Raw genomic sequence first — 136,923 nt, 5'->3', positions numbered from 1 at the left:
CCTTGTGTTTCCAATTGACCCTGGGACACAGCTTACACGCGCACGTACCCACGCACACGCGCATATGCACGCGCGCGCGTGGGTACGCGGTATGGGGGGTGATGACGGTGGAGCGCGGTCCCCCCCCCACCCCCCGGCTATTTCACTCCGCGATGAGCGACGGCGCTCCTTAATTTTTACACTTTTCCCTCTTTTTGTTTCATTATCAAAACGTCCGTGTCCTGTTAGGCCACTGCACAAGCTGCCACGGCCAAACTCTATCGAGTTGTTTTTTTTTGTTCCTTTTTCAGCGCTCATTATGCTCTCTCACGACAATGCGCGCTGCATTCTTAAACCTCCCCGATGCCGAAGACTCCGCGCATGACAAGCCGCATTAAGACTTTAAACAAGTTTCAGCTCCCAGCTTTTTCCTCCCACGAGGGCAAATTACCGCGCGCGGTGGATGAGCAGTAACAGCGCTTTAGAAATAATTTATAAAACACTGACGGGGAGACGAGTGGGGATATAGCAAGTACGCATCGCGCCAACATTACCGCCACGATTAATTAGAAATCTTGAGCATCTCCGTTCCCCCCGCAATGTCTTTCCTCCCCGCCTTCCACGGATGTCTGGCCGCTCGCTGCCTGCAGTGAGGAATTGAAATTGTTACTCGCGGTGAGGAATTACAACTTATGATAAATAATGTTAACTTCGAGTTGTTACCGTCCGCCGCCCCCTGTTCACTCCCTCGAGAGAAGAGAGAACGACTCAAGAGGCATGAGGAGGAGCCACAGGGAGAGTGGAAAAAGCAGCAGCCACGTGGTGGGCTGGAGCCAAATTCCACTACCCCCCACCCCAAAGCTCTGTGGTCCACGAGATTTGTGCGTGTGTATGTTGGACTTCTTTTGCACCGGACGGAGCAAACCGTGCTAATTGGAGGTGCGGGCGAAGGACAATAAACTAAACACAAAAAGAAGCTATAAAGAAATGAGTGTGTCAATCTAGATGAAAATTTAAAAGCACATAGCTCCAGTTGCGTCCAGATATCGGAAGGAAGAGCGTTCCAGACGTCCGCTAAAAGCGCATCTGAAAGCACGCGACGAAGCGACCGTCTTTGTTCGATGAGGGTCTTATCAGCCAATGCAAACTAGAGCAGCTGGAGAAGACACACGCGTGCGAAGTGGCAACGCTCTACACCGTACAGAAGGAACATACCAAGTCCACATTTTGCTGTACCTCCTTCTGACAAACCAGGGTAGGGCACCTTAACACCCATGGGAAGGGAATTTCTCAACATTTTGGCGATGATCCACCACCACCAGCCCTGTCCTCCTCCATAGTGCTGGATTACAGGCCACGTGCAGCATAGTCACTGCGGCCCGGCCTTTGGGACTGCGATGGATCCACAAAAGCACAGACGAAGAATGCCATCGTCCATGCTGCCTCATAAGAGATATACTCAGTTTGGGATAACATTCCAGGCTATGGCCCCAATTCAAAGCAGAACTGTAGAGAACCACCATAATGTTTTGACTTTATGGTCAGAGACAATCGATGTCCTACATTCTAATTCGCGATTCCCATCGGCAAGGCCAAGGAGGTAGGGGAATCTGTAAGACGCAGCACAGCAAGTAGGTTTACGTCTGGTCTGTGCAAAGATCGAGCGCTTTCCTCTCTCACACGTGTGTCTTTTCTCTAGGTTATCTGCCGCGTGTGAAAAAATATGGCAATTTAGTTTTTTAAAATGTTTTTTTTCTCAGGAATTGATCAAACGTGCCAAGCAAGACTCTCCTGAACGTGCGCATAGAGGCTGGGTGGGCGAGGCGGCATGGCGAGGTGCAGTCGCGTCACGAGCAGTCCCGGCGGAGTGGAGTCTCCGCGGGCGTGTTATTGGATTTTATAATTAATGAAACTCCGCGAGCCTGCTCTCACCGTGGGCATTGTTACAGGTTTAATGGGGACCAACTAAAATGTATGACATGTTTTATCTTCAGTGTCAGATGCCTCGAAAAAGATGTTGGCAGAGTGTTTAGTGCTTTTGCTTTTCAATTCCACGTGGACTACATTTTATTTTGGAAAATGTGAAATCTATGAAACGCATTTCTCGTAATCGGCCATGACCTCTCCACTGCTGGATGAATGTCTCCCTCAAAACATCACCATCATGGTCAAGGTCCTGTGAAGCAACAAAAGCCTCTAAAACGAGTCTGTTGTTGGGACGTAACATAAGCAATCCACACAAAAAAAACGAAATAAAGTAGTCATCATCATCCCTGATCTATCCACTGCCGGATGAAGGCCACCCCACTTCGTTGCCATCTCTGATGCTATTGCGATGAAACAATCTACGAAAGCACGTGCGTTCGGGCTGACGTCACTGCAGGTTGGTCGTGTAAGTTCGACGGCAGGAGGAGTTGGATGCATTGCTCCCTCGACTGCCCACAACGGCGACTGCACCTGCCGACTGTGGGTGTGGTCACCCATCCAAGCAAGATCCAGGTTCAAAAATCAACAAAAGATAAAGATTCCCCCTATAGCCTGAACAGACTGTTGGGCAAGTGATGTTAGCGAGCACCTGTGAAGGCCAGCACGGTACACGAGAAGGTGGGTGGCATGGCCAGCATCACGCCCTGTGAGACTGTCTCTCCAACCGCATGGCGACCGGGGAGAGACAGTCTCCTTGCTGATGCACTGTTCGCCTTTTGGCGTTCTCTGCTCTAACACTGTCGAGTGAGACAAGGCCACAGAGAAAGCCGTCTCTGGCGTTTCAAAGACAATGCTTATATTCTATTACCAGAGCGTGTTTGTTTGCATGTTTTGCCACTAGTACGTGTGGCTAATGCAGACTTGATGCCTTGCAACAGGAGGGATCTGTTTGGTGTTTGAACGTCTCAACACCTCCTGTTTTATTGCCAGAAAGGATAAACCCGATTCTTTCATTATTTTGATACTGGCAAAAATGTCGAATAGATACCACCAAGTGGAGTTCCGCTACGAGACCTTATAGACGCCTGTCCACCCGGTGCCTCCGGCACAAGCTTGTCTGGTATATTGTCTCTGCGTGGTCTCGTGGGAATTGAATTGAAGGTGGAGGGGTCACCAGTCCCCCGCACTCGCCCAGAGCCCCCGTTGGTCGCTGTGGTGGCTGCGAGCAAGCCATGAGGGTGACGGCTGATGATGAGTCTCACCCTTCCCTGTGTCATTGCGCACAGCCACCACGGGCTTACTGACTCGCAATCACTGACCAAATGGGGGTGGTTTTGCCCACACAAATACAAAGATCCCCCGTATGGCATTAACAGACTCTTGGGGCAAGTGCTGTAAGTGAGAATCTATGAAGGCCGAAACGGCATACGAGGAGGTGGGTGGCCAGCACCACGCCCGGCTGCCTTTAGTCTCCCTAGTGGAGACGTTTACACACCGCTCCAGGCTGAGTCGACCTAGGGGAGACCCAAGACCGGTTCAGATAATTGTCACCGGTGTTGGCCGTGAGCGGGAATCGATCTCGGGTGGCCGGGTTCGTAGCGTAATGGTTAGCGCGTTCCACTTTCACAAACACACACACCACAACAACAAGAACCGCCATTCGCCACTAAGTGGCGGTGACGTCACCACGACGCTTGTGCCAGGCTGGGTGTGTGTGTTCACAAACAGGCTGGGTGTGTGTGTTCACAAACACACACACCACAACAACAACAACCGCCATTCGCCACTAAGTGGCGGTGACGTCACCACGACGCTTGTGCCAGGCTGGGTGCACTTTCAGGCAACGTGAAGTGTCGAACGCCCGCTGGCAGGAGGTCACGGGGCAGACCCAGATGACACGGGTTGACTGACTTGAGATGACTGGCTGATGCACCACCTGTGCCCCCTACTGTGCCAACTTGCTGTGCTTTAGCCACCAGGCGCCCCGCTCGTTGTTGTGAGCGTCGCTCCTCTGCCCTCCGTTGTTGTTGGAGGGCGACTGCCTCCAACTGCTCAGTAGCAGCGTCCTTCACGAGCCTCCTCCACAGAGGCCGATCTTGACACCGCTGGTACCAGTCATCGGCAAGTCCACTCAGCTCCACGTCCTCCTGTACCACATCACTCCATCTCTTCTCTAGCCCGTGCCGCGCCCGTTTAGCCCCCTCGATCCGATCGAACAAAAGCTGTTTCGGCATGCGGTGGCTGGGCATGCAGGCTACATGACCCAGCCAACGCAGCCTTGCCTGCCGGAGGAGCTCACCGATAGGACCTTGCCCAGATCTCACTCACTCACACTCCCTCACACACACTCACACTCTCTCACACACACACACTCTCACACACTCACACTCTCTCACAAACACACACACACACTCACACTCTCTCACACTCACACACTCACTCACACTCTCTCACACACACTCACACTCTCTCACACTCTCTCACACTCACGCTCTCTCACACACACTCACAATCTCTCAGACACACTACCACACTCTCTCACACACACGCACACTCTCTCACACTCTCTCACACTCACACACTCACTCACACTCTCTCACAAACACTCACACTCTCTCAGACACACTACCACACTCACGCTTTCTCACACACACTCTCTCACACACACTCACACTCTCTCACACACTCACACACACACTCACACACTCACTCACACTCTCTCACACTCCCACACTCACACTCTCTCACATACACGTACACTCTCTCACACTCTCTCACACACACTCACACTCTCTCACACACTCACACACACTCACACACTCACACACACACACTCTCTCACACACACACTCACACACACTCACGCTCTCTCACACACTCTCTCACACCGATGGGACTTTGTCCAGATCTCACTCACTCACACTCTTTCACACACACTCACACACACTCTCTCACAAACACTCTCTCACACACACTCTCACACACACTCTCTCACAAACACTCTCTCACACACACTCACACTCTCTCACACACACTCACACTCTCTCACACACACTCACACACACTCTCTCACAAACACTCTCTCACACACACTCTCTCACACACACTCTCTCACACTCTCACACACACTCTCACACACTCTCTCACACACACACTCTCACACACACTCTCCACACTCTCTCACACACACTCTCTCACACTCACACACACTCTCTCACACACACTCTCACACACTCTCTCACACACACTCTCACACACACTCTCTCACAAACACTCTCTCACACACACTCTCTCACACACACTCTCTCACACACACTCACACCCTCTCACACACGCACACACGCGCCCCAGCGCCTCTAATGAGAGAAAGCTGCTTCTAAAAGGCAGCTCAGACTAAGGCGGCCAACGCTGCCCGCTCCTTGTCTCCACCAATTAGCATCACGCGCCGACATCACGCCCTCCGTGCCTTGTTTTCACGGGAGCCTGCCTTAAATTAATAAATAAACGCACAAAGCTCATTTATTAATTAACACACAAATAAATAAATAATCTGCTAAACGCGTAACCGCTCTATCCATTATACATGGGAAGAAGAAGAGGAGCGTAGAACGTTGCGAAAAATCACTGCTGGAATATTATTATTATTGCGGGGAGGAATGCCGAGATGAATGGTAATTGTTAATTGAATTAGTTTTACAGGGAAGTCGTCAGTGCTTTGCGACGACTTAGCCTATTGAGCATACACACATACTCACATACTTACATACACATACTCACATACTTACATACACACACATACTCACATACTTACATACACACACATACTCACATACTTACATACACACACATACTCACATACTTACATACACACACATACTCACATACTTACATACACACACATACTCACATACTTACATACACACACATACTCACATACTTACATACACACACATACTCACATACTTACATACACACTCACATACTCACATACACACACACTCACATACACACACACTCACATACACTCACATACACACATACACACACATACTCACATACACACACATACTCACATACACACACTCACATACACACACATACTCACATACACACACACATACTTACATACACACACTAACATACACACACATACTCACATACACACACATACTCACATACTCACATGCACACACATACTCACATACACACATACTCACATTCACCCATCTCTGTCAACAAACACAGAGCAGCATGAATTGGCTACTTTGTTAGCAATTAAACGCTGTGTGCTGGTTTCCAATATTCATTCAAAAGTGGAGTTTGTGGGTTCTTCTTGGTCAGACAACATGGGAAAGTCGCCCCTGACCGTATGTGTTGCTCCCATAAAACATGGCATGGGTAGTCACATTGTAGACGCAACAGTAGCAGCATCATCAATTGTCATTAACCGCTAAGTGGCGGTGACGTCACCGCAACGCTTGTGCCAGACTAGGTACACGTGCGTTGCAGGTTGACTGGCAGGTCAGGGGAGACTCGGGTGTTATGGTTTGACTGTCTGAGATGGCTGCAAGATGCACCACCTGCGCTCCCCGCTGTGCCATCATGCTGGGCTTCAGGCGCCTGGCGCTCCGCTTGTTGTTGCGTCACTCCACCACGTTTCTCCTTCTTGATTGACGGCTGCCGCCAACTTCCCAGGATTGCCCTCCATGAGTCTCCTCCACAGAGGCTGTTCTTGATACCGCTGCTACCTGTTTTTGTAAAGTCTACTTATCTCCAAGTCCTCCTGTGTCACATCAGCCCATCTTCTTTCACCCATGCCGCACCCATTGCACCCCCCTTAACAGAACTTGCTTGGGTATGCAGGGGATTGGGCATTCCGGCTACACGACTCAACCAAAGCATCTTCACCTGCCGGAGGAGCTCACTGATGGGCCTCTGTCACTCCTGTGCAGATCGTTCAAGGATATGTGACCGCAAGATAAGCCCACCAAAACTATTTGTACCGGGTGGAAATTCCACTGCTGAAGACATGGAAGGATTTTCAGACTACGTGGTAAAATGTTGTGTTAAATAGTGTCGGAGCAAGAAGACATCGCTGGCTCACCCTGAGGTGAAGAGGAAATGGATCTAATCACCAAACACGCAACTTTACACGTGCGTGCCCACCATCATGCAGGTCTTAAATGATTATGAGCAGAGGGTCAGGATAACTGATGGCATGAAGGACAATCCAAATCCCTGGCCTCTTGTTGATATCATAGGCCTTGACCAAGTCAATAAAGCAGAGGTGTAGGTCCCTTCAAATCCCTTATTCCTCTGCTGTAACAGACGGAGAGAGAATGCAACATCTGCGCAGGACCGCCTAGGATTCAATCCACGTCTTGTGTGGCAAGGCAATTTTTAATAATCCTTGCCAGGACCTTTTCTAGCATGCCGAGGAGGGAGATGCCCTGCTAGTTATTACAATCAGTGCGCTCCCCCCCCCCCCCTTCCTTAAAAGGAGGATCAACAAGGCATCACTCCAATTCCGCAGAAGCTGTCCTTGGGCCCATGAAGTTGTAATGATGTCACGTGAGGCAGATTGCCACCCTCCCTCAGCAGCAGTTCGCTTGGGAGGTCATCCTTGCCCGGTGCTATCTCAGGCTCTGGATCTCTCTTTGCACCTCCTCGGCAGATGGCACATCAGCCCCTCACTGGGGTGGGTGGCTGCTGCTGCTGCCTCTACTTCTTACAACCGTTGAGGCTCTGCAACCCGAGCAGGGTCAGTGTGTGTGGGGGGTGGGGGTGGGGGGTTGACCATGATGTTGTTGCACCATACCGGGCCGCCTTTGTCTCCCTAGTGGCGACGTTTACACACCGCACCAGGTATTCGTTTAGTTGACCTTGGGAGCTGAGTCGACCTTGAAAAGGCCAAGTCTTAGTTTTAATATATCTCGCCACTGACATTGGCAGTGTTTGGGAATCAAACACAGGTTGTCGGGTTCGTAGCGCAGTAAGTATGTTGAACGTCTTTCGCACCGTACGTAGCCAACCCGCTAATCGGAGATGCGGGGGAAGGACAACAAAATAAACACAACACGCTGAACGCAAACCACCATACCCACACGCAGACGCGTCGTCTCACACACACACCACCATCACACTACACACACACGCTACATACACACACTACACACACACACCACCATCCCACTACACACACACCACCATCCCACACACACACACACCACTATCCCACACACACCAATATTCCACTACACAGATACACACCACCACACCACCACACACACCACTATCCCACAAAACACAATCACCACTACACACACACACACCACGACACCACCACACACACACCACCACACCACCACACACACACCACTATCCCACAAAACACAATCACCACTACACACACACACACCACGACACCACCACACACACACCACCATCCCACCGCACACCACCTCGCACACACCGCGAGGCCAACCACTCACTCACAGCACACATTAATAGACGTCACACGTCTTTAAGTTACACGGCGAAGACGTCGCGACTTGGCAACTGCTTGACATTCGAGACGGGGCCAGCAGCAAACAGCCCAGAACCTGCAGTCGAGGTGTTGGTGGTGGGAGTGGTGGGATGGCTGGTTGGGTTGTTGGATTTTGTAAAACACTCCGCACCCACCCACCCACCTCCCTCCGCCGAGAACAACCCCGCACCCAGCCTCGGAGCGCGTTCGCCGCTCACTCGCATCAGCATGCACCGTCTCGTGCATGACACGGTCCAGGCTGGAGGTCGCTTATTTGCAAGGCAAATGTGCTTTCTTTCTCTTTTGCCCGTTAATCAAACCACGCCGTCTGCAAAACTAAAAGCGCATGCTGCGGAAAGTGGTCGGGCATAAGCATCGGATTTCAATTTGACGAAGAAGAAGAAGAACCCCCCCCCACCACCACACAACCGCGTGTCCACACGCTCGCTCGCCCGCCCGCAGACACCCGCAGACACCCGCAGACACTCGCCCAACCACCAACCCCGGGGCCCCCAACACCGCGCAGTGCCCCCCCCCTGAGCCGCGGGGCCCCGCGCATCGCGAGAGACGGTGCCGGCAAGAGGCTCCCGCTGCCAGGCGGGCACGCACCTCGCTCGGACGGTCGTCGTGCGCGTGCTCTCGTACTTCCACTTTTGTTGTTGCCACTCCTTGAGAGCATCGCCACAAATGTTTGCTAATTGCGAACGCACGCGGGGCGCTCGGGAGGAGACGGAGCGACGCAGCGCGGTCGGCGACTTGCCGACGATTCCCTCCCCCCCCCCTCGGGCTGCGCGCAGCGAGAGGGCCGGGACACTGTCAACGCCGCTGCGGCTGGGGCTCTCCGCGATAACTTAGTCACTCCCCGCTCGCGTGTGTGTGCTTTCTTACATACATATAATGTTTTATCTGGGAAATTATTATTTATCATTCAAATCACACCCGTTATTAGTGTCAAGCATTCTCGATTCGCCGTGCGTCGCCCCAGCACACATTAAAAAGGCAACGTGTTTAGTATTCATATATGCAGTCTTCCTGCTTCTGAAGGAATGCATGTGTTTTACAGCAACACAAAAAAAACATCACCTGATGGAAACAAGTCTTTACAGTCTTGCCTGTAATTTTTCATTCAAATTCAAACGTACGTGTTTATTTTGAAAATAATCATCGCAGCCACCTCAATCCTCGCTGTGATGTTACCATCACCGTGCTTGAGGGTACACATATAAATTATTAAATGAACAGAAAGCCCTTCCTTTGTCCATCCACTGCTGGATGAAGGCCTCCCCACACTGTGCTGGTTACGGGGGTTGTTTGAGTATTCTCTGCTATGCTGGTTAGTGCCAGTTGGTGAAGTATTTGGTACAGCGTATTTGGTTGCAATAAATTCCCACGTGATAAGCCACTTCGTTGGGATATAATTTGTGGCCAGGTCGTTTCTTAAAAAGAACTATGTAGCTCAGTGGGCCTTACCTGGTAAAATAATGAAAACATTTTTTGTTTAGTTTGCAGTTTAGCTTAGAAGGGAAGGCCTGAGAACGGATCAGATATCACTTACCACGGATATCAACCGTGGTTTGGAATTGAACTCAGGTCCTATTTAAAAAAGCCGCCTAAAGTCCTACAGTACCTGCTGCACAAGCAGACGAATCCATGTGGGAAAAAAAAAAACACCTTTATTACAGTTTGCAAATCTTCGAGTCGAATTAGCCTTATTTCTGTGGCAAGAAAAGAGTTGCTGGAACCACAGTAATAGAGTTGACATTAGCAGATCACTTTCGCCTTCTTGCTTTGAGTGTTGGTTCCCAATTTGTTTGAAATGCCTCCTCAAACCCGGCAAAAAACGTATCTCCGCACTTACACCCACATCTTAATTATCTGGAGAAAAATACTTGACATCAGTGCCTGAACTATCGCAGCACTTGAATTCGCTTATAAAATGATTTACTCTTTTTGTATAGCGACTCAGCAATGGCAAATTAAAATGTTGAAGAAAGTGGTCGCATTTCTGAATTGGGGTTTCCGATCCGTGTGAATCCGAGCGCCGAACGGATCGATGGACCGAGGCAACGGCGTCCCGCGCACAACGAAGGCCGCGTCTCACGAGCTGAATAGCCTCCACGCGATGGCCATGAGCGTCAAAACTCACAACCGGCGCTGCCCTCGACGGCTTTAAATGCTGCCCGCATCCCACTAACGAGTTGCGGCTCTCGCCGCTCGACCAGCTAGCCCGCTCATCACACGCTACACCGCAACACCCCGCCCCCCCCCCCCCCCCCCACGGCTAAAAACCATCAAGTGGGCCGGTTGCGATGAAAGTGGAGAGATCGAGTTTTCGCAATCCGCTGTTTTTTTTTGGTATGGCTTAGCATCTATTTAGTGTATGAAAAATTCACAACGCTGCGTCGGCCGGCCGGCTAATGCGCTCTGAATTAAATATATTCCTGCCGCTGCCTACCGCTGAGCACACGTCCGTGGCCGAGATGCGTTGTCGAGACGTTTGCACCGTGGTGTCGCTCGCGGGACCGGCGCGCGTGACGAGGTACACGAATCCACATTAGCCGTGGGTGCGGCACGAGTTGGTCTTTTCGCCGAAGAGGGTTTCCGCACAATTTTTTTTCTAAATGCGCTCTCCCAACGCCTCGCGAAGCCCCTCGAAGCAGCCACGAGACGTCGTTAAACATTACAACGGAATTGACGGCCAGAAAGTTTATGATTGCAAATTGGACGCTGTTCACTACTCCCACCACTTTTCGAAACTAACCTTTGCGAATGAATTATACATTAACAAGGGAGCGAGCATAAAAAAACCCAACTTCATCAAATACCCCCACCAGAAATCAACTCGGCAAGCCGATGTTCATGTAATTCCAGGACGCACGTTCCAGAGACATCTTGCGGAAGGGATAAAGAGGGGGGACTCTTTATTTTAAAAGAATGTGTTCTCAAGTGTGGTCCTGTGCCGCTTATTTTAATAATGGAGTTCTTGATTCGGTGAGTGCATGCGCGGCGGGGAATGAGTGACGGTGGAAAACGAGATGGCAGACTCAGCAGCAGCAGCCAAAAAAGCATCGCTATATTGGCCACTCAGCACAACAAAAACGTAGCTTGTCTCCACAATCCAATAAATATTTTTCGAACCATTTTTTTTGTATATTACGAAAGTTCACAAAACAGCTTCGCCGTCTCCTCCTGGTGGCGACCAATTTAACGACGAGTGCCAGCGAATATGACGATGTGAGATGCAGAAGCCATCATCCGATGCCACAACGACGATGACCACACACATGCTGATGACCACACAGGGCATGCGCGGTGAGCCCTGCACCGTCAAACGCCCTCTCGGCGTCCCGAGAGTTCACGCTACGTTGGCCCCCCACAAAACACCTCTCCCCCACAAGCCAAGAGGAGCTGGAGGTCACGTCGAATGGGGGGGGGGGGGTGCCTTGGGACCACCACCACCACGGCACCTCTGCTCAAAATGACGACGATGACAATAGCGAGCGCGCCCACGACGGTGGGATAAACGAGGTGGCCGCGAGAGGAGGAGGGCCGCGACGATGTTGATGATTATTTGATGAGATGGCGGAACCTCGATCTGTATTGGCAACTGCCAATGCCAATCAATCAGGGGAGGCGTGAGAGCGGCTGTCATCGAAGGATCCAGCGGTCGACGCCACCTTCATTTCATTAACCTCGCGGATACACCAGCACGGCACTGCCGCGCGGACGCGTCTGTGTCTCCCTGCGATTGTCTCCGTGTGCACGCGTTTGAGTCTCCGCGAGTGGCCGCGAGCGTGTCTCTGTTGACGTGTCTGTGTGGACGTGTCTGTGTTAACGTGTCTGTGTGGACGTGTCTGTGTGGACGTGTCTGTGTGGACGTGTCTCTGTGGACGTGTCTGTGTGGACGTGTCTGTGTTGACGTGTCTGTGTTGACGTGTCTGTGTGGATGTCTCTGTTGACGTGTCTGTGTTGACGTGTCTCTGTTGACGTGTCTGTGTTGACGTGTCTGTGTTAACGTGTCTGTGTGGACGTGTCTGTGTTAACGTGTCTGTGTGGACGTGTCTGTGTGGACGTGTCTGTGTTGACGTGTCTCTGTGGACGTGTCTGTGTGGACGTGTCTGTGTTGACGTGTCTGTGTTGACGTGTCTGTGTGGATGTCTCTGTTGACGTGTCTGTGTTGACGTGTCTCTATTGACGTGTCTGTGTTGACGTGTCTGTGTTGACGTGTCTGTGTTGACGTGTCTGTGTGGATGTCTCTGTTGACGTGTCTCTGTTGACGTGTCTGTGTTGACGTGTCTATGTTGACGTGTCTGTGTTGACGTGTCTGTGTGGACGTGTCTGTGTTGACGTGTCTGTGTTGACGTGTCTGTGTGGATGTCTCTGTTGACGTGTCTCTGTTGACGTGTCTGTGTTGACGTGTCTATGTTGACGTGTCTGTGTTGACGTGTCTGTGTTGACGTGTCTGTGTGGACGTGTCTGTGTTGACATGTCTGTGTGGACGTGTCTGTGTGGACGTGTCTGTGTTGACGTGTCTGTGTGGATGTCTGTGTTGACGTGTCTGTGTTGACGTGTCTGTGTTGACGTGTCTGTGTGGACGTGTCTGTGTGGACGTGTCTGTGTTGACGTGTCTGTGTGGATGTCTCTGTTGACGTGTCTGTGTTGACGTGTCTGTGTTGACGTGTCTGTGTTGACGTGTCTGTGTGGACGTGTCTGTGTTGACGTGTCTGTGTGGACGTGTCTGTGTTGACGTCTGTGTTGACGTGTCTGTGTGGACGTGTCTGTGTGGACGTGTCTGTGTTGACGTGTCTGTGTGGACGTGTCTGTGTGGACGTGTCTGTGTTGACGTGTCTGTGTGGATGTCTCTGTTGACGTGTCTGTGTTGACGTGTCTGTGTTGACGTGTCTGTGTGGACGTGTCTGTGTTGACGTGTCTGTGTTGACGTGTCTGTGTCTCTGTTGACGTGTCTGTGTGAACGTGTCTGTGTGAACGTGTCTGTGTTGACGTGTCTGTGTGGACGTGTCTGTGTGGACGTGTCTGTGTTGACGTGTCTGTGTTGATGTCTCTGTTGACGTGTCTGTGTTGACGTGTCTGTGTGGACGTCTGTGTTGACGTGTCTGTGTTGACGTGTCTGTGTTGACGTGTCTGTGTGGATGTCTCTGTTGACGTCAGCACCGCGCTGCGAACCCGGCCACCCGAGTTTGATTCCCGCTCACGGCCAGCACCAGTGACGATTCTCTTGATTGAAAACGAATTTCTTGAGACCCGCGTGTTCTGTTCCGTTTCTTGTCCCTTCCCCCGGACCTCCGATTAGCACGGTTGGCTACGTACGGTGCGAAAGAAGTTCAACAGACATACATCTTAACTGGTCCTCCCCTATGTCGACAGCCTCAAGTGAGTCCCTGGTGCGGTGTGTAAACATCGCCACCGGGAAGACAAAGGCGGTCGGGCGTGGTGCTGGCCACCCACCCCCTCGTGTGGTACCGTGCCGACCTTCGTTGGTGCTCGCTAACAGCACTTGCCCCAACAGCCTGCGTAGGCCACACGGGGGATCTTTGTCTTTGCGTGGGGGGTGGGGTGGGGGTTGAGAAGTGGGGGGAGGAGGTCCTTATTGTGCACCGCTTGCATGTAACATACATTCAATTGCAAGTGGCCAGGCGCTTACCTTGGTAATGCAGACTGACGTGGATCGCAACTGCAAGTAATTACTGCGTTGGAGGTTACTCTTCAATTATTCAAGCGACGCTATGCGCAATTACATTTTGAGGACTCAATATATCAAACCATACGTAAAGGGTGGACTATAGTATCATTACGTGTGATAAATGAGTTACGTACGCAAGTCGTATCTATATGCCTCTGCGCGGCGTTGATTACCCTGCACAACAAGCACACACACACACAAGGTGTGGTTCAATTTGGCCGAGTTCTAGTCTGTAAATTAATCCTCGAGATGGGGCTCCTGCTGTGATTTAAGACAACAACCCGGGCAATTTGCATGCATTTTAGAGAAATCAACTGGAGGGTCTTTTTTTTCTTTCCCTGTGGCTTGTTTGTTTTGCTATTAAGGCTTCTACCGCGCTCATACTTTACAATTCAGCCGGTGGACGAATTTCACAAATTAATCTATGGTGGTGGTGGGGGGTCGCGTAGAGCAATCCAATGTGTAACACATTGGATGGGTATGATTAGGATAATGCATGCCGATGATTATGATAATTAAGTGTTAACTGTAATGATGATGAATGGTGATTGATATAATTGATTGACGATTACCTTGGCAATTATGTAGGGATATTCATGACAGAGGCACAATACTGTTCCTGATTAATGCTGATGACAATGATGATGGTGTTAAGGACGTTCGTGATTTTGAATGAAATGCTTCGCTGTGTACAAAAACATAACAACCCTGCTGTTATAAAATATTCCAAACGAGTGGACTACTGTGTGCTTTTTCTTTCTAAATAGCTTACAGATGAAAATTAACCACGAATACGAGTACCTGGGACTCCTTCAGCCCATAAGGTTAAACAAAGGACCGAAATACATTCAGAACAGCGTCCATAAAAAGAGCATATTACACCGACCTTAAATGTCTGTTATCCCTATCGAGGCGAAATAAGAACACCAATTATTTATCCAGGAAAGTCTCACCGAGTCTCAAGACCTTTTCCACAAAGGTCCTGCCACATGGGACGTTTGGCCAATTCTATTGACGTGGCGAATCAGATGTATCGTGACGTTGTACACTCCAGTATCGTGTGGTTCTGTTATTGTACATCATGGTGACAATAACAATGATTCTAATTTAGAGCTCTTTTGCAAGTCACTGATGGATGAAGGCCGCCCTAAGTGTGTCGGTCACGAGGCATATTTGACCACAACCTCACCACGTCGCTCGGTGCAGGTTGGCTAACGGTGAAGGTCACAGGACCGGTTCAGAGAGCGCTCGCTATTGACACTGGATGGGGTTAGGACTCAAACTCATGTCGCTGGGCTCACGGTGCTGCTGCGCTAATCGCTGCGCGACCACTACGCCCATGAATCGCTATTATATATGTGTATCGTAAATATCCACCATTAAATGGTAGTGTATATATACAGTACTATGAAAAGGAGGTTGTGCTAAAAAAATTCACACCATGAAATAACCACAAGTTAATATTTTTGGGAAATTACATTTCTGGGGAATTAAACAGCTGCATCGCGTGCGGCACAATGTTCACTGCCGTTGATGTGGCGTTATCGGTACAGTGAGATAGACGGAGGGGGGTGGGGGCATGGAATATAAACAAATAATGTAATTCTGTAATTCTATCGCCCATGTCAATACCAGTAACAAGCTGTCAAAGTCACCGGGACCGTATTGACCACACAGCTCATCCTTAATATTCAGCAGATCTCCGGGCGCTGTGTAATACATTGAAGGGCCGCACATCGATACGCAAGGCGGTGTCAATATCGCGCCCAATTTTCATGCACGGGGAAAACTTGCAAAATGAAAGTTGATGTGCGGCGAGAGAGTGCTGCCTGCGGTATTTTTAATCGCGGTTATCCGAGTCCGCGGGCCGATCGTTGATTGCCTCTCGTCCCAAATGCGTGGGAAGGCAGCGGCGGATCAATGATTGGCGCGATGCGGATCGAGACTGACAGAGGCGCAGCGCTCAGCTCAAGCACCGCAGTCCCGACACTTCCTCAACGACAACGCAAATGTATAAACGTGCCGCTTTGTGAGATGCAACAATCCACACAGCGCCTACACGTCAACTGACATCAATGAAAAATCACGGCAACAAAAACGCCATCCACCGTGACATGCCAGTGACATCTCGACGGAGCCAGTTTGCAGGCTAGATGTCCTCCTACACCGAGGGCTTGCTGATGAGAGGCCACGGGACGGACCCAGGTGTGTTTGGCTGCCACCAGCGCAGACCTGATTCTGCCATCGTGGTGCGCGACCCGCAGCAACTGCCCGGGCGGTTTCATTCGTCGGTCTTGGTGCAACCGGCCGGTCCGGACACCACCGCAGGCAGCCGCTCGCTCACTCGCTCGCTCGCTCGTCTCCCGGTCTCCCTGTGCCCACTCGGCGCGTCACTTCTCTGGCCCACGTCACAATGAGCCTCCTTTATCCAGCCAAACGCGAGCTGTGTGGGCATACAGGGGATTGGCGCACACTTTCAAGAAACGCCACCACATGGGCTCAATATTGTCCCAACATTCGTGTGGCTTCACTGTAGGAATTTGGAAGGGCGCTGAGCTTTCAGCAGTGGGGGAACGGGAAAGGTGGGGGAGTGGGTGGGGGAGCGTGAGTCTGTTCTGGCTACAGGAGTGTGCATGACCCAACAGTCTCGGCTGTGCTTTATCTACGGTGCCTAACTCAGAGGTGCCTTTCATAAACCTTCCTGGTCTCCGCGAACTCCCTGTGCAGTCCAATCTGAGACCATGCAGGCTGGAGCCGAGGCTGGTGAGTCTCAATGTTGTTGTTTTTGTGTTGTCCCGATGGAGGTTCGCGTCTCTCAAGGAAAGACAACCCGGCGCAGGGCGTGCCCGCACACAGATGCACACGCACGCTGTCATGTGGTGCTCACTCACAAAAGCCGAATGCCGATATTGAGATCAATCGTAGAACGCTCACGGATAATGCGTGGCTCTGTAATTCTCATTAATCACAAAAAAGACATTCAAACGCAAAAAAGCGGTCTGGAAAAAAGAAACACAACGAAACGCGGCAAAACCTGCTCACGTTCACAACGATCACTACCGAAAATGATGCGGCAATGAAGCATGCCTGTTTTCGTGATCGCGTGATTATGCCACAATGCGCAGACGTGTCCTGCACGTGTCATGAAGTAAGACGTCTTTCGGACGACGCACGCGGTGCATCACGTCCGTGCAAGGCGTCCTTCCACGGTGTCACATCCTGACCCAGTGCCTGCTGCCTCGAAGACGAGATGGCTTGGAGGCTGCATGATACACCACATGCATATGGGGAGGCCTTGGATTGACCACGGCCAATGAGAGGCAGGCAATGTAATTCGCGCAATAACGAACAGCTTCATTACAATAACCGGGGGTGCTTCACGGTCACTGAGTGCGAAAATCAGATTGACTGCCGGCAAGAATGTCGATATTTTTCTTTCCTCTCAGTGACAATAACAAACACACGTCTCATATCTTACCACTCACGTGCTATTGTGTAAGCAGACTTGGAGCGGCACTGCCTAAAAGCACTAATTAATAGTGAAGCTAGATTAAGCCCTATGCCCCAAAAACAGAAACATATACCAGAGGTAAAAGATTCTGCTGCAGTTACTGGACGGGATCTCGTGCTACATGCAAACATCTCACTTATGAATGCAGCAAACCTTTGTTTAAGCACATGCTTAATGGTCAAATCGATTACTTTGAGACAACAATTATCAATAAATTACGAATTTTTTAAAAAAAATACTGCACAGTGCTTACAAGATACTGTGATGATTGTCGCGTCAGGAGGCGCTGCAATTGCTTTAGTTTCTCATTACACCTCTGGTATCAGTCGCCACAATGAATGTTGAACTTCATGCGCATTGTAGGTAGCTAACCTTGGAGCGAAGAGGCGTTAAAGTAGCCAACCGTGCTCGTCAAAGGCACGGGAGAAGGACGAACTAAACACAACAATCACTTGTAAAGCAATGAGGGTGTCAATCTGGATGATGATTTAAAAGTGCACAGCTCCAGTGGCTTCCTAACATCGAAAAGAAGAGCGTTCCAGACGGCCGCAAAAAGCGCAATCTGAAAGCGCATCGCGATGCAGTGACCCGCCTCTGTTCCACGGTTAGCCAACAGCCGCTGCTACTGCTGCTGCTGCAAGGACGTGTCGAGAAAATGCTCGAAGCCCATTGAGATCAGCGAGGTATTGTCGTTCATGTGTGGCGAGCACCTCGTGTGCAATGAGTGCGAACTGACAACGGATTCGTTCAGCGACCAAGAAGCCCAGGCAGCTCGACAAGAACTCGCCGGCCATGGTTGGTGGTGGTGGTGGGGGTCTTGCAGTTCCTCTCTCGCCACGTGCCGAATCATTTATCTCATGGCCTCGGCCATCATGACTTACTTTGACTGACATAGAAACATTGTACAAGGGTGACAGCCGCAGGCGGCACGGGAGAGCTTGGAAAACCAGTACACTACAGTGTGAACAACACGGTAAAACAGTACACTACAGTGTGAACAACACGGTAAAACAGTACACTACAGTGTGAACAACACGGTAAAACAGTTCACTACAGTGTGAACAACACGGTAAAACAGTACACTACAGTGTGAACAACACGGTAAAACAGTACACTACAGTGTGAACAATACGGTAAAACAGTACACTACAGTTTGAACAACACGGTAAAACAGTACACTAGTGTGAACAACACGGTAAAACAGTACACTACAGTGTGAACAGCATGGTAAAACAGTACACTAAAGTGTGAACAACACGGTAAAACAGTACACTACAGTGTGAACAACACGGTAAAACAGTACACTACAGTGTCAAAAACACGGTAAAACAGTACACTACAGTGTGAACAACACGGTAAAACAGTTCACTGCAGTGTGAACAACACGGTAAAACAGTACACTAGTGTGAACAACACGGTAAAACAGTACACTACAGTGTGAACAACACTGTAAAACAGTACACTACAGTGTGAACAACACGGTAAAACAGTACACTACAGTGTGAACAACACGGTAAAACAGTACACTACAGTGTCAAAAACACGGTAAAACAGTTCACTACAGTGTGAACAACACGGTAAAACAGTACACTACAGTGTGAACAACACGGTAAAACAGTACACTGCAGTGTGAACAACACTGTAAAACAGTACACTACAGTGTGAACAGCACGGTAAAACAGTACACTACAGTGTGAACAACACTGTAAAACAGTACACTACAGAGTGAACAACATGGTAAAACAGTACACTACAGTGTGAACAACACGGTAAAACAGTTTACTACAGTGTGAACAACACTGTAAAACAGTACACTACAGAGTGAACAACATGGTAAAACAGTACACTACAGTGTGAACAACACGGTAAAACAGTACACTACAGTGTGAACAACCTGGTAAAACAGTACACTAGAGTGTGAACAACACGGTAAAACAGTTTACTACAGTGTGAACAACACGGTAAAACAGTACACTACAGTGTGAGCAACACGGTAAAACAGTACAATACAGTGTGAACAACACGGTAAAACAGTTCACTACAGTGTGAACAACACGGTAAATGTTTACTACAGTGTGAACAACACGGTAAAACAGTACACTACAGTGTGAACAACACGGTAAAACAGTTTACTACAGTGTGAACAACACGGCAATACAGTAGACTACAGTATGAACAACACGGTAAAACAGTACACTACAGTGTGAACAACACGGTAAAACAGTTTACTACAGTGTGAACAACACGGCAATACAGTACACTACAGTATGAACAACACGGTAAAACAGTACACTACAGTGTGAACAACCTGGTAAAACAGTTCACTACAGTGTGAACAACACGGTAAAACAGTACACTACAGTGTGAACAACACGGTAAAACAGTTCACTACAGTATGAGCAACACGGTTAAGCAGTACACTAGTGTGAACAACACGGTAAAACAATACACTACAGTGTGAACAACACGGTAAAACAGTTTACTACAGTGTGAACAACACGTTAAAACAGTACACTACAGTGTGAACAACACGGTAAAACAGTTCACTACAGTGTGAACAACACGGTAAAACAGTACACTACAGTGTGAACAACACGGTAAAGCAGTACACTACAGTGTGAACAACGCGGTAAAACAATTTACTACAGTGTGAACAACACGGTAAAACAGTACACTATAGTGTGAGCAACACGGCAAAAGTTTACTACAGTGTGAACAACACGGTAAAACAGTACACTACAGTGTGAACAACACGGTAAAACAGTACAGTACAGTGTGAACAACACGGTAAAACAGTACAGTACAGTGTGAACAACACGGTAAAACAGTACAGTACAGTGTGAACAACACGGTAAAACAGTACACTACAGTGTGAACAACACGGTAAAACAGTACACTACAGTGTGAGCAACACGGTAAAACAGTACAATACAGTGTGAACAACACGGTAAAACAGTTCACTACAGTGTGAACAACACGGTAAAAGTTTACTACAGTGTGAACAACACGGTAAAACAGTACACTACAGTGTGAACAACACGGTAAAACAGTTTACTACAGTGTGAACAACACGGCAATACAGTACACTACAGTATGAACAACATGGTAAAACAGTACACTACAGTGTGAACAACACGGTAAAACAGTTTACTACAGTGTGAACAACACGGCAATACAGTACACTACAGTATGAACAACACGGTAAAACAGTACACTACAGTGTGAACAACCTGGTAAAACAGTTCACTACAGTGTGAACAACACGGTAAAACAGTACACTACAGTGTGAACAACACGGTAAAACAGTTCACTACAGTGTGAGCAACACGGTTAAGCAGTACACTAGTGTGAACAACACGGTAAAACAGTACACTACAGTGTGAACAACACGGTAAAACAGTTTACTACAGTGTGAACAACACGTTAAAACAGTACACTACAGTGTGAACAACACGGTAAAACAGTTCACTACAGTGTAAACAACACGGTAAAACAGTACACTACAGTGTGAACAACACGGTAAAGCAGTACACTACAGTGTGAACAACGCGGTAAAACAATTTACTACAGTGTGAACAACACGGTAAAACAGTACACTATAGTGTGAGCAACACGGCAAAAGTTTACTACAGTGTGAACAACACGGTAAAACAGTACACTACAGTGTGAACAACACGGTAAAACAGTACAGTACAGTGTGAACAACACGGTAAAACAGTACAGTACAGTGTGAACAACACGGTAAAACAGTACACTACAGTGTGAACAACACGGTAAAACAGTACACTACAGTGTGAACAGCACTGTAAAACAGTACACTACAGTTTGAACAACACGGCAAAACAGTACACTACCGTGTGAACAACACGGTAAAACGGTTCACTACAGTGTGAACAGCACTGTAAAACAGTACACTACAGTGTGAACAACACGGTAAAACAGTTCACTACGGTGTGAACAACACGGTAAACCAGTACACTACGGTGTGAACAACACGGTAAAACAGTACACTACGGTGAGAACAACACGGTAAAACAGTACACTACGGTGTGAACAACACGGTAAAACAGTACACTACAGTGTGAACAACACGGTAAAACAGTTCACTACAGTGTGAACAACACGGTAAAACAGTACACTACAGTGTGAACAACACGGTAAAGCAGTACACTACAGTGTGAACAATACGGCAAACAGTACACTACAGTGTGAACAACACGGTAAAACAGTACACTAGTGTGAACAGCACGGTAAAACAGTACACTACAGTGTGAACAACACGGTAAAACAGTACACTACGGTGTGAACAACACGGTAAAACAGTACACTAGTGTGAACAACACGGTAAAACAGTACACTACAGTGTGAACAACACGGTAAAACAGTTCACTAGTGTGAACAACACTGTAAAACAGTACACTACCGTATGAACAACACGGTAAAACAGTTCACTACAGTGTGAACAGCACTGTAAAACAGTACACTACAGTGTGAACAAGACGGTAAAACAATACACTACAGTGTGAACAACACGGTAAAACAGTTCACTACAGTGTGAACAACACGGTAAAACAGTACACTACAGTGTGAACAACACGGTAATACAGTACACTACAGTGTGAACAACACGGTAAACACAGTACACTACAGTGTGAACAACACGGTAAAACAGTACACTAGTGTGAACAACACGGTAAAACAGTACACTACAGTGTGAACAACACGGTAAAACAGTACACTAGTGTGAACAGCACTGTAAAACAGTACACTACAGTGTGAACAGCACTGTAAAACAGTACACTAGTGTGAACAACACGGTAATACAGTACATTACAGTGTGAACAGCACGGTAAAACAGTACACTACAGTGTGAACAACACGGTAAAACAGTACACTACGGTGTGAACAACACGGTAAAACAGTACACTAGTGTGAACAACACGGTAAAACAGTACACTACAGTGTGAACAACACGGTAAAACAGTTCACTAGTGTGAACAACACTGTAAAACAGTACACTACAGTGTGAACAACACGGTAAAACAGTTCACTACAGTGTGAACAGCACTGTAAAACAGTACACTACAGTGTGAACAAGACGGTAAAACAGTACACTACAGTGTGAACAACACGGTAAAACAGTTCACTACAGTGTGAACAACACGGTAAAAGAGTACACTACAGTGTGAACAACACGGTAATACAGTACACTACAGTGTGAACAACACGGTAAACACAGTACACTACAGTGTGAACAACACGGTAAAACAGTACACTAGTGTGAACAACACGGTAAAACAGTACACTACAGTGTGAACAACACGGTAAAACAGTACACTACAGTGTGAACAACACGGTAAAACAGTACACTACAGTGTGAACGGCATGGTAAAACAGTACAGTGTGGACGACGATCCGTGCACACCACCTTAATCAGCAGCATGGAATGCGCAATTTTACGTAACCTTTATAGCATTCCTAAGTCTCGTCATAGGGACATTCCGTCTATTGAGTGCAGTTGTATTTAAAGTCCTTATCAACGTTTCGTTGATGTATGATATTAGATTGCCAAACGTGACATCACACGGCAACATAACAAACAATTGTATGAAAACCAATTACGACGATTTTAATACAAATTGGCGTGGACTTACTTTTCTCAAGCATTTGTGTAACGTAGTTTGCTTCAGGGAGACAATATTTCACGACACTCACAAAGACCTGCAGAATGGGGAGCCATTCGGTAACAATCTGACGAAAGAATTTGTCTTGGTCATAGGCAGGCCACCCCATCCCACCTCTGCGGTATCTGGACACACACGTGCACACACACAGGACGCAATGCGATGCAGCCTTCATCGCTGTTGGAGCGAGTGCAGTCAGCAAGCACCTATTAATGTCTGCACGACATACGAGGTGGTGGTGGTGGTATTGGTCTGCACCACGCACCGGTAATCATGCTGAGCACACTGCACCAGGGACGCTCATTTAGGGCTGAATCAACCTCGGGGAAGAGGGCCCGGACCATTTTTGATATCACCCGCTGCCGATGATGACAGCCGTGTCAGAGATCCGAACGCATTGTGCCAGGTTCATGGTGCAGTGCGATAACCACAGGGGCCCATCGCTCTTGGTCTCTGCGCGCACGCACGCGCACGTGCGCAGGCACAGCAAGGCAAAGATCCCCCGTGTAGCCTGAACACGCTGTCGGGGCAAGTGCTGTTAGCGAGCGGCACCGATGAGGGCCGGCACCGTGGCACACGAGGGAGTGGATGGCCAGCACCACGCCCGGCCGCCTTTGTCTCCCCGGTGGTGGTGGTTTACACACCACACGAGGTACTCATTTGAGGCTCAGTCGACCTAGGGCGGAGGTCGGAAACTTGCGGCTCCAGAGCCACATGCGACTCGTTCAGGAGTGCTTCGTGACGTCGTTCACGTGCATTGCGGCTCTTTAAATATGAAACGTCTTGATCGAAACCCCGCCCCCCCCCCCCAAAATAAAATGTCTCTTCTTGTTGTTTTGGTTGCCGACCCCTGACCTAGGGGAGGCCCACGACTGGCTCCGACAATCGCCACTGATGTTGGCCGTGAGCGGGAATCGAACTCGGGTCGCCGGGCTCAGAGCACAACGCGCTAACCCGCCACACGATCACTCCCCCACGCGCGCACACACGCACACACACACGCACGCACACACACGCACACACACACGCACGCACACACACACGCACACACACGCGCACACACACACACGCACGCACGCACACACACGCACACACACACACGCACGCACACACACGCATGCACACACACGCGCGCACGCACACACACACACGCGCACGCACACACACACGCACACACACGCGCACACACACACACACACGCACGCACACACACGCGCACACGTGCGCACACACGTGCGCACACACACACACGCGCGCACATACACACACGTGCACATGCGCACACACGTGCACACTTAACATTCCAGCGGGATGCAAGTCCGTGGGTGCCACCAGCGTAACTCTGGGCCGCTCCCTCCGAGTCGCTCGCTCGCGGGGCGCGCGCGTTTGTTTTCACTTGATCATCGTCGAAGAACTTCTCGTCTGCCCGCAAGAGGGTTTCGTGGAATTCATCGGGCGGCACGAAGACAGCGTGTGGTCATCATTCCACACCAGAATCAAAGCGGCATTCCAGCTCGCAGAGGAAGCAACACTGCAGACATCGCCACCCCCACCTCCCACCTAAAAAAATAACAAGGAACACCCCTCTTGGCTGAGAAATGGATGGTGACTTTGTTACTCGGATGCCCGCAGCCCCTGTGATTTTGTTGTTGCTGTTGTTGCGATTCGGGAAGGCATGCTGCGAGAGAGATGTTAACCACCGCAACTTGGTACCCGGGTACTCACGGGGCTGAGTAAAGACGACTCAACGCCGCTCCTCAATAACATTACCATAAGCAGGAGGAATACTGTTATACATAATAAGTGGCTTTGTTTGGGGAATGGCTCTTCTTCATAGCACGGAGACGATTTGGGTAACGTCCCTTTTGTCAGAGCAGAGCAACGTCGCGTATTGTGTGTGTATATTTTCCTCTTGCCGGCAGTGTTGCTGAGGAATGCGGTGAGTTTTAGCTAATTGTGCTTGTATATATTACAAATATATTCCTATGAATAATGAGATATTTTGTCGCCATCTGACCCCGTGTGCATTTGATCTCCTGCAGCCTGCACATTTTAAGTATTTCATTCGCGTGTTTATTTATCCCGCGCACACCGTGTTTGCTTTTTGGTGAAGCGTCTTGAGCAACAGGTACACATTCTCATCATTATCAGCAAACATGGCCGCTCCACTGCTGGATGAAGGCTTCCCCAAGCTGTCAAGTTCTCACGATCCTGTGATGTAATAATAAGGATGCTTAGTTGGGAGGTAAAATATAACAAAAAAGCAAAGATCAAACAAGCAACCTGAAACCACGATAAAAAAAAACATGACAGAGTGACACAGAGACGCTGCTGCTGCTGTCCAATGCCAAACGAATTTTGTGCAGGGCTGGCTTGGCCCTGATCTCGGAGAGAATTAGACTGCTCCGTACTGAACTAAATCATGTGGACAAGACACTCTTGAAACCACACTTAACATTGACAGACAAAAATGTCTACATCTGCTTGGGAACATATAGATAACATGACTGCTTCATCTGCCGCTACAATGTCAGCTAAATGTAAAGAAAACCATATTTCCAAGTTCAACCTCCTTTCCAAGAAGAAACCAGATCCACACATTAAAATGTTAGACGTTGACAAGGTTTTGATTTAAAGCTTTCGTGACTGCAGGGATTCATATTCTTGGTACTTTCGGTAAAGTCACGTAGAAGGGAAACAATAAAATAATATGTTGAATATGTTGACAAGGTTGTTATTAATCTGAGTAATAGTCCAATTTCCGATGGTCTAAAATCGGTTCTGGCTAAAGGGTTGAACCTCGCAGTCACCCCCAAACACACACCAGTGGATGACATTATTGCCCAGGTCGATATCGCCCTTAAGGGTTTTGGACACATCGCTGCAGATGTGGCAAGATCTGAAATCGCTGCAACCCTCAAAAGCGCGAAGATACCAGTCAGCAACATCAGTAAGAATGAGCGTTTTGAGTTATCTCAATTGAAAAAGGATGATATCGTCATCCTATCAGCCGACAAGGGCAATGCTACGGTCATCACGGACAAAACCACATACAAAATCAAAATTCAGGACCTACTTATTGATGGTAGCTACACAAAAAAATAAAAGAGATCCCACCAACAGCCTCGTTACAAAAATGAACAGTATCATCACTGATTCAGCTTAATTAATTGAACAGACCAAACGGTTTTCCTTAAAACCTTCTGCTGCGAGACCACCCAGATTATATGGCTTGCCAAAAATCCATAAAGAAGGTACACCCCTTCGTCCCATCGTCTCCACCATTGGCTCACCCACCTACAAACTGGCCCGATGTTTGTCTGATACCTTACAGCCATTCACTAGTAAGACCACCTCTTCTGTACTTAGCTCACCTGGTATAGTCAATTAAGGACATCTCACAGCCATTCACTAGTAAGACCACCTCTTCTGTACTTAGCTCACCTGGCATCGTCAATTAAGGACATCTCACTGTCCTCAGGTGATTTGCTCGTTAGTTTCGATGTAGTTTCTTTGTTCACCAACGTTAATGTGCCCGATACCATTACAATAATTGAAGATTTGGTCCAAGAAGGATTGAATGCTGATGTACAGGCCCTGGTGAGACACTGCCTCACCAATACATACTTCACCTGGAATGGGACATTCTACAAACTGAAGGCACCCCAATGGGTTCTCCCTTATCTCTGGTTGAGGCCAATGTTTTCATGGGAAATTTTGAGACGGACGCCATCCAGGCATCCACTCTACGCCCGTCGTGTGGAAGAAGTCCGTGGATGACACGTTTGTCATCTGGCCACATGGCCGACCGGCTCTGAAACAATTCCTTAACCACATCAATTCCATTCACCCAGCATTCAAATTCACCATGGAGGTAGAAAAGGATGGCATGCTACCCTTCTTGGATGTGTTAATCAAAAAGAGACCAGATGGCTCAATGAGCCATTCTATCTACAGGAAAGTAACCCATGCTGACGCCTACCTAAAACCTGACTCCCACCACCACCCATCCCAGAAGAATTCCCTCATCAAAACTACACCATAGAGCTCAATGCATCTCCGACCATGGACACCGAACCAGTGAACTCAAACACGTATACCAAGCTCTCAAGGCGAATGGATATTCTGACTAGACAATCCGCAAAGCCATCACCCCAACCGTGAGGAAGGAGCCATCTGAGGATCCAATCAAAACCATCACCTTGCCATACGTAGCAGGGGTAACCAAAAATATTTCCAAAATCATGAACAAACACAACATCCAGGTCCGATTTAACACAGTACATAAAATTCGTGATCTGATCCCATCTGTGAAGGACAAGATCCCTGACATGCAATACCCCGCCGTCTACAAACTAAGCTGTGTCTGTGGCAGCAGTTACATCGGCGAAACTAAGCGACATGTCTCGGACCGTGTTCGTGAACAGAAGGTAGATCTGTAACACGGTAGGACCAATACTTCTGCCTGGCTGATCATTGTTTTCATGCGGCTGTTTCACACGAAATTGATTTCTCGAAGACGAAGGTACAGTGAGGGAAAAAAGTATTTGATCCCCTGCTGATTTTGTACTTTGCCCACTGACAAAGAAATTATCAGTCTATAATTTTAATGGTACGTTTATTTGAACATTGAGAGACAGAATAACAGCAAAAAAATCCAGAAAAACTCATGTCAAAAATGTTATAAATTGATTTGCATTTTAATGAGGGAAATACGTATTTAACCCCCTTTCAATCAGAAAGATTTATGGCTCCCAGGTGTCTTTTATACAGGTAACGAGCTGAGATTAGGAGCACACTCTTAAAGGGAGTGCTCCTTATCTCAGCTTGTTACCTGTATAAAAGGCACCTGTCCACAGAAGCAATCAATCAATCAGATTCAAATTCTCCACCATGGCCAAGACCAAAGAGCTCTCCAAGGATGTCAAGGACACGATTGTAGACCTACACAAGGCTGGAATGGGCTACAAGACCATTGCCAAGCAGCTTGGTGAGAAGGTGACAACAGTTGGTGCGATTATTCGCAAATGGAAGAAACACAAAAGAACTGTCAATCTCCCTCGGCCTGGGGCTCCATGCAAGATCTCACTTAGTGGAGTTGCAATGATCATGAGAACGGTGAGGAATCAGCCCAGAACTACACGGGAGGATCTTGTCAATGATCTCAAGGCAGCTGGTACCAGTCACCAAGAAAACAATTGGTAACACACTACGCCGTGAAGGACTGAAATCCTGCAGTGCCCGCAAGGTCCCCCTGCTCAAGAAAGCACATATACATGCCCGTCTGAAGTTTGCCAATGAACATCTGAATGATTCAGAGGACAACTAGGTGAAAGTGTTGTGGTCAGATGAGACCAAAATGGAGCTCTTTGGCATCAACTCAACTCTGTGTGTTTGGAGGATAAGGAATGCTGCCTATGACCCCAAGAATACCATCCCCACCGTCAAACATGGAGGTGGAAACATTATGCTTTGGGGGTGTTTTTTCTGCTAAGGGGACAGGACAACTTCACTGCATCAAAGGGACGATGGACGGAACCATGTACCGTCAAATCTTGGGTGAGAACCTGCTTCCCTCAGCCAGGGCATTGAAAATGGGTCGTGGATGGGTATTCCAGCATGACAATGACCCAAAACACACGGCCAAGGCAACAAAGGAGTGGCTCAAGAAGAAGTACATTAAAGTCCTGGAGTGGCCTAGCCAGTCTCCAGACATTAATCCCATAGAAGATATGTGGAGGGAGCTGAAGGTTCGAGTTGCCAAACGTCAGCCTCGAAACCTTAATGACTTGGAGAAGATCTGCAAAGAGGAGTGGGACAAAATCCCTCCTGAGATGTGTGCAAACCTGGTGGCCAACTACAAGAAACGTCTGACCTCTGTGATTGCCAACAAGGGTTTTGCCACCAAGTACGAAGTCATGTTTTGCAGAGGGGTCAAATACGCATTTCCCTAATTAAAATGCAAATTAATTTATAACATTTTTGACATGCGTTTTTCTGGATTTTTGTTGTTGTTATTGTCTCTCACTGTTCAAATAAACTTACCATTAAAATTATAGACTGATCATTTCTTTGTCAGTGGGCAAACGTACAAAATCAGCAGGGGATCAAATACTTGTTTCCCTCACTGTACTTTGCAAACCCACTGGCTATCAACAAAGATTCGTTCATGAAGCCATCCGTATATACAGAAATCGACACAATTCCAACCGAGAAGATGGGTACAAACTCAATAATGACTGGAAGGACGTTATCAACCAGTTCAAGTCATAACTGGCTGTAATGTTTCCATTTTTGACCTGGCAGTCCTTTAATTGGTGGAAACCCATCACCAGTACCATCATTACCCACTACTACCATCACCTCTAGCAGTAGCCCTTGATTGGTGGAAACCCACCACCAGTACCATCACTACCCACTACTACCATCACCTCTAGCACCAACCTCCACCGTCAACAGTGTGATTGTGTAAAGCGAGGTTGCAATGATTACCCGGCAGCCCTTTAATCGGTGTAAACCCACCATCATCGCTGCCCACGACCACCACCACTCACATCAACATCAGCTGCCCCGCCCATGCTGCTGACACTTGGGCTAGGCCCATGTTTAACCTTTATAAAGTTTGCCTTTTCCTGACGACGACCGCTTGTGTTGCGATCGAAACGTCGTCGTTTTTTATTTTTATCATTTTTATTCACTTTATTATATTTTTTATCGACGTGACTTTACCGAAAGAACCAAAGAATATGAATTCCTGCAGTCACGGAAATTGTAAGTCAAAACGTAGAATGAAAGTTGCAAACAAAACATGGAACACATCGACAACTACAAGAACAGACTTTGGAGAACAACGGCACGGTGATCAGAACGCCACCCGAGAAACAAGGAACGCCTTTAAACATTCAAATGAGACAATTTGTCTCGAGGTGTTGCTGACCGCCCAGCATGGCACATCGGCACGCAAAATCCGGAGATAGGTCGTCGCAGAACGCAGACCCTGCGCGGCTCTCACACCCGCACATCCCCAAGCCTCCACTGCCCAAGCAGCTCTCTGCCACCGATTCACCTCCACGCCCTCCGCACCCCCACAAGGAAAGAGCCACGCGGGCGGGAGACCCCCACGGCTGTGTGGCGATGACCAGGTGATAACGCGTTCCGGGCGGCCGCGCCAAGTTAACGGACAGAGAGAAGAAAAGAAGCCCCGACGCATTCAGGGCCCTCAGTGACCGTGAGCCGTAAGTGCCGTGAGCAAGAGCACTCGCGCGTTCTCGTGTCGCGAGGACACAAAGGGGCGCGCGCGCACTCATGGAACCCCGAGGTCGCCCCCCCCCCCTCTCTCTCGCTCGAGTTAAAGCCGCGTGGGGATGGGGAGAGGCGCGGGCGGGGGGGGGGGGCAGGAGGAGGTGCGGGTGGGGGGCAGGAGGAGGAGGTGCGGGTGGGGGGGGGGCAGGAGGAGGAGGCGCGGGCGACTTTACAAACGGCCAGAAAATTATTTGCGGGGCACGGCGGCAATAGGAGTCTGATGAGCGGGGTGCGCGCGTGTGTGTGTGGTGTGTATGGTGTGTGTGATGTGTGTGTGTGTAGTGTGTGGTGTGTGTGGCGTATGGAATGGTGTGTATGGTGTGTGTATGGTGTGTGTAGTGTGTGGTGTGTGTGGCGTATGGTATGGTGTGTATGATGTGTGTGGCGTATGGTATAGTGTGTATGGTGTGTGTGGTGTGTGTGTGGTGTGTGTATGGTGTGTGGTGTGTGTAGTGTGTGGTGTGTGTGGCGTATGGTATGGTGTGTATGATGTGTGTGTGGCGTATGGTATGGTGTGTATGGTGTGTGTGTATGGTGTGTGGTGTGTGTGGTGTGTGGTGTGTATGGTGTGTGTGGTGTGTATGGTGTGTGTGGTGTGTATGGTGTGGTGTGTATGGTGTGGTGTGTATGGTGTGGTGTGTATGGTGTGGTGTGTGTAGTGTATGGTGTGGTGTATGTGTGTGGTGTATGGTGTGGTGTGTATGGTGTGTGGTGTGCATGGTGTGGTGTGCATGGTGTGGTGTGTGTGGTGTGCATGGTGTGGTGTGTGTGGTGTGCATGGTGTGGTGTGTATGGTGTGGTGTGTGTGGTGTATGGTGTGGTGTGTATGGTGTGGTGTGTATGGTGTGGTGTGTATGGTGTGTATGGTGTGGTGTGTGTGGTGTGCATGGTGTGGTGTGTGTGGTATGGTGTGGTGTAGTGTGTGGTGTGTGTAGTGTGTGTGGTGTGTGTAGTGTGTATGGTGTGTGTGGTGTGTATGGTGTGTGGTGGTGTGTATGGTGTGGTGTGTATGGTGTGGTGTGTATGGTGTGGTGTGGTGTGTATGGTGTGGTGTGTAGTGGTGTGTATGGTGTGGTGTGTATGGTGTGGTGTCCTACGCTTCACGAAAAAAACCGAGCCCAGGTAAACGGAGCCGCAAAAGGCCATGCTCGTAAAACACCGCGCAAGGCAAGCAAGGCGAAATACACATGTATTGTTATTGTTAATACACATGTATTGTTATTGTTAATACACATGTATTGTTAAGTTTACCGCAAGAATCACGCGAGGCACGAGGATGGTGAAGTATGGTCAAAGAGCCCCCACGGTGTGAGAGGGAGGGCCCCCATTCAACAGTTAATTGGGCTCCCCACATGAACAATGTGGAACTAACCAGTCCAGATTTCACATTCGGACACTAAGTTTTAGGAATTAATTTTCGTGACATACTACACATGCCATATATCAAGCATCAAATTGTTAACTTTGAAGTCACATCTCTTTTCAGTAAACACAAAGCCCACATTGTATTTTCTGAGAGCGAGAAATTGACACAAGTTTAAAACAATATTTATTTTATATATATATTTCTCGTTCACCCTCTTCACGTGGCAAATCCGGAGAGGCAATGAAATGTGCTTGGAGTTCTTTGTTTCTTCACGTGAGCTGTAAAATAAAAGCAGTTTCTGTGTTGGTGATGTCGGTGGGGTGGGCTGCTGTGGTTGTGGACTCTCCCAAGTACGCATGAAAATTCTCATTTTCTCTCTCTTGTGATGAGTGGTCAATCCAGAGAGCCGATGAAATGTGGCTTGTGTTACGTGAGCCGGGCCACAGATGGTTGCGATTATCTCTGTCCTCCCAACACCGAACCCTACCCCCCCCCCACCTCCACACTGCCCCAGCACCCCCTGACCCAGCTTAGGCCCCGGTGCCTTGAGGGGGCCTGGTGCACACAAGCACACAAGACCCAGCCAACGCCACTGCACCGCAGCCTCACGCAGGTCACACCCACAGCCCCGTCCCACCTTGCAACCATCACCCACACCACCTCCCCCCACTTCCCACTTCTGCCAGCCCCAAGCGAACAGCCCAACAACAACAACAAAAAAAATACCGGGCATTTTGTTAAAATCTCATGTGGAACGGCAAAACTATCTCCTGATGAAATGCGGCGACGTTGATCGTGCAGGGCAGCGGCGTCTTCATGATGATTGCGTTGATGGCGGCTTCTGGAGGACTTCATCCAGCAATGGATCGTTGTTAGATTATGATTTTGTTACGTTTGATTATTTATTTCCTCCCTTTAGCCTTTATATTACCAACAGTAAATTGTATATACATGTTTAGCCCATAGTTAATCTTCTGGATGAAGGCCTCTCCACACCATGTCAGTCATGGGGGCTGTTTGACCATACTTCACCCCGCTGGTCATTGCGGGTTTGCGAATGGGGGTGGGGGGCGCAGGACCAGTTCAGCTATCACCCGCCAACTGATACGCGAGCCGTGGCTCGGAATCAAACTCGGGTCACTGGGTTCATCGCACAGCACCGGAACCTCCGCGCCACCGCTCCACCTCAAGTTGGCAGCGAAAGTGAAGTTCTGTACCCGTGAAGCTGCCCCTTTGTTCCTTTGCAGGAGTGGTGCCAGCAAGTCCCACAGGTTTCCTATGGCAACGGCAGCGGACTTGTTTATTTTTATTTTAAAGGTGGCAAGTGGCATTCCCCTATCTTAACTGCGCCACCAACAACACACTGGGGCCACGAAATTTTGGAAAAACCAAACGAAACAAATTTGCATTGATATTCTTGGTTCTTTCGGTAAAGTCACGTAGAGGGGAAACAATAAAATAATAAAAATATAAAACAATAACATTCTCAGACGTTTCGACTGCAACAAGAACATTTTCTTGCTGTGTTTTCACACCTGATGATGATTGCTTGTGTTGCAGTCGAAACGTCGTGAGAATTGTATTGTTTTATCTTTTTATTATTTTATTGTTTCCCTTCTACGTGGTGACTTCACCGTAAGAACCAAGAAAATGAATCCCTGCAGTCACGAAAGCTTTAAATAAAAAAAATTGCATTAAGTTAATGAAGGGGGTAGACGCGAGATCTGACGACAATACGTCTTGCTTCATCAAGACACTTCCGACTTCTTTTGGCCGAATAAGAACAATACTCCTTCTTGCAGATCCCCATCCACAGGGACCGTCAGACCACGCTCTGCCCTGCACTTGTGGCTGCCTGGACTCGTGAGTGCCGAGTGTGACCACATTAGGAGAGAAAATAAATGCTTATTAGTTCTTTTGTTGCATACGAGGGCCCTTGTGGACTGATGTTTATTTTCTCATTTTTCTGCCCCTGGGGCTGGAGGCCGAGATGTCTCAGAGGTGCAGGCTTGGTAGTCTTGCTCCGGTAATGGCTCTTTTGAGCCGCCCAGCGACTAGTAAGTAAAGCTTTAGAAAATGTTCATTTGTTTATTTACTCTTCGGTCCAAATGACCTTCCAAACACAAGCGCTTTAATGATGTGCAATGTTACAATTTATTCGGCTAGGAGGAGGAATCCAAATCTCTTAATACAGTGGGGAATATTAACTTGGCTTGCAAGCCACAAGTTAAATCAAGTACTCCTCCAAATAAGATCGTGAAAATGAGAGAGGGACAATTCATTCCATCCTTAAAATTTCTCTTTCACGATCCCAGGCCAATTGGGGGGCTGTATTGTGTACATGACCCTCAAAGAATCATGGCAAATGGGCAGCCCTCTGCAATGGCCTGCTCATGCCAATATTGGCTAAGGGGCCTCCACTCGAGGGAGCTTTATATAGTGCCCCTCTAGTGGCTGTTTGGCCTTCTCTTCCATGCTGGCCAGACTTCTTGTCGGAGATGCAAGTACCCACACTTCACTCCGCCACACACGCGCTGCCAACTGACGAACTGTGCTGTACCCGATAACAATGCTGGACGGACAGAGGCGGGGAGATTTAATAACCTTGCCAATTGTTCCAGCTGCCGCCCTGTGATATCGAATCGAACCAGAGACCTCGAGATTGCATGTGCAGTGTGCCAAAGCGGCAGCTCTCCAATACAAAACGCAGATGACAATTGTCAAACTTGGAAGCCCGTGTTGCAAAAATAAGCTGGACAAAAACAAAAAAAAATAAAAACTCCACATTTTAATTCTAAAGAGATGAACGTGTGTAAGAGCAACATAGCCACAAATGCACAATACTTGCCATTCGACAGCTAGGAGGGCTGACGGATCGTGTAGAGGGCGGAGGTTGGGGAGGGGGAACCTTGGAATACGCAAGAGAGTTTGCTTGCATACATTCAGGAAAAACAGTTCACTTGAAAACATAGCACATTCTCAGCAAGCACGACAGGGCAGAACTCGCTCACAAAGTCCCAATGCCAGCTGTGGGGAGAATCCCAATCGGGAAAAATGACAAAAGGAAATAAATATACGAGTAATTTTAGAAAATAAATGGCAACACAAAGACGTGCTAGCACGCTCAAGGCAAAATAGAGCCATCAAGCGCAAGAGTGGAGTGAATCACAATTCCACTTACCCTGCCCCTTTGTAAACTGGAGGTTAATGAAGGTCATGGATACACAGTTTACTTTTATACCAAAAGGTTGCCAAGCTTTTTTTTTACCTGCAGGCTTAAAGCCGTTTGCGCGTTACCAGAGTAACAATGTTTTTTAAACATAAAATATAGTTTGTGATGAATGGTGAATGCCTTTGGGCGGCTTGTGCGAGCGTAGCAATAGAACTCTCATTGTCTTGGGGATGCAAGCGGCAGGCGGTGGGGTGGCAGACGTTTACACAGCAAAGGAGAGACGAGATTAGCGTACGGACAAATTCTGACCGTTTTTATTTGAGGTATGTTTTTTGCCTCCTTTTCCATGTTCAAAAAACATGGAAATATACAACAAAAAATACAATAAAGTTATTTTGTATCTCATAAAAATCTCTCAAGCCACAAATCTTGGTGTGTCATTTGATACACGGGTTTCTAAGGAAACTAGTTTTAATCTACGGGGAAGAAAGGGGAGGGAGAGGGTGGGGGGGGGCGGAGGTGGGAGGATTCGAAACAAAGAAAAAAAAGTAATCTTAACTGTAAAATGTCACCGATCGTAAAAGGAGAAAATAAAGAGGGGGGGTTTACAGATTTTGAAAATACTAAATAATTTAGTCTCTGATGTAGAGCCAAGCAAAGAGTTGGCAACTCGCGCGACTTAAAGTTACCCAACAGTTTAAATGTCACGCCATAGCACAGAAACGACAGTAGAACAGAATAGGAGATCCACGGCCTATAAAGCAGACATCGTTTAAAAACAGAGCCTATGACCACATTCGACTTCACAGCTATTCCGTGGCATCATATAGAGAGAGACTTGCCAAGGCGGCAGACTCCACCGAAACCCATCACCATGAAGCAATGCGCAATTATGAGTCAAATTAAACATATCAGCAGACAAGTGTTCCATTTTTGGCTAGTAACTGTGTTGGAAGTGTTTTCCGATTTTAGTTTGGATTAGTGGTTCAATTTTGCAATTCAGTTATTAATTGTACTTACTTGTTTTACTTTACATGTAATAAGTGCCATCACATGAATACCCAATGAGATGTGGAAGCGAATTAACTACATTCTGGAAACAAACAATCTCAACACGACTGGAGATGACCTTGTTCAATTCACGTCTGTCTTGCTTTGTGGTCTATTCTCTGTTAAAACACTGATCGGGCGTTTTGTTTTGAATCGAGGTAGGACTCCCCATCCCCCCCCCCACCCACCCACGACAAGAGAACACGGAAACCCCCCCCCCTCCCCCCCCCCATTGATCTCACGACTACGATCTTTAACAGACGTCAAAATATGAGAGTCGCAAGATTTGGATACTCTGTACAGCAGTTCAAGCTAACACGTCCCCCCACCCGTGTGACACGACACGCCGCTTGTCATCTCGAGCACACTCAACGTTAATTATCTGCGATTTGTACAAAAAAACAAGCTCAACGCTGATTTATTTACGAAACGTTCAAAAGCAACAAAAAAAACTTTCCGAAATAACAAAATAAAATGAACATTGCTCGCGCTGCAGTCCTGTTTCCAACACAGACACAGCCAAAAAGTGATTTGCTAGTGAGGTGACATTTTAAAGCTTTTACCAACAAAATTTGGTTGACCCACAAAAAAGGACACGCTTATCATATTGAGGAATAATACTCTAGCGCCCTACGTCTTAGCTATGACCTACGCGCACTACACATACTAAAGAATGCACATTTTGAAAACTTTATTAACACTGCTGAGACAGTATTACTGTATCAGTCTTTTTGAGGTAGACTTTCATTTTCTCTTTTTTTTTGTTCTTCAAATGTACAGGTTTTCTTTTTTTTTGTGTGTGATGATTTTCACGTTGTTTTTTTTGTTTGTTTTTGTAACGGCTATACATACAACAAACGACAAAAGGAAAGCTGTAAAATAAATACAACACCAGCAACCACAAAACATGACGCATAACGCAGTACGGCAGTGAGGCAGGGCCTGGTTAAGTCGGGACGACACCTCGCTTCTCTCACACACCACCACCCCCCCCCAACCGTTGCATTTGTCAACGCACCGCTCGCAACTAAACAAAAAAACACCGCTCAGTCGGACGGGATGGAAGGAAAAAAAAAGAGGGCACAAAAAAACCTCAAAATTCCCTCTTTTCATTTAGATCCTCAAACAAACACGCGCGCTCGTTCCTGAAGACGAAGCGATATTTGATTCATTTACCACGAGTACGATTTACGGGAAGGGGGGGTGGGAAAGAAAAACAACCTCCCTCGTGCTGAGAAGAAAAACGTACGGCAAAAGTAACGCAGCGCTTGTGGAAGGCGAGAGATGATGGTTTTAAGTGCCGAGTGCGTCCGGCGATACGAAATTCGGGCACAGTACAATTTAAAAGCTCGCCCATCAGCGAGTTGTCCAATTAAACATGGCTTTGTTTTCTAACAGCATTTTGATAAGGGGCATGCAATTAATAAGCTGACAAATCCAATCAGATACTTGGGTCCTCCTGCACACGCAGTAGTGACTCCGCGCACCAAATGTTATTTTGATTACGACCAAGAAACGTTCTAAGGGACGGGACTCTAATGGAAAAAGAATTAGCTATGGATGGGGATGATTGGGGAGATTGAACGTAATATGAATGCCATCCATCTATTTCAGTTGCCACGATACAACAAAAACTTGACTTGCTCAAGTGCACCGACACACACGGTGACAACGGTATCTAATTCAACTTCTGAAATTTAAAAGGAGTGCCGAAATATATTAATACGCAACTCAATATTTTCTTATGCAGTGCCAAGTGAGCTCCAGAAGATAGGGTAAGGTGCATTAGCCAGACATTGCTGCAGCCAGCAATGTTTCCATCACTAATTATCCGAGCTCTAAAGCTTTCTCCCCCGTGACCATCAATCAAAGGCACCCATTGGGTGTTTAGGAGACGAAAAAAACGATTCTACGAGGAATCCACGGAGTTCTTTTTGAACAATATTTGAGCTTTCATTTCTAATGTTCATGCCGTGATGTTGTTCAGCGATAGTGACCACAAGCTGATTTAGAAACAAACATTTTCGCCTGACAGCAGCTTTCCAAAGCTCCTGACTCGGCTTAGAAGGTCTTCTGAAGACGAACCTTTTAATAACCCATTCGAACTAGCAATTCGGATTTAGGCTCTTGCTCTTAAGAAATGTACAAGATAAGTGCTCCCCCATCGGGCGCAGATCTGTAGATGTGCGTATATATAACAAGACGAATTGGGGGGGGGGGGAGAAAATAGAATTCAATTGCATTAAAATAGCAACTAAAGCAGTTGAAGGAAAACGAAGAAAAAAGTTGAGGTCTGTGCGGGAACTGCGCGTTTCGCTCTGCAGACCTCACGTCCTCGCTTTCACCACCCGGTACTCCTTACCAGCCGTCAATCAACTGTCTGTGCATTCAGCGCTTTTAAGGAGGTCATACAATGAGCGGGTGGTGGTGAGGGGGGGGGGTGTAGGGGGTGGATGGGGGCGATTGGGGAGAGTGAACGAGACGGGGCTTGTGGAGCAAGGCGAGAAAGCACGGGCAGAGGGAGGGAGCCGTGCGGCACAGAGGGCCCTGGCTGTGGGTTACTGCACGAGTGTGCTGCTGGCGATCTCATCTCGAACTGGGTGCGGGTGCTCGGGGCCTGATGAATGTGGGCAACACTTTTTTGTACTTTATAATTAATGTGTGCATCGCTACTTTTGTTGCCTTATTAGTCTTTTATCCCCCTCTAGGTTTGAAGACAAAACAAAGGATGCATGTGGGAATTCAAATTATGCTAACAAAACACAAGACGATGTTTCAGCAGATAACTATTTCACAGAACCGTTTTTTTTAATGTCCACATGTAGAACCCTGTGCAATGCATATAGGGGCACACTCACGTACATGGAGTACATTCGATGCCCACGTGCAATTTTACGGAATCCGCTTGTAAAGCGTTTTGGGAGTTGCGAACTCGAGCTATGGTTACAAAGTTTTGCAAGCCGAGTGTTGGTGGTCAGCTGCACAAAGGTCACATCCTCAGACAGCCAACACGTCTCCACAATTTCCCAGCTTTCTGTTACGGCAAATTCGCTCCGTTGCAAGGGACGGCCGGGCTCGACCCCTTGCGAGTGTCCCGCTAATGCCGCCCACCCCGGCCCCGCCATCCCCGCAATCCTGAAATCGGTTTCCCGTGGAGGCAGCAGCAGCAGCAGCAGCGCCGCCGAGACTCGCGCGTTGGAAGCGTCACCTCTGCGGAGTGAACTCGGGTGAAGGCCGACGGGGCGGTCACACGCACCGCGGCTGGCGGCGTCTGGGTTGGGATCAGCGGCGCACCGCGCGCCACGCGGATGGGGCCTCGGTGAAGGGTCTGGCTTCGTCGTAGCGGTCGTCATACTCCTCCGAGGGAAAGGCACGCCGAAGCCAAGCGACTAGGCGTGTTTCACGTAAGCCTGCCAAGGGCTACGTTTGGTCAGTTTACATTCACGTAAGTGCTATAAACTGTATCCAATTTGTTCTGACTGCAGCAGGCGAAACCCAGGACGGCCTCTCTGCAGAGACATATGCAAAACAAAGAAACATAAAAAAGAAAGGGAACATGTTTCGTAAGAATATCATGAAAGCAATGTTGTGGAGCATCGACATTATTGTGAATCAATTAAAATGTGATCCAATTGGCTTTAAACGTCTGTCGGTATGTTTAAGTTGAAAGATGAACATGTATAGCTCATGGATATCAAAATTCCTCCCAGAATGAGTTTAGTTTACCAATCAAAGAGCGAGGAAAGAAACCCCTCCCCCCTTCCCAAAAAAAACAAACTGGACTTCATTTTTTGGAATCTAGACGTCTACTTAAGTGTTCCATATTCTCAACTTGCCCGCAAGCCAGCTCGGTGAGGGATGGAAAGGGTAAAATGGGGGAAGAGGGGGCAGGGTCAGAGGTCTAAAGCCAAAGGTGAAGACCGTTCTGTGGCCCCCAAAAAAAAGAAGCTTCAATTCGATTTTCCTAAAACACAAACAATTATCGTAATGTGGGCATCATGGTGGTGTGACCCTGTGCTTGCCTGGTCTGCTGGCCATATTGCTGCCTTGTTTTTCAGAAGAGCCCAAGAATGAATTTTCAGCGTAAACAGCTCACAATCCACGGGATATGCATTTGTACCTTGCGCATTAAGCGACGCGTGAAAGGTTGGCATTAGATAGTATTCACATGCATCAACTCAAGTTTGACAGCGATATTGGAAGTTTTCCTTAAAAAATGCTGGTAGGTAATGGGGAAAGCACTGCTTATTATTTATTGAGAACGCATTGGTGGGAAGTTTTTTTTTTGTTCTTTGCTTTTGTTCTGCGGCCAAACGAGAGGGGGGGGGGAAACCCCTTTAAAAAATAATAAATTAGTTAAAAGACAAAAACCTCAACGGTCGTGAAAATTTGTGATGCGGAAGGTCCGTTGTTGTTGGCGCGCAACTTTCTGCTTGAGCTGGCGTGCTGCAGACGGATTAGCGCGATGGAATGTGACCGCACCACTGCACCAGCACCACTGCCGCACCGTGCACGCAGCACTGCACTCACCGAGCCCCGCCAGCCCGCCCGCGCCGCCGCCAACGCACGGCCGCTTCCTCCACCAGCAAATACATTCAGTGTCCCCCTTGCGCTCGCTCTCACTTTTTGCAATTTTTGTTTGTCGTTTTTTTGTTTTCTCTCTTACACTGAACGCCGTTTCATTTTTGTGTTCTTTTCCGTCCGTGGATGTGCAGAGCAGAGCCTCGAGGGAGAAACACAAAAACCGCGAAACACCTACAGGACTACACAGTGCCCGAAGCAATTATGAGAGAAAAACAAATTACTAAATGAAACATTCTACTTGAGGTACATTAAGTGTTTAAAAATTGCTTTCCTGAGTGATTTTTGAGAACAATTTGTTTGTTTGTTGTTGATGTTCTTTTTTTCGTGACCGGCGCATGAGCAATAGTTTTAACACTTAATATCGTTAATATTTCACACGGTTGCACTCTCAACATGCGGCAAAAGACCAAATTACCAATTACCGCTAACCCCCTCCCAGCGCAAATAAAAAAAGCAGTTTGTTGCTAACCAGCAGCGGGTGGATGGATGGTAAAAGCAGCAACGGAATACCATCTGCAGCAAGGGCACGCGCCAAATTCGGCAGCCACACACACACAAGGCATCGTCTACCCAACCACACGCTGCGACTGCCAAGCCCGCTACAAGTGGACTCCACGTGTAAGGAAATTAACCATATTTGCAGAGGCAAAATAACGATAATGCAAATGTGTAGTAGAGAGACCGAAATCGCCAACACGTTCAACAGTGGCAGTCGTCTGTTAAGCGTCGCTCTTGTACACTCTGTGGAATACGGGATGCCAAGAGATGCACCCAGAGTTTGCTGGGGCATGTTGTGGACACTACATTATTTTAAATGGCTTGAAAAATGTAAAAATAATATCGGCGAGTACCATTCGTCCACAAAGTGGAAACAATTTAATTAGAGATAGATTATCTTTGCCAACATTGTTTTGTTGGGAATTGCCAACGAGAAGCGAACATTCGGGTGCACGCCTACACTGCCTAAACCACTGCTAATTGAGAAGCAAATACATTATGCATTCCTGCTGTTCATAGTCAATAAATTGTTAATAAAACCGCCACGGGGACAACATATTTAGAGCTGTGCATTATTAAATATTCACGACTAAATATCCATACTGCATTTGCAAGAATGAAAAAAAAATAATTCCAGCAGACACAATGGTGAGAATAATTTTGAAACTGCACATTTTATGTTCGAACGTTATTCATAAATTCAGCCTTGGCTCGCAAATATTTAAAAAAAATGAGTGGATTCAGGCTTGGTTTATGGGATGACCAATGAATACATAACGCTCAATTTTTCTGTTTAATATGTTAACTTTATGCAAACACTATCGCTCGGCCATGCATAAAGGATTAATGAAAACTTATATCTAAATGAAAAAAGCCAAAGGTGGAATTTAAAGTAAATGAATGCTGGAATATATCAAACCGTATGTGTAGCATAAAAACAAAAGTTGGCATTCCGAGCACCCCAACACAAGCCATCGCAAGCCAAGACACCATACTTTGCTTTGTTCGTGAGAAAAAGCCAAATAAGTATATTAAGTGGGTTCAAGTGCGTTTCAGAAATATGTTGGTCCATTACAAAAGAGCCGAGCTGCCTGCCTGGTGTCTGCGTAATTGCCAGTGCACAGAAATATGTTCAGGTGGAATTCTTTTGTGGCGGCGGCGGCGGCGGAGGCCGCAGTTTGAGTGGCGGCCGGCCCGATGCATTCACTCGCAGCCGCTCTGAGAAATGCCTCCCGCGGACTGCAGTGGTCCAGTTGTTGGTGTGTGCTCCTCTCATCAGCATAGGCTACCTCTCGGCTGAGCATTGCGCCCCATTGCCTTTCGTCGCCGACACCGCAGCCCGATGGACAAATGTAAAATTCATCATGGTTTTAGGGAATGGTTCTTGGAAATGATTTCCCAGAAGCACAATTTTAGCACTGATAAATATGCATGCATCCTGCATACCACTTCGCTCTGCTAATTTTCATACAGTCGCCCACGTTTTTTTTTGTTCGGTCGTAATTTTCTCCGATTCTGTTATTTTCCTTTTTTGTGGGGTCCACAATTATACGCCCAAAAGGAGCAAGGTTCGTACTAAAATTTACAATCAAGTACCCGATTTGAAAAAAAGGTATTTTTAAATACTGTTAGGTCATACCAAAGACAGAAAGCACAGCTTACAGATGGTACAACATTGCTGCAATCGTGTTTCAAACACAATCAAAAAGACAACTTGTGCATGCTTCCCATTCACTTCATGCCGAAATGTGCGGTGTTGTGCAATTAAACATTTAAACCCGAATCCTGATCTTGCCTTTGAAATTCAATCTCCACTGGTTGTAATCCTCACTGTAAATTTGTGTATAGGTCACACGATATTTTTGGCATGTGGTATACGGATAGGTCAGTCTGAGCTCGCAACTTGCCACTTTGAGCCAAAAAATAACACAGCAAAACCAAAACACTACAACACTGAACGCCACCGCACGTCAAGTGGCGTGCATCACACGCACATCGCCTCTACGGCCAAGAAAGCTATATTCGCAAATTCTTTTTGGTTAAATTTCAAAGTGTTTTTTTTTCTCTCCAAAATTTTGAGCTTTGCCGAAACACTTTTTTTGTCTTTTAATATTTTAAAAGTTGCAACTTCTTTCGTTTTGCAATTTCACCCCCCCCCCCCCCCCCCATTTTCTTCTCGTTTTCTCGCCTTATATCTGCCACACTTTACCGAGGCAACCCCATTCCGCCCCCACGACCCCAGCCAACCACACTCGTGCCCAAGCCCCTGCCATCGACCACCCACCCCTCACAGAACAGGGACACCTCACATACACAAGCAAATGGCTGCTCTCTGTCCCGGTTTGCACGCAGCAATCGGCATCACGTCGCCACAAAAAAAAACGAACCACATTCAAGGGCACGGGCAGCAACGGCAGTGCTTCATTTGGGCACGTCCCGAGTTACAGTAAAACGGTGCACAATTTCCATTAATTTTACATTTTTCTAAGATGGATTTTTTGTCTTTTTCCTCTTTCGCTTTTGCTGTTGTTGAGACTTCGGGTTCTTGGTTTCAGTCCGACGAGCATTTAGGTAGACACAGTTGTTGCTTTTATTTCATCGTGGGGTATGTTTCTTATTGTTTATTATTATTATAATAGGGGGTGCAGCATTTGTAAATTTCTGCACGACTGAAAAATAAAATTATAAAAAATGACCATGATCCTTCAAAAGATATGAATGAGAGTCGTCGGCACTCGATGCAAAACATAGCACACAAAAAACACAAAGCAGCTTCTTAACGGTAAGACAATGTGCATTATTCTTCTAAGGCTGTACTTCAGAATTAAACGTAGCGACGTTTTTTGCTCGACAGTAATAAATCTGGCAGGTAGCGAGTGGAGGTAAGTGGTAAAACATAAAGTGTTTCCTGTTAAACCCTGAATCGGGCCGAGCGGAGCTTCCATAGGCTACATTTGCTGGGCCCATCACTGGAGAAATATCGCAATTCGTTCCTTGTTAAGACTTTGGCAAAGTATAGTTAACATTTGCTCTCTTTTGGGTGAACACTTTTTCTATCGAAAAGAATGACCACAATGTATTCCATCTGCTGCCAATAAATATAGCATAAAGATCTTTCGTGACAATGCACTATAGGATGCATCTAATGTACAGCAATCATTGTGAGGTAGTCACAAGCTCAAGCTTTGACGGGAATTGGCTGCAGTAGAGACCACAAAGAGAATCGCTCGTATTTCTTGGAGTCTTTTCATCTTGCGTGGGGGCAGTCACTTGCAAACTTACCGCCACCGTGCGAATGCTAAATTGGCAGTGTGCGAGACATCCACAGATGAATGGTGTAAATGCAAAATCCCGCTTCATACACTCGCCAAGTCGCATGAATGTCACACGCCTTGCGTCAAAGAATGTGAGACAATTTACGGGTAAACTCTGATAATGAAACAAAAATGCCCGTGATGTAGCATTTCAATCGAGCGCCCGGTTGCACGCTCAGAAGAACTTTTCGCAGGAACTGGAAATGCGATTGCGATGCATCCTTTTCTAAACTCTCAGATGAAACATGCACCCAGCGCTAGTCGATCCAATTCTTCCCACGTCCACGTTTGTTCTCTTTAAAATATTTTTTGAGACGGACGGTCATTCGAGCAACAGCACAACAATAACTTCCCCCACCCACCCGGGACAAATTTTTCTTTAAATTCCTGTTGCCACCGCACTGGGCGAGATCGCACCGGGGATGAAACATTTTTCTTCAAGACTGTCAATTTTCCAAGGAGATGCCAGGCCCCACCACCCCGACAGTCTGCTCTGCGGAACGATACGTTGGCGTGGGCGCGGTGGGGCCACGCCCGCCGTTGGTGCCGCTACCTCCGGTGACAGAGCTGCCGCCGTACTTCTGGTGCTGCTCTAAGCTGTCGTGCGGCTTCACCGGCTGGAAGCCCAGGCTCGGCACTCCTGATCCAGCCTCACCGTAGTCCGTGCCACGCATCTGAATGAATGCCCACAAACACGCCAGGCGGGGAAAAACTTGTGTTTTATGTCACTGCGCAAACAATGAAACCGATCCAACGCCTTGGTTCCGCTGCAAGCAATGCGTGGCTGGGCTGGTACACCAAGGCATTCATCAAGTAGGTGAGCCTCCACCAAGCCAGCTGGTCCACAATAGGCAGCTTTACGACTGTCATAGCTGCCACCGTGATAATGCCACCACATTTTGCGATGGAAAAAATGTCGGCGAGGTTTTGTAACGTGGAACTTGACTAGAAAACTGCGAGTTACTTCTCGCAGGCATGGAAGGATTTATTACCGCCGTAGTCGCTGCACAAGAAATGCTGCCACGTATTATTGCGGCAAAATGCGGCGTGTTTTTTTTTGTTAAGTGGAGCTTAACGAAGAAGCCGATTCACAAGCTGAAGTCATACGGTGCCAATGTCATGACCCAATTTGTAAAATTACTTTCAACCAAACTACAGACAATAAATATTAACTCTTATTTATTTTGTGCGAGCTGCCGAGGCCACCATACACATATATAAAAGGTTTGTATAATAATGAATGCTAACCTGTGATTAAATAGAGGAAGTTATTTGATTGATATGAGCAATTCAAACTCTGATGGGGGTCTTACCAAGCGGTCCGGACTGCCCATGTGAGGGATCACCAGAATGAACGTGCTGACTGGGCAGCAGGACAATTCCTTTGATGTCGTCTGCTGTGCTACAATTGGGCAAGAGTCAGGAACAAACGCTGGGATTGGCAGCTTTCAAGAATGCTTTCCACTGTCAAGGCATCACTCACTGAGTGGCATCAATTAGCCGGATTGGGGGAAGGGGCGAGGTAGGGTTAAACAAGAAACACAAGTGAAACTTTACATCAAAAGCCATCTCGGTGATACCACAATCCCCCCTGTAACAATGGGTGGCAATAATCCCACAACTTAATATAATTTAGTTTAAAATAGCAAAACAAGGTGTCACTAATTTACTGAATGTACTTTATAGTCGAGGCTCGGCGCACTGGGTGGGTTTGGGCAGTCGTGAGTTTCAGGTTTCAACGCAGAACAAAGTGGGCAACTCCAAGCCAGGCTGAACCTGCCATGAGCTCTTTACGCTTGGCAATTATTCAATCACCTATTTAAGTATCATGCCTTTTTAATTAGTGAAATATACGTATACTATACATATATACACACAAACACATATATGTGCAGCTGCTAGAGTAAAGAGTGTTCATTTTGAATAGAATATGTATTGTATTTAAGGAATATAAAATGATAAATCTTCAGCCCTTGGCCAATTCAATCATTGATAAAAGGCCTACCCATGCTGTGTAAGTTATAGAAGATGTTTAACGATACTTCACCATGCTGGTCAGATAGGGATAGTAAAGTGAGCAGTCAGAAAAAGTTCAGATAATACTGATCTTAGCCATGGCTGGGATTCAAAGTGAGAATGCCAAACTCATAGCGCTGTAACAAAAAAAATACATGTAAATTTTCAGGAGTAGATTCAAACACATAATTGTGTTTTGGTTGTTTGAATGCAACTCTATTATAACATTTGGGTTCCCCACTGGACATCTCTTGATCTACGAGACATCTTTGAACCTACTGTACAGCTGTGAAAAAGAGCTTTATAGCTCATCGGATTCCTCCAATCTAAACAAAGATTCTGATATTCTAAACAGGATGTCTGTTACGTTTTAGGGGTAAAGATTTTAGTCACTACAAGTGTCTAAAACCCACACAGTTCATGGTGTTCAACATCCACACAACAGACATGCTCTGGAAAGGACAAGTGAAAATCTCCCATTACACTGCTGAATGTCATCTCGGGGAGCGACAGGTGAATGGGTTAAGTACCATTCTCTGTTAAAAAATCATGGGCCTCAACAATGCAATATGGCCCTCTCGTTATATTTAGCGCAAAGTCAAAGACGCACACTCGAAACAATACGATTTCAATGAAATAAAATATTAATTTAAATACACAAACAGAAATGGGGCGGAATTACGGAGAGAAAAGAAGTATGGTATTAATGCACAGGGCTTGGGGCAACCAATGGTTACGTCATCATCTCCATTAGAGCCACCACCAATGTTACCAATGACGATGACGCAATGGTAAAGTTCGTCTCATTTCAATGACAACTGTGACGGGTGGCAAGGATATCCTTGTTGGATCTGAACAAATTAAAATTAAAATAAAACTGATTGTGGCATGAGGCTCATGTTTAAAGAAACATTCGTGAACATACACATTTGCCAGAGGTCACAATAAGCTGCAGAAAACCGTTGTGGGACACGAGAATGTTGATTCTGAATCAAATTCCCAGGTCATACTCTTCCCAAAAAAAGAGATCCTTCATCTCAATGGGCCCTTCATAATTAATGATCGAATTATAATGTACAGCCCGAAGGCAATCCACTGCTAGATGAAGGCCTCCCCATGTGAAGTTGATCATGGGGGTTGTTTTACGATACTTCACCATACTGGTCAGTGGGGTTTCATGAATGAGGATGGGGCCCTGGACCGCTTCATATATCTCTCGCCACTCATGTTAGCTATAGCCGGGAATCAAACCCAGGTCACCGAGATCCTTGTGTAATGTGCCGACCACTTCATCCCTGTTCCACCCCAAAAGTCTTATCTGGTTATAAGTCGAGTATTACAGAAAAACATTGCCTTGATTAAAAAGTAAATAAGAATTGTGAATAATGCGCTTTAAAATCGCATGCACGGAACAGCCCAAGACGCTGTTGCATTCGGGCCAGCGGCAGAGAAGATGCTGCGTGCGCCGGCACCGCGCACCCACCTGCATGGACGTGGGGCCGTCGGACGAGTGGTACAGCGGGCTGGGCGTGTCCCTCTGCTGTTGCTGCGGCTGCTGAGACCGGTAGCCTCCGTAATCCAGGTCCCCGTCGCGGCCCGGGTAGAAGGCTTTCCTCGTGCCGGGCTCCGATGCGAAGCTAGCCGTGTGGCCAGGGTACCCCGCGTAGCCGGGCCCGGCCGCGTGCGAAAAAATCCCAGGAGGCGGCGGCGGCGGTGGCGGCGGCGGGACGAAGGCCCCCGAGCCGGACTGGTGGTGGTGGTGATGGTGGTGGTGGTGCGGGTGCGGGTAGGCGACCCCTGCCGCCGCCTGCTGCGCCAGATACGGCGCCGGCGAGTAGCCGTACACGGGGCTGGGCATCGCGGCGTACGCCGGCACGGGCCCGCACTGCGGGTAGCCTGCCGGCGCAGAGAGGTAGCCGCCGTTGCTGCTGCCGCCGCCACTGTTCGAGCCGTAGGCCGGCGCGTAGTCACGCGCCGCCGCCGCCGCCGCCGCGGCCGCGGCCGCCACGGCGGCGCCGCTCACCGGCACGGTGCTGCCGGCGGAGGGCGGAGGCGCCGGGCTCAGCCGCGACACGCCGCCCGACTGCGAGGCGTAGCCCGGCTGCTCCGCCAGCGAGCCCGGCGGAGCGTCCCCGCCGGAGGGCAGCGGCGTGCTGGACGTGCTCCGGATGAGGTCCGGCACGGCCGGGTTGATGGCGTAGATGCCCGACCAGGGCTGCTCGCCGGCTTCGGGCTTCTGCCCGTTGTTGGCGACGCCGTCCGGGTAGCCGTCCATGCCGCCCACGGAGTACTTCTCGGCGTAGCGCTTCAGCAGGTTGGAGGCGGTGAGTTCCGAGATGTCGTCGTTGGCCCACGAGTACGTCGAGTGACCGCGCTGCAGGTGCACCTGGTACGCTTCGGCCGCCGCGGCCGCCGCGGCCGCCGCGGCCGCCGCGGCGCTCTTGTGGCCAGGGAGCGGCACGCCCGACAGGTCCAACCGCTGTATGGGCGGCGGGTGCGGCGGCACCGCCACGGGCATCTGCACCGGAGGGGGCACGGCCGCCGCCTGCCAGGGGCTCAGGTGCTGGTGCGGATGCTCGGGTGTCCACTGCATCTTCTAAGGAACCTGGCGCGCACAGCAACACACGGCTCTTGAGGTTGCATTCATTAATGGTCGTCACCCTTATTCACGTAAACATGAACAAGGATGCCTGGGGTTGTTTGGCCATACTTCACCGCACTAGTCGGCGTAGAATGGTGAAGGGGATGACCAGGACCGGTTCGGATAGCACTCGCTGCTGACGTGGCTGGGAATCTAATTCTGATCACCGCGTTCATAGCGCAGTGCGCTAACCATTGCACCACCACTCCACCGTTTTCTGACCATTGCTGTCGATGATTAGTACGATATTGATTATATTGATAACGAGTCCGTGCCACAATGGTAGAATATTGCTGTAATGGGAACCAAGTTGTTTATGAAGATGTGTTGTTTTAATACAAGAAGTTTAACAACCCTATGCATTTCTCATACAAACATTTTTACTCATTGAAGTCGTAAAAGGTCAACCAACAAATCTAATTGTCCTATGACCTTTGGACTGTCATTCCAGCTCCAACGAAAGCACGTTTGTCAATATTCTGTCACCTCTGTAGCAAGAAGCTCGCAACACAGACGTATATTTTGTGAACTTATATGCAGAGCTAACTCACGTTGTTTAGTGAAGAGCCCCGAAGCAATGTAATGCTGCACACGTAAGTGCACGTGTATATTTATACACGAAGCAACAAAGACCAACAACGGAAGAAAATAGAAACGTGAACCACTGCAACCAATTCAGACGAACCAAAAAAATAACAAGGGAATTAAAATGACAGAGGAAGGATTTACAGTTGAGTGAACGAACTGGCTTAAAAGGTCCTTACGAAACCTATCGGGTGGATTTCTCTCTCCTTGTCGTCTTGCAGCCACGGCGGGCGTGCGTTTGTGCGCTTCGCCTGATATTGCTATCAACGCGGCAGGCTCGATACGGAACAGACGCCGGCATGCCAAATCATACATTACGCGGGCCTCCAGTGTATTTGACACAATTTGGACACAATTTGAACACAATGACGAGCCCTGCGGCCAGGCTTTGCATTTAAATCACGCTCCCGTTTTTTTTTTACTTGGCACACATGCACGCGCGCCGACACAATGCCTTCCTTCGGCGCGGAAAATACCAAAAAAAGCCTACGGACATTTACATCTTCTTCATTCGCCAATGTCCTGGCGTCGCCAATGCAAAACGTGCACTCGTCGCCGCATGTTTGCGGGAAACCCTCGGGAATAGTTAATATGGTATTTAATGTCACGCGTAAACATGCAAGCTGTGTGCGCTGGAAACTTTGCATGCTCTGATCAGATAAGCATCTCATTAGGATGTGACCGAAGTGTCCATCCAACTCAGCAACTGAGAGGCTGGCATCTCGGAGACACTTACATATGTCACAGCATCTGGCGGCACAGAGCAAGCGTGCTTTCACCGTTCCAGCAATGTGCTAATGATGACAAGGGCTTTTTAATCAATGCAGCAAAAATAGGCCACGATGATTTGGTGTTACATTTTAAGGTATAATAAATAATAATTTACGGCCCTTTATCCATCCGCTGCTGGATGAAGGCCCCCACCCCCCCCCAAGCCATGTCGGTCATGGGGGTTGTTTGACCATACTTTGCCACGCTGGTCAGTGTGGGTTGAAGGTGCGAGGCATGAAGGAGTTCAGATATCGCTCATTAATGAAGCAGTGCGCTTCCCCAAAAATACCGCGCTGATTGCCGACTTTATTAAAAGCGCAATCAACGCCGGCGATGAGACCGAGCTTCATGGGTAAGGACAAAGCATTGTCCAAGTGATAACTATGTATACATAAGCCGTTGTCAAAACAATCTGAGAATAAGGCTATAAAAGTAAAAAAAAATCAATCTTCTCATTTCAAGTCTTCACTATGTAGCTTTAATCAACATTAGCATACCATTTTGTTGGTGCAATATTTTCATCGCCATCTGAATCTCAAATGTTTTCACTGCCCCGAATAAATGTAAATATTTAACATGTACACGTGTTCTTTCACATATGCATGTGAATACGTAAGAAAAACTAAAATCAAAGCCGTACGTTATACTTTCACGCATCAGTGCGCTGGCGCTGTACTCTACATTTGGTTCTTAAACACAGAAGCTCTGTGAAAAGCTAAAAAGCTCACCCGAAACACGCTCGTGTAGCGGGGATCCACACTCTTTCGTTAAGCCATTCGCTTCCAAGTCGTCAGACAGCAGCGGGAAACAGTGGGACACACGCGTGCGTCTTTTGATCAGCTCCATCAATTCCGCCACTTTGCATAAGGCACGCGTAAACAATGCCCACTTATGCCCCCCACCCCCGTTACACAATCGATTCCGTTTCATTCTCAAAGCCGGCGACGTACGTCAGCGTAACGGAACCCGCTCGTGCTACAAATTGTCTTGAATGCGCGAGGCACGGCTGCTGAAAGTGGACGCCTCCCCCCTTTGTAGATCAAACGGGCCACTCGCGGGAAAGGGTAGCCACACGTGGACATCCGAGGGCCGCAACCGGAAGAGCAGGTTGAACTCTCCATTCACACCGACGGCCCCTTTTGATTCGTAATGAGCCGCTGTCACGTACTGCGAGTGTTAGCATTTTATATTGGATATATACCCGAGCTCTGGGAAATAGGTGCGGGTGGGGGGGACAAAGGCACGCGATTTCAAAGATAACACCTGGCACGGTAAATATAAAAGGTCCGTTGGCCGAAATGTCAGCTTTTTCAAACTTCAGCGTTTCACAAAACTCGATGTAACCTTTTAATAAGTCAGTGCGTCTTAAGAGTCCTGACAGCAGATATTGTCTTCAAATTTCCACAGCCACGAGCCGGTGGACGGATCCAAACGCTGCCAACGTTCAGGACTCGCAAACAATTCAATCACCCATTTGCCCCCATCGCGTTACGTTGTCAGGACAACACGAAGGAAAAGAAAGTCGTTTCTGTTATTTACTTAAAAGCCTTTTTTTATGCGAATGTAAATATATTCACTTTACCGTGAGGGAATTAGACGCGTGATTACATTCTGTTGAAACCAACAGTTGTTCATAGTACGTGTGTGCAATCTAGGTCAGTTCAAGGACCATTCAGGTAGGCCATAAACCTAAAAATAGATACGTGCTAATTGTTAAAAACGTAATTTAAATTAACAAGGACACACGCGTTATCCTATTAACGTATCAATATTCAGTACAACTAACTGGCGACAAACTTAAATAGTTATCTTTGCAATGTCTATGGATATGTGGGGGGGGGGGGTGGGGGGGGTGGAAGGTGAGGGAAAAATCCACAGCAATTAAAAATTCTAATGATGATGCTATATAAGATGTATATAATACAACAGAGAAAAAAAAAACCTGCGGAATTATCTCAACGGCTTTAATTATTCTCGACAGAATAAACCAGGCCCTCCAATTAATGTGATTTGAATACTGTCTCGCAAACAATGGGCCGAGCGCTTTGACATGCAAATGACGTCGCAACGAGCAGCGAGCCAAGTCGCCCGATGAGACCTCTCCGCAGCAGGAGCCGAGAAATAAATTAACGCGCTCGCCTTTTTAAAAATTCTGTCACGGTGCCTTTTTTTGTTGTTGTTGTTGTTTGTTTTACACGCGCAAACTTGGTTGCTCTACCCTTTGTATCGCCGAAAAATGTATATTGTTCTCGCGGTTAACAATAACGTTCAGCGGTCTCTTTTGTTTCAGCGGAATGTTAATTTAAATGAAGGCAAAGCGGTCGCGAATGTAAAAGTTTACAAAGTGAGCCCAGCCGATAGGGCTCAATCAAGCCTAGCAGCGGTATAAAGAACGGCTAATCAGTGCCGGGCAAATGTGTGTTGTTGCACATTTACGTCTCAAATGAAACACTGGATAGCAGCGGTAGAACTACAGGACAATTAATTCACTAATTGGGACGATGTGCTTTAGAATCCTCATTTAAGACAATGCAAACCCGTTTCTATTTTAATTTTTGCATGAATATGTTTAAAAATGAAACAAAAGTGCTTTGCACTTACAGCGGTTAAGATATATAAATTGCAAATACCCCTAGCCGTGAAGAACTTGCAATGGCAAGGACATTGCGGTTTATATGCCGGATGACCGCAGGGTAGCGTGGATTCTGGTGTTGTTGTAAAGCAAGCATTAATATGGTCTATTATTAAATTGTGCAATCTTTTTAGTAAAACACTATCAATGTTTTTTGTCAGGATAAATAAAATGTGTCACATTTAAAAACATATTGTTCGCACACGATAAAAAGAAAAAAAATAGCTTTTTGAAGCTATTTACATTCAATACATTTTTACACGCAAGTATGTTCAACCTAAACATTAGTACAAGTGCATTATGTACGGTAAGACCCAGTAAACGCACCAGACACGTGGTATATAAGAGACGATGGCAGGGCACACACACACACGCTCTAATATGTACAAAATATCAAGCAACACAGTACTCATTATAGACATGTACACATTAAAGCACTTGCATACTGGGAAAGTGTGCAAAAGTGAAACAATCAAAAATGTAAAAAGCCCATTTGTTTTAAGAAAGGTTGGCATGTGGCACGTTAATGCACTTGGGTTACGCATTTAAAAGCCTGTTGGGTCGGCAATCCAGCAAATTGTACGGATGCCGGATGGAAATTTCACAATTAATAAAGCCATTCCCCCTTTGTAGGTCTCGCTCACTGTAGGGCTCCTTTCAGCCCTTTCCAGCGCAGGGCCGCTCCTCCACAACGCGCGCGCAGCCTTTAGAGCGGCAGAGCACATCAAACACAAGTCGGGACTTCACTGCTTAAACTCTAAAGAATACAAACACAGCTCTGGCATTGAGACACTATTTGAGGAGGTCTCTTTATATGACCTATTTCAAAAGCGGCAGATCCCACAGGGCCACGCATAATACGCTCCGTACATCATACCGTCGCTTTTGGCCTCTTACGGACTATTAAGCACAGGGATGGCTTCCGCTATAACGTGTCGGCAAGAGTGACGGACCCCCCATTAGCTTCAAATGTCACTTTAACATTTATCGGCTGGATCTGATCAGACCAGCCCATAACAACTGTACAGGCAGCTTAACAGGCAATAACACGGGTCAAGATTGGCAGGAACTCGTGGCCAGCTAACATTAATTTGTTTAAGGCGCTCAACTTCAAACAACGCAAACGCACGACAAGGGGAGAAAGCCTCACGGGCCTTCATCTGCCAGAGACGATGAGTTTGTTTGAGCAGTTACACGTTGGGTAAACACGAGCCCTCCTGCATCACTTTCAAACGGTGCAACCGTCACCTGCAAAGCAACACAAACTGCCTTCATATATCTGAGACTGATCCTCTGAGACGGGAGTTTGTTTTTCTTCACACACCGGTCGCACACACATACAGGGCAACGCATTAATAAAAATTCGCGTCGCTAATATGTTGTAAGGTAATTCTACTCAAAGGGGCCGCAGCCAAGATTATATTTCATAGCTGCTGAAAAATGAACAGCATACACACATGACAAAAGGTTTTTGGGTTAGATCGTGTAAGTATAAATGTGTCGTAGCCCTCCACCACCCGATAAGAGCCAATTAGTAAGGGATTTGTCGCGTAAACAAAACGTCATATAGTTACTACTTCAGCCCACCGGTGTGTTGGAAAATAAATCCACAACATTTACAATTTGAGTACGCCGTTTCGCTGGTAATTAGATCCAGACTCATCGGGCGATTTGCCAGAATAGTGAAGCAATACAACTGCTTTCAGTCTTAAACAGAGCAGGACGACGTCATCACCAAAAACCTTTATTACGAATAATATTGTTCGGCGAAAGCCTACGTGTTAAACTGAGCATACACACACAAACACACGTTTGGAGCGCATATGCCCGCGAGTGTTTGTATTTTTGTGCAGCACAAACGTCTTAAAGCGTTGACTTTACCATACACCTCGGGGTGACACTTTACAAATGTGATGGACACTGGACATTTTGTTTTGACGCCATCATTAAGGGCTGACCTCTCAATGTCACAGTGCTGCGATGTTATGTACTAATGGCAGTGGTTTCTGCTGCTGGCTGCTTGCAAACCCACCTGCTTATTTTCAGAAACCGCGCAGACTTTGCCCCCCCCCCCTACGCCAAGCACCATTCCAGCAACCACTTAACAGCAATAAATTAAAAATGCCAATCTACACTTTGTAATTAAGGTATTTCATCAAGCACAATGGCTTTTATTGCCAGCAAGTAACCGTAACGATGCATTTAATTAATTTATCACGACAAAAATCAATTTTTACAGTCTCGGAATTAAATACACGGTGGGCGATGATGGGGGGGGGGGGCAGTAGAGATTCGCACCGGCTGGATGACGCGCGAGCCAAGCCTCTTCAGGAGGCGGGCACCTCAAGGTAAACTGTTTTTCTTGGGCTAAACGCAGAACAAAAGATCTGTGTCGCTGCATTATCTGTCAATGCGGTAATTACAGTTTGAACCAGCCGTCCTCGTGGGGTGCAGTCATTTATTACGCGCGTGCGTGTGTCGCGCCGCGGCCGCGGGTAGCAATTTTTGGGCTTGGCGGCGGCCCGAGCTGGCAATTAGGGCCTGGGAGGACGCGCACCGCTAATTGGCGCGCCATTAGCGCGCCGCGGGCGAGCTCGTACCAATGGGCAAACACGGACGTCGACGTGGACCTGGGGAGCCGTGGGGGTGGGGTAGAGGAGGAGGAGGAGGAGTGGGGACAAGACGGAGGGAGGAGGGGAAAAAAAACCCAAGCTCCCCCCCCCCCCAACGCCCCCAACAGCATTCCCGCACCCCCAGTATCGCTCGTCGCACAAAACGCAATGAAGCCACCAAGGCCCTCCTCAATGTCACCAATTGCAGTCATTAGCGACAGGCATTGTTTTCAGATCTATATGTTCCACGGCGAGGCTGTCGGCTAAAATTATTCCGTGGCGTTTATTTACTCCTCCACGGAGCTCAACGTCGAGGTGAAATGATAATGATGCGACAAATGCTGGTGATTTATGATTTTAAAAACCGCTATTAGGATTGCAATTGTAAGATATGGACACTTTCTCAAATCACTTTGCACATTTACCAAAATAGTTTTCAATTTACTTGGTTTTTGAATCACGCATATGACTTTATTGAATAAAATTAACATATTTAAAAAAAAAACGCCAAATGCATTTGCTATAAAACTAAGTTATTTACCACATTTTTATTTGTCTACTTAAACTCAACCTACACGTAAAAAGGTCTCCATGTTAAGCTAAAAGTGCATGCAATTAAGTAACCGTGCACGATATTAAAAACTCATTCAAATTTACATTGACTTAAAGGTTATCAATGTGCACGGAGCGAACTGTTGATAATGTTCACGACTACATTTAAAATTACGCCTTACTCTTAACAAGTCTTGAATGACCTAGGATGCCGCGGCGTGGAGATAGTTTCATTTTACATGATCCAATGATCCATAGTCGCACGCGAACAAGTATTAATGTTTAACGTGATCAATGGAACGTTTCCTCCTTTCGCACAAAATGCAAGGGCCAACCCTGTGCCGTGGCGCAACAATACCCCGGGCACGGCACACGCGAAGGGGCGGGCACAATGGGGGAAAAGTCATTAACGGCTGCCGTAATGGATCTCGGGCAGGGAAACAAGCCATTAGTACAAAGTCAGCTAAAGCTGAGGCCTGTTAAAATCAATAGTACGGCGTGAAGGGCTGAATCGAGAAAGTGCACATGGGGATGCATGACGGTGCACAGACAGCACCTGAATGTCAACACTGAGAGATAATAATTTTTTTTGGACTGCGTGGGATGCCGAAGGGTGATTAAGGCTACTCAAATTGCCCGACGCATGATAAAAAAAAAACACGCTTTGAGGATCTGCGAAAGGGACTTAGCTGACCTTCAAATCAGTGCATCGGGATTCGCTTCAGCGTCGCAAGCTGGGTAACGCAGAAAGTTCGCGTGGAAGATGGAGTGCGGCCGCGCAGATGGCCGCCCATTCCGAGCCGTGCTTCAATTGGGAGTGGTGATGGCCGACACTCGATGTAAAGATTGTGCTGCAAATCAATTAATTACAAGATGCGGTGGTAGTCAATCTGTTGAAAATGAAATTGGTGAAAATTTAAACTAAATCAGCCTTCAACCGAACAAAAACACACCAGCACATAAACATTCCTCAGCACTCTGAGATTGACACGGGCAACGATAATAATCTGACGTAAAATGGCCAATGATGATGAGCGGATAATTTGTGGCCATAATTAAAACGCGCACACAGAAAACGCTACAATGAACTGCTACAAAGTATCACGAGAACGTTACAAAGTAATCAGGTGGCTAATGTAAATACAATATGGCAATACATCCATTTGGGGCTCATCAGCGTCAGCGGCAAACCACAGAAATTCACAAGTGCCAAATGACAGTAAATTAAAGTGCTATAATGTACTCACAAATATTCTGTAAATACAGCACAAGAGTCCAATCGCTCTAACCGCTTATGGTCTGTGAAGCACTCATCCGCTGTATATATAACAAACACAGGTTGCAAGTCTATGCCGCAATAAATCGACACGTTTTTCAAATATCGAAAAACGGACACAGTTATGAGTGCGCAAGCCCTCAGAACATTGGCACTGTTTTGCAGTTGGCCAGACAGATTCGTATACGTGTGTGTCTTCAAGGACGCGTCTTTAAACCTTGAACAGGTTTAATATTGCAGTAAGTGGAAAATATATACCACATAAGCCAAGCAAATGATGAATACCGTCCTTTCATAGCCCGTCATTCCTGTTTTGAGGGCTAGATTTCCAAATACATTGTCACAGCCTTGGGTTTGAATACTTGCTAAAAAACCACAATGCTCCCTGCAGACATGCAGCATGCATTGATTACAACACATTGCTATGAATACGATGACAAATGCAATTCCAATGGATTCCATATTCCACTAAGCTGTGGCCCTGAAAAGTATACATCCAAGGTCTGAGAAAAATGTTTACAATAACGGATTTATTTATTTATCTACTAAATAAAACAGCACAAAATGTATTGTTGTACAATTTGTTTAGTTTGCCACTAAGATATTTGTCACCATCAGTCACATTGTTGGCATTTGTGCATTTTTGTTGCTCCATCAATGAGCCACAACTCCATTTATTATTGCACAAATAGCCTTCAGCACCTTTCAACCATTTCAATCTTGGTTACACATTTAACTGTTCATAATAAAGGTTTTTGGGTTAGATCGCGTTATTTATAAATGTTGTCGTAACCCTCCACCACCCGACACGGCCAATCAGCAAAGTTGACGAAAGACAAATAGTTCACTACTAGCCTACTTTAGCCCACCGGTGTGTTGAAGAGTGAATCCACAACATTTACAGTGGATTCACTCTTCAACACACCGGTGGGCTAAAGACATGAACTATTTGTCTTTGTATTCTTAGCTCTTTCGGTAAAGTCCCGTTGAAGGGAAACAATAAAATAATAAAATATATATAAAACAATAAAAATTCTCACGACGTTTCGACCATAACACAAACGGTCGTCATCAGGTGTGTCGGTTTGCATTAATTTGTGTATAAATAAATTTATAAATAAATACACCGTTTAAAAATAAATACATTAATGCGGACCAATGCGCCTGATGCCGACCGTTTGTGTTATGGTCGAAACGTCGTGAGAATTTTGATTGTTTTATATATTTTATTATTTTATTGTTTCCCTTCAACGTGACTTTACCGAAAGAACTAAGAATATGAACTACTGCAGTCACGAAAGCTTTAAATCAATATTTGTCTTTGGTCAACTTTTTTTGCTGATTGGCCGTGTCGGGTGGTGGAGGGTTACGACACATTAACCCAAAAACCTTTATTATGAATAATATTGGTCGCGAAAGCCTACGTGTTAAACTAACATTTAACTGTTGTCAAAAAGGAAAGTTTGTTATCAAATGTAAGGCAATAAAAAACAATCATTCAATAACATATTGGTCTTGCGTAAAGATTTTTTAACAAAAATTAAATGTCGGCATTCACATCAACAGTAATGGTAGCTCTCTTTCTTGGCACTGCCTGCTGATTTGTCAAGAATCTTGAACTATTGAAAGAGGCCACTCCATAGGTGCAGACCCCTTCAGAAGATGGTCACTGAGGCTCAGAAAGTGTAGGAGCAGTCGCCACCCTTGTAGTCGTTTTCTTCTTCCTAAACGCAGTTGGCTAAGAGCACAGGCCTAACGCATCAGTGGCCAGCAACAAACAGCGCTGTTCAAGTTGTAATAGACCAGCATCATCGGGCAATTCTGGCGAATTGCCCGATGATGCTGCATGTAAATACCAGCGAAACGTCGTACTCAAACTGTAAATGTTGTGGATTCACTCTTCAACACACCGGTGGGCTAAAGTAGTAAATTATTTGTCTTTTGTCAACATGACACTTTTTTTTTGCTGATTGGCCGTGTCAGGTGGTGGAGGGTTACGACACATTTATAAATAACGAGATCTTACCCAAAAACCTTTATTATGAATAATATTGGTCACGAAAGCCTACGTGTTAAATTAAACAGATCAGAGTTCACACGTTTCTTGAATTGATCAAGGTTATAAACGCTTGGGAAGGAATTCCAAAACGGAACAGTGCGAGGGATGAAGCAGAAGAAGTGGTGTGACCTGCAGTGTGGTGGCTGTGGTTGAACACAGTCCATCTGCTAGACCGAGTCCTCAATACGGGTCAAGAAATCATCGAGTCAAGTTCTCGAAGACACTAGCCATGGTAGTTGCGATAGAAGCGTGATAGCGAGGCGACTGATCGCTGGTGAGCGAATGACTGGAGAGGAGTACTGTCTCTTTGCAGGAGCTGGCACTGCAGGAGGAAGTCACTGGAACACACCACACGTCCCACAACAATACTACATGGCTCTTTACAGAGTGTGCACTAGCCCCTTGAATCTGTGAATTTATTGAATTTTTTTTTTAAGAACTCCAAGAACAAATTCGTAGGCGTTTATGATAGCTAAACAAATGTGACCCACATTGTAACAATAACACACTGACCAATTGAAAAACTGACATGAAACCGAATGGAAATTTCCTTTAATAGTATAAAGCCACTTCTTAATGAGAAATTGTCTGTAACCTCCGTAAACAATTTGAAAGACCTTACGAACTAGTTTGATTGATCGTGTCAAACCTATGAGAGGGGCCAATGCACGATAGGCGGGGTCAGGGTTCAACATGGCAGCAGAGACAATAATTTTTCACGCTTTAGCTGTTGACACCCACGACATCTGTAAGCACTGCATGCCAGTGTGCCAGTGGCGTACGACTGAAGACAGGGATGACTCGATTGAAAGATTGAATAATTACAGCTGGACTATCCAATTATTTAAGTAAAAAAAACTCACATTAATTGAAAGGAAACGCATATGATATACGATATTTCAAGCAACTCCCCTTCTTCAGAGCATACAAATAGAGAAACCAGCGAGATGGAGTGGGATTAGAGTTGGAAACTGCACTTTAGACCATGGGAGCCCTGATATTAATTAAATACATAGTTACCTATTGGCATATAAGCCCTCGAATTGTTTTTACTTGGGCACCACTGCCACCAAACAATATGTTCGAGGATATATGTGATCGATTAACGGTTTCTCACTGGACTAAATTGGATAACAACGCGAAATTATGCAACAAGTCGTCACCTGTTCCCACGTGTGCCACTGGACGGGAAGTTATGGGCAGGCCTAGATAGCGTCAACGGCATAATCAGCGGCGCTGCACTGTCTACTGTGTAGGGGGGTTACCCGCAGGATGTGGGCGAGGATGCCATTTTTCAAGGGGCCCGGAGTAATCGACCACAAAAAAGCAGTCCCATTTACAATTCTTAATTAATTGACTTAATCGACTATAATTGTCCCAGCTCTACTTACAATATAGCCAACGGCACCACTATTCGTGCAAATGCCGCTTGGGCCGAAGCCAGAGGGTCTAGGCGGTAATGCCTGATGAATGCGTTTGCAGACGTCGATGCGGCTGCTTTACAAATGTCCGTTATTGGCACTTTACACACATTAGCGCACGACGCTCCCAACGCCTTTGTCGAATGAGTCTTTATTGGTCCCGGCAGGGTTTTTGCTGCAAGGGTGTAAGAGTGATCGAGAGAGTCTTTTATCCAGCTTCCTAACTGGATCGTGAAGGCCAGTTTTCCCTTGTATTGCTCTCCCCATAGGATGAAAAATGTGTTTCTGAAGCCCTCCAGAGAAGCTGTCTCTTGTAGAACAGGATAGTCCTTGCTACAGTGAGCATAAGCAGTTGCTTTTATTTGTCATTTGCAAAAGGTGGGTGGCAGAAGCCGGGTAGATGGAGCTCTTGTTGTTAGTTTTCATCGTAGGTGCAAGAAGGATGTGTGACTTCTTGCATTTAAATTCTCATTCTGAAAACTGCCCACTTATGACAGCCTATCTCCTCAGAGTACGGTGTTAAAACATACATTTAAAGTACCATAAGAAAAAAACTCCCTACATGGACAAACCAAAACAGATTTCATATAATGAACCCAATTGACAGTGCCATGACCTCTTGGAGGCAACAAGGAACATCTGGTTTGCATATATAAACACCGAGAAAAACAACGCTCAACTATTTACATCACGATGGTACCCAGGTCTCTCGTTTTTAAAAAAAACCCATCTCATTGAGATTGCACAAGCATAAATAAAGGGAAATTATTCATTGCGACAGACATTTGTACAGAAATTGCCAGTCTTGCAAGAGCACATACTTAACATATTCATTTAACGTAACCCAACATATATACATGGCAGGATGGAAAGAATGACAACACATGTGCCTCTCAGCAAACAGGAACAGTTTGATTCCCAAATCGGGCACCTTTCTGTTTGGGGTTTGTATGTTGTCCCTCTGTTCTGCGTCGAATTCTTCTCAGTTCTCAGGTTTCCTTCCATAGCAAAAAAAAACGTACAATGTAGCTGGTATTGGCCAAACACCCCAATGCTGAAAACGTACCTGCAAATGACCAAAGTGGGATTGACACATAGCAACATCGCCCCATTCTGCGATGGACCCTCCTGAAAAGAAAGAGCCTTGAGACTCGGTGAGGCTTCCCCGGGTAAACGAGTGTAAATAAAAGAAAGTAACGGCTGCTCAACCAGCTCTGCTCCTCTTCCTCATTCAAACGCTCGGACGGAACTTTTCCCACGGCCGCGCACTCACCACTGGCGCGGTCAGCGCTTACTGGTGCAAATCCCAATTGGCATCCCAGGCTTCTCGACAGATCAATGCAAGCCTAAACTATAATCCCTATTTGTGTTATACGAGGACGGCAGCTACATCTGTCTGTTGAAGATGTCCTCGTGGATTGTTTTGTGCGTATGGCCGCAGCAACTTCTACTAAATACTGGAAGCACTATTTGACATCACTGCGGGAAATGAATTGCTTACGTGCCGTTTTTGCTCATATATAGTCCAAAAAAAAGTGTATTTATTCACCGTGTGACGCTTCAGCAAAGTTAATTTGGGTACATTTAATATCCATAGTATATTAAACCTTGTTCCCAATTAAATACAAAAAAACCTCCATTAGCAACGATCACATGGTCCTGTATGGAAGCCATTAACATTTGATGAACACGCTCATAGGACGTTACAACATGATTGGTTCACAGGTCCGAGAACGAGACCACTAACACTGCCGTAACAAACCGTGCAAATTAATATACGCAGTGAAGTCACATTATTAACAGTGGCTTCTCTAATTATACGGCTTCGTCTTGCCACCGAGTCCGTGGATACACCGAGGAGAAGTAGACTTTTACGAGAGCCAAAATGACGGTGCGGCATCAATAATTCACTGTAAGTATATCCATCTGTGAACACCGTTCAATCTATCCCCTACGATTAAAAATATATTGCTGCCGAAATGTTCCATCGATGTTAGTCCTAAAAATACATATTTAAGCAGCGCCATTTTCTCGGTGGGAAGAAAACACCGACTGAAAGAAACGTACGTTCAAAGGCAACACATGTACACCAGCAGGAATGATGTACCCATAAAGAGACTAAGTTAAGACATCACAAAAAATACAAGCGCAGACACATGACATCCGCCGGCTTCCACTTCCGCACAGGATAAACTGGCAGTAAGGACTCTACTTTACGGAGGGTAAGACAACGCTCAGTAAACACGAGGCAGACGGGAAATGTTTTCTGAAATATGCAACACTGTAACATTACACGCAACTATATTGAGGACACGTTAACCTTGCAGTGGAAGCCCTGCTCCGTAAATTCAATCACCTGTCCATGACGTCGCTCATGAGAACAATGGTGATTGGGTTTCTGGTTAAGGCCAGGCAGCGTTAGTGGGTTGCCTTCTCGGCTAAAGGCAGCCACGCCGCCAATGAGATTTACTTAGACGCAGGTAAGATCCGCATGAGACAAATGTCTGCTGCTCATTGTTTTTGGTGCAAGACAAACATTTCTTGGGAAAACTAAAAACTCCTCTCTCGTTGCGATTCACGACCTACAAAGATTAGACGTGGATACAGCAACATCTCGTTCGAATGAAGAACGCCATTAACGACGGTGCCTCCTCTTTACCAAGAACGCATCTGCACCTGAACGCACCTGCACGAACGCACCCTCCAGTGTTGATGTCGACCTACAGTGAGGGAAAAAAGTATTTGATCCCCTGCTGATTTTGTACGTTTGCCCACTGACAAAAAAATGATCAATCTATAATTTTAATGGTAGGTTTATTTGAACAGTGAGAGACAGAATAACAACAACAAAATCCAGAAAAACGCATGTCGAAAATGTTATAAATTGATTTGCATTTTAATGAGGGAAATAAGTATTTGACCCCTCTGCAAAACATGACTTAGTACTTGGTGGCAAAATCCTTGTTGGCAATCACAGAGGTCAGACGTTTCTTGTAGTTGGCCACCAGGTTTGCACACATCTCAGGAGGGATTTTGTCCCACTCCTCTTTGCAGATCTTCTCCAAGTCATTAAGGTTTCGAGGCTGACCTTTGGCAACTCGAACCTTCAGCTCCCTCCACAGATTTTCTATGGGATTAAGGTCTGGAGACTGGCTAGGCCACACCAGGTCCTTAATGTGCTTCTTCTTGAGCCACTCCTTTGTTGCCTTGGCCGTGTGTTTTGGGTCATTGTCATGCTGGAATACCCATCCACGACCCATTATCAATGCCCTGGCTGAGGGAAGGAGGTTCTCACCCAAGATTTGACGGTACATGGCCCCGTCCATCGTCTCTTTGATGCGGTGAAGTTGTCCTGTCCCCTTAGCAGAAAAACACCCCCAAAGCATCATGTTTCCACCTCCATGTTTGACGGTAGGGATGGTGTTCTTGGGGCCATAGGCAGCATTCCTTCTCCTCTGAATCATTCAGATGTTCATTGGCAAACTTCAGACGGGCATGTATATGTGCTTTCTTGAGCAGGGGGACCTTGTGGGCACTGCAGGATTTCAGTCCTTCACGGCGTAGTGTGTTACCAATTGTTTTCTTGGTGACTATGGTCCCAGCTGCCTTGAGATCATTGACAAGATCCTCCCGTGTAGTTCTGGGCTGATTCCTCACCGTTCTCATGATCATTGCAATTCCACGAGGTGAGATCTTGCATGGAGATCCAGGCCGAGGGAGATTGACAGTTCTTTTGTGTTTCTTCCATTTGCGGATAATCGCACCAACTGTTGTCACCTTCTCACCAAGCTGTTTGGCAATGGTCTTGTAGCCCATTCCAGCCTTGTGTAGGTCTACAATCTTGTCCCTGACATCCTTGGAGAGCTCTTTGGTCTTGGCCATGGTGGAGAGTTTGGAATCTGATTGATTGCTTCTGTGGACAGGTGTCTTTTATACAGGTAACAAGCTGAGATTAGGAGCACTCCCTTTAAGAGTGTGCTCCTAATCTCAGCTCGTTACCTGTATAAAAGACACCTGGGAGCCAGAAATCTCTCTGATTGAGAGGGAGTCAAATACTTATTTCCCTCATTAAAATGCAAATCAATTTTTAACATTTTTGACATGCGTTTTTCTGGATTTTGTTGTTGTTATTCTGTCTCTCACTGTTCAAATAAACCTACCATTAAAATTATAGACTGATTATTTCTTTGTCAGTTGACAAACGTACAAAATCAGCAGGGGATTAAATACTTTTTTTCTCTCACTGTACTTGGGTGTGTGTAATGTTTTAATTTCGCATTTGTCGAGGAGACCTGTACAACTGCAAATGTACACGTCCGCAGTGATGCGTTAGTGTTCTTGTGCATATCTTTGAAGGCGCAGTTCAAATTGCCATCAACCTGTTGTAGTGAACACCCCTGATAAGAGTGGTGAACTTTCTTCCAGGTCCGCGAGTGGTTGGTTATATAACGAGGTAGTATTTACTAACCTCGGTCACTACCTCGTTATATATGACGAGGTGGTGACAGAGTTTACGACGAGGTAGTAGTTACTAACCTCGGTCGCGACAACAGTCGAACCCGAGTAGATCACTGGTCGATCAGCAATGACAAGTAACCCTTACAAGGAGCCAATACTCACAGAATAATAATTGAGGGCATGAAAGCAAAGCACACAATTAACATGCAAAAAATGGTGCCATCAATTATAGTCCATCTTAGCAAAATGGGGAGAGAAAAGTAGATTTATAAATACTCTTTGGGTCTTTTGGTAAAGTCACGTAGATAGAAAAATGATAAAATAATAAAAAAAATCACGATGTTTCGATCGCAACACAAGCAATCGTCTTCAGGTGAAAAAAGCAGCCTCAGCAGTCCGCCTGCTGTATTTTTTCACCTGAAGATGATTGATTGTGTTTCGAACGAAATGTCGTGATTTTTTATTATTTTTCTATCTTCGTGACTTTACCGAAAAACCCAAAGAGTATGAATTCCTGCAGTTACGAAATCTTTAAGTCAAGATATATTTATAAACTCTACTTTGGAAAGCATAGCTCTCCTTTATATAGAAAAAAAATTGTTTAGCTACGGCAAGGCTTACCTTCGCCTTCAAATGTGCTAACAGAGACCACATTTAAACACAGGAAAACGCTCTCTTTCCCAGCCGGCAATTGAAAATTTAAATTCTGGCCAATTTGGAAAGAGCTATGCCAACACGTGCTCTGCACACGCAGGGCCTCGTGACCAGGCAGGCTGTCTCAGTTTGACCTTTCACAAGCGTTAACGGTTGCGAGGCAGCACAAGAAATGGAAAATTGAAAAAAAAATCCCGTGTGTGTGTGTTAGGAGAGAGTATGGCGGTGGTATAGTGGTAAGCGCATCACGCTCCGGATAACATGGTTATCTGAACCGGTCCTAGGACACCCCTAGGTCGACTTAGCCTTAAAAATAAGTGCCTGGTGAGATATTCTTAGCTCTTTCGGTAGAGTCACGTTTAAACATCAGATATTGGGAGACAAAGGTGGCCGGGCGTGGGGAGAGTCACATTAGCCCCTTGTGTGCAGTGCCAGCACTGGCCCTAACAGTATGTTGGCCATACAGTGAGGGATAAAAGTATTTGATCCCCTGCTGATTTTGTACGTTAGCCCACTGACAAAGAAATGACCAGTCTATAATTTTAATGGTAGGTTTATTTGATCAGTGAGAGACAGAATAACAACAAAAAAATCCAGAAAAACGCATGTAAAAAATGTTATAAATTGATTTGCATTTTAATGAGAGAAATAAGTATTTGACCCCCTCTCAATCAGAAAGATTTCTGGTTCCCAGGTGTCTTTTATACAGGTAACGATCTGAGATTAGGAGCACACTCTTAAAGGGAGTGCTCCTAATCTCAGCTTGTTACCTGTTAAAAGGCACCTGTCCACAGAAGCAATAAATCAATCAGATTCCAAACTCTCCACCTTGGCCAAGACCAAAGAGCTCTCCAAGGATGTCAGGGACAAGATTGTACACCTACACAAGGCTGGAATGGGCTACAAGACCATTGCCAAGCAGCTTGGTGAGAAGGTGACACAGTTGGTGCGATTATTCGCAAATGGAAGAAACACAAAAGAACTGTCATACTCCCTCGGCCAGGGGCTCCATACAAGATCTCACCTCGTGGAGTTGCAATGATCATGAGAACGGTGAGGAATCAGCCCAGAACTACACGGGAGGACCTCGTCAATGATCTCAAGGCAGCTGGGACCATAGTCACCAAGAAAACAAATGGTAACACACTACACCGTGAAGGACTGAAATTCTGCAGCGCCCGCAAGGTCCCCCTGCTCAAGAAAGCACATATACATGCCCGTCTGAAGTTTGCCAATGAACATCTGAATGATTCAGAGGACAACTGGGTGAAAGTGTTGTGGTCAGATGAGACCAAAATGGAGCTCTTTGGCATTAACTCAACTCGCCGTGTTTGGAGGAGGAGGAATGCTGCCTATGGCCCCAAGAACACCATGCCCACCGTCAAACATGGAGGTGGAAACATTATGCTTTGGGGGTGTTTTTCTGCTAAGGGGACAGGACAACTTCACCGCATCAAAGGGACGATGGACGGAGCTATGTACCGTCAAATCTTGGGTGAGAACCTCCTTTCCTCAGCCAGGGCATTGAAAATGGGTCGTGGATGGGTATTCCAGCATGACAATGACCCAAAACACACGGCCAAGGCAACAAAGGAGTGGCTCAAGAAGAAGCACATTAAGGTCCTGGAGTGCCCTAGCCAGTCTCCAAACCTTCATCTCATAGAAAATCTGTGGAGGGAGCTGAACGTTCGAGTTGCCAAACGTCAGCCTCGAAACCTTAATGACTTGGAGAAGATCTGCAAAGAGGAGTGGGACAAAATCCCTCCTGAGATGTGTGCAAACCTGGTGGCCAACTACAAGAAACGTCTGACCTCTGTGATTGCCAACAAGGGTTTTGCCACCAAATACTAAGTCATGTTTTGGAGAGGGGTCAAATACTTATTTCTCTCATTAAAATGCAAATCAATTTATAACATTTTTGACATGCGTTTTTCTGGATTTTTTTGTTGTTATTCTGTATCTCACTGTTCAAATAAACCTACCATTAAAATAAAAGACTGATCATTACTTTGTCAGTGGGCAAACGTACAAAATCAGCAGGGGATCAAATACTTTTTTCCCTCACTGTACAGGGGATATTTGTCTTTGAGAGGTGATCCAGTGGTTCTTGCAATTCTTGAATCAAATTGTGAGCCCTGAATTATAACGAATCATTAAATTGCAAGGGGTGTGACTCATTACGTGGCATATCATAGCTATCAAGTGTGCAAGTGGTGCAACTGCACTCGAGCCCACGGGCAGACAGGCCCAGGTGGCAAGGCTACAAAAAGGGGAAATATTGGGACGGGGTGCCCCCATTTTATTCCGTGCACCAAGGCCCATGCCACCAGCAGTCTGTCACGGATTACATGCCTCCTAAATAAGCGCAAGTTGGCTTCAAAATGTTTGCAAAACCTCCCTTCAACTCAAGCACAACTAAATGCAACGAGCCGTTAAATATTCAGCCATTACATAACTGAAATATGGAAACGTACAAATGGTTGTTTACACTTTAAAAGTAAAGCTTGTTAACCCCTTTTGAATACAAGCAGGTCTTTCTTGCAGCAGACGTTTGTATCAATGGGCTCTCACCTGACAGATGGCAGCTAAAGCCGAGGCGCAAATGGAAAAGTAAAGCGACCTCGTGGTCGGTTTTATTTCACCGTCCTCGTTCTTGTCGCCGCGTGCCACCCTAGAAGGCACTGCTACGCCTTTTCAATTGGTGACAAATGTCAATGGTACCCGACTTGGAAAGCGTTATCCGTGTGCCTTTTTTTTGGAGGTGAATGTAAGACCTTCAGGTATGTGCGGATCATTTGGAGGCATTTCCTCAAGCATTCTCTGAAGCTTGTAGGACAATGAAATATACTTCTGTTGTATAAACATATACACTTAACAAGGCAAAGATCCTCCCTATATAGCCTTAACAGACTTGTTGAAGGCCGACACGGCACACGAGGCGGTGGGTGGTGAGCACCACACCCGGCTGCCTTTGTCTCCCGAGTGGCAATGTTTACACACTACACCAGGTACTCATTTGAGGCTGAGTCGACCTTAGGGGAGGCCCATGACAGGTTCGAATATTTGTCACCGATGTTGGCCGTGAGCGGGATTCGAACTCGGGTCACCGGGTTCGTAGTGCAGCACACTAGCCACTGTGCGTGTATATACACATATACACTACAATTTGGATGTATATATACACTCACGGTATTACGTAAACATAACCATGTCCTAAAGATAGTGCACACAGGTCAAAGCAAAACAGGATCATCTCGAGCCTGGACTTGAACAGGGGAAGAGAGTCGACAACACGGATGGTTGAGGAAGTGAGTTGTAGACAATCGGGGAAACAGAGGAGTGATCAACCTTACACTAAAATGCCTTTTACTTAACCAACGAAAAACTCTTTGCGAGTCTAAAAACTAATTTAAAGGAGGGTCCCATGAACAGCAAGTGGGAGGAAACCAGAACCCCCCTGAATAAACCCACATTAATGAGGGGGTAACATCAAAGCTCCACACAGTTTGATTCGATAATATAATCCATTGCTATATATCTCATCTCCAGGACACCTCTCAGCCAAAGCCTACACCTAGTTGTCACAAAGTCTCTCATAACCCTTGTAAAGTATTAACCGGTCTCTACCCTTGCTTAGCTTCTGAGATTCTGATAAGATCAGGCGCATTGATGGTGATTTTGTGACAAAATTTCATGGGGGTTTCAGCGGGTTAGACTATGTCCACACTGGACTACGCAAAGCTGCAAAAAGGAACTTTGGACTGAACAGTACAAATTTTAAACACATGCCGCTGTTTTCGGGGCGCTGACAGGCGAGCACTCGTGTCGTGGTGGGGGAATCGGTTGGTGTGGTGTGGGGAGGGTCGTGGAGGGTGGGGGATGGTGCTGCTGCTGGTGGTGGTGGTGGTAACCCCTCCTCCACGGCCGCAGCACAATACATGTAAAGTATTATTTGACCACCCCTCGCGTGGGCGACAGCGTGCGAATCGCCGTGACACACCGGCGGCGCTCGCCAATGCACCGTGGGGCTACGGTTTTCACATTCATTCTTTTACGCTCGCACACAACTAAAAGCACAATGAACAGCCTTAACAAGTGTGTCGGGCACGGGCTGAAAATACTTTACAGGGGCCATCGTTAACGCCGTCACTTTCGGCAGTAACAGTTCCATGTGTGCGTGCATACGAGCGAGCGCTGTCACTGGCGTGTCGGCAGCACTTATAAGCACGAGCATTTCGCGTAACGACACTGCTTCTTGCAAAGCATTCAAAAAAGGGCCATTTTCAGTAACGTTGCCTTTCTACACGTTTTCATTGCACGGCCGTAACGTACGCACCTACAGACACTAAAGCGTGCATCTACAGACGCGGACGGCCAACCACTTACAAATACTGAATGACAACTCTGAGCTTCTCCTGTGGGCACAGCAGCAGAGAAAAGGGGAGACATGTAAAGCCAGCGACAACAGTGGGCACACAAACACAGCCACTGCATTGTGCGAGAAGCGTTGCCTTTTGGCACGCATCTTATTGGCCATGGTTATAGCCACCAGCACAATAACGACCCCAAACATTCTTCAAGACTCCGCAGGGGGGGGGTATTAGAATCCGATGCATAAAAAGTTTTTTTTTCCTTCGTGTGTGTTTTATTTCGAAATTTTATTTACCCCATGTGACCCCTCATCAACGTGGCACATTCCAAGTTAAAAACCCAAACCAGTTCGGTCAGGCCACACCGAAACCTTGTGGAATTACGGAATTACACCGAGACGTGCGACGTGTAGTGTTTACGTTGGAGCGTACCATTCTGAGCGCAGGGCTGACACGTCGTTGAATGGAACCATCTGCTGCTCGAGACTAAACACGCGACACGAGAGAAGCGCGTAGGGGACGCAGGCAGCTTTGTGGCACGCGCGGTGCCCCACGCCGATTGTCTGTCTGCTGCCCTGCCAAGGCACGGGATGCATCAAAACGTTTAAACAAGCCGGCTGGCCGCCGGCTGGCCATCGGCATGCGCCGCCAACCACGACGGTGCTGTACCGGCAAGCCGCCGTTTGAACGTTCATTGCGTGCTGCACACAATTGCTGTGGAGCAGCAGTGTGGATGTTGAGGCTTGCTCCGAGACATACGTGGGGGCCTGCTCTTCACTAAATTAATACGCACGTATTAAGTATTAACCGTCATACAGAGATACTTTATATTTTATGCATTTATTTTGATTTAATGAAACGCACCTTACTCTCGTCCCGACACGAGCCGTATATATTAATATTTGCACGTGGTATGGCTGATGGTGATGAAATATGTAAACACAAAATATTATGTTTTAACAGTACATCTTCATTACCTCTCTATCCACAGTGAAAGGAAACAACTAAATTATTTTCCCAGATTACATTTACCCGTGAGTATGGTGTTATGTCAATATCTTTTTAACAACGTACAACGCTAAAGACAAATAAGTGGTCACATGTTTATAAAATACACGGGCGGTTAACCAATGATGTCAAAATGAAGCCTTGACATTTCACATCACCCGTTGCGAAGCTTCTTTCGTAAATGAACATCAGATGCACAATTTTAGCTCAGAAACTACCACAGCTGAAAAAGCCGATGGTGAAATTGACTTCTTTGGTTGCCACAAATTTGGAGCAGGAAATGAAACACCACCAAGATGACAGCTGGACCAGAAAAAAATGCTCTTTGGGGCGGCACTCGATATGCTGAAGGAGACAACGGCACATTGTGATTGGCCCAAAGGGGTGAGGTTTGCTTTTGAGTCAGAGGGCTCACGATTGGCCACGAGCATTTCCACCGACGTGTGTTTCGTTGCAGTGGGATAGCGCACTCTCATATGATCCTGGTGACCTAAGTTTGATTCCTGGCCACAAATTACATCAGTGGTGAGTGATATCTCATTCAATCCGGCTCGCCCTCCCCCTTCAGCAGCCGCACTGTGCAGCGTTGTAAAGTATGGGGGGGGGAGGGAACCCCATGACTGATACGGCGTGCATAGGCCTTCATCCAGCAGTGGATTGAAAAAGGAATGTTAATTATATCCGATTACGTGATGTTGCTCATTAAATCCTGCTCTGAATGCCTATTCCCTGAACTGGGATAAATAGACCAATCACTGCTGCGAGAATGTTTGGTGAACAAGATAGTGGTCAATATTTATTCCACCCATGTGCCAATGTTTACTAAACAGCTTTTCTGCTTCTCAGGCTAAGTTATACCGTTGCATTTTAATGCAAAAGCATGTCAAAGGGGTGCTTAATATGCATCTGTTTAATGGTTCTTTTAAAAACAGCAGACTATGAGATTTATACATCTCAAAAAAATGTCAAACAACATCCCCACGGCCGGTGCACTTCAAAAGCCCCCACGGACACACTGGAAATTAAAGGCGTATTAAACGACACGTTGGCCTCGAGTTATGACAAGCCGCGGATTTTTTTTTCTCTCTTCCTGGGCCCCATCAATCCCGATCACCCGCCTTGGCATCTGCATTATTTAGGACGGGCAGTTTTACCTCCTCGGCAGTCCCGGGTGACTTGGCTAAAAATAAAATAAAAATGCTACCAGGCTGCGCCAAAAGTGTTGATTATCTTGACACTGTAAAAACACAAGCCAGTGAATTGTAAACGAACCTGGTGGTTGTACTCCATTCAAACCTCAACAGTTTTAGCTCGTAGGAAGGGAGGTCAAAGCAACCACTGTGCATGCGCACTGCGTATTTTATATTTTATAGACCGTATTCACCCCCCCCCCCCGACGTCATACAGCTATCTATGCATAGCTACAATTGCAGAAAAAGCAGGGCACAAATGGGCATAACCCTTGTAAATTGGGCACCAGACTTTACGCGATCAATAAATCAATTGACGGTTAGAAAACTATGGCAATCTTGAAAATTACAAGCAATCTGGGGCCATACCTGTGTAAACGCTTCTCTATAGTATGAAAATTCATCTTATAGAGAGGGGCAGGAGTAGCTTGGGTACTGGTGTTCAAACAGCCCATTCTGGGGTCCATTCACAAACCGATTCACTGTTATGCATCGGTTTAGAGCTGTGATCCTGGTAAAGCATGGAAGGATCAACTACACACAAATGCGGCTCATGAATGGCAGAGTAAATGGAAGTTGTTGTCCTATGGATAGACTGGTTTCTGCCAAAGGGAAATTCCAGCACCGATTCAGCACTGCCAAAGGAGTGGAGTACCACCCAACGCAATTCTCGGCAAATGGGACTGACCCTCAGGAACAAGGCACTCTCTTGTTTACAAACGGCAACGTCGTCATGGGCACGGTCCTTTTAGGTCGGAAAGTAAAAAGTAAAATTCAGACAAATCCGTTCATTCAGGTGTCCAAATGACAGGGCAGCAGCCGTATCATATGTGAGCACACAGCCCTGATGTCTTTGTGCGAAAAATACCCGAAAAATCACAGCGGTCTATCCCACCCTAATCATCCCGACGTTGTTAGGACGCAAAGGTTTTGCCAGGACGCAGTGTTTTGAGAAGCTGGGCACTGAACAGCATACGAGGCGAGCATCTGCAAGCGTGTAGCGCTGCATGGTAGGTTCAAGAGTGTGCCGAGCTAACTCGCTGAGCTAAGATATAGACCGCTAGGCTTGTCTAGCGGTGGGCCTTCTGACCTCGCCCATCTGGCAGCACATACGAGCACTAAGCAATTATTTCTGGGGTTTTTTTTCTTCCACCGCCGGTTATTTATTAATTTACATGTGAAAACAGCCAAATAAAGGGTCGCATCCTGTCAGTATCCAAGTTGTCTTAAACAAAAATAAGTAATAAAGTGAGAGAATAACAGTGCGCGTTTAGGGTAACACACAATTTTGAAAAACATCGGGAAACTAATTTGATACGAACCACCGCCGCCGCCCCCCCCCCCCCAAACGGAGCGCAATGCTCATACACTTAGCGGCAGCAGTGCGGGCGTGCGGATTCCTCCGCGCCAGGCGGACAGGACGAGCGCGACAAAGAGGTGAGAATGCGAGCGGGCGGGAGGGAGAAGCACGCACGGAGGAGGTGCACAGCCAGAGACAGCGGGATGTGAAGACAGGAGAAAGAAAGCAGGTCGTCGTCAAATAGGGATTGGGGCAGCAGCAGTAGCACGTGAACAGCCCCACCAGCCTTAAACACGCTACACCGAACCAAGATGAAAAAGCAAGGCGCAGCTTGCCAAGCAGGTCACGGTGTAGCCAAACTCAGGCTCTTGAAACAAAAACCTGCTAACATTTTACCCAAGAGTTTGTATATGTATATAGATGTATATGGTGTGTACTGTGTGCATCTGTGTGTGTATATATATGCAAAGGTCAAATTTTATACCCTCACTGACACATGAAATGGAACGATTTATAAGGAACTAATGTTTCAGGTAGTGGTGCTTCATCACAATAATTTGTCACTTGTTCAAACGTGCGTAAGATCCAGATGTAGTAAAACATTTTTTTTCTTCCAGAAATATACCTTTCACCTACACAAACAAAAATGCAACATTTCTAATAAAGAGCCTTTGTATGGACCCCGCAAAAGCCTATCTGTACCTTCCAAAAAATGTTCAACAATTTTTCTGCCTTCAAATTTCAATGATCGTTTTTTTTATATTCGGACTACATATTTGATGAAAGTGTTTGCAAACAAACTATTAAATCCACACACATATATACTCGTGCCTATGATTTCATTCTTCAATGGAGTCACCCACAGCATCAATGCAATCACTATTTTTTCTGCAGCAAATCAATACCCTTCCAGAAAAATTCACCCGGTTGCCCCTCAAACCACATCTCTACAGAGTCTTTCACAAATCGGGTACCACGGAGGTGAGACGTGAGGTTTCGGAACAGAAAATCATCACGTGGGACAAGGTCTGGGCTGCAGTGTGTACGTACAGTATATACGTGGGAAGTCAGAATGTTTTGAGCATAATATTCTTGGAGGAAATATAAGTGGCTTTGTCACGCCAGCCCAATGTTGGGTTTATGTTAAAGCTCCTGGATTTAATCAACACTTACACCGACGGGGGCAGCAAGGCTCCTGTAATTCCCAGTACTGAAAGTCGATTGCTGACTTTAAGTGATCTTCTCTCGAAGGCGTAGGATTTCTCCAGGCACTCCAATTTCCGTCCACATGTAAAAAAACATTTATCCCAGGCTTGCCCTGAATAAGAGACTTCTGGTTTCAACGTGCTCTTAATAATTAATATCCCTTTGTTAAAACACTGCTGGATGAAGAACCCATCATGCCTTTCAGTCATGGAGATTGTTTGACCATACTTCACCACTCTGGTCAGTGTGAAATTGTGAAGGATTGCAAGGGGAGGGTGGGCCCAAGACCTATTCAGATGTCACTCGCCATGCATGTTAGCTATGGCCGGGAACATGGATCATAGGGTTCATAGTGCACTGCGAACCACTAAGCCACCGCTCCATCCCAATGGGCCATAACGTGGTTATAAAGGTTACCTAAGGCTATCTATTAAACCATGCAAGAGCAATAAAAAAAAGAAATTATTAGGTTCACTTTGTTTTCACTGAAATCTTATTTACTTATGAGTTAAGAAGATGTTTATCAAAAGTGTTGCAAATTTTATTCTGGCTGTGTAAGTCAATGGACACTTTTTTTACGATCGTATTCACTGAACTTTCTGACCAGTCCTCATTAAAACAGAGGGTGTGCGTATATTAATTTCTTTCAGCTCTCTGTTGTAACGTTAGCACGGTAACACAAGGTGCCCTTGCCAGGACCTACTTACGATACATCCAAGGAGACAAAAAAATACCCCCACAAGCCCCGCAACACTATATATCTACGGTGCTACCCGGCCACGTAAACAAACAACAGCTCTCTCCGCATGACGTCCACCACCGAGGAGCAGTGAGCACCGGCCACCTGCTCTGGGCCACGGCCAGCGGAAAGTGCATGTGATGAGGCCCACCGACGTAATTAGTCATTCCAAACCTATTAACCTGCAAGGGCTAAAGGAGGACACTTGCTCCTACCTGCGCATCGCCAAACGCGAGACCACTGGCCACGACCAAGACCAAGATATCTAACGAGTCCTGTCTCGTGCTCGAGGTTGGGTGGCGAGAAAATGGGCAAACGGTGGGAAATAAAAAATATATTGGTTGTTGGTTGCCAAGTCAGTCAGTAACTTTGACTTTATTTGTAGCCAAGTGAGAGCAGAATGTCTGAACCATGACTATCCCCACCCCCCACAGCCTCCGAACCCCCCTCACCAACCCACACGGAATTGCGTGAAGTAAGGTCAACTTAGCCCCATCATCGATGTGGCATTATAACGCCTTCATCCAGCAGTGGAGTGACATTTTTAAAAAATATTATTTTCAGATGTTCTAAGAATTCAATGAGACTATACTAAATGGACACGTAAAGTAGTAATGTATGGACAATGTATAAGTATTGCTAACAATGACATCCAAATTTAGGATGTAAATTTGAACACTTTATGAACACATTTTTTTCTTGAACCTATTTACTTTTCCCGTGGGGGGTAAAAAGATAAGAAAACACGGTACGCTGTACAAGTCAATTTCAATCCATTTAGCTGGCAAAAAAATCGCGAATAAAGACATGAACATTAAAAACACAGCATCAGCTTCCATTCTATGCAGGCAGGCAACAGAGCGTTTGAGAATCTCCCCCTGCGAGCAAAGACTCCCAGAGAGTTTCCAGCGCAACTTACGAGAGCCGAAACAAAGTTCGGATTTTTCTTAAGTTTGCACAAGCCAGGCTCGCTATGTCATTGGCCTTTAGTGCGTGGGCGATCTAGCCAGGCTCAGCTGGAAGTCCGGCAAAAATTTTGTCAGTGTGTGTGTGTGCGCACGGGCGCAATTTTGCAGTGTCCTCACACTGTCGCATCAAGAGGCAGGGCGCGTGCGTGCACATGCGTGCGGGGCAAGCGCGCCGCGCCGGCTCAGAGGATAATTAATGCGAGAAGCCGATCAGTAATGAAGTAGTGCTGAATCGCCGTGGCGAGATAATTAAGCCAGGCGCTCTCCTGGCGAAGTTTCAGTAATTTATCGCTGACATTCGCTGCATTGATAGGTCAATTTAAAAGACGCGCACGCATTAGACAACGGGCAGGCGAGCGTGAAGAAAATTGAAGCAATCTCCCTACCACGCAATAATAAAATTACTGTACTGTGTAAACGTAATGAAACGGCAATATGCCAGGACAGCAGACGTGAAGGGTGCAGCAAATTGCCTGTGGAAAATAACAGCCCTCCATCAAGATATGCTCTCGTTTGGAGAAGAGGGTGGGGGGGGGTGTTCAGGGCTAGGAGGTGGTTGGGGGGGGGGATAAAATCCAAATTGTGGTGGCTGCTGCTAATGGACTGTCCAGTTACCGGTGGTTTTCTAATTTAATCCAATCCGCAGGAGACATAACAGCCTACGGGAGAGTCTGCCTGTTTGGCTGCACGGGAGTGCTTTTCCTGTGCGTACATTTCAGCGGGCCGTCGAGATATCATTACAGAGCGCCGGGGAAGGTGGCAGGCTTGAATTCTAGTAGGCTGGCAGATTATTTGCGTAATAATATACATACGCGTAATGGATAGGATTCTCGATAAGGCGCATTACTCCTTGTGAGCTGCGTAACGTTGTTATCACTTGTGCGAATATCGTTGAAAGGTAGCGTTCTGAGGGCAGGGCAGGCTTGTGAGGCAGGCTGGAGACAAAGAATGGAAGTGACTTTCCCTGTATCTGTCTGAACTGTCAAGTATGAGATAAAAAAAATCTTAAACAAACTTTTAATACGGATGGGGATTTGGGCACCATTGCTTTGTTGGATATTAAAAGATTTACTTGTTATAATCCTTCTTAAATAATCGCACAAATGTCAGAAATGTCAAAAAATATTTTTTTAAATTCTCTGCCAAGAGCCACTATATGAGCTTTATTTTATTTAAGGAAATGTTTTAACGAAATGGAGTTTGTTGAATTATAAGCCTAATGAGCTATTACTTGTTACGGATAGAATTTCCTAACATTCTTACCGAGTACATTTACATTTCAAAACAGTCTCAGCGACAACGTAGGTCTGGCGCTAAATTTTGCACGATAAAAATTTTACTTTACAAAAAAACCTCAGAAATGATAACTTGTTTTCTTCGAATGGACATATCACAATGATATACAACCCATATACATTACTCGTCTAGAAGAAACGTGATACTGCCGTGGTTATTTGTGAATTGTGTTGAATGGCATGTTTTGCCATTTACAATTGTTGTTTAATGTTTATTTTACTTTTTACCATAACGTGGGTTTTGTTCATCCATGCTCGGGTTTCTGTAAACAATTTATTTCCAAAAGTTACACGCTGTTTTAAGCCACACGTTTATATACAAACATACCACGATTTAAAAAAAAACCTGAACAATGTTGCATGAGCATGCGCATTTCGTTTAGCCACGCATTTGAAAATGTAAAAGGGAACTTAGGCAAATATACCGGCCTAAGAGGTATTGCTGTTGTGGCCACTAAATCAAAGATACACATTTCCAGCCTTCACTGTATATGAAGTGAAGATGGTTTTGTTTTTATAACCAGGGGTAACCATTATTAATCACTTCTGAAAACATTCAAGTGTAAATGATAAAAATGACACAAAGTATGATCCATCAAAAGTCTATCCCAAAATTAGCACAAATTATTAACGTTTTTCATGCGAAATTTACCTTATTTAATTTTGAATATGACGTTATATACATAAAACACAAAGGTATGTTAATTACAGGCTAAAGGTTAATAAGAACACACGGCACCGCTAACACACGTGCTTCAACATCTCACGTAGCAAAGAATAACATACATTAAAAAAACTTTTTTTAATTGCCTCTCAAAATCCACTTGCTGCCAGATAATTAAGCGGACTGTGATGTTCAATTAAATAAACGCTAAGTTTAGAACACGACAGGACTGGGCAAGGGCCAATTTGATGTGCAGCATCTGCAGCAATAGCTACCACTAGCTGTCACAAATCTCTGCCAAACCACATTACTGCCGCATGAGCAAGTGGACGAAAATACGCCGATTGTCAAAGTGGGTTCTCGAACCATACAACCCACACGGCAAGGCAATATCACTTTCCTGCTCAAAATAAAAAAAAAACAGAAATCAATGGGGATGTCCTCATGACGGCAATGTGTTGGGAATTTGTGTTTCAGTTCGACTCGCTCTGCGGGCACGGCTGTGCTGATACATCGGCTATTGGTCAATATTATTTTTGTTTTAAACATGTATAATATGTAAGTAGGTATAGCTGCGCATTCATCGTAAAGTGGACGTACGTACGTCGGGGTTCGGCACATGGCTGCGTCACAGAAATATTGTACACAAGTGCTTTTCAGGTGAGAGGGGGAAAAAAAAACGGCAAGAGATGAAGAGGCAGGGAGTGGGGGGGAGCGGCGTTTCAGGCACGAAACAACAGCTCCGCCGATTGGCCAGAATCTCTACTTCCACGTCTGGGTCCTGGGGTAACCACCACTGACGCTGACGCTGTCCCAATCGAGGAGCTATAACAAAATATGCCGCATGTCGACCGAACGGTGCCCTCGTCCCCAGAAGACGCAAGTCCCCTTGGCCCAATGAACCGGCACTCGCATAGGTGGAATGTTAAAGTGTTTAAAAAAAAAAGGGAGGGGGGGGGAGGACAAAAATCGATGTGCGCGAGATGGTCGTCTTGAGCCCTCTTGGTCAGTTGCCCCTCCCAGGAGATTGCGCAGAGATTTGCAACGCTTCCCATTGAAAACGACTCCGCACCAGCACTGTTCTCATTACTTGAGATATTTTGACACTTGACTCTGTTAGGACAAGACGTGATGGTTTTCTTAGTCCAAGGAATTACATTTTGTTTTCTCTGGGAAAGGGCCACCAAAGGAAGTGGAAATAGAAGGAAATATAAATATTGGTACAAATATAGCTTACGACCAAATCACCCCAAGTGTGCCCAATCTCGTCAGATCTTGGAAACTAAGCAGAGTTGAGATTGAGTCTTATTTGGATGGGTGACCACTCGGGCTTGCCAGGTGTTGCAGGTACAGGGCTGCAAGACAGCCAGGAGATGGCAGTGCTGAGTTCCACGACCCCATAGGCATTGGTTGTCTCCGCATACTCTGGATTTCTCCCACATGCTAAATATTAATTGATTAAATTGGACAAACATTCCAATGCAGAGCGTCTAGTGACTCAGTGAGGCTTTCATGGATAAGAAATAAGCATTATTGTTTACTATGAACAAATTATTACACTAAGCTAATACACCTTAATGGTTAGCGCACGGCCCTATTAGGCCCTATTAACCTGACGGCCTGAGTTGTATCCTAGGCCACGGCTAACATCCGACATAGACCAGCGCGGTAGAGTACAGCTAAAAAGCACGCGCACGACTGACATGGGGTGGGAAGACCTTCATCCAGCAGTGGATTCACAAAGGGTTCAAAATGAAACCAACAAGCCAGTGGAAGTGCTCATATTGACCAATGATGGTAAAGAGACTTGAGCACTGCGATCTGAAGATGAATCTTAATTTTCAATTGAGGCTGACGCAGACACAGGACTAGAATGTGGTCAATCGGCGGTGACCACTTGCGGTCTCAGACCCCAAGCCTCGTCTCTCAACCACCCACCTCAGTGCACTGCCGATGCTACAACAACAGGTTTTCGTGAGGGATAAAGAAACAGGTACACAGTGCGGCGGGCAGATCTCCGAAAATAAACTTTGTCCAACAGAGCTCTCTTTTTAGTTCAAGTGCACACGCACCCAACTGCCCGTCCATCGCTTCACATGTTTTGCAATGACTTAATCAAACCAAGTCCTTTTTGACTCAGCGTACAACCTTCGGTAAGATATCTAAAAGTGAAACAGTATCCGTCATAGGGAGACGACCAAACAAGTCGTTAAATCAGACTTCCCGTCGTCAGCTTCTTGACAAACCTACGACCGAGATCAACGCTCACGGATGGTGCGTGAAATCGCTAAAAAATAGCAGGGGTGGAAAAGAGGTGTGGGTGGGGGGGAGCAGCGATTCAAATGCCCGGTCTGGAAGTGTGGTACACCTCATGTCAAAGTCATCTGCTCGTTGCGTTTGGATGATTAGATGTGCTCAGTTCGGCTGTCAGTTCTTCCAACGTTACTAGTACCCAAGGCAGCGTAAGTCTCACAGAAAACAAACACCGCTCTAACATAAACACCATCTCAGTTACCGACCTTGCCGCTTTTGAAAACCATGAAAAGGGAGCAGGGAAGGGAAAAAAAATTCTCCCTTAACCGAACCAAGATGCCTATTGTTTAAATGATGCTGAGTTTCACATCAATTTTCCTATAACCATAAATGACAATCGATGCCATCGACTCGAGCATAGCAGGCCGCCGACACAATGATGAATAAACTCGGCAACTAAAAAACACTCGCAATCGTTCAACAGAACAGAAATGTACCTTTTACCGTGTCACTTAAAACCGGGAACGAAGAGTTGTTTTTCACCAGGGGGTTCACACTTTACAAACGGGGCAAGCCGAGCATACGGCGGAGAGGGGGGAAAAGAATGGTGGGGGGGGGGGGAAATCAATACCCCTCTTCTCTACAAGTGAGCGTAGTTTGTTCGGACGTACTTGAGAAGGCCGTCCAGTCTCCAGTCAGCCATCAAAAGTATCGATGCAGACACTGGTTTGATTACGCGAGTCTGTAACACTATTAGTTACACTCCCTCGCGCCCTGTGACTGCCACGCTGCGGAAAGGTGCTCACTGGCACAGTCATTGGGATTAACCCATTTCTGCCAATTTCTGCTCATTTAACGCAGTAGCGTTTTACAGCTTCCACACATCGGGGGCTGCGCTTACCGCACCCAATGCGTAGCTCGCACGCGTGTACGTGGTGGACATCTATATCAACCCATGCACTGCAAACCGCACGTTTATGTTTCACATATGGTATATTCATGCTTTCAAATTAAAGGCACAACCAACGCGTTATAATTTAGAAGGGGTAAAGGAGCGAATGAGGGATTTAGATACTGTGCTTATGGTGAAAAAGCTACGTTTGGAAGACTATTCTTACATGGCCTTTTAGTCACTCGGCAATTACAAAGATCATTCTTGAGCAATTACGGGACTTTTGTTACTTAAGCAGTTATTGTATTTAGTATTTTCTTCCAACAACTTGCAAAGTCGGCAATGGGAAATTCCACAAGGTACATCTTAATGCCAACATTTTTATTATTAAAACTGCCATTGTGACACATTGGTGCATCAGCTTTTTTTTTCCTATTTTATTGAAAGCCAAAAAAAATGCATATGGGCAATATAGCAATGGCCGTGTACCGAGCTTATTCGGCTAAATATAGGCTATTGAGGAACACGGTCTCCCTATGTTTACTACATTGGGTCTCTGCGTCAAGGGGAATGATACACCCAGTGAGGGTGAAAATGGACGTCGTCAACAGTGTCACAGTGACAACACTTCCTGTTGCACGCAAACCCCATTAACTCCACAATGCTCGCTTGAAATTACCCGGCTTTTTGTTCGCCAACCCCCCCACCCCCTCCACCATAAACATGCGAGTCATCGGTGCCACACTTCCTATTTCCTGTTTGTATGTGCCATAATTAACCAACAGCTCATGACAGCGAAGGAATCTGCTTGGTCCGATGTTTCACATTTATTTAGGGTCCATGGTACAGTGCCGTGAGCACCAGCTGTGGCATCAATAACTGCTGCCAGGTCGTGACTAACATTGCATTCAGTGGAGTATTTCTACAAGGAGAATGTTATATGATACAAAGGATATGCATTGAGACGTGAAGAAAAACCCATACCAAAAATGTGTAGGACCGAGTCTATATAAGACCAATGTTTTCTGTGGAAATGATGATATACAATATCTGTTTTTAATCATAGATGATCATTTTCTACTAAATTGAAAAATAAATTCCAGACACCACTTCCAAGTGGCCTTCATGTCACTTGCAATTCCAAATGTAAATTATGTAATATTCCAAATAATTAGTTCCGCATTAAATAAATTTTCATTTTACATGTACTCATTTACCCGTCCACACGCAGAGCCGGCTACACTAAGCTAGATATGGTGACACATATCTGCAAACACAATTTGTAGTGTAAAATGTGTAGTGCACATTCTGTACATATGGATGTGTGTGTGTTAGCATGCGAACATGGCCTGGGCCTCGCCTAGGTCAACCCATCTTGGATTCAGTATCTGGTGCTGTGTACGAACACCAGCGCCGTGGCCTGCCTGTGTGATGCTGGACAATCCACCTCTCTGTGCGTGGTACTATGCTGATCTTAACAGGCAATCACTAACAGCACTTGCCTCCGTCGTCTGTGTGTACAACCCAACAGCCTGGATTTATACGAACATTTTTACATTACAACACAAAATACACGACAACGTGTTATCGCAAGTAATAATACAGGAGAACGCCTCTTATCTGCGGCCCTATTACCCGTGACTCTTATAATTATCCGTGGCAGCTGTAGGGTCCTGAAAACTCTTATTACCCACGGCCATATTTTCCTATTATTCGTAATACTTGCAATTTTTCTGAGGATAAGAGGAATCACAGGTAAAATGTATCCTATTATCCACATGTTATCTGCAATGTTTTACTATGTGGATAATAGTAAAATCGCTCATTACCCCACGGAAAAAATAGGATCTGCGACATAGCCCCCATCCACCCCATATAATAGCGGATAAGAGTTATCCAGTCATGGTAATTCTCAGTGCATTACACCCACCGGTGTAAAGTCATCACATTTTGTTGCACTTGTTCTTTACCAAAAAAAAATCACTGTACGAATGTCAAATGCATCAAAAACCAAAACGCTCCAGCACCGCTTTTGTATAAAACCCAAGCAGCATGCGGGCTAACTCTGACACATTACAGCGGATCTTCCTCTAATCTGGTTTTAAGGGGGCAGTCACAGACACAGGCAGTCCTTGGGGACATCGCAGGATCTCTCCGATGAGCAGCCGGCTCATTTCACATGCAATTCCTCTGCCTTTTAAACACTGAAGACAGTCACGCAAACATAAAAAGAATCCCTGAGGCCAGTGTAAATCCACGAGCGTACGGAGTATATGAACGCATAGGTATAGATGTACATAACGTCAGCTGGAAAATGTGCTTAAATTGGCTCGTGATGTGTCCATCCATTCTCTTCAAATATACATCTGGGAGCCTGTCTTCTGTTAAAAGCAGTAAAACCACACTGACCTCCAAAAGGTGGCTGTGACACCGTAAAGAAATAAACGCAAATTTAATAACAACGTATACCCTTGAAACTGGGAAAGGGGTGGGGGGGGAAGCACACCTGCTTAATTTGTTTTCGTATAAGTTAGAACATGGTACAACACACACATTTTGTTGCAAATTGCACTTCGCTATTTGCTGCCAAAAAGGAAGAGTAAAAAAAAAATCTCCAGAAATCTGGCCAGGAAACACACGCAGGCACAATGACACGGGCTCGCTCACACGTGCGCACGCACACAAGCACACGGACAAAGCACTAAAATACACAAACCGTGTTCTCAAGACACTCAAGTAGCTCACTGGTTTCTCATTAGCTGCTTGATCCTGTCCCGACTTGTTGCACGTCTTGTACGTTCAGTGCATTTTCAGCATATTTTTTTTTTAAACATACATTAAAGTATGCAATGGGTATATTGTCACCAGAGATATTCGAAATCTGCCTGATGCAGCACATGCCGTTTCTTTTAGACAGGTATAATTAGTGTGGAAAGCAGGTTTGGTAGCAGGATATATGCATGGCCATCCACCTACTGCGATGTAATAATGCACCGCAATAGTACATTACATAGTTCAATAAAGCACAACTACGACTGCAATTACGAGCGCCATTGTTGTTATTAAGCCTGCCAATCAAAGCCAGAATTGGACAGGAGATACGATTCCCCGATTGGGCCGCCAAAAGCTTACCAGTTTTACACCGGCAATTAAATGTCCACAATCGTGGGGTTGATAACCTCCCACAGGCGGCGTATACAACTGGCTAGAGACTGCGGTCTGGCTGTCCTTTTTTTGGAATAGGGCCAGAAAAAAAGCACCGCACGTTCAAATCTGCTATCAGCCCAGCAACATGGTGGTATTGCAGAAGCCAGCAGGGACTGCAAGCGCTCGGCTAAAGTGCAATTCAAGAGATAGGGTTGTGGACCACATTTGAAATATTTGAAGGGGGAAAAAATATATATAATATAGTATTTTTTTTTTACTCAACCATGCCAAAAATGTTATCATTCATCTTTTGCACTTGGGCTGGTCGAAGTCAGACTTTTAATGAGGACGTTCGCAACTAAGCGAAACTGCCTTTCCAAAATTGTATCCAAATAAACACACGCATGCAAACATGCACGCTCTGGCATTGTAGGCACGCTGTGCCATTGTAGACACGCTCACAAGCAAACCTCCATTTATATTTTTCAATACGAAGTCGTACAATATCGCCGATTTACGTTACACATTATATTATAAACCGCGAGGCAGGTTATGATCATTGCAATTGATTTAGAGGTATAATAAATGTTTGGCAAAATTAACCAGCCTTCTCCACAGCACGGTGTCTATTGATATTAATTGATTGTAAAAATGACTTATGAATTATAACTTCAATTGCAGCCTCATTAGTGCACATAAAACCCCTCCCCGATGACAAACAAGGTGTTTAGCGTACCCTCCCCTCTAGGGCAGAAAAACTATCACGATTACCTGTGCGCGCTATATCTAAGTGTACAACTACATGATGGTATATTTTGAATTACTGTACAGATGGCTATTCCCAAGCGTGCAATGATTCGTCGGTTGAAAGCAATTCGTATACTCACGGGGCACTGCATTGTGTGAATGAATTATTTTATATTCACGTACTTTACTACACTACACGTGATTTGTTCACGTAAACCATGCAGTCACTAGATATTCTACAGTCACCGTAATGGGCAAATACATATTTTCTTCATTGGTCGAATCAGTACCCTGAACCACAACAATTCAAGGAATTGCTGTTAGTGAATTTTTACATGCCTAGTCATATCAAAGACATCAAGATCAAATTACAATGTCACTTTTAACTGTTAAAGCTGTCATGTTGAATGCAAAGTTGCAACACTCGGCAAAATTCCACAAACACATTGAACCAAAATGCGAAGACTACCACAACATATAGTATGTGCCTCCCAACAAATACCGCATATGGAGTTTACTCAAGTAGAATACAGAGCGGTGGATCGTGAACAGAATCCGATGGCAATACGAGCACCGTGGACAAGGCAGGCACCACACTCCACAACGTAGTTTATGTTTGGGGAACATCTATACAACGGCGCTGCATCCCCCAAGCGGATTATTTCCGCAATTTTTTTTTGCCGAGAAGTTTCGCGATGCTCCGGCACAAATGTTAACCATCGACATAGGGAAGAGTGCTTGGGGAGCGCAAACCGTATTGACGTCACACCTTCCCACCACAAGTACACTTCGCCGTGCTGCACCGGCTCTCACATGTCCTCCGTGCGGCCGCCTTCCTCGGTGAAGCGGCGGTGTTCCCGTACGCAGGGGCAGCAAGCCGCGCGGCTGACGGCGCTCTGACGCACAACAGCAGGACGCATTTACATTCCGTACAGGTGTATCGGGCACGCTTGCAACGAGGGTTACCCAGTGGCATTCGGGCATACAAAAAGAATACTGAAACTGGCATTTTGCTTTGCATAATTGCCTTCATTAATATGCCGTTCGGCGCGGTAAATCAATTTTCTAAAACAAAATGGGAAGGGTTTACCTGAATTACATTGTCTGTCTGATACGTTTGATAAGGAATGAGATACGGATAGCTTGTCATTGCTTTTAATTATTGTAATTTTTTAAAGTAAGAAATGCATTTGAAACTGACATGCATACAAATAAAAATGTATTATCCTTATTGCAGGTAGCATTTATTTTATAATTTTCTGAGATAAATACAGGTATTAGCCGTTACCACATTGTTGAGAAAATTGTTGAAATTCCATAGCCTGACCCAAGTATTTTTAAAAGTGACATTACTGCCTTTCAAAAAATAATTTTGGTGCTACAAATTATCTTTACGTAAAAGGCCCCCTGCCAACACATCGGCACCCTGATGTGGAAGCGATCCTTTCTCGGCGAAAGGACTTTCAGAATCAATTTAAAAAAGTGTTAATTATAAAAACGAGACTGTCTGCATGTAATATGATGTTGCCATCACAACTTGAAACGTCCTGAGAAGATCTGCAATGTCAATTGCCTTGGAGACAAAACTGTGCGAACGGATGTGCTGGTACTGCATATACGTGTGTATGGTGATGAAGGTTCACGCATGCTGCGCTATGTTCCCGGCAGTCTGAGCTCAATTCCTGGCCGTGCACATCAATGAAAAGTGGCACGCAAACAGAGTGAGCATCTTCCCCATAGTCTTGGCCTAAGATGAGCACTTTATATGATGCGTTCACATCAGCACGCGGGAGACAAAGGGCACTGGGCGTGGTTCTAGCCATACCATGCCCTCATGCTTCTCCTGCCTCAATAGGTGCTCACGGACATCACTTGTCTCAACAGTATATAAAACTAAATGGGGGAATGTCAGTCTTTTTTATGTATCCGGCTGTACACATGTTATTTTGGAGAGAAAAAAAAATCAATTTTAGCAGGAACACGGTTTGATCTGTACTCTCAGTATAAAAGCATGCGACACATCAACAGCCACCAATACAACCTGCTAACCAACCAGGATGCTGGCTGGCATCTTAATAAGCACACAATGGCATGATGAGCAAATGAATCAAAACAATATTTACAGAAATGCACAAAGGCAGGCGGAGACTCGGGAGGCAAACTCCCCACCGCCAGGCAAGCGAGCAAGCATGATGATGATGGCTGCGAGGCAGTCAAGCAATAAATGTCCACCGAGACAGGGCAGCACCACTAAAGACCACTCTTGCCCAAGCTCTGGACACAGCGTGTTATCTGTAGCCAGGACACATTGATTGCCAAATTAATAATAAATGGTTGGGAGCAAAAATAATATATTATACTTTAACTAGAAAGTATAATAGCAACCGGTAGCAGGGTTCGTCCACTTTCTATCAGCATTCGTGTCACACTCCACTAGAGGCGAATTACTTGGTTTGCTGATGATTGGGGGTCATATATTTGTAAGTGTTTAGCAGAAGGCTGTAGTTATCCTGACCTATGAATAAAACCAATCAGTTTTTTGGTGATCAATGTTGGGGGCCCAAATTTGAAGATGCAGGTTTTGGGATTGTTATAGCTACAAAGATGGTCCCTACTGTACTTGTATGCATTTTCAACATCCTGGCCATTTTATAAGATCATGAGAATTTACAACAGAGACTCAGTCACAATTGTCTATAAATTGTATAAAAGATTATTCGACTGCAACAATTCATTACCAACGTATATACTTTTGTTCCCATTATTCACAAGATCAAAACTATGACAGTTGTGGTTTCTCTTGGGTTAGTTTGGTGTCTTAATTTAAATAACAAAAACTAACAAAATGCCTAACCCTACATCTGGAAAAGAAATCCACTTTGTGCTATCTACATTGCAAAATACTATAGAATGTCTATTTGTTGAGAGTTCCAAAAACAGTGTGCGATAGAACTATAAGTTGCAATTGCATTTTCGTGAGCGGCATTTTTTTTAACCTCTTATCAAGGCAGTAGGCAGGTTAAAAAGCTATTTTCAGGCCAAACCGCCCAAAGCAGAATTACAGAGGGGCCTCCCACCCAACATGCTAAAATAATTTCCCCACACACAGCACGGCCGCTGGCCCACTTCAAAGGGCAAATAAATTGCTACCAGGAGAGAGGACGAAGACTTGGGTTTCGTTCCGTACTCTCCGACTCGCCTCCCACACTCCACTACCCCTCAACCCACCCGTGCCACTCCTCCGCAAAACATTAAAAATAAGAAATAATCAAATAGGTAAAACACACACAGAGATGCACACACACGCTCACACACACAAAGATCCGGTACAGCCATCCAGATTGTCGGTGAAAGTGCTGCGAGCGAAATGCCTCTTGCAACACACCTAACAACTTTTGTCTGATCGCTGCCAATGTTTATCCACCGCACAAGGTATCGTTCATTTAAGGCCGAGTAGACCAAGGAGAGGCCCAGGAAAGGCTGCAATACACCACTTGCCACTGCTGCTATCATCCACGAGCTGGAATCGAACCCAGGTCACCGGGTCCGCAATGCATCGTGCGTAGCCAAACCACTGTGCGTGACAAGTCCGTGGGGTCCCGGCTCCGCGTAGACACGTACGCGCACACACACGTAGGCAAGGAACACATACGCGCACGCACAACTGCTGGCACAAGTAGCTGGGTACCCAACCAAATCCTCCTTCCTGCATCAACCGCAGGGAGTGTGTGCACCACCCAGCGCCGCCCCCGAATCCCCGCATAAATATTTTAATCCCATTTTGCTCCCACTTCGAGCAACGGGCCGCACAAGGCGTTCCACGTGCAAGCCTAGATTGATCACAGTGTAGCACATTTTTTTTTCCTGGGTAGTAAGTATTATTTCCTAATTGCTTATGCCTCAAAAGTAGAGAAAATGGATATTATTCCCCACAAACTTTGCTTTGGTGACCAGGACAGTGATATTTAGAAATGCATCTATTTTTCAGAACATTCCAGATAGATTCAGTACGGAGTAAACTTGGAGTAACTTCTAGAACGTTCTAGAACTTTCCAGTAATATAAATAGTAGTATAAATACAGGCGCCTTAAGCCCACCAGTTCAGTTTAGTTCAGCTGCCTAAGTGGATACATATCTGAATTTTTCCGAGATGACATCAAGAGGCGCAAGCATCCGGCAGACGCATTTTGCTGTCTACGGCCAATTTATCAAGACAAGAGCGAAAAAGTACTCTGTGAAAGCATCTGCTAAGAAGTGTGAGGCCTACAAGGCATATTTCGGCATGCCTGTTAGGGATCAAGACAAACCTTGGGCAACTCATTTCACCTGCGAGCAATGCAAAAAAAACTCTGGAAGGTAAGATGGACAATTGCTCGGAAATTTACATGACAAAATTTGTCAAAATTAGTAAAATTGTAAAAAAAAACAGTTAACAGTTTTCAATGTTATTGAAAATATATATATCATACATGAAAAATGTTGCGAGAATCCCTTACACATTAGTCATGGCTAAAATAAATTTATTTTTGTAGGATGGTACAGAGGGGAAAAGAGAGCCATGAAGTTCGCTATCCCAGGAATTTGGCGGGAACCCACTGACCACTCAAGCAACTGCTACTTCTGCATGGTGGACCCTTCCAAACGTCGTTACTGGCAAGAATGCACCTGCTTCATCCATCGCCCCGGTGCCACACTGCCATGAGCTCCCCGTACCCACTCCTCCAGAGAGAGAACAGCCGAGGAAGACGTAGATCCAGATGACAATTTCAGAGGTGGAGCTGAGGAGAGAAACCCATACTACCCCAACCAAAAAACCTCGACGACTTGATCAGAGATCTTGGTCTCACCAAGTCCAATGCTGAGTTTTTGACGTCTAGGCTCAAGCAGTGGAACTTGTTGGATGAAAGTGTGCAAGTCGTAAATCAGAGGAAGCGTCACCAACCGTTTTGCAGCTTCTTCACCCGTCAAGATGGGCTCTGCTTCTGCCACAATGTGACCAGTCTGTTCAAGGCAATCAGAATCGCCTGTAACCAGAATGAGTGGCGCCTCTTCATTGACATTTCATCCAGGAGCCTCAAAGCCGTGCTGCTCCAAAATGGTAACAAGTACCCGTCTCTTCCCCTGGCTCACTCGGTGCACCTAAATGATGATTACAACAGCATCAAGACCTTACTGGATGCCTTGAAGTATGATGAGTATGGCTGGGAGGCCATCGGAGACTTCAAAATGGTGGCATTCCTGATGGGTCTCCAAGGCGGTTTTACCAAGTTTCCCTGTTATCTTTGCCTTTGGGACAGCAGGGACACCAAGGCGCACTACCACAGGCGGGACTGGCCACAGTGGACCAAGTTCTCTGTGGGATGGAATATCAAGTGGTAGCCACTGGTGGACCCCCGGAAGGTGCTGATGCCACCACTGCACATCAAACTGGGCCTTATGATATCATTTGTCAGGTGTAGATAAGGAGTCGGCAGCCTTCAAGTACCTTCAAGACTTCTTCCCTAAGCTGTCTGAGCAAAGGTCAAAGCCGGTGTCTTCGTCGGACCACAGGTAAAGAAGATCCTGGAGTGCAATGAATTCCCCAAGAAGCTCACTAGCAAGGAGAAAGTGGCTTGGAACAGCTTTGTCACAGTGGTTCGTGACTTCCTGGGCAATCACAAGGTCGAAAACTGTGTGGAGCTGGTTGAGACTCTGGTGAAGAACTATGGCACAATGGGCTGTAGGATGTCCCTCAAAGTCCATATCCTTGATACTCACTTTGATAAATTCAAGGAGAACATGGGAGCGTACTCGGAGGAGCAAGGCGAGCGCTTCCACCAGGATATACTGGACTTTGAACGCCGCTACCAAGGACAGTAGAACGAGAACATGATGGGAGACTACATTTGGGGGCTGATTCGTAAAAGTTATTTACAGTATAATCGTAAATCTCGAAAAATTACTCACTTCTAAATCTTTTCTAGTCATTTTTGTATTACTTTAGTATAAATACATGTTAATTTTGATTCATATGTTGTTTTTTTCTGACTTTATGTGAACGAAAAGACACAAATTCGCCCGTTTTCTCATTGAAAATAGGTAAATTTCAAAATATCACTGTCCTGGTCACAAAAGCAAAGCTTGTGGGGTAGAAGAGAATATGAATAGGCAATTTCTATACTTTGTAGGCAAAAGCAATTACGAAATAACACTTACTACCCAGGAACAAACATTGTGTTACATAGTGTCATCAGTTGCCATTTGGGTGTTGGGAACATTTTTGTTGTTTTTGTGATCTAATCTATGGGAAGAAGTGGCAGGTTGTAATCGTTCACTCCTGTAATTTATATGTCAAAAGACAGTGAAGGAAAGTTTTCGTGGTGGTCCGTTGACAGATTTCTTCAAATCCCTTTCAAGGGCTTGCCAGCATATATTTGATTTTGTTTAGAAAAAGTGAAAAAAGATGGGACATTTACAATGAGTGAAAAATGACACAGGTTAATGGTTAACAGAACTTCGGGCACATATCTGTTAATGGTTATGTATAAATACAGTATTAATGATTTAATAAATAACTTTCCCAGAAGTCACGGTGAACCATCGTTATAGATTATTTTATAAAAATCCATCTAAGTGCACAGTGTAACACTGTGTACTCGCACACATGCATTTATAAACACTTGCACAAATATGCATCAATATCAGTGATCCAAAGTAAACGCTCACTCCGCGGGGAAGATATGTTATTAACATAGAAGGCTAGAGGCACGGAATCCTATTTCATTATTGCACTCGCAGTATGAAAGCAGCTTGCATTAGTTTATAACACTGACACATCATTATTTTCCCTGCATGCCAATCGTACTCCTGGAGAGATGCATTACCGGTCCATAACGAGCTATATTTTACTCGTATCGTGTACCATTTAGTTAAAGCGGTGCAGCAGTCAAAAAGATTCTGAAAACCTTCGCCAGAAACAAGAGCACGCAAGAAGTCTGCTTTGCTCATTACCGTTTCGCCAGATGTCTTAAACGGCAGCCTGTCTGTTTAAAAACAAAGAAAATTTTAAATTAGAATGATAGCGAAGAGCAAACAAAGAAGTATTTTGCCTAAAAAAAAGAGAAAAAAAACAACAGCAGCGCCCTCCCTGGGTATTACATTACCTCATTCATCTTTTGTCCGCTCCTTAATGGCCAAGCCCCCCAAATGGCGTGGCTAATGATTCAAAGGGGAATAGCTGGACTCCGCTGGGATTAGCCAATCGCCATCAAGCCATGTTTACACAATAACGGGGAGCCCACAAACGTGGCTCCCTCGTAGCGCACGTTTGGCCAGCACGCTCCGACACCGCGGGGCCTGCCACGCATCGCCATCTCCCCCCTCTTTTGTTAGGGTGTCTTGGGTTTTTTTTTAAGTGTGCATCTGCACTCCAGCTTTTGGAGATCCTGACTACTTTACTTTTTGGCAAGGCAGAGCATGCACAGCTGAGCAGGCGCTGGTATTTGTGGTATTACGAGGCTGCGTCTTGCATGAGATCCTTTGGCTGCCAACCAGAAGAGTATTAGATGCACTCTCCTTCCTCTTACGCTGCTTCTCCGCTGCCAAGTGCAGACAGCGAAAGTTAGCACACGCAATGTGCGCTTTTCTTCTGAAAGTGCGATAGCCCAAGCATTAATGACTGCGCAGTTACTTGTGCTTAAATAATGAAAAGGAAACGGATTTTACGCCCTAATTGGTCACCAGTTGAGATTCAATCCAAATGTCCATAGTTCATCATGTGGATATGGGTGGCAAGTTTTAAATTCCTGGTTCATAATAATTATTTTAGCCTTTTAAATTGACCGAGCGCTCACCCATATTAAACTATACATAAGAGGTATGGTGAGGAATTTTAAAGAAAGCTTTATGCGTACAAAACTAAGTGTCACATCAAGCATGGGTTAGGTTGAATTTAGGCCCACACCTTTGGCATGGTGGCAGAGTACATTCCATTGGGAAACTACCATAGATATAGAATAAAACTTGTGAATGTCTGAACTTAATGTAATGTTCCAAAACCGTTTGGCTTAACCTCATGCATTTTATATTTTAAAAATAATAAGAACAATTATATATTAAGTTAAACAATTAATACCGTACTTGCATTTAACAAATAACACAAATTATTTCACCAACATTTAATATAACCGAAACAGTTATGATGAGAGCAAGACTAATTTTAAATAACAAGAATGGGTTTTGGTTATTTTATTATATTAGTATTGTACAGTTTCCCCCCCCCCCCCCCACACACAATCATTCACAAAAAGACAGGTTTTAAATTGTCCGAATTGTCCAATGAACCTGACCAACAAGTCAATGAAATAGCCGCACGCTTCAATAGCAAGCTGGGTCCCAATCATCGGGCGATAGGAGGCAACTTAAAAAAAAAACAGCCATAGGAGGCCACGCTCAATTGCGATTTGCATTCTAAACACCGCACACTTTTTGTAAGTGACAAGTTCTTCATACAAATTGCAGCAAAAATAAAACGAGTGATATCACAAGCGGTTTATTTGAGCATTGATTTTGTGGTAACTTTGCATTAAACCGCATCAGTGGTTGATTATAGAGTAGCCTGGAGCCTCAACAAATTGAAAATGGACAAACCTACGATTCTTAATGCAATCAAGACGAGTATTTGAGCAGCAATGGTTTTACGTTTAGGAAGTGTCCCCAACACAGACCTTAAACAGAATGCAGCAGCACCTCACGTATTTATGATCTGGCTCCCAAAAGTATTGGTGTTTTCACATGCCAGAGAGCACACTGACTGCATTGCTGTAGCGTGGTGAATCAGGAGGCTTTGTTAGATTTGAAGGGGTGGGGGAGCACAGAAACCAGAGCACAGGCCCTGAAACCAATAGCAGGCCGTGCGCACGCAATCACAAAGCCGCGTAAAAAAATCCAGCGGGCACTCGCCCCACCGATTTCCCAGGAGACCGGCCAGCATATGTCAGAAGGGAAGAAGGATATTACGCGTACACACACACACACGCAAACATGAGCACACGAGCGGGGACACAGGCGCGTGCACACGGACGACAAATTGTGCGCGCGTGCGCACGCACTCGTGCCTACGCACTCGTGCGTACACACACCTCCAAGACAGACGTGTGCATGCACGCGCCGTAACAGCACACGCAGACACACGTGTCCGCACAAAAATAGAACGAGGCATGTGCACACGAGCACAGACACAGACCCAATGCAAGCACACATCACGACCGACCATACAATGTTATTTAATGGACCGAATATATACACACACACAATACCATCCAAATACAAATGTGTACAAGCGCGCATGCACACTCGGGGTACGCACATGTCCCAACTAAGAATGCGAGGAGCATGCGTGCATCGGTGCACATTTAAAACAAAAGACAAAGATCCCCCGTATAGCCTTAAAACACTGTAGGGGCAAGTGCTGTTAGTGAGCACCTATGAAGGCCGGAACGGTACGCGAGGGGGTGGGTGGCCAGCACCACGCCCGACCGCCTTTGTCTCCCCAGTGGCGATGTTTACACACCGCACCAGGTACTCATTTGAGGCTGAGTCGACCTAGGGGAGGCAGGGGACGGGTTCAGATAATCGTCACTGGTGTTGACCGTGAAAGGGAATCGAACCCAGGTCGCCAGGTTCGTAGCGCAGCGCGCTAACCGCGACACTACTGCTCCCCACACATTTAAAACACACACGCACACGCGTGTATATACTGCATTAATCTTTGAGCTGTGTGACCAGCACACACAGGCGAATGCATAAAAATGTGCAAAAGGTGTACCACAAGGCATGGCCTCGTGAACACACTTTTCATGCACTGTGGATACACCTTAAACAAACCTCACCAACCTCCATATGAACCTCAAAAACACACAATAACCCAGCCACCTTCACATGAAGCGCAATATAAAACACAGGTCACATTTGGCCTTGCACGCTGAACATGCATCTCGGCTGAGCAGGCAATGTATGTTCAGCAATTTCGGTTACATTATAAGTTCTTAGCACTTCCTCCACGCTGACGTAATGTGATTAAATAAACGGTCGGCACGCATGTCCTTAAATATGCATTTGCTCCTTCGCAAATTGCATCACAGTTTAACATCAGTGGTTATTAAATAATGCACATGAATCAAACGAAAAAGAGAACCCTTTACTTGACAATTTCTGCAATGTTTCGTCGACAAATGTTCCAATTGGCTGTATATAATAAAAAAAGACAAAGATCCCCCGTGTAGCCTTAAGAGACTGTTGGGGCAAGTGCTGTTAGCGAGCAGCACCGATGAAGGCCGGCACGGCGCACGAGGGGGTGGGTGGTCAGTACTACGTTTGGCCACCTTTGTCTCCCAAGTGGCGATGTTTACACATCGCACCGGGTACTCATTTGAGACTGAGTCGACCTAAGGGAGGCCCAGGACCGATTCAGATAATCGTTACTGGTGTTGGCCATGAACGGGAATCGAACTCAAGTCGCCGGGTACGGAGCGCAGCGCATGAACCGTTCACTACAGCTCCCCACAGCACAACTCCCCACATTGCACACCCGCATTGCCATATACAATGCACACCTACAAACGTATGCTAGAAAACCTGACACGGTTTTTTTAATTCACCAATGTCATAACAGACATTTTTGCAATAATACGACCTAAATGCACAAATGTGGACTTAGTTACCCGATGTGAAGGCAACATTTTAGAAACATTTTTTGTTCAAACGTGAACATTCGCTTCCACCATCCTCTATTTCAAATGCGCCAGTTATTGAAAAGGCCAGCTTGCAGCGACACAGATTCAATGACTCATAGACGTTCTTCAGGAACCTTCACGGACAGTGCGGGAATGCTGATGCATCCGACCGGCCAAGGTTTGTGCACCTATAAATCGCTGGCCCTCGCGTACACCGCTGCATTCGCAATCCCGAGTTAGCGTGCACGCTGCGCCATTAGAATCGCTTACAGCATTAGTGCAGGCACAACTCCTTGCATCAAATCAGCGAATTATGTAAATCCTCATTTGATTTTTTTTCTTCCATCACCCCCGCAACGGCGACTGCAACACGGAAGTCGGGAAATAATAACAAAAAAGGTTGAATTATAAAGAGGGGGGGGGGGGTGAATAACCTCATGCGTGCTCGTGTGTAATTATTCAGCTGCCATGGTCTGTCATGCCGATCGGAACCCAACCCCATGGCAGCTTTAAACTCGGAGTGGCTGGGAGAAAAGGAATTTCTGCCACGAGCGCGCTCTCCAAAATTCCAGGCGCGAACACATCTCTGAGCAGCGGCCCGGGGCACACAAGCCGCACAACAGCACGAGGAATTGATCATCAAGTTAGGCCTAGATTGACATTCCTTCTTTGTTGTTTAACCTTATGATTCACTTATAGTTGAAAACTGAAAAGTGTCATCCCAAGCGCTGTATGTACTTAGCTGCCCAGTGGCTGCACCTGGTGGGATTGCACGCGCGCCGCGCCAGTGAACGCAACGCAGGCATAGTGCGTGCGCGTCTCGTGTGGCAGAGTAATGCGGCGGGTTTATTTTACCAAAAAGGTCACCCAAAGCTCCGGACAGAAATATTTATGAACAGATTTTGAATGTCATTACGAGCGCTTTAGTTTGGGCTCATCTAAAGATAGGCTATATATATTGTATTAATCTGTGGCACTTTTCAAGCATAAATCTGCCATTATTACATGGAACACAAAGGAATACAACAAAATCATTTTAGAAAGTAAAAAAATCCGTTGAAGAAATTACAGATGCATATTTATCAGGCGAAATGCAACACGATCTTGGAATTCTCTTTTCTAAGTTATGCTCAGCGTGTTGACTCTACTGTAGCTGCATATGGCTCCCATCACGTGGAAGGAATTTGAACACACTTGGTGCGACACGCGTCCTATAAATAGGGGAATGCTGTTTTAACAACATTCAGTTCAACGCAGGCAGAGAGGTCAATACCAACACAGCTACCCCCAAAAAAAACTGACGGGTTACATTACATTTTCATTTGCACTCAAAGACTGAGCCGTTTCTCAGCATCCGTCATACGCACGACGTCCTCACTCAAAGCAGGGCAAACTCGCCGTGACTCACTGCAGCTTAACGACATCTTATAAGCAATAAAAAAAATCAATAGCGCGCTTACGAAATAAATATAGTGGGAATAATCGTGCTGAATATTGCCAACTTACATTTCAGTTCAATAATAGAGCCATTGGGAAACAAACTAAAGTCAGGCAGATTCTGTGACAAACATCAACAAACGGAGGACACTTGCCAATCAAATTTTTAAGTATTTCAATGCAAAAAAGTGCAATAACACAAACAAAATTGATACGAAGTAAAATGTAATCGACCCAACAACAATCGTGACCGATGTACTGCAGCGATCAGAATTATCAGCCGTAACTGCGATTGACAGTAAAGTAGGCAGCGGTTAAAATGCATTGGTTTTTTTTTTAAACTGAAGCCAGCCTGTTATTAAAGATCCATCAGTCTCTGGGAAACCGAGTAAGGGGCCCCAGACGGCAGGGCCAACAATCGCTCATATTTATCGCATTCCGCGTGTGTGTGGTCCCAACAGACTTCTCAAAGCACCGTCAAGCAAAGTGAAATATTAATCAGCAAAAAAAACTGTGAATGATATGTTGCCAAAATACGGTCAAATTAATTTTGTCAGAGGCAAATAAAGGAATCCACTTTCTAAAGTGCATAGTTTGCAAGTGCCGTACATGTGATGAAGAGCTCATGATTAAGATACGCACGCATTCATCGTCTTTCAAAGGCGTTGAAAGCAGTTTTTTTGCACTTGGTCATAAAATGCTTCAATGCAATAAGGGTGGATGAGATTGCTAATCAAGCACTGATCATATATATCCTGAAAAAACTCTGTCTCACGAAAGAGAATAGTTACAGAACATGTAAACATTTCAACTTTTGTCATTGACGATGTAACTTCGGCGCAATAAAAAAAAGGCACAGATACAGCGCGCATTCCACATAAACATACTATCACAACCGCACACGCGCGCGCGCACATATTACCTGACCTAAAGGACAAGGTTTTCCCAGAACGGAGTGTTGGAGCCAACGCTGCAGATTTTTAAAATCAGAAACTGTCATCAACACGTCCGTCCACACCCGCACAGACAGGACAGCGGGAAGCCTTCCACCCCTCTCCTTGGCAGGCGGTGGCTAATGCGGCAACGCCTCGTGCGAGCTAATATCGCCGTGGGCTTGAAACTACTGAAGAAGAGACGTGTGTGTCTAGATGGTTTTTTTTCTTAAACGAAGAAGAAACGGCCGAGAAGCTTTCAAACGCTGCCAACCGCTGCGGAGGAGTGGAGCGGCGTGCCAGCGTACGGCGGCATCGCGATCAATTCAACAATTAACGCACACGTGCACGATTAATTAAACCCCCCCCCCCCCACCGCGGGCTGAATAGGGATGTCGATTTTACACGTGTCTGTTCCATCGATTGGCTAGACTGAGACCCCCCCACCCACCAATCCCCATCCCCAGCACACCACCACCACACCGCGCACCCATCCCAGGCACTTACAGTGGCCTTCCTCCACTCAAGGAGTGTATTCTATCCCACCCTTTTAATTGACATGTGTAAGTGCTGCCAGAGCAAACGTTTAAGCATCATTCTGCGAGTGAAGGTATGCGTGTGCTCTTCCGTGTACGATATATTTGTCAGTAACAATTATTGGGGGAGAAAAAACCCCTATTCTTTAACACAAGAATATCTCTCTAAATGATTGGTAGCATTTTTGGTAAAAAATACCACTTAACGGCGCTACATGTGATTCGATTTATAAAGTGCGAACAAAAATCCCACGCATTTTTAAAGGTGACGGCTGCTCACCTATTATTTAGCCTTCTGAAGACAGGTTCCTTTCGGCGGGTGTTGAGGCAGCCTAACGTTACTGTATAAGAAATTATTAACAGCAGCAAGCGCAGAGCCATACATTGTACAAAATTAGACAGAACAAAATCACGGGCTGCATTGGCAGACCCGGTGCACAGGTATAACTCAAGAAACGACATTCATCACTACTACTGCCCGATAACTGAACTATATATAGAGGGATGATGTTTCAATGCAATGGCCCTGGGGCTGTTGTCTGAATTAGGGTCATTGGCCGAAACGTCAACCAACTACATTATGTTTTCTTCATAAGGCAGTGTAAATGACAAATAGGGCGAGTGAGTCATGTGTGTGCAAGGGCAAACAAAGTTATTTATTTAGCACATATATTTCTTATTGCTATTAAACATTCATTTGAAACACTGCAGTGCCTTAAAATATTAGATTGCCTTTTGAACTGTACAGATAAGGTAGCGTAATAAGAAAAATACAGATTTGTATGTGCCCTGTGCCGGTAATTTAAATCAACTTGGAAACTCAAAATATTTATGTCACACTATAAGTAGTGGCATTACAAATTAGTCTTATGGCGAAAATAACAGTTTATCTTCAAGTTCAAATATAAGGCATCACAATTCAATGCTTTGCATTGTGATGCCTTCTTAACCATGCTTCCAACCATACACACAGTAAAAAATGCACACGGTGATACAAATCGAAAATAAATATGTAAACCAAAATACAACAAAAACATATACTTTGTCTTATTATTCTGGAAGCGTAAAATGTTGTCAAAAACACATTTACGTTAATGTCATCACCATTATAAAGTAGCGCCATCAACACTGATATGAATCGCCATCAATCACCATCAACATATTGTCATTATCTCAAACATAATGCAAAAGTGTAGTGCAATGAGCAGTGAATTAACACCGGCCTCGTATATCCTATTCCTGGTTTAGTAGGTTTAGCATAGCATTACAAGTGATTAAGTGAAGTATGTGAAAACACACTGACAACATCATTAGCAGAAGGATTTATGCAACTTTAAAAACACAAATACATTTTTAAAAACAGCTTCGGCAGTGGTAGACAAATACAATAATTGAAACTGCGTTATAAGAGAAAAATATTTAAAAGGCTGATGTTTTGGGCAACGGCCCGTATTCAGAGCAAAGATCAGATATTCACCGACTGTACATGATAGTACTGATAATAGTACACAATTATTATTTCAGTGTCTTCTATCGTATACACAGAAAAATCGCAAGCGTCGCAGTCCACGAAATAAACATTGATGACATCAATGCTGAATTTAATTTTACATGGGGAATTATAATTTCTCTCACATCCTTAAGCACTTAAACATTTGATACTTTAACAGATATAATTACATAAATCACTTTTGACTAAGATCTCAAATAATTTTAAATATTGTAATGTAAACATATAGACAAACCACATAACACTGTCCAACGCCAAGACTTTACATCATACACAGTATTATAATGTAATATCATTGTTTATGGGTCTTCTGACTTTTAATTTCACGTGTGTAATATTTTATGAAAACGTTTTAGCATTACCTTGTTTTACATTATTTACTTTCATGGGTTTAATATGCAATGCATGTTTTCCTTTGTAAAAGCATATCATTGAATCGTGCTTGTGATGATTGCCTATTAAGATCTGTTCTGAATTGCTCATTATGAAGGTGATTATGATGATGACATACAGTGCATACAAATACTGCAGATAGTATACATTATTATTTCATTGGACATTTAATACTGTATCACGCAAAAAATGTTGCAGCAACTAAAATGGAACATGCCCCTAGTGCAAACGTTCACAAAACTGTGGAAACATTAAGTTTGCTTAAGATAGCAGTACACCTACATTAATAAAGGCAGAAAAGCTTTGTGTATGACCATATTACAAAACAAGTAGATCTTAAATGCAATGAAAATACTCAGTTTGACACTAAACATCCAACACATAAAAACGATCAAGACAGATGTAAATTCTGACCATGTTCGTGAACGGCTAAAACGCTTAAAATGTTCACTAATGTAGTTGAAGTTCATGCTTACAGATATAAACCATAAAAAATACACATTTCCATAATTCCCATCTCTCAAAATTACATAGATTGGTTTCACTCATATTGCAATGGTGAATCTTAACTTTGACATTATTACAAGTCTCCTGCAAAAACTATTACAAATATACGATCCCTATCATCTGAGAAAGTGGGCAAATTATGCGAATGGTTTACTGGTTTAAGCTGTATCATTATTGCCATCACAGAGTTAACCGTCTTATGATTGATAACACTAAAGAGAAAACGCGCGGCTGCCCTGCACCTTCTCAATGTACTCAGATCTCCCTTGCACGGGAGATTGGGCTGTCTCAACGGGCTCTCACCTGGTTTAAATAAAGGAACTCTCTCTCTCTACCTATCCATCCATCATCGTTATTATTATTGTATACCAATAGCGGCCACGCATTGCTTCGCCCGCACGCCGGGGGGAAAGGTTCGACGTTATGAGGTATTGAATATACCATGTGCCTACAAAGGTTGTTTCTGGGCCGGGTTCACGTGAAGGACGGTTTATCCTTCGTTGTTTGGCCACATTGATTGCACGGGGTTGGCTCACCGTCAATAAAAACCATCTGCTTTCCTTCAGATGAATAACATTCCACCCCCTTTTACTCCCTTAATCACCTTTTCACTTTACAAACTTTTTGTTTTTAAAACAGGCAATACTCTTTTAAGGGTACTTACACAGCCACTTATATTACCATCGCATTTCCCAATATTTTATACGCACAGTGATACATCAATGTTCTCATGCTGTTGTTGTTGTGTCCAGGCACACCACGTGTGTGTTATGTTGGGTACGCGTGTTTCCGATTTCTATCGCAATGTGCACAATGTACAAGTGCCATGGCTTTGTGTGTCGTGAGAGAAACGAATATCTGAAGAGTCTGTGGTTGTACCACAACGGCCCTTTTTCTCAACAACTTGTTTCTGTTTCGTCTCGAGTCCACGTCAGCTTTGTGAAATGGAACTTGTCAAAAATAGCAAGAGCATCAAAGTACGAGTCGAATCGTTATCCGATCTACGCTGAATCGCACAATGTTTAACAGCTTCATAGTTTTAAATATTACACTGCGCTTACATTAGGAAAATACTGAAATTACGGAGATACATCTAATAATTATAAACCAATTCACAAGACTGTACTGACAGCGTTTAATATAGGAAATATACCCATGTGATTGTCACAATGGCATGACACGGTATTTATGTACATTTTAAACAAACTGTTGACGATATTTTGAAGATGGTAAATTGCTACTGTACTATATAAAAAAAACAACATTCACGTTAGGCGAAGGCAAATATGAAAATTAAATTAAAGTACAATAGATTTAAAGTACAATAGATTTACAATAATTTGAAGACCACAATAAAAATGACAACATTGTATAAATACACACCACAGACAACGCGAACACTGTACAACAACAACCACACGTAGATAATATTTAACAAAACAAAATAAATGTTTCGCACCGTGTTTTTTTTTACATTTGCAGTATTTGTAAAAAAAAATGTTTTATCTGCCAGGCGAGTGCCAAAAGCATTCAGTACCGCGGCCTACTCAAAACTAAAAGCCTACGGATTTTCCTTTCGAACATTGGCCGACGACGCCCGTGTATAGGACCCTGGCCGGGGACCCCCCCCCCCCGGGGCCAGGCTGAAGCCCCCCTTTCTCTTTCCGTGAACGATTTTTTCTCCACCAAACGCCGCAACAACAAAAAAAAGAACCGCGAACGACGCACACAAAACGTCCTGAACAGTTTCGTCTATTTTGTTTTAAATGGTCACGATTTAAATAAGTTCTCGTCGGTACGAGATGCTAAACGAGTGAATGTCATGAATGTTGAAGAACGTTAAGAGGCTGTAAATGACGGCGATGTTGATACCCACAGATTATGATGATAACAAAGGTGAGAACTGACTGACGGTGCTTGTTCATGACTTGATATATTGTGACAATACAGGTGATGACGGTCACGGCGATGCTGTTGAGGGGTTATTGATGATTTCGTGACCAATGGAGAAGGGAGATACTCGAATTGTCACTTATGGATTGGGAACTTCGCTAGAGATCGTGGAAGTTGGTCTTTGTGACTGTTCCAAGTGCGTCGTCGTCCAAATCGAGTACAAGACTACGTAGCTTATGGCACCAGGAGGAGTTGATGATGATGATGGGGAATATATCGATAATGGAGGAGGAGGTTAAAGTTGTCTCTCGTTCGATGGTGGAACTCGCGTCTCTTCGGAGTCCCAAGCTCCTACCCCCCACCCCGATCCGGGATGATGCAGGTGATGGTAATGATGTTGATGAGCACGACGAGAGGAGTTTACCGAGTTCAAACTCGCGTGCTTTTAGTCTCGGCGTCCGTCTCCCCCCCCCCGGGTGACGACGGTGATGGTGACGGCGCTGGTGGCGACAAAGTGACGGGGGAGGTATCGCCCCGTGTCGGGGTAAGAGCTCACGTCGCCACCTCAGCCCACGAAGATGAGGAGTGAAGACGACGACGATGGTGATGACGATAGCGGGTGGAAGTTAAGTTGGAGGTCTCACTCGGGGTGGTGGTGATGCCACTAACGATGCCTCCAGCCTTCAACTCCAGACGCGCGGGAGTACAACGACAACGATGATGATGGTGGTGATGGTTACTGGGAGTGGAAGATGATAGGGGGAAGGATGGCTGGGGTTGCTAGCTTGGAGGCGATGTTCAACAACACCTCCAAGACCCAGGCATCTCCACCTGGACTCAGACGGTGGTGGAGGCAGCTCGTGATGATAATGATTGAGTCTCGCTCGCGGTGGTTGAACCCGCGTCTCGATAATGTCCCAGGGAATCTTCTGACCTTGCCACAGAGTGTGATAACGATGCAGGAGGGCGACATGACGATGATGATGATAATGACGGAAGTCTAACTCAAGATAGTGGAACTCGCGTCGCATCGAGACTCCTTTAACCCCAACACCCAAATGATGCATGTGGGGAGAGGTGATGGTTATGATGAAGGCAGTTTGGGTTGTGGTTATGATGGAAGAGGTTGTCCCAGTCTCCTCTCCTGGTGATGAACATGACGGAGGAAGAAGGCGGTGATGGTTAAGAGTGTATCGCTCGTGGTGACGGTAACGTGTGATGATGGTTGACTGAGTGGTGAACTCGGGTCGATTTCCTGGACCCAGATTATAATAATGATGATGATGGAGGAGGAGGAGGAGAGAGGTGATGATCACGAAGGGAGCATCGCTCGTGGTGGTGGTAGCAGTGTTGGTACAGTGGTTGAACTCACGTCGCCTCCCGAGTCCCAGCCTCCGTGTTCCCCTGGCCCCGGAGCGGGCGGCTCCACGTGAGACGACGAAGGCGGCGGCGGCGGCGGCGGCTCTCGGCTTCTCGTGCGCGAGAGGCGACGTGCACACGAACACACACACAGAGTCTTCTTGAACGCGGGCCAAGTTTTTCAAAGCTGTCCGCCCGCTCGGCCTGCCATGTCCGCGGAGCGAACGAGCGAGGAGGAGGGAGAGAGGAGAGGAGGGAGCGAGGAGGGAGCGAGCGAGGTGGGGGGGTGGGTAGAGAGCGCCTCCCGCACGCACAGCCACAGCCACCCACCCCCACTCGGCGCAGCGCCTCCTCCACCCCCCCACCTACTCCTCATCACGCCCCGGGCGCATGCGCGGGGTCCGTGGTGGGCGGGTGTGCGATGGGTGTGCGGTGGTGTAGTGTGCGTGAGTGTGTGTGTAGGGTGTAGTGTGTGTGCAGGGGGTGTGTAGGGTGTAGTGTGTGTGCAGGGGGTGTGTAGGGTGTAGTGTGCGTGATTGTGTGTGCGGTGGTGTAGTGTGCGTGAGTGTGTGTGTAGGGTGTAGTGTGCGTGAGTGTGTGTGTAGGGTGTAGTGTGCGTGATTGTGTGTGCGGTGGTGTAGTGTGCGTGAGTGTGTGTGCGGTGGTGTAGTGTGCGTGAGTGTGTGTGCGGTGGTGTAGTTTGCGTGAGTGTGTGTGCAGGGGGTGTAGTGTGCGTGAGTGTGTGTGTAGGGGTGTAGTGTGCGTGATTGTGTGTGTAGGGGTGCAGTGTGCGTGAATGTATGTGCGGTGGTGTGATGTGCGTGAGTGTGGGAGTGTAGGGGTGTAGTGTGCGTGATTGTGTGTGCAGGGGTGTAGTGTGCGTGAGTGTGTGTGCAGGGTGTAGTGTGCGTGATTGTGTGTGTAGGGGTGTAGTGTGCGTGATTGTGTGTGCAGGGGACGTAGTGTGCGTGAGTGTGCGTGTGGTGGTGTAGTGTGCGTGAGTGTGCGTGTGGTGGTGTAGTGTGCGTGAGTGTGTGTGCGGTAGTGTAGTGTGCGTGATTGTGTGTCCAGGGGGTATAGTGTGCGTGATTGTGTGTAGGGGGTGTTGTGTGCGTGATTGTGTGTGTAGGGTGTAGTATGTGTCCAGGGGGTGTGCGGTGGTGTAGTCTGCGTGAGTGTGTGTGTAGGGTGTAGTGTGCGTGATTGTGTGTGCGGTGGTGTAGTGTGCGTGAGTGTGTGTGCGGTGGTGTAGTGTGCGTGAGTGTGTGTGCGGTGGTGTAGTGTGCGTGAGTGTGTGTGCAGGGGGTGTAGTGTGCGTGAGTGTGTGTGCAGGGGGTGTAGTGTGCGTGATTGTGTGTAGGGTGTAGTGTGCGTGATTGTGTGTGCAGGGGTGTAGTGTGCGTGAGTGTGTGTGTAGGGGGTGTAGTGTGCGTGATTGTGTGTAGGCGTGTAGTGTGCGTGAGTGTGTGTGCAGGGTGTAGTGTGCGTGAGTGTGTGTGCAGGGGTGTAGTGTGCGTGATTGTGTGTGCAGGGGTGTAGTGTGCGTGATTGTGCGTGCAGGGTGTAGTGTGCGTGAGTGTGTGTGCAGGGTGTAGTGTGCGTGATTGTGTGTAAGGGTGTAGTGTGCATGATTGTGTTTGCGGGGTGTCGTGTGCGTGATTGTGTGTAAGGGTGTAGTGTGCGTGATTGTGTGTGCAGGGTGTAGTGTGCGTGAGTGTGTGTGCAGGGTGTAGTGTGCGTGATTGTGTGTAGGGGTATAGTGTGCGTTGGTGTGTGTGCAGGGGGTGTAGCGTGCATGATTGAGTGTGCAGGGGGTGTAGTGTGCGGGGGTGTAGTGTGCGTGATTGTGTGTGTAGGGGTATTGTGTGTAGGGGTGTAGTGTGCGTGAGTGTGTGTACACAGGGTTTAGTGTGCGTGATTGTGTGTGTAGGGGTGTAGTGTGCGTGATTGTGTGTGCAGGGGACGTAGTGTGCGTGAGTGTGCGTGCGGTGGTGTAGTGTGCGTGAGTGTGTGTGCGGTAGTGTAGTGTGCGTGATTGTGTGTATGGGGGTTTAGTGTGCGTGATTGTGTGTCCAGGGGGTGTAGTGTGCGTGATTGTGTGTAGGGGGTGTTGTGTGCGTGATTGTGTGTGCAGGGGGTGTAGTGTGCGTGATTGTGTGTGTAGGGGTGTAGTCGGCGTGAGTGTGTGTGTAGGGGGTGTAGTGTGCGTGATTGTGTGTGTAGGGTGTAGTGTGCGTGTTTGTGTGTGCAGGGGTGTAGTGTACGTGAGTGTGTGTGTAGGGTGTAGTGTACGTGAGTGTGTGTGCAGGGGGTGTAGTGTGCGTGAGTGTGTGTGCGGTGGTGTAGCGTGCGTGAGTGTGTGTGCGGTGGTATAGTGTGTGTGATTGTGTGTGCAGTGGGTGTAGTGTGCGTGATTGTGTGTGCAGGGGGCGTAGTGTGCGTGAGTGTGTGTGCGGTGGTATAGTGTGCGTGATTGTGTGTGCAGTGGGTGTAGTGTGCGTGATTGTGTGTGCAGGGGGCGTAGTGTGCGTGAGTGTGTGTGCGGTGGTGTCGTGTGCGTGATTGTGTGTGCAGGGGTGTAGTGTGCGTGATTGTGTGTGCAGGGGGTGTAGTGTGCGTGATTGTGTGTGTAGGCGGTGTAGTGTGCGTGATTGTGTGTGTAGGGTGTAGTGTGCGTGATTGTGTGTGCAGGGGTGTAGTGTACGTGAGTGTGTGTGCGGTGGTGTAGTGTGCGTGAGTGTGTGTGCGGTGGTGTAGTGTGCGTGAGTGTGTGTGCAGGGGTGTAGTGTGCGTGATTGTGTGTAGGGGGTGTAGTGTGCGTGATTGTGTGTAGGGGGTGTAGTGTGCGTGATTGTGCGTGAGGGGGTGTAGTGTGCGTGATTGTGTGTGCAGGGGTGTAGTGTGCGTGAGTGTGTGTGCAGGGGTGGAGTGTGCGTGATTGTGTGTGCAGGGGTGTAGTGTGCGTGATTGTGTGTGCGGGCGTTTAGTGTGCGTGATTGTGTGTGTAGGGGTGTAGTGGGCGTGAGTGTGTGTGTAGGGAGTGTAGTGTGCGTGATTGTGTGTGCAGGGGGTGTCGTGTGCGTGATTGTCTGTAGGGGTGTAGTGTGCGTGAGTGTGTGTGCAGGGTGTGTAGTGTGCGTGAATGTGTGTGTCGGGGTGTAGTGTGCGTGATTGTGTGTGCAGGGGTGTAGTGTGCGTGAGTGTGTGTAGGGGTGTAGTGTGCGTGAGTGTGTGTGCAGGGTGTGTAGTGTGCGTGAATGTGTGTGTCGGGGTGTAGTGTGCGTGATTGTGTGTGCAGGGGTGTTGTGTGCGTGATTGTGTGTGCAGGGGGTGTAGTGTGCGTGATTGTGTGTGCGGGGGTGTAGTGTGCGTGATTGTGTGTGCGGGGGTGTAGTGTGCGTGAGTGTGTGTCCAGGGGGTGTAGTGTGCGTCATTGTGTGTGTAGGGGGTGTAGTGTGCGTGATTGTGTGTGTAGGGGGTGTAGTGTGCGTGATTGTGTGTGTAGGGGGTGTAGTGTGCGTGATTGTGCGTGTAGGGGGTGTAGTGTGCGTGAGGGTGTGTGCAGGGGTGTTGTGTGCGTGATTGTGTGTGAAGGGATTGTCTTTGGATTGGAGTTGTACGAGGGGTGTGCATGTGTGTGGGTAGAGCTGTGTGTGTGTGTGTGAACGGGTTACGTGGGTCGGGGTGTGTGAAGGTTGTGTGGATGGGGCTGTGCGTGGTTCTGTGTGTGTTTGACAGTGTGTTGGGAGCCGTGGTGGAGTGGTTAGCGCGACGCTCCGAATCCGGCGACCCGAGTTCGAGTCCCGCTCACGGCCAACACCACCAGCGACGGTTATCTGAACCGGTCCTGGGTCGATTCAGCCTCGAATGAGTGCTTGGTGCGGGGTGTAAACATAATCACTAGGGAGACAAAGGCGACCGGGCATGGTGCTGGCCACCCACCCCCTTCATAGATGCTCACTAACAGCACTTGCCCCAACAGTCTGTTCGAGGCAACATGGGGATAGTTGTGTGTTGGTCGTGTGTGTGAAAGGGTGTGCTTGTGACGAGTGTGCATATGTGGATGTGAGTGTACGGGATGGATGTACTCGTGGTGTGTTGGGTTGCGTGTCTATGTACGTGTATATGTGAAGACGCGTGTGCACATTTGGAGTGTGCGAGTAATACGGAGGGTGTGTGTGTGTGTGTGGAAGGGTGTGCAAGGGGGTACGTGTGAAATATGTACAGGGATGTGTACATGTGCGGATAGGCAGATTGCGTGTGTGTGGTGTTGGGTGTGAATTCGAGGGGTATGTGTGGATAGAGGGATTGTGTATGTATGCGCGTGTGTGTTGATATGTGGAATGGTGTGTAATGGGGTGTATGAATGGGGGTGTTTTTGCGTAGATGAGGCGTGTGTTGAGGGTCGTGTATGTGTAAACGTTGATGGAGGGTAACGTGGACGAGTATGTGTGTAGATGTATATGGGATGTGTACGGGTGTGTGGAGCAAGGATGCATTTGTGCGTGTGTGGATTTGTATATGTCTGTTGGGGAGTGTGGAGGAAGCGTGTGGATTGGGTTGTGAGGAGGTGTGTGTATGTAGATAGGGGTCTGTGTGTGACATTTGGATTGATACGTGATGATGTTCATATGAAGTGTGCATCTTTAGAGGGGTGTGCATCTTTGAAGAGAGTGTGTGTCAGGGTGTGCGTATGTTGAGGTGTGTGGGTGGGAGTGAGTGCTTGGGGTTGGTTTGTTGGTGAGTAGGTCATGGCTGGGTGTGTGTGCGATTGGTTTGTATGGGTGTCCATGGACGGATTGTGTGGATGGTTTGCGTGTGAGCGTCGGTATGGATGTGTGGTTATATGGTTAGCTTGAGTGGTTGGCTTGTGAGTGAGTGTGGTGCTCAAGAATAAGCCATTTGTGTGTCAATGTCACGGTCTAAATTCTAAATTACCGCAACCAAATTACAAATTGTACCCCTTCCAGGTATGCGGTGGTTTGCGTGCGTCCATGCTGTTACCTTCGTTTCCTTAACAGCCTCGCCCCAGCTGTGGTCGAATATTTTGAGAGGTCATTGCAAAAGGGTGGTTCGAGATATACTGCGTATAATAGTTCGCCGGTGATGATGCAGTGGCGTATCTATCCGAGTATACAAACGGTGCAACTGCGCCAGGGAGCCACGCGTCAGAGGGACCCACACAAGAGGAGAGATATGAAACAGGTAAACCACATTGCACCAGGGACCAGGTCCACCGTGCTTCGGCCACTGCGATAATAATTATGATAATTATTGGCGTACATGGTAGTTTGCGTACTGCTCGGCCATCCGCATACTGTATATTTAAAAAAAAAAATCTAACTTGGATTCTTAGCCATGCATTCTATTGACAGTGTTGACTAAACCTCTACGTGTGCCGTGGCAGATTTTTTTTAATAAGTGCTCGTTGAAAGCCCAAACACAAACATCACGGTAAGAGATATACAATGGCACTGTACCGTATTAGAGTCTTATATTTTGTGCAATGTATCAATGTCTCATCAATGTGTTTATTTCGGTCGTTTGAGCTTCTGGTGTTTATTTAAAATCTTCGGAAAGTTTATAGAACATTTGCTCCAGAGAAAAGTCTCATCCCAAAGCCCCAAAAAATGGTTTTCCAAATCATGATGCAAAAAAGCCTCCATGACAATGCTTATTTTACATTAATACTCAGCTACTGTTCAGATGCAAGGCTCCTTTATAATTCATGTAGTTCATTTTTCGAAAGTAATGTTACACCCCACATTTACAAATATATAAACCCAGCGACCTGTGTTCATTTCCTGTCCATGGCTAACATCAGAGGTGAGTGATATCTGAAACAGTCCTGGGAGAGACCCCTTCACCAGTCTGCACTGAAGTATGGTGAACCAACCACAACTACTGCCTCGGCGTGGAAAGTTATTCATCTAGGGCATTGATAAAAGGACAGTAAATTGTTATTATTACTATTACTGAAACCATTTACATTGCGTCTAGAAAACATCCAAGTCAGCACTCGTGTGGCTATCCAAGGCGCGCGGTGCAGAATTTGGGTAATGGGCTTTTGCTTGAACCAGTTTTCTTTTCATTGTTTGCAATGTGGGTTCACAATCCGTGAACGGCAACGCAGCAACATAAACAAAACCACGCTTATTGAAGGCGGCGCCTCGCGTCGGCGCTAAACAGATTGAGCTGTCACACACGGGAGGGAACGTGCTGTCCATGCCAGGGCCTCGCTCACACCTGATGGACCTTCAGCCGGGCGATGCTACGTAAGCGGGTTCGCGCTGCCAACATTTTTAAATTGCGAGCCTAATGAGCGCGTAAACGATTACAAAATAAATCCCCAATTAATAAAAGCTAAAATATTGCGCAGGGACACTAAATGGCTTGTAACCTTGCTATGAAATTGATTTGGATTCTACGGCTCGCGCAGTTTGGAAAGTTTTTGAAAGTTTTTGGCAAGGCACACCGTGACTGCATGGAAGTGTCATCTGGAATTTGTCCACGAGAATGCCAAAAATTGGAAAATCGAGGGTGACTGCATGTACTTGGGTCGTCTTACGAGGCCTGCCCAACATGTCCTGATGTTTCCTGGCATTTCCCGATATTTCCTAATATTCTACAATAATTATTTTCTCAGAGTGGTAGGGGTTGAGTGCTGCGGATTGTTAATTACATTTATTTTTAAAATGGGATGTTTCGGTTGACAAAAAACCTTGTGGACAACCACCTCAGTGAGATTTGTATCGTGTTAATATACTAATTCTTTAAAGCACTATTTCCATGAATTATCTGTGATAATATCAAGACAAGGGATTCTATTGGAAATATACTGGAAATACAAGGTAACAAAACCAACCTCATCCAAATTAATTACGTTTGAAGTCTTACTCCTACAAAACCGTTGAAAATATTCTTCCACACGTAACCTAGAATAATATGTGCTATATATTAAAATGTTTTATGGAAATCCAATCTTCATATATACATTTTGTGTTCACAAAATAGGCTTACAGCAGTCTTGAAGATTAGGCCAAAAGGGGAGTCGGCAAAGGTGCTCTAAATTAACTGAATAAATAGGCTGACATTTACTAGAGTATTTTGGTTCATTCAAGCCATAATTATTGAGGATTTGCTTTCGTGATATATGCCTGCAGTGTCTTGAACTTGTTGAACAACAAACGCCAAAATGTACAGAAAAGAAAACGCAACGATATGCAATGCGCGAACTAATTTTTAACAATGTTTGGGTTTCGCTGTCTGACAATCCTATTAGCTTGTGTGTCGTTAACGATTGCAATAAACATATCAAAAAAAATTCAGCAACATCCCATGCTATGCAATGCTTGTGAACGGTGGCGATTGAGTAGAGGTTGAGGGTTTTACGTTCCATTAGATACAGAACGGACAGTAAATATTAAAAGATGCGTTACATAAAAATGACATAGCTTAGTCAATAGCTTGCGTTAGGATAAATGGTGCATTATGGATGTGGAGGATTTCACCTCGTTAGGGCGGGTGGAGGAGGGGGGGAATCATTATTTGTGCGCATCCTTTCTCCGAAGCGACTTTGAGGACAGCTCTTTTAAACTGAACCCAACAATAGATGACTTGGTTACAGGAATCTTTGTCCAAAGACCACTTGTACACAAGCCGCTCTCCAAGAATTCAGCAGCCTTATCAAAGGACCGAATTGTGAAACGCTGCATCCCTCTTCAATTGTGAAACGCTGCATCCCTCTTCAATAACACGCTTCCATCGTTATTCCTCTGAACTGAAGAAACACCAATGAATAAACATTAGTCAAACTTAAGCGATTTTATTCAGTACCCAGATGTTGTGAACGGGAGTGTTTTTTAATTAATGTGTCATCTCCAATCTACTATTTTTATTTAATTTGAATGTAATGTTTTTGTTGTGTCAAATTGAATCGTGTTGTTTAATCCCTGACGTTTGTAATTTTTAATTGCACATCATTTATATTTTTTTCCTCTGACATGTAAAAATAAAAAAAACATATTTGTCCTTTTTGTCAATCCACTGCTGAAGGCCTCCCCAAACCTCTCAGCTATGGGGGGTTGTCTTTGTTTTTACTACACCATGCAGGTCAAATATGGTCAAGGATGAGGGGGGTGGGGGAGCCAGGACCAATGTAAGTATCCCTCACCACTGATGTTAGCTGTAGCCAGGAATCTATCCCAGGTTTCTGGCCTCATAGCAGTGTGCTAATCACTGCGCCACCACTCCATACATTGTCCCTGCATTGTTGATTCTTCTGTATATATTTTTTTACCGAAGTCGCCCTTGAAATATATATTGTTGTCTAAATGGGTTCTCTCCTGGTTATAAACAAAGACCCTCTTTACAGGTAATATATTCACTTATATAATAAACTATCCCAATACAGTAGAAGGCAGTGTTGTTATGTTGATTGTGCCAATTCAATTCCTGAAATATTATTTTACCAGTGATGTGGCAAAAAAAAACTTGAACGCTGTGCAAATATTGAATCATCAATATGGTGCAATTAATATGAAGGCATTGGCAGTTTTGCTGACCTGGTAGATGGAGGCAAGCCATATGAGTCCACACACACACAAAGACCCACAGATCATCCTTATACTTTGTAGAAGCAATTACTGTTGGCAAGCAATCATTGAGGCCGGCATGGCGCACGGGTGGGTTGTGTGACCAGCAGCATGCATGGCCACCTTTGTCTCCTTACTATTTCAACATCACACCTGGTGCTCGTTTTAGACTGAGCTTACATTAAGAAGCCCCAGGACAGGAGCAGTGCCAAAGTGGTTAGCACACAGAATGCAACAATTGCATCTTCTCCTTTTTAATAATTTGTCCAACGACAGATCTCTGGCTCAACCTCCATCCATTCGGGGTGCAATCTTGTGCTTTATTCTTCACTTGACTGAAATGATCCTAGCTACCTGGATTCAATTATCAACAGTGCACGTCGCCAGTGGCACGTAGCATCTCAGCCTGTTCCCGTGCTGCCTGTAACAGTTGTTGGGGCAAGTGCTGTTAGCGAGCACCTATGAAGGCACGGCACACGAGGGGGTGGGTGGCCAGCACCACGCCCGGCTGCCTTTGTCTCCCTAGTGACGATGTTTACAAATCGCACCAGGTACTCATTTTGAGACTGAGTCGACCTAGGGGAGGCCCAGAACCGGTTCAGGTAATCGTCACTGGTGTTGGCCGTGAGCGGGAATTGAACCCGGGTCGCCAGGCTCATAGTCCAGCGCTGATAACCGCTACGCTACCGCTCCCTGCTAAAGACAAAGATCACACACACAACAACAACCGCCATTCGCCACTAAGTGGCGGTGACGTCACCACGACGCTTGTGCCAGGCCATGTGCACCTTGAGACCACGTGAAGGGTCGAACGCCCGCTGGCAGGAGGTCACGGGGCAGACCCAGGTGCCACGGGTCGACTGACTGAGATGACTGGCTGATGCACCACCTGTGCCCCCTACTGTGCCAACCTGCTGTGCCTTAGTCACCCGGCGCTCCGCTCGTTGTTGTGAGCGTCGCTCCTCCGCCCTCCGTTGTTGTTGGAGGGCGACTGCCTCCAACTGCCCAGTAGCGTCCTTCACGAGCCTCCTCCACAGAGGCCGATCTTGACACCGCTGGTACCAGTCATCGGCAAGTTCACTCAGATCCACGTCCTCCTGTACTACATCACTCCATCTCTTCTCTAGCCCGTGCCGCGCCCATTTAGCCCCCTCGATCCGGCCGAACAAAAGCTGTTTCGGCATGCGGTGGCTGGGCATGCGGGCTGCCAACGCAGCCTTGCCTGCCGGAGGAGCTCACGGATGGGACCGTGCCCAGATCTTTCAAGGATTTGTGAGCTCCTCACACAATCCAGCCCGGTTAAACCCAGGATGGATCGTAGGCAGGCCAGCCTAAATGTTTCTAACCGGCGAAGATGTTCCATTAGGGGGGTCCACGTTTCGCAAGCGTAGAGAAGGGAGGGAATGACCGTGGCCAAGAACACCTGAAGCTTAGTGCGGAGCGACAGACCAGGTAGCTTCCACACAACGTTATGCAACCGATGAAAAGATATTGCCGCTCAACTGATTCGGAGTGAGACCTCTGCTGTTAAACTGGAGCCGGTCATAAGCACACTGCCCAGGTATGGGAAACTCTCCACTCTCTCCACAACTGCCCCATCACCGATTGGGAGTTGTGGGGGTGGAGTGTCCGATGGTACAAAATACCCAGGCAGGTGCTTAGTTTTGGTGGGGCTGATGGTAAGGCCCCACCTCTTAGTGGCACGCTCCAGTCTCAGCAGCAGCGTCTCCAACTCCTCCTCTGAATGAGCGGCTATTACCAAATCATCGGCATACATAACGAGGTTGACCAATAGGGAGCCATTCCTTTACCGCACCCGGGCATCGATTAGCTTTCCATTATATCGGTACCATATGGAGATTCCCCCGGTACAGCTATTGAAGGCTTCACGAACTACATGGTCATAATAGATGTTAAATAATGTGGGAGCCAGAGGATATCCCTGTCGCACCCCAAGGTGTAAAGGGAATGGCTCTGACTCCCGGCCACGTAGTTTTACCCGGGCCCGCTCACCATCATGGAGGTCCTTAATGATCGTGAGCAGAGGGTCAGGTACTCCAAAAGCACGAAGAACAACCCAGAGCCCGGGCCTACTGATGGTATCATAGGCCTTAACCAGGTCAATAAAGCAGAGATGTAGGTCTTGTTGGAATTCCCTACACCTCTGCTGTAGCAGACGGACACAAGCACACACACACACGCACATACACACTCGCATACACACACGCACACGCGAGCCTACGGAGTGAACTCCAGCACTAGCGGGCAGGTGAGAGACAGTAAGCTGTGGAGTTAAAGTCACGGCAGTGGGTGAAATATCCTCACGCGAAATCAGACTCGCAGCTGCGATACAAGGTGCCACACACAGTAGCCCGGGGACTGCGAAGCGCCTTTGAAGCCAAATGAGGTCACAGCATTCAAGCTGAGATATAACAAGAGAATTAACTACTGTTTGGCGGAGTGAAAGGTCAAACAGTTTCTTTACCATTTAAAAACAGTCACGCTCGGCACTCGCCTTCCGACGGAGTTTAACTCGCGTGTTCAGCGTGCGTAGAGATCGCCGTTCTGATGTGACAGCGAAGTCGGGGGCTTGGTGTCGTTGGCACGAGGCACGGCGAGCAACACGGACATGGTCACACCTCCCTTCATTTGTTCCCACACCTCCAGCGGGGAGCGAGCCGTCACTGTGGATGTTTAATAATGTTGCGTGAAAATTAATTGATTGTATGTCTGTAAAAAAAAGTAAGGGTGGGGGAGGAGGTGTGCATTGAGGAATGTCACGTTTCAGCTAAAAGGGGGCTGCTAGCTGGTGTGGTAGTGCACAGCGCACGCCTTCAGATAGAATCCTCGCAAACACAGGCCGAATCACCCCACAATGATGCGGGCGGACCTTCAGCCACAGCCATTTCAAGTGGTGGTCTCTGTACAGTTATGACGGCTGACATTTTACGAATATAATGACTGCAGTGGTTGGCTAATTGTGGCACGTAACCTTCGCTCGAATTCCTTGTCAGAGCTTTTGGCCGCTGTGGAATATCTCTGCAGGTCGCACCATCGGTCGTGGTGGGGGGCCGCGTGCACGAATGAAGGCGCCCGCCAACCGCAAATCTCGCGCGGGTCTCCGGGCCGTCACGTCCACTCGTCCGGTGACAATCCTCGCCGTCTTCTTCTTCTTCTTTAAACGAACCGACACCCCGTTTCAAAAAGATAATTCCCTCCAGCGGCGAGCAGACGCACCGGGGTGCATCGCGCGCCGCCACCGTCGCTCCTCCGGCCGTTCTTTAAAGAAGCTCCCTTCTCCCCATTGAGTCGCGGAGGGCGCGTGTCTGTCACGTGCGGCATGAGCGTGCCTAGGCAAATTGTGTGTATTAAACACAGGGTGGTGGCTGGCTGGGTGGGCGGGGGGGGGAAGGCTTGCCTCATACCACTTCAACATGACAGCAGGGAGAATCGTAGCCCTTATCCACGTCTTTATCAAGGCATGCAGTGGTGACAGCCATCCCCCAGCGGCTTTGCCGGGGTATTATGTAATTGCTTTTTTTTGCCCTTTTTTCCACGCTGCACGGCGATGACAAATACATGCCGCGATACATCAGCGGCTCAATGATTTCGGATTATTGCACCGCATCAATCTTGAGCAAAGCTGGATCACAGCCTCCGTGTCAATCTTCCATAAACGCCAGGATTTGGACGAACAAAGCATTCGCTTGCACCCTTATCTCCCGCTCCTTTTTAAAACTCTGTGGCTCGAAGCCGCCGAAAAATAAAGCATTTTGTCACAATGAGACCCCGTTATTATTGTTTCCCCTACCTGTCAATCCGAAAACCCAGTGGAGAATTGTAAGAGTTTGTTAATATTTGTATTTTTAATATTGTTTTTAAGGCACGTAATAACTCGGAGTTCTCTATAAACAAGGATCTTGTTTAAATATTTTTATGGGTTTCAGTACGGTTATGATCGATGGGACATTAATGAAACAGTATCCACCTTATCAATTAGAACGTAGTTAGGCTATTTAAAAAAAGTAAGGCTCATTTTAATATTTTATTTGTTAAAATAATAAAAAAATGTACAAATATGACGATAAAATGTACTCCAAAAGCATGCTTAATATGAGCTAGGCACAGCAACCATTATAATGTTCAACAAATGAGCTGTTTAATATACAATTATATGCCACTTTGCATTCTGCATAAGTACTCCGTATTATTATTATTCAATGCGGGATTTGAGGAGGTGCCTCGCTAAAATGAACCCAGGAATGTTTGATGAGATAAACATTGAAAAGGCGTCCGCTAAGCCACGGTCTAAACTTTAGTCGAGTCGTGGCTATTCAGGAATGCATGTGGTTCGACTGATAACTGTCAATGCTTAAACCTTCGCTTCCATTAAATCCGACCTGACACAGCGCACGTTAATAGTTGCTGAGTCAGTGCCACTGAAACAGAAGGATTAAGTTAAATGCAATGGGGCCCCTAGCTTGGCCCGCAGTTCTTTATTATGACCGGTGTGAACTCGTCAGTTGAAAACTGTCTGTTCCTTTATTTGGCCCGGTATCATTTTAATGTCGCTTATGCACACCAGACACACGTAACTACTCACCGAGTGCCTTGTAAATCTAAAAGACGTAAATCCGTAAAATAATATATATAGTTAATAGACATAATGGTGGAATGGAAACTGGACTTGACCGATTCCATTCAGAAGCTACGTATCTATCACAGCCAAGTATTCACTCTTGTCTGGGCAGAAAAAATGGATTGTACTGCAGCGTGCTCATGACACATCAAGCTACATCACACTCGCCTACATCACTCGCGTAGCCTTGCTAGAATATCTTCATTCCTCCCACCCCAAAAAAACCCCTAAAACTCTTCTCACGAGACAATGTACAAACTCTTCTCACGGGACAATGTATAAACTCTTTCCGACTCTTCTCACGGGACAATGTATAAACTCTTCCCACGGTACAATGTACAAACTCTTTCCACGGGACAATGTACAATCTCTTCCCACGGGGCAATGTACAAACTCAGAAATTTGCACTTACAGAGCTTTTTGTAATTTCACAATGAGTAGTAACAAAGAAACAATATATTTTCCAGTTTAATCATTATGGGAATATTTTGTTGTTGCTATAGGGTATGACCGTTGGGTTTAATCATTCATACTTTTTGGGGATGCAACAACTTTTCATGAAGGTGTGGTGTTTAATTTACAGTTGTGATGAAAAAGGCTGCTCATTGTGTCTTTTGGTGCACATGAGCACTATTTAAATTCATAACATATTTACGCAGCGACACATTAACCGTGCAGTCGAGAATGCTCCGTTTGTTGTTTTATGCAACCATGCGTTTGGATGCGACTTAGAGCTGAGCTCTGGGTGTCTGGAGCAAGGTCCCTGGAATGAGCTATCAGGTGTTGCACTTTAGTCGCATGCAACTGAATCGCTTGGATGTGGAAAACTGTGCAACCGGTTGTGAGCAGTTGCGCGACGAGGTTTGCTCGCTCTCTCCAAGCGTCGCTCCGATCGGAGGTTGTGGTTCTGCAAAAACCGATCACGTGGGTGTGAAACTAACGTAACACTGCGTTCAGCTCCCACCAAACGTATGAGGAAGCAACGATCAATTTAACTCGACGCAGACCAGAGCAAAGTTTAGCCAGTGTATCTCTTACACAGCGTGATTTTGCTATACATCGCAGGCAATTTTACAAATAACAATTGCGCTCGCGATAGAAAAAAAATAAAACAAGACAGTGGTGCAGAAGAACACAACGGTGGCATAATAGCACGGGCCCGATCCGCAATTAAAAAAAAATTATACGAAAAACACAAGGTAGAAAAAAATCATTAAAGCAGTGGAAACATAATTTACGGAAACAATTGGTGAGAGCCCACGGATGGGATGATGGTGCGACGGGAGATGATCTTGTGAGCACGCCACTCCCATCGAAAGATTGCATCATAATTGCTTCTTTTTTGGATTAGGTCGTCGTGTAAAAGTGTGTCGTTAAAACCCTCCTCCACCCGACACGGCCAGTAAATAAAAGTGTCACGCGAATCAAAGCTGCCAAATGTCGTACTGCTTCAGCAGCACACCACCGGCGTTGTAGTTGTTGTAGTTGTTGTTGTCCTTGGAGGGGAATCTCAACGACGTTGAAGTGGCTGCAGACGTTTCGCTGGAGACCACATCCAGTACCATCAGGTTTGTTAATGGGAGCTCACATCTCGAGATTGACCCATTGTAAATGTTGTCAGATCGCTCTCCAACAACAACAACAACACAGGTGGTGCTGTCAAAAGCAGTAAGACATCTGTCTCCTTTGATTCGCGTGACTCTTTAATTAACTGACCGTGTCGGGTGGAGGAGGGTTTACGACACACATTGTTTTTGTTACACACGACCTCACTCAAAATAAACCAATTATAAATCGTAATATTAGTCGTGAAAGCATACAGCATATGCACATTTCAATTTCATTATTTAGGTAGAGCCCTGTGAGAGCCATGCGGCTCTTGACTCGGCTGCAAACGCAACACACACAAACATGAACAAGAAACATCTTAAAGTGACGACGCGCAGCAGAAAAATCCCGGAAAAAGCAGCAAAGTCTTCCAGAAAAAAAAAAACACCGAATATCAACGCTGTGTGCAAAAATCCCAGTGGGATGGCAAGTCAGACAATAACCACCGTAAGACAATTTTCGTATGCATCGTGTGAAAAACGATTGTTGATGCGATACGCTTTCTTTTGGGAGGGTGAGGGTGGGGTGCAAACAGGAAAATACGGGGGGTGAGGATTGTCCTGGGAGCTCGTCACGCACACGCCTCGCGCTCTCCTCGCGCTCCGCGAATGCGAGGCGCAATTAGCCTCGCGCTACGAGCGGTGCGCCACCCGCCCAGCGCCGTCTCATTAATATAATTTTGGATTTTATACGACACCTAAATACGCGCCCTGCTTCGAGACACTGTGCACAGGAAGCAAACGGAAAACGAGGGAAGACAAATCGTGCACGTGCATGGATCCTGTAATGCTTTCCGACACGTGTTTGTCCCCAAAAGGAATTATTAGCGGTAAGGAAGAAGCCTTCAAGGCAAACACACATTTGCAGATCGGCAAATAGTTATTTGAGCACGAGTTTGCGTTTTCAAGTATTTGGGCAAAATTTTTTTTATCGATTTGCCAATTTACCGACACAAGTCGCAAATAGTAACCACACCTTCATATAAAATTTGGTTTGTATTGGATCATCTTTTACGAATGTTAGTGTGACCCCGTGTTGCAGACAGGCGGACAGAGCCAATGCCATTAACGCTTTTAACCATAGTGGGAAATTGTTAAAAAGCCGCACGTCTCATTAAGCCAGACATTAAGAGCCCACAGATCACAAGAAGCCATTGGCTACAATTATTATAATAAATAAATCTGAGGCTGGAGCGGTCTCTTTTTTTGGGATGAAGATACCACTGATATGTCACTACAAAAGTCTGCACACTGATATGATGGCCAACATGAAAGGGATGGAGAACATGCAGCGATCGCAATCATTTCCTGATAATGGCAAAAGTTTACAATTGATTTGCTCCAAAATAAACCACTGATATTGCAATCTATTCACAATCATCTACCACTGTGTATCCACCGTTACGTGAAGGCCTTCCCCATGTCATCGCTATCTCGCAGTCCTGCGATGCCACAACCAATCTCCCTGCTGCACGCGAGCTTATCGCATCGATCTCTGCGGTCATCATCCTCTTGGGCACGTCATCTCCTTTGGCTGCCATTCATTCACCGGTCTTGTCCATCGGCAAATCCTCCCTTCTAGGGTTGTATTCTACCCAAGCCGTCTCTCACAGTCGATTTGACATATCCCCGATCCACGCGTCCCTCTCTCAGTCTCACGGTGTCATTCCAAGCGTGCACTCTCCTTACTTCTTTGTGCACATCTCAACTTTTGCTCCATTTCTTCTCCATTGACCACGCTTCTAACCCATGTCATCGACAGTAATATGCACCGACTGAAAGCTTCAGGCCCATTGCTATTACTGCTCCTCATTTGGTTTTCCACTTCTCCCTGCTCTTGCCTATTTCTTTATATTTTTTATTATTTTATTTTCATCCCGATACGCCTTCCAAACGTGCTCGAGGACTTCCGACTCTCGTGGCATTTTCGAGTTCTGTCCCTTAGGACAGTGCCATGCAGAGCTATCTCAGTTTGACATTAAATAATTGCAGAGAGATGTTAACCACCACGCCTGGTATTCAGAACGTCATGGGTTTGATCCCAACTCCTAACGCCTGTATATTTAGAGTTTGCATGTCTCTCCCCCCGTGGTCGCGTGGATTTTTCTCAGCGTCCTCCAGTTTTACCCTCCACGTTTAGAACCAACATGCACTTAGAGTATTTGGCTGCTATACATTTCCACATAATAAGCCACTTCATTGAGCTATCATTTGTGGACAGATCGCTTCGGGAAAGAGCTACACAGCTTAGTGAGGCCTTACCTGGTACAATAAAAGAAATAGTTTATAGGTTTGTTTTTTACTAGTTTATAAAAGCTATTTGGGTTTTTTTTTATATCTACGTGCAACTTTTCCGACACGCGCTCGTCCCTTCAAAGTGGCGATTACACCACCAGCGCTGGGATTTGCTCGCGTCCGTTCCAGGAGCTCTGCTTGGATCAGGTCACATCAGGACAGGGCTTTCTCAAAACTCCATCCCCCTCCCATGGCCACCACGGGGCAGCTTCCCGCTTCTACCAACCGTCAGGTGCACGAAAAGTGCAACGACTTGATGAGTTGTTCTGTAATGGAGAAGATTGGCGTGCGTGGAAAACTGATCCGAGGGCGAGATGGAGGGTCTGAGGAATGGAGTTTGAGAAGCACTGCATTAGGCTGCTGTATTAGCATTGTTTGCTGGGTCTGATGGAATAAGACCCAGGAGGCTCCCCCCTGCCTGGCTGACCAAGGAAACAGCCTCTTGTTGCCCCCTATCGTCAAGCCGATTCACTACACAGTTTTACCCAAAATAAACACCTCGCTGTCTGTGCGATGGCTCTGAATATTTTTTTTGTGAACGCAAACACAACACGAGTAATTGTGAAATGCTTAAAGCAACAGTGAATTTACGGCGTAGTTTTTATTATTACTATTAAGGTATGACATTGCTGGCATGTCTGTCCATCTGTGCCACACAATGTCATAACGGCAATAATTCACAGACGACCAAAATGGATTGCGGTAAAACTTTCGACGAACCATGACTTTAATGACGAGCGAAGCCAATTATTTTTTGGACCAGATTCAAGGTCAAAATAGTGGGGAAAGTATTATTGTTTTAATGGTGTATATATATTTTTGACAAAGTGCCAGGAACATGCCACCTAACACCTGTAACGCCCCGAGAGACGTGGCTGGCAAGCGGATACAAAAGAAAAACAACAATTCTTTACGCGCTCATCAAAAACTGTTAAACTTTTTTTATATATATACCCAAGGCACCGTAACAATAACTACCATCCTCGTCTAATGTCACAAGCTGTTTGCAGGTTTCTAGACAACATATTCCAAAGACTTGGGCAACTAGGTTTAAGCAATGTCTATTGCCAGAGTGGTGCCAATTTAGGTTTGTTTTTACTCTGGTTGTGTATATATATGTGTGTTTACTTGTTCTATCAGAACCGTGCCCACTGTTTTTGATTGGCCGGACTAATCTGTGTGATTCATCAGCGTTAACTCTGACGCGTGTGCTATTTGCTAAGCGTAGCGCGTGACGTGACGCAGGGTGCACTTACGCACTGCGGCCTCTTGCAGGACCGCTTCCATAACCGTAATAACCCAGGAACATTCGCAGTGCCACTCCGGGGCGGTGTTTTATTAGTCTCGTGCGATAATGTTGTGCCACGGCCCTGCGAGGTTTCACACGGTCGTCTTCAACACTGCCGTGGCATTCGCGTGCCCCAGCGATTTCGAGAGCGAAAAATCAATAAGCATTTAAAAACAATTGCATTAAACATTCACGCACAGTTCAGGGAAGACGTTACAACGTGGCATTCCCCCGTTAGATCTGTAACACTCATAGGGATGATTTATCCGTGCAAATCATATGACTGCGATGTTTTTTTTTCTCTCAGTAGAACCTCAGTGAGTCTGAGGATTTATTTTCAGGATGGCCCTGATTGGAATGTTTGGCCAATTCCCCCTTTGAGTATCCGTGGATGTGGTGAATAAAACCCACATGTATGCGGGGATGATATTCAAATTCCACACGAACGTGCTAGGAAGCCACTTGCTCTTCTGTCTCCTTGTGGTTATATCGCCATCCTTGCACGGGCCACCAACCATCTCCTGATCTGTGGATCAGGCGTGCGCCTCCAGTGCAAACTTATTGATATGCTCACAGAGTAAATTAATAAAGGCACGCCAGTTCTTGGTTTACACTCAATTTTTTTTTTAATTTGCCACTGCCCTCCGTGTTATCAGCTCGACGTGATTCAATTCGCCCGCGTCTCCATAAAAGGCTCCGCTTCGACAATGCTCGGAGTTACTCTGACACACAAAGGGAGAAGAGCGAAGCGTTATTGAACTGCGCGCAGTTCAATATTTGCAGACACTTCCAAGTCCTTAAGCAAGTTTAATTTTCTCCGCGGCAAATTAAAGGACATTTAAATGCGAAGGCGTCTGTGGGAACTGCAGGGTGGGGTTGGTGGGGGGTGGAGGCGGCGTGCGTGAGTGCCTCGGCCGAAACGCCACGCGCTGCGGCCAAGGCGCGGCACGCGAGCGCGTCTCGCGGTGTTTTTCCATTGTCACCCGCAGCCCTGCGTAGCCCTCAAACAGCACACAGTGCCCCCCCCCCAGTCCTCCCCTGATGCAAAAGGCCAAGTTAAATAAAAACTCTAATGTCAACACCAATAACTTCACCAGCCGCATGAATGCATTTAAAACATCCGTAATTTAATTCTATGCATCGTTGCTGTTTGGCAAGATCCACGGTCACGACCGGCTTTAGGGCGGCCTGTCGGGGGATTTGAAAATGATGGGGGGGGGGATGGGGGGGATGGGGGGGATGGGGGGGATGGGTGGGGGGGAAGTTATGGAGGGGGGGGGCGGACGGGTCCGGCCGATGGCGGTGCCCAGGGAAGCCACTTCATTTGGAGGGGCATCAGGCCCACCCACCCACCCACCCCCGAACACGCCTCGCTCTCCACTCCGCCGACTTTTGGGCGGGAGGAGACACCTTGAAGGCGGCCGCTGTAAATGGAGGGGAAATGAGCGGACGCAGTCAGCCTGTGAACACGTCAGCAGCGAGGCAGTGCCCGCGGACGCTTCGGCCTCACGCCCAGAGCTTTTCTCACGCAGCTCCCTCGGACCTCGAGCCCTCTCCGAGAGCTGGGTGGCCCAGTGGTGGCACTACTTTGCTTTGAATGAGTAGTAATGCGAAAAACGCAATTGCACAAGTTGTGGCACATTTCACTTGTTGGTGACGCCCGAGGATTTATCTTCGCACGTTAGGCCTCGTCTCTTGTTGACCCACGTCACGCTTGAAAAGAGCACTTGACGTCTCATTTGGTTCTGTCCTGGTGAAATAAAATCTATCAATCAAAATCTAAATGTGTTGTTTTGTTGTTGTTGCAGATATCAATCACTGTTAATTAAATATGAACGTTACAATGAGGTCATTAGATATCAATCGTACAGCAATTGCATAATTCATATAATTTCAACGTGCACAGTATGCGCTCGCTCGTGAAGACAGAACGACTGAGAGGTGCGAGAAACTTGAGGTAGGCGGGAAGGCAGTCACGCGGTACCCCAGTGGCAAATCCCACCAGCCCTACCCCCAAGCTTTGCAATCCTCTGTATATTAAGGTGTTATTGGCCAATTAATACTCCGGGAAGGAAACCGGAGGACCCGGAAAAGCCACACCTGTGAGTGAAACACGAACCCATACAGGTGGAACAGATGGGAGTCCACATCTGCTGCACTGCCTCTTCCTGGAAGGCCAGCGTATTGCACCTCGACACCCAAAGGAAGGTCGTTTCACGAGATTCGCGTGCTCCACCAACCCTCGAGTCGACAGCGCTGGGATGCAGGCGTGCACCACTGCGTGACACTGTTGTCAGCCAAGCACATACATCGACACCACAGAAACGTTGCCACTTTAAGGTGTTACCAGTTACTGTTTTGGCCCATGGACTAAGATCCAGAGATTTTTCATGACGAATGATGATATCAGTGGCTCGTGATATCTGAACCGGTTGGTTCCTGGGCCCCCCTTTCACCAAACTGCACTGACCAGGGTGGCGAGGTATGGTCAATTAATTCCCCACATGGCCGTCAAAGTACGACTCGCTCTTCATTCAGCAGTGGATTGACCAAGGGCCATATCCATCAATGTATCAACACGCAGGACATGGTTAATGCGCACCCCCTTGCAGAACTCCCAAGTCTTTTTTTCCGCCCAAGCGCAAAGAAAACCACTGTTAAGGAATTTGCTTGGAACATCCCAATGCAGGGTGCTGCAGAATTTCCTACGTAAACAGAGACAAGTAATTATGTTAACATTGCGTGGCTTGGCAACTGCAGACGAATGAAGGTGGACACCTACTTGGTATGATGAAAGGCTGGCCCAAGGGGACAGACAGCAAGCACATTTAATACTGTAATGTCAAGAGCACTAGAAAGCGTTGCACGTAATCTCCAACTGTCGCATTAAAATACACGTACGTATACTTTATTATATATTTTGTTTCCGTTTCACAGGGAGTCTAAATAAAAAAGCAGGAGAAAAAATATTATCCTTCGCGTTTGGAAGGAGACATTGCAAACCTGGTCTCGGCACGAAAAGAAACACAATTGGGAAGTAAAATCCTGGGCGTCAACATTGTGTGGGGATACACAAGGTGTCCTTGTGAGGCCTAGACGGCGCTTGGAAATTAAATAACTCAGGATGCAATGTTCCACAAGACATCACAATTGCCACAAACAGCAGGGTGGACGTTGAAACATTTATTGTTCAAATTGGCGACCGTCCTTCTGCACAAGCGGACGGCGTCGCCTCCTCTCGAAGTCGACAATGTCTCTTTCACTCTCAAGGACTCTCAGGACGCCGTCTTTGCAGCACCTTCCCTGAAAAAAATGCGCACGCGTACGCGTGTACGCTGGCGTGTGCGTATGACTGTAAGGGTGTGAGCATGCTCTGTTGTTGTTTTATTCCCCCTCCGTGGTTGAGTTGTGAGCCGCCTGCTCCAGCAAACGACCACAAAGTCGCCACTAAAAACCCAGTAATTTTTTTTTTGGGAGAGCAGGCCTTGGGTGCTACCGTTCAATCATTTCCGAATTAAAAAAAATGATCTTTGTTAATGGCCGCAATTTGGGATTGAAAGCTCTTTGTGCAGCGAAAGGCCGGGCAACCGCTGGAAGCGAGACTGTCTCCTTGAATGTACGCAGCATAAATTAGTTTGAGATGAAAATGTCAGGTGCAAGCGGCCTGAGAGCTTGTGACCGGCGCGCGAGCTTGAACCGCGAGTGCAGCCTCGCGTCCAACGAGGCCCGCCTGGTCAGAGCACCTCGCGTCTCAAGCCGCTCCTCACCCGCCTACTCTCAGACCCTTCATCTGCATCATGGCCGCGTCGGCGTCGAGACTCGCAGTGTCCCCCCGACTGCACGAAATCCCAATTAACTGGCGGTCAAAATGAAACCGTCGATATTTCACGAGAAAACAAAACATTACACGCGAATTACAATTGAAAAAAATTTAACCACAGCCTTCTAAGTCAACAAAACGGAGCGCGACCCGTACGAACGAGATGAACGAACCCACGCCGTTTCTCAAAATGCGGACGCACGCACACAACAAAGATAAATATCCCCCGTATAGCCTTACAAGACTGCTGGGGCAAGTGCTGTTAGTGGCGATGTTTACACATCGCACCAGGTACTCATTTGAGGCCGAGTCGACATAGGGGAGGCCCAGAACTGGTTCAGATAATCGTCACCGGTGTTGGCCGTCAGCGGGAATCGAACTCGGGTCGCCGGGTTCGTAGCGTAGCGCTAACCACTACACTACCGCTCCTCCGTGGTGGCCACACACACACACGTGCGCGTGTAATGACACACGCGTGCATACCCATGGATTTTTACGGGAGGTCGAAATAAAAAAAATGCCCGCTCTAATTATTATCCACTGTTATTAAGTCGGGCAGAGAGTAATGTTATCGCATCGCCCAAATAATAATTGGCTACACTTTGATGTCAGATTTCCCCACCATTTGATTTGCCACAGTCCACCAAACAACACGCACACAGGAATTATTATTATTATTGGTGCACGTGCTCAGTGGTTAACAGATTATCCTCCGCCGGCTTAAAGGGCAATGCCTTTTCACGGAGGCAGCAGTGTACAGCCGGTGGCGGGTGGTTATAATTTGAAGCGGAGTGAGTGGAACTTGACATTAAACGGTGGACATCTGCCAATAGCACCTAAGTGACGAGCGGAAACAGCGGGCGCAAAATAAAGCGCGTTGCCAGGGGGAGGCTCAGCTTAGGTCACGTTCATAATCAACTTTGAGCGCGCCCCGCGGATCCGCTGGACCTCTCTGCGTGTTGGCCGAGTTTGCGCCGCTCTGAGGCCGTGCCAAACCCGGGCTTGGCTCCTCGCCGGCCGGTCAAAAAGCGGGTCGCGTGACCCCGCCGAGAAAGTGGCATCAACGTTTGTGCCGTTTGTCCCAGAGGGGCCCGCGAGTCAGGTGAAGAGGTCTCCGTTACGGGGAACTCCTTCTTCGCGTCGAGTCGGAGATTGGCACAGGTAGATGCTGCCTGCAGAGATTGTGCCTGCGATCAGTTCAACGAGGCTTCTGTCTTTTGCCATGCAATTTAGGCGGGTTTAAACTCAACTCCATCATCACCAAATCACCAGCAGTAGCTCCATCATCCTCACGAGCCTCTTCATCAACATCCCCATCATCGTTTTCGTTGTCATGACCCCTCCGGGGTTAATAAAACACACTTCATTGGGGGGCCATGATGGCTTATAGCCGAAAACCCCAAATCGCATATGGCAGTCTTTATCATCATCTTTATTGAGACTGCAGGAGCAATCCGATGAGCTACGAAGCTCTTTATCTTCACAGATGTCCAATCAACCATGCAAGCACTACCCAGGCTAGAGCGTGCCCAGCTCCCGAGATCTGATGGGATGGGGCCGCACTCCCTCCGGGCGATGTGGTCACAGGTGTACCAATGTTCACAGCTTCGCTTCTGCGAACGCAGACTCCACATCGCAAATGGTGGTGCGGACACATTGGAGGGGGGTCCTAAACCCCCTCCCCCTCCCCCACCTCCACTTGTTTCAATTTAGAAACTTCTCGTGAGATGACAGAAGAGAAAAGGATGAGAAACAGGTGTAGCCAGCAGAGAGAGATGTGAACAAAAGACAGTTGTCAAGACATTAGAGAGCTACAGAAGGATGCAGACGAGGCATATCTCTGCACTTATGTGAATTGGCTTTTAATGGGGTTTTTTTTTAGGATCTGAATACGAGCTGATATTTGGCGCATTTATTTATACTTCATTATTCTGGGTTTCCCTTGAGCTGCTCTAGGGGCCCCCTCGTCTGAACTTCAACGGCTGAAGCCTCGTCCCGCCGCCACCGCCACACGGCACGCGGCACGCATGCGGTGCCCCTTTAGCCCGCAGGCGAGCTCGCGCGAGACTTACTCCGTACGCCACTGATCAATTTGTCCGTGTTGCGGAGCGAATTACTGCCATAATGAATATTAACGATGCGTGTTATCATGAATATTAACGAGCCATCTTGGCATGCTTAAATACCAGCCAGCAGGCGTGACGAATGGTAATTGCGCCGTAAATTATCCGTCGGGGACTTTGTCTGCACGCATAGTTTGAAAAATATATAAACACGCACACATATACTAACAAAGACACGCGCGCACGCACACATACACACGTAGATACACACACACACATGCTACACCACACAACATATGTTCAACTGTGAGATCTGGTAAGAATTTTATGCAAGTGTTCATTCACTTCATACATCACCAACTTAAGCAGCTTCATTTATCTTACGGGAACATGCAGCTGAAATGCATCACTGGCGACGTACCACGCTTGCAACTCAATGCAATCATAACACCGCTCACGACTGTAATTGCGGCGTTGACTTCACTTGCGTGATCGGATTAGATCTAAATTCCAATCGATGTGGAAATAACAAAACAAATGGCGTCCAATACCTGCAATAGCCAACGGAGTAAACAATCCAGTTGTTATAACAAACTCACATTTGTCAATAACATTGGGGCCTTAAAAGGAATAATATATCATAGGCAACGTTTTGAGCAATGGCCCTTCTTCATCATCTATCTTCAAATGGCAAACTAAAAAAACAACCTTGAGTTTGTGTCAGGGCGTCGCGGTGGCTATGAGATGTTAACTATCTCGCCTGGTATACAGGAGGTCGTGGGTTGAAGTCTGCGTGTCTCTCTCCCCGTGGTCACGTGGATTTCCCCCCGGGTCCTCTGGTTTTCCCCTCCACATTTGGAGTCAACATGCGTTTAGAGTATTTGACTGTTATACATTTCCACGTGATAAGCCACTTCGTTGGGCGATTATTTGTGGCCAGGTCTCTTCTAAAAGAGCTGTATAGCTCAGTGGGGCCTTACCTGCTAACATAAAAAAAATACTTCGTTGTCTTCACGTCCAGATGACAAGAGCAGGAAATACCCATCCCCTGCCCTAACACTTACAAAGATCCCCTGTGTAGCCTTCACAATATGTAGGAGAGAGTGCTGTTAACGAGCACCTATGAAGGCCGGCACTGCACAGGTGGGGGTGGGTGGCCAGCACCACGCCCGGTCGCCATCGTTTCCCTCGTGGCGATGTTCACACACCACACCAGGTACTCATTTGAAGCTGTGTCGACCTAGGGAAGGCCCAGGACCGGCTCAGATAATGATCACTGGTGTTGGCCGTGACCGGGAATCGAACTTGGGTCGCCGGGTTCGTAGCGCAACGTGGTAACCGCTACACACACACAGCCCCCAACCGGTACTGCTGGGATACACTCCAATGCAAACGACAAACTTCGTGTGTTTTATAATTATCTAAATTATGCTATAGATCGGAGGTCGATAACCTGCGGCTCTGGAGTCACATGCGGCTCTTTAAGGGCTGCAGTGCGGCTCTCAAATTCCGAAAAAAAATATTTTGTTGTTATTTTGGTTGACAACTCTTGACCATGGGAGTCCAGTTGACCATGGGAGTCCAGTTGACCATGGGAGTCCAGTTGACCATGGGAGTGCAGTTCACCATGGGAGTCAAGTTGACCATGGGGTCCAGTTCACCATGGGAGTCCAGTTGACCATGGGCGTCCAGTTGACCATGGGGGTCCAGTTGACCATGGGGGTCCAGTTCACCATGAGAGTCAAGTTGACCATGAGAGTCCAGTTCACCATGGGGGTCCAGTTCACCATGGGAGTCCATTTGACCATGGGGGTTCAGTTCACCATGGGAGTCCAGTTGACCATGGGCGTCCAGTTGACCATGGGGGTCCAGTTGACCATGGGGGTCCAGTTGACCATGGATGTCCAGTTGACCATGGGGGTCCAGTTGACCATGGGGGTCCAGTTGACCATGGGGGTCCAGTTCACCATGGGGGTCCAGTTGACCATGGGGGTCCAGTTCACCATGAGAGTCAAGTTGACCATGAGAGTCCAGTTCACCATGGGGTCCAGTTCACCATGGGAGTCCATTTGACCATGGGGGTTCAGTTCACCATGGGAGTCCAGTTGACCATGGGCGTCCAGTTGACCATGGGGTCCAGTTGACCATGGGGGTCCAGTTGACCATGGATGTCCAGTTGACCATGGGGGTCCAGTTGACCATGGGGGTCCAGTTCACCATGGGGGTCCAGTTGACCATGGGAGTCAAGTTGACCATGGGGGTCCAGTTGACCATGGGGGTCCAGTTGACCATGGGGGTCCAGTTGACCATGGGGGTCCAGTTCACCATGGGGGTCCAGTTGACCATGGGGGTCCAGTTCACCATGGGGGTCCAGTTGACCATGGGTGTCCAGTTGACCATGGGTGTCCAGTTGACCATGGGGGTCCAGTTGACCATGGGGGTCCAGTTCACCATGGGGGTCCAGTTGACCATGGGGGTCCAGTTCACCATGGGGGTCCAGTTGACCATGGGGGTCCAGTTGACCATGGGCAGGGATCGGCAACCTGCGACTCCGCAGCCGCATGCGGCTCATGAAGAGACTGCCTCGTGACGTCGTTTGTCCAGGGCCACCGTCTCGCAGAGCATTGCGGCTCCTGGAAGAGATTTTTTTTGATCGAATTCGAAAAAAATAGCTCCGTTATTTTGGTTGCCAAGCCCTGCTATAGACAACAGACACTGGCCAGATCCACACTGCCACGGAATATATGTACAGTAGATGCCCATTTCACTTGAACACGTAGACAAATGATTACAAACAGTGAAACAATAGTGATACCACGTGTGACTTTAACAAAAAGCATGCAAACCTTGTATTTAACCGGTTAGAGACACGGTTTTAACATTACATTGATACCATGATAAACATTGATACCATTTCATTTCGTGAGCTCTCGGAGTGTTTTTGGATGGGGGGGGGGGGGGGACATGGGTAAATGCCACGTTTGCCCCCCACCAACCCCCTGACTTCTCTCTCTGCATGGCGAGATACTGAATCTGGCACTGGTTGTATGGTTGAGGCTTGTTCTCGGAGTAGGATTGCTACCTCTTCAGATGGTTATTGGGGGCATCCCGAGCGATGTTACATTGAAATGCTCGTGTGTTACGAGCAAACTTGCACACGCATCAAATCATTTGTCGACACTGCATTTGGCAGTGGTGCAAACGTAACAGCAACAAAAATCCGACACGTCTTAAACAACACTGTGGCCTTAACATGAATAAAGTATATACCGTAATTCTAACGTTTCGGGCAATGCCCTTCTTCACAGCACATAGGCCAGAGAGGTAGAGAGACCTGTCTATCGCACCACCACACAGCATTCAAAACATTTAATTTTGGACGTGACTTGCGTGGAGGGTCAGTGCATGGTGGCCACCGTTCCCATGACAAAGGACAATCCCTTGCCATGGGCAGCGTGACACTTCGCTTATATCTGCCATTGCCTTCCCTGTAAACAAACAAATATAACCAAGCATAGGAAACCCAAAACACACTTGGGTAAAGCCAAGTTTCCATAACAGGAGACAACGCGCGGACACATCTGTACGTGTTAGTTGGTAGTACCATAGTCCTCCCACCGAGGAGATGGAGCAATGAAAGCCGCTCCGTGCGCTGGGTGGATTGTTGCATCGCAGGATTGCGAGTGGTGGTAGCTTGGGGAGACCTTCATCCAGCAGTGGATTGACCATGGCTGATGTTGACGGTGGAACCAAACCACCAACTCTGGCGTTGGGGAGTTCACCTGCAACTTAAATTGACCACGAGGCCAGGAGTGTACAAAGTTTTAGCATTGAGGGCCGGATTAACATCAACGTTAATAACAGATGGCTATATAATTAGGGATAGAAGATACAGTATATTCAGAAATAGATGACAGATAGTCGATTAATTTGGAAGATAAGTGAGAAGAGATACGAGTGATAGCAATGAGATGAGAGCATTTATGCAGGACACACATGAGATCGAATTTAAAAGAGACAAGCGTGGGCACGTGTTATACTCACAGGAGGAACTCGGCCGAAGTTCACCCATCAGTCCCGAAGCCCCACCGACGCAACCTCCTCATCACGCCAAGACAGTCTACAAGCTGATCAAGAGAGTTAATGTAATTATTGCACATTTTGCAAAACAAATCAAGTTAGCTTGATTAATGTAATTTCAAAGCTGCGAACAGCTACCTTTTTTTAACAGTAACCGCGAGCATCACCGCAGGCCAGATTTACACAACGGGATTGCGTAGGGCCCAGTAGTCAAAGCAGACATCCATAACTGGAAGGTACCCCAATTCGTAGCGAGATCATCAAGGTGTCATCATGTCCAGATCCGTTGATGCCACCCCTTTATGTATCCTCTTACAGACCCCCCCGCAGCTGCTGCACAGGAGACGAGACCTCCAAGATCTATCCCGACAGCTTAATTCCCACCACCTGCTCTTAGGTCTTCTCCTCGGTTGCCAGATTCGTGGAGACCATTCCAATGCCCCCTCTCGGAATCTTGCCTTCTCCCCCTCCTTCCTGGCCATGTGTCTCACCCGGCTCACACCATTTACCTGCCACGTTCTCTTCCAGACGTTAGCACGGCTTATCCCATCTTGCAGCAATGACATTCCTAGCATCCTACAACAGACGGGAGCTCTTTATTCCTAATAAGGCTGTAATCAGCAGAAATAGTAACCCCCCCCCAACTCCCCCCGTGTTCCTTCTCGCTTTAATCACTGGTTTGGGCAGCCCTGCACGACACCATTCAGTCATTCGGCAGCGGGCAGGAGACATTGTCCAAGTAGCAGGTGGTAACATTAAAAAAAGCGTCGTGTTTTTTTACGAAATCAGGATTTGCGCTCGACCTACACGTCTTCACAATAGCCGCGCAGTCCAAACGTGCCCTCTGTAGCATTTGTGTAAACAATGTCACCGTTTGCACAGTCGACAAGGATCCACATTTATCCGCATATAGCAAAGCACACAGATGAGTGTTGTCAAGCATAGCATTGTTTTTACACCAACCGTGTCAGGAACGCGTCATCGTGACATTTGAGTAGATCGCCCGTGATGTCATTTGGGCTCGTGTTGTGGAGCAATAATATATTTATATTTGTAGACGCGTGCGACAAACTAGTTTCGTGGACTGTATGACTAGGAATGGAACCTGGGTCACAGGAGGTGATCTGAACGGCACACAATCCACGACTATGCAGCAATGCATCAATCGCCGTCAATCATCAGCCACCCTGTCCACTGCTACGTGAACGTCGTCTGCCTAGTTTACGAAACAATGCACCCATTTTTAAAATGTCACTATTACGTTCAAGAACAGATGCCTTTAAATCCGGCGTGACAATCCATCGTTTGACTTGCGCTGTATTCGTTGCGCGCGGTTGGTTCCCGCGACCCTCGCAGCCAGGAGAGCCACTCCAATGCACCACGACGAGACGACATCAAACAGAGCACGCGTGTACGCACCAGCACGTGGTACACAACACAACGCCGTGAAACAGTGGCAATTAATGGAATCTCCCGAGCTGGCGGGGGGTGAGATCCTGTAGGGGAATACGGCAGACACCTTTATTACCTACACAGCCATGGACCTTGCTACAGGTCAAGCTGGCGCGCCTCCTGACAGATAGAGCGCGCGCAGCCGGCTGGCTAGCGGACAGGGGGGGGGGGGGCATTTGGTGGTGGTCAGGGCGCAGAGGGCAACCCACGGGCCAAGCAGACGGCACTCCACCCAGACTCGGCGGCCACAGCCAAATGATCGCTGACGATGGAGGGAAATTCCAGTTTGACCGGGGGCGGAGAGGCACACGATCCTGGCACCTTCACACTTTGCTTGAAATTAAAACCCCCACAGAAGTGAACACCCGGGAGTGGGGCCCCTATCGGCCGCCGTGTCGGTGGAAGCGTAAACCAGGGCTGGAGCAATTCCTAAACTGCACGACGCGGCCAGCACTTAAAGTGGGTCCCGGTGGGCCCTGCCCCGACCAAAACGGTCCCTTCAGCCCACAAGGGGCCATCCATTTAGAAGGTAACGCAAAAAAATCTGTTAAAACTTGACCCCTCCCCCCCCTCCCTGTACGCGCTGATTTTTTACATCTCCCCCCCCCCCCCGAATCCTAGAGCGGCCGATATTTAATCCACGCAGAAACGATCAAGGATGAATAATATTAACGTGTTTCAGGTAGTCCACCGCCGGACTAACTCATTTGAAGGCCAATGTAGACAAATTATTATCGAGGCTTCAACCCCCCCCCCCCACCCCGTTTCCTATGCGTACGAACATTGTCAGTAGACCCCCCATACGCAAGCGGACGCGTTTGGGTAAACCCCCCCCCCTCCCTCTCCCTCTCCATGCGTACGGACTCAATGGATGGCCCCCAAGTTGACTCCTGATCGTAGAGCATTACTGCGATGATGACTCCACACAGCAGCTGTACAAACCCATCGCCCCATCCGAGAAGGCTCGAGTCCGCAGATTAAGACACGCTCATTTGCGGTAATCCGGAGAGATCGTGCAATGCAAAAGTACATCGTGCAGTGTTCCAATTCAGCTAGCATGGGTTCGTGAAGTCCTGTGTACACCAAGTGAGGGTTGTGAACTTGGTCTTCCGGGACGAACAGCCATCGAAGGTCATTTACGCGAATTTGTTTTCATCGGATGCCGAATCTAGCGGCCTCTCGGTGGCTGAAGGGGGTATACGCAGGCGCATTATCCTCGTTTATGGAGTTATTTTAAAATAAAACTACTCTTGCACGCCAACGACGCAAATGTTGAGTGCTTAATCACGCCGAGGAAACATTTCACCCTTGGTTAACGCCCGAAACAGCGAGGAGAGCATTCAAACGAACGTAAAACTACAAAACACAACACCGATGAATTATAATTTAAAGCTTTCGTCACTGCAGGGATTCATATTCTTGGTTTCGCTAGTCACGTAGAAGGGAAACAATAAAATAATAAAAAATATAAAACAATAAAATTCTCACGACGTTGACTGCAACACACGCAATCATCATCAGGTGTGAAACCCACACCAACACCTGATGATTGCTTGTGTTGCAGTCGAAACGTCGTGAGAATTTCGTTTTATTATTTTGTTTCCCTTCCACGTGACTTTACCGAAAGAACCAAGAATATAACACCGATGCTTGGCAAGCACAACTTCAGGGAGCCGAACGGGAATGCAGTGGACAACAACACCGTTGTGTATTTTTTCTTGCTTAAGTTAAAATAAA

General features: G+C 46.6%; 1 protein-coding gene across 3 annotated transcripts; it reads right to left on the bottom strand.

The window, feature by feature from the left end:
* Positions 1-34,768: 34,768 nt before the first annotated feature.
* Positions 34,769-105,787, bottom strand: LOC116948727 (fidgetin-like). Of its 3 annotated transcripts, XM_032965749.2 has the most exons (4): positions 105,362-105,787; positions 48,113-49,234; positions 45,927-46,015; positions 45,157-45,287 (listed from the first exon to the last, which is right to left on the bottom strand). In XM_032965749.2, exons 2-3 carry the CDS (start codon positions 49,220-49,222, stop codon positions 45,956-45,958), a joined length of 1,170 nt encoding a protein of 389 aa, XP_032821640.1. In that variant the 5' UTR covers positions 49,223-49,234; positions 105,362-105,787; the 3' UTR covers positions 45,157-45,287; positions 45,927-45,955. The 3 variants fall into 3 exon arrangements, with proteins under 3 accessions (XP_032821639.1, XP_032821638.1, XP_032821640.1); XM_032965748.2 differs by lacking the exon at positions 45,927-46,015 and having other exon boundaries at positions 34,769-45,287; positions 48,113-49,225; positions 105,362-105,760; XM_032965747.2 differs by lacking the exon at positions 45,927-46,015 and having other exon boundaries at positions 34,769-45,287; positions 105,362-105,757.
* Between the last annotated feature and the right edge of the window lie 31,136 nt (positions 105,788-136,923).

This window comes from Petromyzon marinus, chromosome 34 (genome assembly GCF_048934315.1).
Source record: "Petromyzon marinus isolate PM22_M1 ecotype Great Lakes invasive population chromosome 34, UKy_Petmar_22M1.pri1.0, whole genome shotgun sequence".
Taxonomy (NCBI): Eukaryota; Metazoa; Chordata; class Hyperoartia; order Petromyzontiformes; family Petromyzontidae; genus Petromyzon; species Petromyzon marinus.
The sequence above is the reverse complement of the archived record's forward strand: the minus strand, read 5'-3'. Positions and strand labels throughout refer to the sequence as shown.

What these genes read in the sequence shown, in the direction of transcription:
- LOC116948727 (XM_032965748.2), bottom strand. Translation starts at nt 49,222, where the DNA reads ATGCAGTGGACACCCGAGCATCCGCACCAGCACCTGAGCCCCTGGCAG. An exon ending in ACGGCCCCACGTCCATGCAG is followed by an intron (nt 45,288 to 48,112) that starts GTGGGTGCGCGG and finishes GCATTCATTCAG; the next exon opens with ATGCGTGGCACGGACTACGG.